General features: G+C 44.8%; 2 protein-coding genes across 4 annotated transcripts; one reads left to right on the top strand and one right to left on the bottom strand.

Annotated features, from left to right (window-relative positions):
• Window positions 1-33,505: 33,505 nt before the first annotated feature.
• On the top strand, window positions 33,506-72,370 carry LOC125391239 (gamma-aminobutyric acid receptor subunit rho-1). 3 transcript variants are annotated; one of them, XM_085677265.2, is made up of 10 exons: window positions 33,506-33,747; window positions 49,496-49,549; window positions 51,484-51,590; window positions 54,011-54,078; window positions 55,129-55,352; window positions 62,548-62,630; window positions 63,530-63,670; window positions 65,753-65,905; window positions 67,093-67,289; window positions 68,759-72,370. In XM_085677265.2, exons 1-10 carry the CDS (start codon window positions 33,626-33,628, stop codon window positions 69,050-69,052), a joined length of 1,443 nt encoding a protein of 480 aa, XP_085533391.1. In that variant the 5' UTR covers window positions 33,506-33,625; the 3' UTR covers window positions 69,053-72,370. The 3 variants fall into 3 exon arrangements, with proteins under 3 accessions (XP_085533391.1, XP_048276531.2, XP_085533390.1); XM_048420574.3 differs by lacking the exon at window positions 33,506-33,747 and having other exon boundaries at window positions 49,517-49,549; XM_085677264.2 differs by lacking the exons at window positions 33,506-33,747; window positions 49,496-49,549; window positions 51,484-51,590; window positions 54,011-54,078 and adding an exon at window positions 54,841-54,970.
• Window positions 72,371-78,252: 5,882 nt separating this feature from the next.
• On the bottom strand, window positions 78,253-90,519 carry Pm20d2 (peptidase M20 domain containing 2). Its single transcript, XM_085677263.2, has 7 exons — window positions 89,969-90,519; window positions 88,020-88,168; window positions 86,265-86,407; window positions 84,139-84,293; window positions 81,620-81,755; window positions 79,993-80,100; window positions 78,253-79,829 (listed from the first exon to the last, which is right to left on the bottom strand). Exons 1-7 carry the CDS (start codon window positions 90,416-90,418, stop codon window positions 79,675-79,677), a joined length of 1,296 nt encoding a protein of 431 aa, XP_085533389.1. The 5' UTR covers window positions 90,419-90,519; the 3' UTR covers window positions 78,253-79,674.
• Window positions 90,520-108,684: the final 18,165 nt, after the last annotated feature.

Genomic DNA, 108,684 nt, shown 5'->3' with positions numbered 1-108,684 from the left:
GGCTGTACAAGAACACACAGCCAATAGCAAACCTTTAGAGGTACCAACAGCCCTACCTTTAAAATGGCTAACTGAGAAGCCAATATGGATCAAGCAGTGGCCTCTAGCTGAAGATAAGTTACAGGCTTTGGAACAGCTGGTACAAGAGCAACTAGATGCTAACCATATTGAAGAATCAACCAGCCCTTGGAATTCTCCTGTGTTTGTTGTAAAAAAGAAATCTGGTAAATGGAGAATGGTGACAGATCTAAGAGCTGTCAACAAGGTAATTCAGCCTATGGGTCCGCTACAATCTGGAATTCCTTTGCCTTCTCTATTACCGAGAGGATGGCCTCTTATAGTTATTGATTTGAAAGATTGTTTTTTCACTATACCTTTGCAAAAAATGGATAGAGAAAAATTTGCCTTCACAGTGCCTACTTATAATAATTCTCAGCCTACTAGGAGATATCAATGGACTGTCCTCCCACAGGGGATGCTCAATAGTCCCACATTGTGTCAATATTTTGTTAATAAGCCACTGGAAATAATTCGTAAGCAATTTCCCAAGTCCATAATTTATCATTACATGGATGACATTTTATTATCTGATTCAAATAAAGATATTTTGGAAAGTATGTTTGAAGAAGTAAAGAAAGTCTTGCCTAGGTGGGGATTACAAATTGCCCCTGAAAAGATTCAAAGAGGAGATTCTATTAATTACCTAGGCTACAGAATAGGGTTAGAAAAAATTCGAACACAAAAGGCACAAATTAGGAGAGACCGGTTACGGACTCTTAATGACTTCCAAAGATTGTTAGGAGATATTTCCAGTCTACGACCAGCTGTTGGGATAACACCTGATCTAATAGTTCATTTAAACAAAACCTTAGATGGTGATAAGGATTTGAATAGTCCCAGAAAATTGACAGTTGAAGCAGAAAAGGAACTGACAATGATTGAGGAAAAATTACAGGAGGCACATGTGGATAGGGTCAACCCGAATCTTAGTTCCATCCTAGTCATACTGCCTTCCAGAATTTCTCCTACAGGGATTTTAATGCAGAGGGAAGATATTATTTTAGAGTGGATATTTATACCTCATAAACCAAGTAAAAAATTAAAAACTTATGTAGAAAAGGTTTCAGAATTAATTATAAAAGGTAAACTGAGACTTCGTCAACTAGCAGGTATAGACCCAGCAGAAATTATAGTGCCTTTTACTACTGAGGAAATAAGAAAGTTATGGGAAGATAATGAACCATGGCAAAGAGCTTGTGCTAATTTTTTGGGAGAAATTAGCAGCAACTATCCCAAAAGTGATAGACTTAACCTCATAAAGAGAACTTCTTGGATTCTTCCTAGAATTGTACGTGATGCTCCAATAACTGGAGCTCGGACATTTTATACCGATGCAAATAAATCAGGGAAAGCAGGTTATAAATCGGAAGAATTGAGTAAGGTGGAACAAAGCCCTTATAATTCTGTCCAGAAGGCAGAATTATATGCCATTCTTATGGTGCTAAGGGATTTTAAAGAACCTCTTAATATAGTTACAGATTCACAATATGCAGAAAGAGTTATCTTGCATATTGAAACCGCTGAATTCATACCAGATGACACAGAGTTGACTTCATTGTTTATCGAGGTACAGGACATAATTAGGAATAGGCTTTGTCCAATGTACATAACACACATCCGGTCCCATACCGGTCTGCCTGGGCCTCTAGCACAAGGTAACGCTGAAATTGACCAATTATTGATTGGAAGCGTTCTGCAGGCCTCAGAATTTCATAAAAAACATTATGTCAATAGTAAAGGCTTAAAGAAAGAGTTTTCCATTACATGGCAACAAGCTAAGGACATTATAAAGAGATGTCCTACTTGTTCTTTCTATAATCAAACACCGTTGCCTGCAGGGAGTAACCCAAAGGGTACTCAAAGGAATGAAATCTGGCAGATGGATGTGTTCCACTTTATGGAATTTGGTAAATTAAAATATGTACACCACACCATAGACACGTATTCAGGTTTTCAATGGGCAACTGCCCTGAGCTCAGAAAAGGCTGATTCGGTAATCACACATTTATTGGAAGTTATGGCCATCATGGGTATACCTGCACAAATAAAGACAGACAATGGTCCAGCATATGTATCTAAGAAAATGAAACGCTTCTTTGCTTATTATAATATAAAACACGTTACAGGTATACCAAATAATCCTACAGGTCAGGCAGTTATAGAAAGATCAAATCGTACTATAAAGGATATGCTAAACAAACAGAAAGGGACGAAAGATACCCCCAGAAATAGATTGCATAATGCTTTATTAACCTTGAATTTTCTTAATGCTAATGAGAAAGGAACAACAGCAGCAGAGAAGCATTGGATAATGGAAAAAACTTCTGAACTAAACCAACCTGTTTATTTCAAAGACGTGCTGACCTCTCAATGGAAGCCAGGAGATGTGCTACGTTGGGGAAGGGGTTTTGCTCTTGTTTCCACAGGAGAAGAAAAATTGTGGATACCATCAAAATTAATAAAGGTTCGATTTGAAGAGGAGAAACCTCTTGGAAAGGAGAAATGACAGCATCTACAATGATGATAACCGTACAGGTGGTAAGAAAAGCATATAGAATGGGGGCAGGGTTCTGTTCTTATCTCCACAGGAAAACACTGATCTTTGAAAAGTTCAAGGGACCCTGGATATTTGAATACTGACAGATGGAAAATAACGGCCCAATAGGGACTGTCAAGAAAACTGAATAGGTTCTGTAAGTACCATATACTAAATCATATTTCTAAATTTATAGAGCTGGTTTTAGAGTTGGACTCTGGCTCAGTCCCTCTCTAATTCCAAGCCTGTTGTTTAAAGAAAAACCCAGAGTTTCTGGAGTTTCTGTCTCATGTCAAGAGCCATGATATGGGACAGAAAGAAATATGAGTTTAGAAAACATTTTTACTTTTCTTCATATCTATCATACCTTCATTAAATGTATCTATCATGTCTCTCATTGAATATAGGTATTCATGTATATGTCTATATAATTAATGTTTAAGTTTTCCACAATGAACAATGAGTTTTTCCTACAGTGACACTTGAAGTTTCCAGGAAGAAGATGGGGCCCCATAACAACAACTCCACCCAGTTGATATGACGTCATGATACTGATAGCACTACTACAAGACCTGTTTTGGGTACCAGCTGCACAAGACGGTTCCAACGTGCTGAAATGGTGCACATCTTGTACAACATTCTGGCCAGACCTCCACAAAATACTCAGAGACTATTTGCAATTTTAAAAGACATTGATCTTGAAATTTAACCATCCTTTTATTTTCACAGGATCCCCCAGAAAGAACGTCGCCCCCATGACAGCTGGAAGTAATTCTAGAGAACGACGTCCCCTCTCCCAATAAAGTTTGTCCTTGGGTTTAGGGACATCATTTAGGGGTTGGTTATAATTAGTATACGGTTGAGGGTTGGGGGAGGAATTTTATAAGCACAGGAATCTTAAAAAAAAAAAAAGAGGGATAATTGGATTATGGGATAAATAGATTTGTACTTGTGAGTTATTGCTTTTAGACAAACATATTGGTATCGATTCTTATATATTGATACAAAGTTCAATTATGTTGACTATTTTATGCATGCATGCTTCATGCTTCTACCTCTGTTTAAAACATTTTTATGTATTTGTATATATATATTGTATTGATATATGTATATTTACCATATTGCATTGTACACTTCTACCTCTGATTAAGATACTTATATATTGTTTATGTATTGATATATATATTTACCATATTGTAATGTATACTTGCACATTGTTTATATTTGGAGGTCACATTGTCCTCATTTATTGCACAGTTGTTTATTATCTCAGTCTTTAAGTTAGACAGATATTGAGAATTATATAGATCAACAGTCATCTAAGTTTGTCATTTATAATTAGACTAATCAGGTTCTTTAGATATATAGAGATTATATTCAGTATAGATAGCTAATCTTCAACCTCTTCAAAGAGCTGTAGAAAATGGCCTTTAATCTAATTCAGAGTTCTATGGTAGGGAGACACAATCACTCCTGGCAACACTGATCTATGCCCGAGAGAATGTTGAGCACCAAAGACACTCCACCTGGAGCCTTTCTTCTTGGCAGAACTGGCCTTTGGGTAAAGAAATGCTCATACCTCAACTACTGACAGAGTTACAGAATATCCGTAAATGGATAAAACAAGACTGTCATATCCTGCCAAGACAGGGTAAGATAGTTTTGAAGTTTCTTGCCTTTGAAAATGGTATGTCAGTTACATCAGGCCTTAGCCAAAGTTGGTTGCTTCAACGCTGCAAATGTGACTTTGGGTGTTTGTCCAGGTAGCCAGTTGTCTCTGCGATTTGTTATATGTTCTGGAAGTTGTTTGATTGCACTTCCTAATTACTCAGATAACATTATTTCCCTTCTCAGATCTTCGATGGGATTGAAGATTATATAAATGTAGTTACTTTCCTTTCATGACTTGGCCAAGTTATTTGTTATACAAGACTTAAGCTAGTTAGAATAGGATATTTGTATTTATTGTATATAATTTCGTAGGTTTGTACTTATTGTATATAATTGCGTAGTAGGCTTAGAACTCTCTTACTTAAACAAAAGGGGGAGATGCTGTGGGAGTTCCTTCAGCTCCTTCAGCCAATCGCTGCTGAGTTACCAGCCCACTGGGGCATGGTCTCTCTCCCTTTAAAAAAAGCAGCGGCTGTCCTCCACTCTGTCTTTGTCTTCCGGCTCCGTTTCCGGCCCCTGGACTCCTTTCCTGTTCGCGCGGAGGGGCTGTTGTCTGGGACGGTAATCTGTAACTTTTTTCCCCTTTGAATAAATAACCATTCTATTAATCATAATTCCAAACTGGTGTGGGATTGTCTGTGACTTACGCCTTCAGTTGGGTACATTCCAACCATCAGGTACCAGAGAGTCCTGCACCATCTTTAAGAGTTCATGTTGGAAATGGGGTGGGTGGAGGGTAAGCCAGTCAGAAACACCACAGTCACTGAGGAGTGTGAGCTACAGAGAGTGGGCTGAGAGGAGAGAACAGTCACAGGACTGGGGAAGTACTACTTTCAGGTTTGGGGGGGGTTGGGCAGTGCTGGAACCTCAGCAATGGATAGGCATGCTCTTATGGCAGGGCAGAGGGGAAGGGCAGGAGTGTTCAGGGGACAATAAGTACATGTCTATATAATATGCAAAAGAGATTGGATCCGAAAGGCAAGTTTGGACCAAGAAGGATTTTGAGTAGGGAAAAAATATTGTGGGTAATTTATTTGCCAATAGAATATAACCTTGTATTTTAACCCTGGTTAGGTGCCGGTGGCATAAATGGTGCAAATAAACCACCAAAGGGCTCATAGAGTGAAAGCTGGCAAGTCTGGGGACTCCCAGGGTTGAGGTGGGACACACTATATCCCCTCTCCCCCGGATCACCTCAGTACCTGACTCTATTCTTGCCCTCCTCAAATGGGCTTTCTTTTCCTGCAGGTGTGGGCAGGAGAGAGGGAGGTGGTCATGTGGTCTGTAACCACAGCCTTCCAGTTCCTCGGTGCAGGGGGAAGGGGCCCTCTACTTAGACTAAACCCAGGGAAAGAATTCTACATGTCTGACCTGGGCCATGTCTGTGGAAGAATGCTCATAGCTCATGTTAGTTTATGTGTGTGGGTTAGCACACTTCAAAACTACTTTTATTTGACTCACCCTTTCCATAAACATCTGTAGAAGGAAGAGCATGAATTTTAAAAGTGAAGGAACCGTTGAAGGAAAGGATTATAACAACAGAAAGTTCATGCCGAGTTCAGCTGTGTGTGAACTGTTCTCACGGAGAATGGGGGTGTGTGACAAGAAAACGGGGGTGTCAAATACAAAGTTTAGTGCTGGTCTGTGATTGGGAGGCAGATAAAGGGTTAGGACTACGGACTACCAGGTAGTGGTGGTGCACCCCTTTAATTCCAGCACTTGAGAGAAAGAGGCAGGGGGATCTCTGTGAGTTCATAGACCAGCTTGGTCTACAAAGTAAGTTTGGGGACAGCGAGAGAGAAACCCTGTCTTGAAAGAACAAAAACAAAACAAAACAAAACAAAAAACCCAAACCCAAACTCAGCAACAACAAAAAGACTGTGTGAGGGCTGTGAAGAGGGAAGCAAAGAGTTCGTGTGAGAAGGAGCAGGACCCAGTACAGGAGCAGCAGCCACCAGAAGAACAATATGAATCAATCAATCAATCAATCAATCAATAAATGTAATACTGGGATGTATTGGGGGCCTTGAGTACCAGCCTCAATACCCTCTCAGGGCTCAGAATTGAATGTTTATGGCAGGTGAAGATCTGAGGGTAAAAATGTTAACTCAAGCACATTACCTCTGCGTTTTCTTTATTTCTCATGCTAGGGGAAAAAAATGAAAAGAAAGGGCACTGAGAAAAAAAAGGAAAGAAAAAGGAGAAGGAAAAAAGGAGAATAAGGGGAAGAAGAAGAAGTAGCAAGGAGAAGAAGAGTAAGGGGTGATCTCCACGAGATTTCTAGTTTTTACAGACATAGTTGGAAAATTCCATAGGCAAGGACAATGATAATATGTATATCAAAATCACAAAGAGGGCAGGTAGAACCTGGCAAAGCAGTATTCTGGAACATGTGACCCAACCCATGAAAGAGCCAGCATTCAAGGGGAAGTACCTGACATTCCAAACCATTAGACAAAGTTACTAAACTTCCCTGAATCCTGGATTCACCCATTTTTCTCAACCAATCTTCCTTGTCATAACCAACTTTGAGGACATCCAGATTTGTTTGTTACAAAGATGGGGCATACTGCCTTCCTGCCTGGTGCCTGTTTTCTGTAGAAATTTCTATGTATCCAGTTAGCAGGTCGTTTTGTGGAATTGATTCTATGTAAATTTGAACAAAGAGTGAATATCATTGCTACGAGGCCTCCTGGTATGGGGGGGGGGGTGGAGCAAGGTCATTCTGTTGCCCTGCAGAAGTCACACTACTGAGGTATTCTGCGAATGAATCCCATTTCGAAGGGAAGAATCATGGCTTCACAAGGTTTTCACAGATATGACAGTGACTTTTCCAAAAGACAAGTGCTCCATAGTTGTACACTTATGGGTTTGCCTTTATGAATCTGTCAGCCGTACATTTACTGTATAGTCTTGTGGGCTCCAACAGGGATGGAGGGCAGTGGTATAGGAACAGTGCTGATGACTGGGTCATCAGGTCCCTGCCTCAGACCTTGGGTGGACTCGTGCTAGCCTCTGTCCCCCACACGTTGGGTGGACACCACCTCAGCTTTTGCCCCTTTAACCACGTAGTTTTCTAAAAGGCAAAAACAGTGGTGGGAGCTCCTATCACCCACCCTCTTGTGCCATTAAATCAAGTGCCGCACACCTTTACAGCAGGGAGGGGTGAGCCGGGAACAGCTGAGGACTTTCTGGAAGACAGTGCACAGCCTTAGCTGTCCACCCTTGAGTTTCTGTCTTGTTTAACCGCGTGGTGAGTGCGGGTGTGGTCTGCCGGAGATCCAACCCAGGACCTGATACACTGCAAACCTTCTTCCTGTTGACATTCTATAGGTCTCTGAAAGAAAATACGTGAATCTGGTGGAATTCAATGATATCACACAACATCTTTTTTAAGGTTTATTTATTTATTTACTTACTTTTTTTTTTCTTCCCCCCGCCCCCTCCCGAGACGAGGTTTCTCTGTAGCTTTGGTCCCTGTCCTGGAACTAGCTTTTGTAGACCAAGCTGGCCTCGAACTCACAGAGATCCACCTGCCTTTGCCTCCTGAGTGCTGGGATTAAAGGTGTGAAACACCACCGCCCAGCTAAGGTTTATCTATTTTTATCTTATGTGCTTGTAAGTCTGTGTGACGGTGCCAGGTCCCCTGAGACGGGAGCAACAGACAGTGGTGAGCTTCATGTGGTTGCTGGGAGTAGAACCCAGGTCCTCTGGAAGAACAGTCAGTGCTCTTAGCCACTAAGCCACCTCTCTCTCCAACCCCAATCCCATAAGTTTATACTGGAGTTTGCACAAGCAGGCAGTTTAACAGAAGCCAGGATAAGTTAGCAGGGGCATCTTGGCCTCGGATTTTAGGGTGGAGGTAAGTAGCTTTTCATAGGGTTCTCCATCAAGGAGCGCAAATTCTAGTTAAACCCAGAATGGCCTCAACAGCAATACAAGATGGAGGACCTTCTGTTGAGTGAGGAGGTGGCTGTCTTATTCTAACTTCAGAGAGTTCTCGCAGACATCCCAAAGGGCCAGAGGGCAGAGGGATGAAATCTATGTCCAGACTGTGAAGTCCTCTACTGTCACCAACATCAAGTGATTTGCCAACTGTGAAATAGCCTGAGCTCCATAGCTAAGAAAGAGGAAGTGAGGAAGCCCCTTTCTGTAAACACTAGCCAGCAGTAAGCAAGCTGTGGAGTCTCTCTGCATCAATTTTCTCATCTGCAAAATGGGATCAACTTCCAAAAGTACCATGTGTCTGTCCTTTTGCTGAAAATGGCATGGATACAGTGCTCACTGAGGCTGGGGTTATAGTGGGCTCACTAATGTTTTCTAAGAAGTTCCCTCTGTTGATTCATCCATGTTCCTCCAGAGCTGAGCACAGCTCAAGGGACACAAGGGAAGAGCACCTTGCTGAGGACAGGGAATGTGTCCAATACTTGGCCCTTTATACAAGGTTACTTGAATGTCTGCCTTTGTATCTTCTATGATAGCTGAGGCAGGAGGTATAGGTGGGACTTCCAGGCAGAGAGAGGAAGTAGGAAGAGATACTCAAGATGCAGAGGAGACTCTATGGAGACTCTGGAAAGAGTTGGGCACACAGAACGGGAGAGAGGTAAAAGCCAAGTGGTAGAATGTACATTAATAAAAATATGGGTTAATCTAAGTTGTAAGAGCTGGTGGGATAAGCCTACACTAAGGCTGAGCTTTCATAATTAATAAGTCTCCGTATAACTAATTGGAAGCTGACCGACAAGACAGAGAAAGTCTGATCTTGAAATGTGTGAAATTCTTCCTAAAAAACCCCAGGGAAAGGAAAGTTTCCAGAAGGCGGCCACCTACTGCTGTGGAATATTCATTTAAGATGGGTTACATTCATTTATGCTGTGGAACATTTGTTTAAAGATGCAGAGGTGTGTTGCATTCTTTTATGGTGAATTTGTTAACTCTGTGAAGCTGTGTTACTGTGCCTGCCTAAAACACCTGATGGTCTAATAAAGAGCTGTATAGCCAACAGCTTGGCAGGAAAGGATAGGCGGGGCTGGCAGGCAGAGAGAATAAATGGGAGGAGAAACCTGGGAGGAGCAAGAACAAGGAGAGGAGGGAGCTAGAGGCCAGCGGCACAGCCCAAGAGTGAAAGTCAGATTACAGAAGTAAGAGAAAGGTAAAGCTCAGAGGCAAAGGTAGATGGGATAATTTAAGAAAAGCTGACGAGAAATAAATCAAGGCAAGGCCAGGCATTTATAAGTAAGAAAAAAGAAATCTCCTGTGTGATTTATTTGGGAGCTTGGTGGTGGGCCCCCAAAAGAGCAGAGAGTAAAAACAACCAACAGCAACCCACTTCCTATTCATAACATCCAGATGAAAAACAAGTTATGGGAAGTTTTTACTCTTGGTATGCGTGTATTTAGATGAAAACAGGGAATTCCAGAAGAGAGAGGAAGCAGGAGGGAGGAAAGTGCCGATCATCCAGATGCCCCAAACATAACCAGATGTTTCCATGGTATCTGCTGAGAAGTTCAGGCCTGAGGGACAGGCCGCTAGCTACCCACTCTCCCTCACTCCGTTCTGCCTCTCAGACACCTTCTTATGAACACAGACCACTAAAGGCTTGGAGTGCCCAACCATGTCTTCTCCCGGGAAGGCTACCTTTAATGATCTACTTTTAAATATCTACACTGAGGTATGCTTAACATGCAGTGACATTGAAAGACCCCCATGTGGGGAGACTCTCACTCAAGTCTCGGGGTAACATGGATAACATGACCCCCCTCTCCCCCTGTAACTCATGAGAGACCATCCTTGCTGCAATCACAAGCAAGGTTTATTTGACAGGACAGGAACCAGTTCACTGGGGCCAAGACTCATAACCCATGCAGGGGAGGAGTTCAACCTCGAGTAACTGGGAGAAGGGGTATTTAAGGGAAGAAACCACAATCCAGCAATCCAAAGTGGGTAGGGAGGGCGTCATTGAAAATTCCGAAAATACCAGTGATAATCACAAGGGGGTAACTCCCTGCTTCTAAAGATTATTCTCAAGATTATAATCTAACTTTATCTTCAGCTAGTTCCTGAAACAGAGTCACTAAACTGGCTAATCCTAGATTTTTGGCTCTTCTCTTCCTGCTAGAGAGGTCTGGATTTATCCTGGTCTTTCAACATGAACAGCCAACATGTGTGTTGGCGGCACACACATCTGCTTCTTTGTGAACATCTCCCGTGTCTCAGTCTGTCCTCATTGCCTCCTTCCCTCAATATTGTCCTCACTGTTCAGTTCATTTTCCCATTTCTAAACTCACGCACAAAATCACGAGGCATGCGTTTGTTCATGCCTGGTTTTGTCCTCTCAGTATGACAGCCCTGAAGCTAATTCCCGTTCCTGCATGTAAACACTGCAGCGGTATCCCACTGTGTGAATCACTGTGGTTTCTCCTGTTGATGGCAAACCTAGTTGCTTCTACTAAACTGCACCATGACAAGCATCTGTAAGTGTATATAGAAACATTTGCTCACAAGACCGTGTGAATGTGTTATTATGTCTCCTGTGTTTACAGGGTGGGGGGAGTGATTACTGGGTGCTAGGTCAGAGTGCAGTTTTGAGATGATTGTATTGACATGTGATCCGCTAACACATCATCTGTCTGCTGAAAAGTGAGAGTCATTGACTTTTAAACTCTGATTTATGTGTTGTAAGGAGGAGCTGCATCCCGCCACCCGGCTAGCTTAACCCCCGAAATAATTACACAGAAACTGTATTCATTTAAACACTACCTGGCCCATTATATCTAGCCTCTTCTTGGCTAACTCTCACATCTTGCTTTAACCCATATCTAGTAATCTGTGTATCACCACAGGGTCGTGGCTTACCGGGAAGATTCTAACCTACGTCCATCTCAGGCTGGAGAATCATGGCATCTGCCTGTCTCTGCTTTCTTCCTCCCAGAATTCTGTTCTGTCTTCCCCGCCTCCTGAGTTCTGCCCTATCAACTAGGCCAAGGCAGTTTTCTTTAATAATCAATGAAAGCAAAACAAATACAGAAGGGCCTCCTACACCAGTCATGCAACCAACACAACAACCAGGTGTTGATTTCCTTTCCCTCAAAGGAAGCTTCTTGTTCTTCCATCTGTGACTTTTCCCATTCCTGCCGTGCAAAGCTGACTTCCTGCTGCCCTGTAATGAACTCGTTATACACATGAAGCTTGGCAATGGGTGGCCCTGAGGGACTGATTTCTTCCATTTCGTGTAGTCTTTCTCCCCCTTCACCATCCTTCCCTCTGTCCCTGCCTTTCTTCCAGTCCTGGGGACTGAACCCAGGGCCGTGCGCAGGTCGAGCACTTTATGACTAAGTTATAACCCATTCTATCTCCAGCCTCGCTTTAGCTAATGTTTTCAACACTAACCCACGTTTCAGCACGCATCTGTGCTTTGTTCCGTTTTAACTGCTGGATAATAGTCATTACATGGATATGTTCTCTTCTGCTTATTCATCCACCATTGATAGGCATTTGGTTTCTTTCAACTTTAGGCTAGTATTAATCATGTTGCTATGAACATCCACACAGAGGTTTTTATATAGACATTTTTTAAAAAATTTGTCCTGGGTATAAGATCTTAAGAATAGAATTGCTGTCATGGGATGGCCCTGTACTTAACTCTTTGAGGAACTATTAAGTTGTTTTCCAAAGTGCAGGCATTGTTTTATATTCCTAGCAGCAATACATGAAGCTTTTTTTAAAAAAAATATTTCCAATACTTTTTATTGTCTCCTTTTCCAGGGCGGCCTCCATAGTAGTTATGAAATAGCCTCTTTGTGGCCTGGTTTGGCATTTCCTTGTTGACAGTGGCACTGAGTTTTTGCATATTTTATTGGTTCCTCATGTATTTATTTTTTTGGCAAATGTTTATTCATATTGCTTGCCCACTGTAAAGTTTGGTTGCCTCTTTGCCTCTGAGTTTCACAGGTTGTTTATATATTACACATACAGATTCTATATCAGGTGTATGCTTTGCAAACACTTTCTCCAGACAACTTATTCTCCAATTTTTTTTTATGTTGGTTGCTGAAACACAAAAATTTTCATTTTGTTGAAGCCCATTTTGTCTGTTTTTTTCTTTTTTTTTCAGTTTATTGTGCTTATGAGGTCATATTTGAGTCAGGCATGCATTTAACTTTCTAAGAAAGTGGCAGGTATGTGTGACTTGTCCATCCTGGCACAGAAACAGGGCCATAGAAGACAGATGCTCTTGGAGAAGACTTGGAGGTGACACTGTGTGTGTGTGTGTGTGTGTGTGTGTGTGTGTGTCGGGGGGCAGGGATTAGCACTGATACAATCCACAGAGAGACAAGAATGAAACTCAGGCCAGGCAGTGGTGGTGCACGCCTTTAATCCTAGCACTTGGGAGACAGAGGCAGGAGGATCTCTGTGAGTTCGAGGTTAGCCTGGTTTACAAAGTGAGTTCTAGGATAGTCAGGGCTACAGAGAAACCAGTCTCAAAAAGACAAAAGAATGAAACTCAGTTTAGCATGATTCAGTCAGTGCTGGTTCAGACTTCTAGATTCTGACCTCAGATAGTTTTTTTTGCTTGTCTGTTTGTCTCAAAACAGGGTTTCTCTGTGTAACAGTCCTGGCTGTCCTAGAACTTGCTCTGTAGACCAGGCTGTCCTTGAACTCACAGAGATCTGCCTGCCTCTGCCTCCCAAGTGCTATGATTAAAGGCATGAGCCTTGTCTCATATTTAAGCACAGCAAAATTTTGGAAAAAAAGTTTCGGATAACAATTACCTCAGTCCTGTGTGTACAACAAAGCTTCAGACATGTTTACATTGAAACACTTTACAAAGCACATGTGACTTCTTTCATAAAGACAGGTCTTCTGACTTAGAAACAGTGCTCAAGATGAAGGTATAGGGGGAATGACTGAGGGAAGCGTAGTGCCTGTGGGAGCCAGGATTGGCCTGGCCCTGAGATAGTGCAGAAGTTATTTAGGCTTTTGTAAAATACACATGACATCTCTCATAAGGATGGGCTTTATGGACTGAGAAGAACACTCGAGATCAGGTGAGGGAAAGTCTGGTATGAACAACATAATATTCTGAAGGATTCGGGGGAAGCCTGGCCCTACAGGTCATACATCACATTCTTTCCCAGCATTCCAGGTGGAAGGCAGGTAAACATCTCCTTCCTTTGAGGAGATAAATCTGCATGTTTAACTTCCCTACTTTCCCCAGTGCTTATCCCTCTACAACGCAAGCACAACTTGAACCTGCTTGGGGTAGATACAGAATTGAGCCAAAGATTGAAGAAGAATTGGTTAGCACAAAGCACAAAACAATACCTCCCCCAGCAATGTTTAACAGTAGATAAATATCAGCTGCCATCAAAGAAAGAAAACAGGCATGGTTTGAGGTGCAGTTCACAGCTGAGGAAGACACAGCTCCTCCTGGTGGGTTGTGACGCCTCCATTTTGTAACAGGAAACTGCTCACAGACCTTTCCCTTAGCCCCGAGCCCTGCCTCCCCAAAGGAAACGGTGTATAGAGAACACAGCAGCTTAAAAGCACCCAAGTGCTCGGTGGCATCGGATGAAATCACACATCGGTGGTTTCCCCTTGAGCAAGTGCAGTTGCTTAACAGTTGCAGCAAGTGTCTCAGGATTTCCAGTTGTGGTGACAAGATGCACAGGCTTGGTGTCTTCACCCACAAACACTGACACCTCTGGTCTGAAGGCTGGAAGTTCCACATCTGAGCTGATAGATCCTATGTGGCAAGGACAGCGACCACAGGGCGGCCTCACGTGCAGGAGGGCCAGCAGGCCGCTGGTTTCTCTTTAAAATGAGGAAAGAATAGCTTAAGTCAGGAAAGGACAGGAAAGCGGACGTATAATCCATCCCCTTTAGAAAATTTGGTTTATTGGAAGCGGCCTTAAGATCTCAAGGTGGAACAGAGAACATTAGACAGAAAAGTGAGCAGGTGTGGAGAAACAAACATGACAGCAGCTTTAATGGGTAGGAGGGCCTTTGTTAGAATAAGTCAGCATCCGCTTCCGGTCTCTGCGTTCACTGCACACGAGGAAGCAAACATATTTAGTGAAAATGACATAAATAGAGAGACAGGCACAGTGAGAAGGCTGGGGCAGAGGGCGGAGCGGCCAGGAGAGAACTCTTTTGGAGAAAGTCTCTCAAGCAATTGTAAGCTTTTAGGGGGCAGTGGCAACATGAGGATACCTTGTTACAGATCGCCGGTTCCTGTGGGGATGGAGCTGTGCGGTCTGGCCATACAGCTTTGCATGCTGAGGCCTTTGGCACCTGTTCTGAGGTCAGGAGGTGAAACTTGAGTAAACGCCAAGAACCACTCCGCTGCAAGCTTTCCTTGTTCAGATCCAGCCTGCTGACTGTTCCGGAATGCAAGGGAAGAAATCTCTCTGGTCCTCAGACCACTGGTCATGTAGGCCTTCATCACACACCTCTTCTGCACAATACTCCCTAGAGACTTCCCGTGGTCGCAGGCATTTGGAGTCCTGCGAAACACACCAGGTTCTGTCACCAAGAAGCTGGAGCCTTTGGATGAAGTTACGCTGGAACCCAGGGAGCCCGCGAGTGAACTTGAAAGGCAGGCTTGTGAGGGTCTGAGGGTGCTTGTGTGATTTTTACTGGGCTTCCAGCAGAGGGAGCCAAGGCTGAACTTTCCCACGGGAAGTCCCTTTAACTTAGCAGCCTGCTTCCCAAAGGGCCTGCTTGCCTTCTTTCCTTCTCTTAACTCTTCCCTCTTTATCATATGACGGCAGTCATCATTTTAGCCTTTTGTGGCGGAAAGAGCACTCGGCTTACAGCCACTACAAATTCAGCTTTCCTTCCAAAACCGGATTATGACTACGGGGTCCAGGAAGGATTCTGGGAGGAGCAGCCAGGGTACGTTACATATTCAGTTGCAGACAAGGTTTCGTGTCTGAAATGGGGCCGTTAGTGATGGTCTCTGTTTGACTCTGATTGCCTCCATCCTGATCAGAACTGGCTTAGTTTCACACATGTGCTACTCCAGGTCCAGGAGAGAGTCTGGTGAATCCAGGGCAATCCGAAAACATTTATCCCCTGGAAAAGCGAATTGGTTAGGACAAGGAAGGACTCATCTTCCATACACTGGAAAGAGTCTTTTCTACTAGATCTGAATGAAGAAATTTGTTGCTGTTGGCATTTTTATTGCAACCCTGAGTAAAATAACCAAAGGGAAAAGGAGACGTGAAGGATGGAAAGACGGAACCCAGATGTTTATTGCACCACTGGTCCCAAAATCAAACTTTCCCAAACCCTAGAATTCTTATTTTATGAGAAAACGTTTTTTTTCCTGCGTAAGCCCATTTTAAGTAAGTCTCTGTAAGTCTCTGGATACTGCAAATAAAATTATCTTCACAGACCCCGTAGCTCACGGGCAACGCTGTCCTTTCAGTTTCCTTAGAGTTGGCCAGGATCTTCAACCTCTGTTGGGTCTTCAGCCTATGTTGGAACCGTGGCCGCGTTTTATTTTAAGTTGTCTATTCTTCTCATGGGTCAGCTGTTGAAGATGCAGCTCAGTTCACATCACTCCTGTGACTTGTTCATATCGTTCTGTTTCATTGGCCAGCAGGTTTAGAATATTTACTGCTTAAGGGCTAGGTGATTCAATAGTCTGGAGAGTGTCTTGGTCACTGCTGTATTGCTGGGATGAGAAACCACGGCCAGGACAAAGATTATAAAAAGAAAGCATTTAATGTACAGTGTCAGAGGGTCAGTCTATGACCATCATGGCGAGGAGCCGACGGGCATATGGAGCAATAGCTGAGAACTATACATCCTGCCCACAGGCATGCAGTAAGAGAGAGGAAGAGGGTACAAATGGGAAATGGTGTGGGCTTTTGAATCCTCTAAGCCCACCTCCTCCAACAAGGCCACACCTTCTAATCCTTCCCAAACCGTTCCACTAACTGGAACCAAGAATCCAATGGCCTATAGAGGCCATTCTCCTTTAAACCACCACAGAGGGAGTTATCTCCAGGTGAGGAAATGACAGTACAGCACTTCAACACAGGTCGAACTCGAGAAGATTGTGGTAATGCTAGGAAGGCTCTGTAGCTTACAAACCAGAAATCAGGGGTGGGGAGGGTGAGGCAGGATTCAAGTCATTCAAAATAGAAAGCCATGGATGGTTTAACAAGCAGAACATTTTCATGTTATCTTTCTCCTCAATCCTTCTCAGGGCTGAGGTGAATATGTGGCTTCTCCTGCTGTCTCCTGAAGGAGAAGAGGACAGAGAGAGAGAAAGGGGAGCAGGAGCAGGAGAGGGAGAGCACACTCGGCCAAAGGGGAACAGAGAGAGGCTAAGATGGTAGTGGTGGGGGCACCGGGAGTGGGCGTGGCTTGTCTCTTAAAGTGATGACAGTCATAACAATTCTCACCAGAGATCACGTTTTACAAAGCCCTCTGGATCCTGATGGAAAAGACATAAGGCATGCCTCATGGGAAGGAAAGAGAAAGAGGACCAGTGTCTAACAGACTTCTCATCACTCAGGACACAAAACGTCTAGTATATGACCATAATAAGCAAGAAAAAAGAAAGGCAGAATTTCACCAGCAGTAAGTAACTTCTTTGCTGTCGAGGGGTATAGAAGATGAGTGAGCCACAGTGATGGCAGCTCTACAGTCCTGAGAGAAAAGGCCATGCAAGCAAAGCAAAGCAGTCATCTCAGGCTCCCCAAACCCAGACACCAGTGTGCCAAAGCTGGGCCTGGTGATGCAGACCCATAATCCTAGTCACACCAGAGGCCGGGTTGGAGCATTGCCAGTTCAAGGCTAGCCTGTGCTACAGAAGAATCTATCTCAAAAAAACAAAAACAGACAAACAAAAAGCCCCTCCAAAACCAAACCCATTAAACACAAGTCCCTCGTGATCCAAGATTCTGACCAGAATGAAGGCAGCAGACACAGAATGGTGGTCCCTTTGGGGACACACTGGAAATACCACAGCTGATCACATGTCCTGTGAGAACAGGCTGGACAACACCTGACTTCATCTCTGCTCAGCCTCACTAGGAAGTGGGGCTTCCAAGAGAAATGGCGCCCAATCAAACAGGTTCGTAGGTTGGATGGAAACTAAGCTGGAGAGTGAACAGGGTACCAGTTGCTGCCCCAGATTGTCCCCCATCTCCCACAGGCAGAAGCTGACCCACTCACACTGTTTCCTAGACTCCATATGATAAGCATAGCCCTGCCTTGCACTCAGTTATTGTCATGAAAATGGCCTGAAATTTATGTTCAGGCCTTTGTGGCCATCTACCAAGACACACCAGTTTACCAGGGAACCAGAAAATTCCCCAAAGAAGGGAACTCTAACCTGACCCTGATTTTATCTTTGTAGGTGATCCACTACTGAGGATCCACTACTGAGGACCCCCTTAGATACTGCTTCATCGACCTAAAAGCTGAGACTGTCGGCAGATGGCATCTGAGGCCCATGGCAAGCAAGGATACCTCTATTTTTCTGTCTTTTGTCTACTTGATGTTTCTACCAATGCATTTGTGTGTGTGCGTGTGTGTGCGTGTGTGTGTAAATGTGTGTGTGTATAAATGTGTATGTAAATGTGTGTGCACATGTGTGTAAATGTTTCGATGATGATATTTTACAGCTACTGATTCCTTTGAAAACAGTTTTTTTTTTCAGGGCCTTTATATTGATCATGTCTCTGTACAACTGCCAAGATCTGCAGTGAAGGGATAAAATAGCAATCTTAAAGCCTGTTTGAAGCGGGGCGATGGTGGCGCACGCCTTTAATCCCAGCACTCGGGAGGCAGAGGCGGGCGGATCTTTGTGAGTTCAAGGCCAGCCTGGTCTACAAGAGCTAGTTCCAGGACAGGCACCAACGCTACAGAGAAACCCTGTCTCGAAAAACCAAAAAAAAAAAAGGCCTGTTTGATTTACTTAAGGTACATAAAAGCATTATTAATTTATCTTTTGTAATGTATTTGGGGCAATATCTATCTCTGTGGGGTTTTTTGTTTGCTTGTTTAATCTCTGAGTTTTTAACTTAAAGAAGTCAGGCATGGAGCCAGGCACACAACTTAATTCAGCACTTGGGAGGCAGAAGCAGGGAGGTCTCTGTGAGTTTGAGGTCAGCCTAGTTGATCCTCAGGAACTGGAGTTATAGGCAGTTATGTGAGCCGCCATGTGAGTGCTGCAAACTGAACCCCAGCATCTGAGAGAGCAGTAGTAGTAATTGCTCTTAACTGGTGAGCCATTTCTCCGGTCCAGGCTGGTCTACATAGCCAGGCCCTGGCCAGCCAGTTTCATACAGTGAGACTCACCCCCCCCCCACCGCCCAACCAAAGAAAGAAACCATCAAGTTTAAAAAATACGCATTGATACATATAAAGGTTATAGAGTATGCATTTTTAAAAATAAAGTTAATAAAAGGGGAAATGAGAAAGAATTTTATATAGACTTTGCCCTAAGAGAAATGATTGTTAAAATAGGGTTGGTGAGGTACTCAGGTGCTTGCCATGTGTGGTGGTTTGAAAGGAAATGGTTCCCATAGATGTGGCACTCTTAGGAGGTGTGGTCTTTTTTTTAAAAAAATATTTATTTATTTATTATGCATACAATATTCTGTCTGCATGTATGCCTGAAGGCCAGAAGAGGGCACCAGACCTCATTACAGATGGTTGTGAGCCACCATGTGGTTGCTGGGAATTGAACTCAGGACCTTTGGAAGAGCAGGTAATGCTCTTAACCTCTGAGCCATCTCTCCAGCCCGTAGGAGGTGTGGTCTTATTAGAGGAAGTGTGTCACTGTGGAGTCAGGCTTTAGGTCTCATGTATGCCCAACGAGTCAGCTCATTTCCTGTTGCCTGCAAGGTGGAGGACTCTCAGCTCGCTCTCCAGCACCGGGTCTGCCCGCATGCCGCCGCGGTGCACGATGATGACAATGGACCAAACCTCTGAAACTGTAAGCCACCTATTAAATGCTTTCCTTTATAAGAGTTGCCATGGTCACGGTGTCTCCTCACAGCAGTAGGAATCCTCACTAAGACTCTGTGCAAGCTTGATAACCTGCGTTTAATACCCACAATCCACATGGCGGAAGGAGAAGGCCAACTCCCAGAAGCTGTTCTCTGAGTTCTGCTCCCATACCCGGATATGCGCACTTACACAACCACACACACCACACAATAATAAAAAATAAAAATAAATTGTAATTTAAAAAAGATTGTTAAATGAACAGATGAAGACAAAAGAAGGCTTAAAGAATGTTACAGAAAGGTTGTGAAAGTTGAAACTTAAATATGGCCATAATTAAAGTGTGTTAATTGGCCTGCTCTAAAATGTATAACTCTCATTTTTTAAATATTTCTTTTGTTTTGTTTTTTAGGTTTTTTTTAATTGTTCATTTTTTGAGATAGTGTCTCTTTATATAGTCCTGGTCCTTGAACTTGCTGTGTAGATTAGGCTGGACTCAAACTCACATAGGTCTCCCTGCCTTTGCCTCCTGGGTGCTGGGATCAAAGGTGGGCACCACCACATCCAGCTTCTTCTTCTCCTTTTTTTTTTAAACTTTCTTTAATCCTTTTGTCTTTAGATCATTTGAAAATTGTCCAAGATATTTGAAAAAAAATCGATATATTCCTAAGTAACAAAACAATGCTACTCTTGGTTTTTAATATAACTACACCCAAGAATTGTATTCCTTACATGAATCATGTTCTTGTTGTGACTGTTTGCCTGTCCCGACTCCAGTCTTACTTGAATCAAGACTTCACATCTAAAAAGACTCTGTAGATACAGGGGAAAATATGTAGCCAGTTTGGTTAAGATCGTAGAAATGAGCCCAAGCATCATGGAACATAAGACAATGTTTGGCCTCTGTGTGGAGAACGTGATACTTGCTTGGCTGAGGGGCAACTGGAAACTGAAGTTCCTAGCAGAGAAGTCTTGACTGGGTTTAGCAATCTGCACGACCAACCGATTAAAACTTCTGTGATTGTGGAGCCAATATGTTATAAGCTAGGAGCTGACTTTGTCTGGAACTGTCTTTGGCCTTCTATACTCTCCGTTCACTATTTATGCCTATGCATAATTGAGTGAGCATATAATTAAAACCATAGAAAGGTACACGGGCCGTGACCAAAGACCTTCAAAATTTAAGCCTGACAAACAAAACAGAACCACCCATGCTATGTCCCTTAGCAAGCGACTAACCTCCGCTTCCTCCTGAGCCCCACGAAAGGAAGCCTCAGCAGCAACCCAGTCCCTGAGCACTGTCTTCCGTGAGGCCTGCTCTCACACTTGAGAAAGCATTTCTTTCTGGTTTGCACTATCATTTTACTTCGGAATCAAGTTTCCTGGCTACTCTTTGGCTGTCTGTGTGTGCCTTTATTTCAACCCCTTGAGCAAGATGCCAAGAACCTGGACACGCTTGGTTCAGTTATCATTTTAACACAAGGGGACACTTGGAGGCCACATGAGAGTTAGCTGTCTTAAACTACTGCCTGGCTCTTCCCCCGAACAAGGAATTTTCTTTCTGAATTTTCTGTACTGATGTGGAGAGGTCATGATGGTTGCGGACTAAGAGACGAGGGAGAGAAGATTGGTGTCCTCAGGAAGGGAGTATTTGACTTGAAAGCAGTGACTTTAGGAATGGATCTGGAAGTGCCCTACTTCAGTAAGTCATGTGTTAAACTGACCCATGGTGGCCCTGTCTCTCCAGCCTGCACTTCCCACTTCTTTCTCAGAGCTCCCTCCTACGTTGGTGACTTTTTTTTTTTCTACAAAGAGGGCACAGGTAGTCTTTGTCATGTGGTATTAGTGAGAAAATAAGTTTATTAAAAGCTGACAAAGGCAGGGATATTTCTGTCCAAGGCTAGCCTGGTCTACATAGTAAGTTCCAGGACAGCCAGGGCTACACAGAGAGACTCTGACCACTGCACCCCGCTCCCCGATCCTAAAAACAATAAAAATCACAGGGACTGGGGAGGTTGTTCATTGTATGAGACACCTTCTGGACAAGCAAGAGGACTTGAGTTTGGGTCCCCAGGACTCACATAGAAAGTCAGGCAACAGCAGCAGCTGCCTGTAATCCCCTTGCTGCAAGCTCTGTTGCCTTGTTGGCTCTGGAGGAGAGACAGGTATCCTCAGGGGTGATTGGATAACTAGACTGGCCAAATTGGTGATCTCTGGGTTCACCTGTGGGACTCTACCTCAATAAAGGGGGGGAGTGGTCAAAGAAAAACAGGTATCAGCCTCTGACTTCCACATGCATACAGACACATACTTTCACCCGTATGCATACATATGCTACATTCACGGCTGTCTCGCCAGTGTAGCAGAAATGCTGACTGGTTGGGCAAATATTGCCGGCAGGATTGGGATTTGTGCTTCCAGGAGCTGTGTGTTCCAGGCGGGTCCCTGGCAACCAGTTGTGGTGTAAAGCTACCTGAGTTGCCATTAGTATTGACTCGATCTGGCTGTCCTTGGAGCCATATGTGTGTCTTTTCCCTTGTCTGTGTGTTCTTTGTGATTCTTGCATATTGCTAACAGATCAGACTATTCCAGGCAGTTGCGGATACAAACAAGACTGCTAAGGACATTTTTGAATTCTGCTCCGCTATTAATCAAAGCCTTTAAAAAGTAGCCAGTTCTGAAATTGCCAGAATCATCATTAGGACAATTCCTTGATGATATGGAACAAAAGGAGTTAATTTTACTAGGATACATCTTAGAAGCTTTAGGCATTTGCCTGAGAAATATGTGCAATTGTAAACAGGCCTATGAAACCTTTCTTATGGGAAGAAAAAGACCTAGCCTAAACTGACAATATCTGAGCCTGAGAATTGAGAAGGGAGGAAAGTTGAAGTTAGTGATATAAAGTAAACTTCAGAAAGACTCAAGACTATGTATTAGAATTTTCCTAGCAGAAAGCTTTCCCAGGGAGATAGTAGCCTTTTTTCTTTCTCACTCAGGCACACAAGGTCACTTAGCTCAAACCAACCAGCCACCTGCAAGCTGATAAAGATGGTCTAGCTCAAGGGCAGTGATCTCTTTGAAGGCAAGAGGAGAGAGTTTGTTTTGTATAGTGTGAGAAAGCAGAAGTCCTTGTGCCCAAGTCAAAGCATCTTCAAAGATTCTTTTTGTAAATTATTTTATGCTGTTCTTTTCTGTCTTATGATTTGATGATGTATGCCTTTGCCAAGTTCTTTGATTGTAAAAAATATATAATCCTGCACTGAAGTAAGTAAATCGCCACAGCATGCCTCAATATTGAGAGTGTCTGTGTGTCATTTTTCTTCGCCGTATCCTGATCTCTCCTGTGCCTTCGCCCTGATTCCCTACGGTCTGAGTGGCCCCCCTGAGCCGGTCCGTAGCATACATACATACGCACGTTTGCTCATACACATGGGCACTCATATGCACATGTGTGTGGCACATACACCAAAGCAAAACAAAAACACCAACAGGGAAGCAATCAAATGAGCATGTTTTTCTGTCTCTCTTTCTCTCCCTCTCTTCCTCTTTCTTTTTCTCTCTCCCTTCCCTCCCTCTCTTCCTCCCTATCTCCCCATTTCATAAATGCACACAAGAACATTTGTTTTATAAACAAAATAACTTACATAGTCATAATAAGAATAAAAATTGAAACTTAACATGTATCACTCTCAAGTATAGTTTGGTCTTCCACCCACATAATACGACATCCTCTGCATACAGCAGGGCCCTACAGGAAACAGTGACATGTAACATGTAGGATGCGACAGTCTTCTGCACAGCAGGCCACACAGGACGCAGTGACGTGTAACATGTAGGAAACAGATCGGGACTGTGGTAGAAAGACTAAGACTAGGCTTAGTTCCAGTATTTTAATCAGTACATATTAATTGTGTTCAATAATAGGTTTCATTGTGACATTTTCTACGTGAGCATAGCATACTTTATCATATTTTTGCTCCCCTACCCTTCCTGTGCCTCTTCCTTCATGCCCTGGCTCGCTTTCTCTTCCCAAACTGTAACATGAGGGTCAGCTTGTTGGGGTTTCTGTCCCTGCCCGTTACCCCACAGCCGGCAAGACCCAGAGAAAATCAATCACACAGAGATCTCTATAAGTTATAAAACTGATTGGCCTTCAGCTCTGGCTACTTATTAGTTCTTATGACTTATCTTAACCCATTATTCTGATCTATGTTAGCCATATGGCTTGGTACCTTTTTCAGCTGTCAACTCACATGTTGCTTCTTCAGTGATCTGGGCAGGAATGGAGAGGGAGCTTCCTGCTTCCCAGAATTCTCCTGTTCTCATTGCATCACCTCTACTTCCTGTCTGGTTTTCCCACCTATACTTCCTGCCTGGCCAATCAGCATTTATTTAAAATATGATTGACAGATTACAGACAATTCTCCCACACCATTTCCCCCTCTTTTTTTTTAACAAAGGAAAATATCCATAGTCCGTTTTTTGGGGAATGTGGGTGTAGTTTTTCAGGCTACTTCCTGCTGATTGGGGACGCTGATAATCTTATGGGGAACTAAAGAAAATTATTATCAAGTCCCACGTTGGGCACCATTTGTAACATGGAGGGCTGGCTTGTTGGGGTATCTGTCCCACCTGGCACCCCACAACCGGCAATTCCCAAGGAAAATCACACACAGGACTCCATAAGATTATAAACTGATTGGCCCATTAGGTCAGGCTTCTTATTAGTCCTTGTAACTTATATTAATCCATTATCATTATCTATGTTAGCCACATGGCTCAGTACCTTTCTCAGTGTGACAGCTCACATGTTGCCTCTTCAGTGGTCTGGGCAGGAATGGCAGAGGGAGCTTCCTCCTCCCTAGCCTTCTCCTATTCTCATTTCCCCGCCTCTACTTCCTGTCTGGTTGACCTGCCTCTACTTCCTGCCTGGCCAATCAGCGTTTTATTAAAATACATGATTGACAGAATACAGACAATTCTCCCACACCACTAAACAATCCCCTCACACTTTCATGTATTCTTTTAAAGTCTAGATTCTGTATCATGTGATGATTGTCTTTCTGAGTCTGTCTCATTTTCCTCCAATAATGATCTCCAGGGCTACTCTCCTTTCTGAAAAACAACACTGTTGTCTGAGTTTTCTGTCCTGCCTGGTTCCCACAGTCATTAAGTCCCAAAGAAATCACACAGAGGTCTACATTAACTATAAACTGATTGACCCATTAGCTCAGGCTTCTTATTAACGCTTATAACTTATATTAACCCATTATTCCTATCAAAGTTAGCCACATGGCTCAGTACCTTTTTCAGTGAGGCAGTCACATCTTCCTTCTTCTGCAGCAGGCTCACCACTCACGAGGAATGGGCTTTCCTCTTCTAAGAATTTTCCTGTTCTCATTGCCCCACCTCTGCTTCCTTCCTGGCTACTGGCTAGTCAGCATTTATTTAAAACATAATTGACAGAATACAGAATTGTTCCACAGCACAACATGGTTTCATTCTTCTTTATGGCTGAGTAGTGTGTTTGTGCACGCACACACACGTGTGCATACATGTGTACGTGTGTAGATGTGTGCCAGTTTAACCAGTCATCCATTGCTGGGAGTTTAGCTGATTCCATATGGAATTCCACATGGTTGATTTCATTTGAACCTTGGTGTCTTGTGGCTACTGTGACTAGTGTCACCATCCCCACAGGTGTGCAGGCATCTCTAGCATATGATGACTTTGATTCTTTCTGGTACATATCCAGTGATTTAGCAGACCATACAATTCAGTATGGAGATTACTCAAAACACCAAAAATAGGAATAGCTTTCGGAGCTCCTGTAATTGCAGAAATCAGTTGGGGCCCAAAGCAGAAAGGGCTCCAACAAGCCTCTTTCCTCACACTTCTGTGACAGGATCCTCCTATGAGGTGAGGCTGGGGTGTGGGAGAGGTCTTACTGCAAAGCCTCTGCAGTTGCTATCAGTCTGTCCTTCCTGTGGACTGACTCGGACCTTGGAGCCAATCCTGAGCTACTAAAAGGCAAAAAGACAGAGGAAATGTGTGTTGGGGCCATTTGTGTTTGCTGTCTATGGTTATGCCCAGTGTATGGATTAAGTTCCAGATCTTTAAAATACATTTTCTATTGATGAGTGACTGATTGTGGGGATATATATGTATGCACAGTGCATGCGTATTGCTAAAATTCCTTCCCTAAGGGAGAATGTCTGCCCCTCCTCCTGAGGTCCCAATGACAAACCAAGGCATGATTCCACCAAAATTTCCTCTGGGGAACTAATGAGTTTATTTAACTCCCTTTCAGAGCATATGTGAGGGGTTACCTTCAGGGGGTACACGCTCTTCTCAGTCCGGAAAGGAAGCACTGGAAAACCCTTACCCAGAGGGGATGATGGCTTTTCCACAGCTACCGTGATGGAGCATCCCATCTCATCATTCCCACCTATGCTCTCCAGCCCTCCCAAGACCCCAAGGCATGTACAGTTAAGGCAGAGTTGCATTCAGCTGACTGGGAGGGATAGCTGGATACTCAGGTGAGCGACCGATTACCCGCACAGCCCTCTTGCTATGAGGAAAGATAAGCACTCAACTGCCTAGCTTTGATGGTCTTTGCCAGCCAGCCCAGCAGAATTCCTGAAGATGGCATCAGTTTCACTTGGAGGAGGGTCTGAGTATGTGTGCAGGGTGTGCTCACGTGCCTGTGGAGGCCAGATAAGGTCCAGTGCTTTCCTTTGTCAATTTTCACCTTATTTTTTGGAATTGGGTCTCCCAGTTTCTAGAGCTCTGGAAATGCACTTTGTCTAAACCAACCCCCTATGCCAAGGTTATATACCCACTGTGGCATCTGGGCTCTCTGTGTATCCTGGGTACCAAACTCAGGGCCTCGTGTTTGTGCAGCAGGCACTGCAGCAACCGACTCATCTCCCATGTCCCGATCAGCATCCGACATCCCTTCATGCCCACACACCTCAGCCCATGCCTCATCGTCCTGGACATCTCGATGTGCTCAATCAGAACATCTCCCCCTTGTCCTTCATCCTTGAAATCAGCAAGACACTGCAGGTCCCTAACCACAGGACACTAACCACACTGAGCTCACATTGACGTCTGAAGGCGTCACCTCCTCTGCCTCTGTTTCTGTGTGTTGAATGGTTGTCCACAGTGGATAATGATTTAAAATGGCTATTTCTCTAAGTTCACCAAAGACTGTTATTTACCGTAGAAACCCCTTTCAGTTTGCTTTGCAAATTCAAGTCATATAATATTGAACAAATCCGAATTTGCCTCTGTTTAGATGTTATCAGAAGACATCCTAATGAGATGAGGAAGCCAAGCCCAAGAAATTCTGTCAGATTTTGCCTCTAACATGTAAACATTCAGGTAAATCCCTTTCTCTTGAGGTTTCAAAACAACTACCAAAAGACTATGTGTATGTGTATATGTGTATGTACTATGTATATGTATATATGTGTGTGCATATATATACATATATGTGACCAAGGAATTATATATAATACTATATAATTCTATATAAACTATAATATATTATATAAACTATATATATAATATTATATATATAATTCCTTGGCTGCCTGTCATTTTTGTACAAGGTTGAGGCCTCCTGGCTTTCCCCCATGCGCTATCATACAGAGAGCTCCCTGATCCTCTGGCGCTTACAAATGCTTTCTACCTCCTCTTCCAAAATGATCCCTGAGTCTTAGGTACAGGAGTGTTTCGTAGAAGTATGAGTTAGGACTGGGCCCCACAACTCTGTAATTTGATTGGTTGGGATTTTCTGTAGTGGTCTCTGTTTGTTGCAAAGAGAAGTTTCCTTAATGAAGGGTTAGGACTACACTTGCCTGTGGTTCGAAGAACAGATATTTAGACTAGAGTTTAGTAAGGTAGCAGAAATAGATTCTCCTGCAATATCCATGACTTCATTAGTCCTGGGTGGTTGGCTGGGTTTCCAGGGCGAGGCATGATTTTGAGTCCAGTAAGAGAGTTGTTGGTAACTGGCAACAGCGTGGCCCTGCCGCACCCTGGCCTGGCTGGTGCTGTGGTTCACAGGCGTCAGAGTTGGGTAGGACTGTCGGTTGCTACTCCCTTTGGAAACTTCATGGTGCCTCCTGGTCCTCAGGAAGGAGGTTTTAAAATCAGTTCCAGCTCAGGGGCTTCTGGTACATGGTGTCTTGAGCAACAGGGACCTCAGCCTACCACCTCTAGGGGGTAACCAAAGGCAGTAGCAATCACCTATGATGCTTTGGGAGTCTCTTAGACTACCCTGACAAACAGCTCAGGGGGTTTCATGCCTGGTGTTGGGGTTCTTGTTAGATCGTTGTCTTAGGGTTTCCGCTGCTGTGATGAAACACCATGACCAAAAAGCAAGTTGGGGAGGGAAGGGATTATTTGGCTTACACTTCCATATCATTAAAGGAAGTCAGGACAGGAACTCAAACAGGGCTGGATCCTGCAGGCAGAGGCTGATGCAGAGTCCTTGGAGGAGTGTTGTTTCCTGGCTTGCTCCCCATGACTTGCTCAGCCTTCTTTCTAAGAGAACCCAGGACCTCCAGCCCAGAGATAGCAGCACCCACTATGGGCTGGACCCTCCTCCATTGATCACTAAATGAGAAAATGCCTTACAGCTGGATCTCATGGTGGCATTTCCTCAGCTGAGGCTCCTTCCTCTGATGACTCTAGCTCGTGTCAAGTTGACACACGAAACCACCCAGTACGATGATCTCAGAGGGAGCATTGTTAGCCCAGCTGGGGAAATTTCACTTACACTATATACTTATGCATAGTGCTCTGTGTATAGTCGGTTTTTCTAGTAGCTAGTTAATAGTGTGATTTCTCCTGCCTTTTCCAAACGTCCTTACTGTTGTTCCACCCTCTCTCCTGTATTCATCTCCCTCCCCTCCCCAATTAGACACCCCCCATTTTTCCCATTTGCCCAATCAGATCACCTCTGCCCTGCTATCCCCCTCTTCATTGCCTGCTCCCCAACAATAGCCCTTGTTTGCTTGCTTATTTTTTGTTTTTATTATTTGTTTGCTTTTATTTTTCCGGGTTTCTGCAGTCACTACAGGATGCGTACTCACGTCTAAAGCTGTTGAGCCAGAAGCCTTTGATGGGCGAGAACATTTGATATTTCTCTTTCTGGGTTGGGGCTACCTCACTCAATTGGATCTTTTCTAGTTCCAGTCATTTAATTGCAAAGTTCATGATTTTATTTTTCTTTGCAGTGGAATAGTATTTTATACTGTATATATTTCACATGGTCATTATCAACTTATACTGAAGGGCGTTTAGGTTGTTTCCATTTCCTGGTTTTTATGAATAGAGCAGCAATGAGCATGGCTGGGTAAATATCTGTGGAGTAGGATACCAGGCACTTTGGGCATATGCCAAAGAGTGAGAAGCTAGACCATACAGTCGAATCATATTTAACTTTGTGAGGATTCTCCAAACTGATTTCCACAGTGGCTGCCCTAGTGTGGAATCCGAACAGTGAATGAGGGGTCCCCTTCCCCCAACCCCCTCCAGCATTTGCTGCCAGCTGTTTTGAAATATCAAAGTTGCTTTGATCTAAATTTCTCTAATGGCTACGGATAATGAATAATGCCGTAGACATTTCTTATCCATTTTATTATTCTTTTGAGAACTCGTTGTTCAGGGCCCAGACCCACTTTTGGAATGGGTCATTTGTTTGCTTGTTTTTGACTCTTTGCTTGTTGAGTTCTTCTTATTTTCTGGTGTTTTAATCCAGTGTTTAGCTGACAAAGATTCTCTCCCATCCTGTGGCCTCACTTTCCACCAGGTCGATTATTTCTTTAGCTGTGCAGAAGCTTTTTAGTTTCGTGACAAAACTGCTGTTCTTAATTCTTGGGCATATGGAGTCCTATTCAGTAAGTCCTTTCCAAGACAGGCAGTGGTGGCGCAGGCCTTTAATCCCAGCACTCGGGAGGCAGAGGCAAGTGGATCTCTGTGAGTTTGAGGCCAGCCTGGTCTACAGAGGGAGTTCCAGGATAGCCAAGGCTACAAAGAGAAATCCTGTCTCAAAACCAAAATAGACAGACAGACAAAAAGTCCTTTCCTACGCCTGTTAGCGAGTAAAGTGCTGTCTGTGTTTTCTTCTGGAAGTTGTGGTGTTTCAGGTTTCAGGTTTAGACTTCTGACCTATTTGGAGTCAGTTTTTGTGCAAGGTGATAGATAGAGGGCTAATTTCATTCTTCTGCATATGGACACCCAGTTTTCACAACAATATTTGTTGAAGATACTTTCTTTTCTTTGGTGTATTTTTGGCATCTTTGTCAAATATTAAAAGGCTGAATTCATGTGTGCTCACGTTCGGGTCTTCAGTTTTGTGTCATTGGCCTTCATGTTTGTTTTTGTGCCTACCATATTGTTTCTCTTACTATGAGTCTGTAATATATCTTAAGATCTAGAAAGGTAGGACTCGAGAGATGAGATGATTCAGTGGTTAAGAGCATTGACTGTCCTTCCAGAGGTCATGAGTTCAGTTTTCCGCAATTGTATGGTGGCTCACAACCCTCTGTAATGAGATCCCATGCTCTCTTCTGGCACACTAGCTGTATTTGCAGATAGAGTACTCATATACGTAAGATAAATCAATAAATCTTAAAAGGAAAAACGATGTGGAATGGTAATCCCCCCTCCACTTCCTTGGTTAAGTTATTCCTCTCTGTTTTATTTTCTTTGAGGATGATGTGAACAGGAGCATGTCCATGGTCTCTACTCTGTGTGTTTGTTGTTGGTGTATATACAAGCTATTGATTTGTGTCCTGCCACACTGCTGGGTTTATCATTTGTAGAAATTTTCAGGTAGAATTTTTAGGATCGCTAACGTAAAATATCATGTCATCTTTAAATATGAACAGTTGACTTCTCTCTCTATTTGCATTCCTTTAATTTCTTTCTCTTGACTTATTTTTCCAGCTAGTACTTCAAGCACAATATTGCAAAGAAGTGAGAATAGTGTATAGCCTCGACTCATTCCTGACTCAGCAGGATTGCTTCAAGCTTTTCTCCGTTTACCATGATGTTGACTGTGGGCTTTTCATATACAGCTTTTATTGTGTTGAGGTGGGTTCCCTCTAGTCTTACACTCTCTGGGACTTTTATTGTGTTGAGGTGGGTTCCCTCTAGTCTTCCACTCTCTGGGACTTTTATTGTGTTGAGGTGGGCTCCCTCTAGTCTTACACTCTCTGGGACTTTTATCATGAAGCCATGTTGGACTTTGTCAAACGATTTTTCTGCGTCTATTGAGATGACCACATTGAGATGATTTTTTGTTTTCAAGTCCATTTATGTGATTTATTGCATTTGTTGACACTTGTGTATGTTGAATCATTCCTACATTTCAGGGATAAAATCAACTTGGTCATGAAGGGTAATCTTTTTGGTGTGTATCTGTATTCAATTTGTAAGTATTTAATTGATCACTTTTGTGTCGGTGCGCACTGAGAATACTGGCCTGCAGTTTCTTTTCCTTGTTGTGTCTTTACCTGGATTGAATATTACAGTGATATTGACTTTTTAGTAGAAGTTTGGGAGTGTTCTCCTTTTTCTGTTTTTGAATCTTTAAGAAGGATAGGTTGTAGGTCTTTGAATGTCTTGTAGAATTCTGCTGTGAATCTGGCTCTGAACTTGTGTTTCTGATTGTTTGTTTTTGTTTTTTTTTTCTGGAAGGCTTTTTAATTACTATTTGAATCTCCTCATTTGTCATGTATCTGTGATTGAACAAGAATGTTCTCCATAGGCTTGTAAGTTTGATTTCATGGTCCCAAGATGGTGGAACACTGGGAAGTAGTAGGTGTGGCCTTGTTGGAGAGGGCATGCCAGTGGGGGTGGGCTTTGAGGTTTCAAAAGCCCACACCATTCCTAGCTAGTGTGCTTGTGCTTGCTTTTTCTCTCCCTCTCTTCCCCCCCCCCCCCCGTCTCTGCTTTAGCAGACACAAGCTCTCAGCTGTTGCTTCAGTGGCCGTGCCCACCTGCCTGTAGCCCTGCTCTCCACTATGATGGCCGTAGACTCTAACCCTCTGGAACTGTGAGCCCTAAATTAAAAGCTTCCTTTTAGAAGTTCCCTCCATAGTGGTGTTTTGCCATGGTACTAGAAAAGTATTTAAGAAAGGGTCTGTTTAAACTGTTGGCCTCTCTTGGTTTTAAGCGATTTGGCTAGATCTAAAAATTTATCCATTACTTTTAGGATTAATAAAATACAGGTTTTTAATTCATCCCTTTGTAATCTTTTTAATTTCATTGGTGTCTTCTGTATTCTGCCTGATCCATTCTACTTATAAGACTTTCCTTTGAGTTTTCCATTTGCGTTACTGTTTTTCAATTCCATCCTCATTTCAGCTTGGGTCCCTTCATCATTTCTCTCTCCTTACTGGATTCCGTCTTCATCATTTCTATCAGCCTTATGTTTGTGTGTTCTTGGGAATCACTCAGGCATTTGTCCTCAAGTTCTTTCTCCTTGATATCATTAAGCGCTTTCTAGTGCATTCTTTAAACTCTTTAATTATTTGATAAAGTTTATGATTTTTCTTTTAAATTCTGTGTCCTGGGGTTCATCTGGGTAACATTTCTATAGGCCAACATTTCTACAGGACTGATAGGTTTGGGAGAGAAAGTACTGGATTGATCATATTATTTGTATTTTTGCAATGTGATCTCGGTATGTAGATTTCTTTGGTTAGTTCTAAGTCTGATATGGAGAGAACAGGTTGGGGCAAAAGAGAAGATGTGTAGGTGGATTGGGCCTAAATGTTGGAAATGGCTTTGGTGGGGTAAAGTCAGGTGGACAGAAACTGGTGTGTGGGATGTGCGTCCTGGTCCATGGTCCAGGCCTGGAGTGTGGGAGTGGTTCTGACTGGTCAGAGAGGTTGGACTTGGTATGGGAGGGGCCTGTGCATTTGGGGACAGGCACTGTGGGTCCTGATGGAAAGGGTTGGTTGTGACTCCAGCAGAGTTGACCAGTCTGTGTCAGGGCACTGGATGTGGGACCCTGGCTAGACCTGGCAGACTGGGGAGGATGGTGGAGGGGAGGGGTAGGCAGACTCAGTGAGAGACCCTGGAGAAAGATGTGTAGGATCCAGCTGGTGGAGCAGTTGAACATGGCATCACCTTTGCTCTTTTAATAAGAATCTACAGTCTGAGAAATGAGCAAGGTCTTTTGAGAGCTACAGTAATCTCATCAAAATGGGACCTGCTCCTCATTAATTATCTTACAGTAGTTCCTACCTTTTTCTCCTTCTTCTCCTCCTCCTCCTCCTTTTCCTTCTCCTCCTCCTTCTCCTCGAGTTACTCCTCCTTTCATTTAGTGTCTTGGTTCTTCAATGTAGTCTTGCCATGTAACCTATGCTGGCCTCAAATGTATAATCTTCCTGACTCAGCCTCCCAGAATACTGAAATTGTAGCTATGCACCACAACACCTGGCCTAGGCCCTGTCTCTTAAAGATTCTACCCCTCTGGAGACAGGAAGATCAGGAGTTCAGAGACAACTTTGACTATACGGAAAGCACAGGCCAGACAGGTAGCCTGAGTTTCAGGATACCCTTTTCTGCTATGGAATTCTGGGAACCCTGGCTCAGTCTGTCAGCACAGTCTGAAAGTCCTCAACTGTGTGAGCTTAGCTTGACAGAGTCAGTAACTTGGAGTCTTGGATGTAGCCCTCTTCCATGGGACCCTGACTCTGTCTGTGATGGAGACAGAAGCCTGGACCTACAGATTATGTACCAAGGTCTCTGGGCAAGTGTTAAAGGTTAACACTTGATGGCAGTTCATTTATTTCCAGACGTTTCCAAATGTAAAAGCCCAGTGAGGCTGATGAGAGGAACATTGCACACCATGACTAAGCCTCTCCCCATTGCCCTCTTAACCCCAGTCATAACCGCCCACCAGGTATCAACCCCGAAGTTGCTGAAGCCATGAGTAAGCTAGAAACATCTAGAAGCTTCAGCTAGATCAGGGCAGGATCACGGCAAGTAGACAGACAGTGCCTCTGCCTTTCCACATTTACTTTCTTTTTTTCTCTGCCCAGCTGACTTGAAAATCCAGACCCTCACCACATTTGATGACGAACTAATTTAGACCAGCTCCAAGGACTGTCCCACAGGGCACAGGAATTCAACCTCAGTTCAGAAAATCCCTGACATCTGACGCAGGAGGATTTGTGGGGTTAGTGGAAATTGCTTTCTCCCGCTGGCCAGATTACAGACTGCGGCTTCATTTGTGCAGGAGTAAACATCCTAATAACAATACAGCAAGGATGCCGTAGAGGACCGGCCGCGGCTCCCCACCGGCTCCTTCTCCGCCTTCTCACGGCTGCTCGGGAGAGCTGTTTGACTGGGAAATCTATGTTGGCTGTCCAGAATATGAAATTTGGCATCTTCCTTTTGTGGTGGGGATGGATTCTGGCTGCTGACAGCACAGTGCACTGGCCGGGAAGAGAAGTTCATGAGGCGTCTAAGAAGGGCAGGTGAGTGAGTGACAGGGAGGCCAAGGCCTGGGGAAGAATGAAGAGCAGGCGCTGCGTGGTCCAGTCTCAGGCCACAGCATGGCCAGATCTGGACGGAAGCCTCTCCCCTCTTCCTTCTTCTCTTTCCCTTTCTAGAAACCGGAGTGGTGTTTCCCCTTGTAATGGTACTACACTTGACAGTATTAGCATATATTCTTAAATTTGTTATTATCTTGGATTAAAAAAAAAAGATTCTGAGAAAGAAAATATCGTACAGGTTTTGAAAACCAAGGATGACTGATATCTGCACAGATTCTCACAGGACTGATGGAAGTTTCGATCTAGGGGAATGATTTTGGTAACTATTTCTGTTGTGAATGTGGGACTCTTTCCAGTCTTGTTTGGAAAACTGTTTTCTTCAGGCTACACAGCTAGCAGCATTGGTGTATCACCCCTACCTGCAGCCTAGGAGAGGCCAGGATGGGACGTGCTGCCCTGGCCGTAGCCACCAAGCAGATGGAGTTTAGGTAGCCAGAGTCCAGGCCTTCGCCTCACCTGGCTCCAAGGTCACACTGGCTTCGTGTGCTGTCTATCACACTGACATACCTGCGTCGGTCAGTAAATCAGGCCCTGGAGACGACCAGGCCTAGCACTCCCTCTTTACCGATGAGGATATGGATGAAGAGAAGGTTGTCTTCTGGTCATCAGTGTTAATTTCCAGTCCAGCCTGAGTCTCCCTTCTATTCGGATACCAATCCCCAGAGTGAAAAAGACCAGATAATGTGAAGGGAGGCGTGTCTCTCTAAGGTCAGAACCCTGTCTTGTTCCTCTATGCTCCCTCCTGAGGTCTGAGTCCCCCCAACAGCAGTTCCACAGATCAGCTCACCGAGCTACTTTCTGTCCGCTTCTATGACATCACACAGCCAGGAGCTCAGATATCCAGCATGCACAGCGAGCCGGGGGTGGGGGGAGTGGAGCGGGGAGCGGAGGAGGGTGCAGCACATGGAGGAGGACCACTGTGCCTGGAGCGTCAGAAATTGCTTGGGAAAATGGAATTTGTGCAGTGACGTAACCCAAACCCACAGGGGTTGTTTGACCCAGATGTGCGCTTGGGAATTAAAACTAACTAACCCTGCTAATTGTCACCGAAAGCTGCACAGCCTTTTTTCTCAAGACACATTTAGAACGGCAACCTCTCTAGAGAAGCCACAGACTGAGAAAACTCTCCACAGACTGAGAAAACTCTTTTAGAAAATGAATTTTGACTGTTTTTAAATAAATTTATTATATATACAGTGTTCTGCCTGCATTTATGCCTACAGGCAAGAAGATGGTGCCAGATCTCATTATGGATGGTTGTGAGCCACCATGTGATTGCTGGGAATTGAACTCAGGACCTTGGGAAGAGTAGTCAGTGCTCTTAACCACTAGAGTCATCTCTCCAGCCCCTTGATTAATTTTTAAAAACTGAAGTATTATAAACTGATTGTTAGCAGGGTATAGGACATAATAGAGACATAAATGTGGATTGAGTCAGACTACTTAGCATATCTGTCACCTTGGATATTTAGGCTTTTTTGTAAATTTCATTTTTTTTTTTTAATTTTGTGTGTATGGGTGTTCTGTCTGCATATCTGCCTGTGTAACCTGTGTGTGTTTGGTGCCACAGAGATGAGAAGAAGGGCACTGGACCCCCTGGTACTAGAGTTACAGTTGTGAGCTGCCATGTGGGTGCTGGGAATTGAACCTGGGTCCTCTGGAAGAGCAGCCGCACTCTTCACCGCTGAGCCAACTCTCCAGGTCCCTTAGGATTTTATTTTGGTGAGAACACCCAGAATGAACGCTGACAGCTCCAAATTCTACAGCATAGCTTCATCATAACTACAGTCACTTAGCTGAGCCGTATTTCAACAGGCTTGAATAACTGTCCTTCTGTTTGGCTTCTGTGACTTCAGTTGTTTTAGGCTCTGCCTGTAAGTGAGATGTACAGTATTTAAGATGCACAGTCAATTTAAGAAGTTGTACCTAAGTGCGCAGTGTTGCTCAGCCCTTGAGAGGACGAGGCAGGTCATCCTCAAATACATAAGTCTGAGGCCGGGCTGGGCTACACAAAACCCTCTCTCAAAGCAAAACAAGAGGAGGGGGCTAGAGGGGGAGAAAAGAGCCGGAAGAGAAAGAGAGGGAGGGGGAGGGGGGGAGGGGTGGGGTGGAGCGAGGGAGAGAGAGAGAGAGAGAGAGAGAGAGAGAGAGAGAGAGAGAGAGAGAGAGAAGACGTGAATTGGTTTTAAACTCCGTAAAGATCTCTTTCCGGCATTTAAAAATAGGGAATTAGATTTGGGTCAAAATTTGGGCTTATGAGAGAGATTGAGAATCATTAGCATTAGGTATCTGTTCTGTGTTTAGCTTCTTAGACTTTGAATAACATCCTGCGGGTTCATCCAGGTCGCCACCAACGGCCGCCATCCCTTTAGTAAAGGGCTGCTTACTGTACTACTGAGAAGGCACCACGCCCTCTTTGTGCTTTAACTTAGCTGTTGGGAACAGTGCCGTGGAGACTGTGGAAATGCAGACATCTGTTCAAAACACCGAATTGCAAACCTCTAAGTATAAGCCCTGAGATACGATGGCATGCTAATTCCGTTTGTTGTCTGGAGAGCCCCGTGATTTCTGGAACAGCTGTATGACTCTGTGCCAACCGCGCAGGGGACTCAACCCCACTTCACACCTCACTGATACCAGCTTTTCCAGATTTCACTGGCCACCTGCACGGCTCTTCTTGAAAGAGAAAAATGGCAGGCAGGGGTGTGTCTTCATTCTGCTTTAAATCTGGTTGTGCACTTTCTTACTGAGTTGAATTCCCTGTGAATTTTTGTTGGCACCCTTCTCTTAGATGTAGGCCATGCCAATATTTTCTCCCGGTCCGTAGGTCTGTCGCCCAGACTGGCCTCGTCATTCAGCTGATTGCTGCCTTCTCCGTGCAGAAGCTGTGAGCTTGAGATAATCGCCCGGTCTTGCTTCTGTGGAATGAGCATTTAAGGCATATCTGAAATACCATCATTGAGCTCAAGGCACAGAGTTCTCCTTGTGTCCACCAGCACTTTCATAGTTTCAGGGCTCACACTTAAGTCTTTAGACCATTTGGAGTTCATTCTTGTGTTGTATGTGAGGTAAGAGTCCCGTTCATCCTTCTGCGCGTGCTGCCCAGTCTCCCCAGCACTCTTAAAGGAGCAGACTGTCATTTTCCTAGCGTGTGTCCTCGGTGCCTTTGCTGCTCCGTGGCCTTGTTCGTAAGAATTTTATTTTCTGTAGCGATTATAAAGGGACTGTTTTACTGACTTTTCTTTGGGACGACTCATTACTAGTATATAGAAATGTGCTTTTTTGTGTGTCCTCTACCTTTACTGTATTGATCAATTTGTTTATTTATTATTTCTAGTGGTTTTGAGTAGACTTGGGGCCCTAAGAGCATATTATCATCAAGCACCAGATAGTTGCTCTAGCAAGAACGAGTAGTATGATAGCTGAACAGAGATCACAAGTGTCCATATTTGCCTAGAGAGTGAAATAGACTTTCTTTTTTAAAGCTACTTTTTGAACTTATTCATTTTTTTATTATGGAAGACACGCATTGTAATTTTTAAGTCTGTGAATGTATTTTTGTAACCTTAGTATATTTAATATGATTTTACCTACATATTTACTTATTTTTAGTATATAGAAAGGTCATTTGATTAGCTGCATAATAATGTATAATATACATAATACACCACCATATAAGTATTTTTCCTTTATTTATTAACATTTAGTTTCTTCTTCTTTATTATTACAAATATACTTTAAAAGATGTATTGATTCTTATTTTGTGTGTATGAGTGTTTTATCTGTATGTATGTATGCATACCACATGCATACACTGTCTGGAGAGGTCAGAGGATGTATTGGGAGTCATGAGTTACCATATGAATGCTGGGACCCACTGGGAACTGAATCTGGATTCCCTGTAAGAGCAGCAAATGTTCTTAACCACTGAGCCATTTTTCTAGCCCCTATTATTACAAATATTATAATGATTACTTAGTTATGATAGACACTTGAAAGTTTCCTGGATCAGCCAGGTGGTGGTGCACATCTTTAATTCCAGCACTTAGAAGGCAGAGGCAGGCAGAAATCTGTGAGTTTGAGGCCGGCCTGGTTTACATAGGGAGTTCCAGACAGCCAGTACAAATAGTGAAGCCCTGTCTCAAAATAAGAACAAGAACAACAACAATAAAATAAAATAGAAAGTGTCCTGGATCAGCTAGCATGCAGACACTTAGAACTCTGGGTATGGGCCTGGAAATATTTGTGTGAGTAAAGTCTCTAGCTGCTGACCCTGAAGAGCTGACTTCCATGCCTGGATCCTGCAAAGTAAACGGAGAGAAACAACTCCCGCCAACCGTCCTGTGACCTGCACAGAGACACCGTTGTGTGGGCAGGTATGTGCACATACACAGACACACACACACACACACACACAGGTGCACATACACAGACACACACAACACACACACAGGTGCACACACACAGACATACACACACACACACACACAGGTGCACACACACACACACACACAGACACCGTTGTGTGGGCAGGTATGTGCACATACACAGACATACACACACACACACATACAGGTGCACACACACAGACATACACACACACACATACAGGTGCACACACAAATACTAAAACTCTAGGTAGTTTTGACTATATTTCTTTAAAAGTAGAAAGTGGATCCAATTTCTCTTGCATCATTCGAGTGAAGTTTTGTTTTCATGTAGCCTAAACTTTCACCCAGATTCCCAAAATCTCTCTGAAGGCGTATCCAAATGTGACTTACCTTCATGTATCGTGTAGGGCACTGGGCAGAGTTTCCAGAACGGACTGATGCATAACATCCTTCCCCTCTTCACTGGAAGCTGGGAACGTGTGGACTACGGGTCGGGGCTGCCAGCCCAGGCTCTGTAGCCTAAGCCAGAGCCTACTACTTCCATAAGATCTTCCCATCCTAAAACTCACACTCCCCCCAAAGGCTGAGAAACCCAGCTAGCTCCAGTACACCTCCATCCCAGAGAGACCAGACTTGCTTGCACACCAGGCAATACGGCAGATGGGCAGGAAGGGAAGCAGAGAAAATACCAGAGGCCACCCCTGGAACAGGTGAGAGACAGTGAGTGGTTGATAGTGGAATGAGCGGAGCTGGGGAGATGGAGCCCAGATCATCTTAGAACTCCCAGGATTTGCTTGGTACTAGGGTAAGAAAGCAGCTTCAGGTGAATGCACAGCAGGAATTTGGGTTTCTCATCTGGGGGAGTGGCCATGTCAGGGGCAGGAGGGCAGGCAGAGGAGCCATATGAAGAAGAGCACATGGTCCTGGATCCCTTAAAGGCTATGGAGAAACACCTGCACATCTTCAGGAAGGGATGGGCGGCTCGGGGAGAACTGAGCCTGGAGATGCAGATTCAAGGGTCCGCTCTTGGGCAGTGGTGATCGAGGGCCAGAGAAAACGGCATGAAGGGAAAAGCAAGGACAAAAGATGGAAGAAGAACACTGAAGAAGTTAGAGGAAGTGGGTACAGCATGCAGACCTGCAATCCCAGTTACTTGGGAGGCTGAAGCAGGAGAATCACAAGGAGAAAGGTGGGCTACACAGCAAATTCAAAGTCAGTGTAGACAACTTAGTGAAAGAGGGGATTGGGACCATGCATGGTAGCACACGCCTGTAACCTCGGCACTTGGGAGGTGGATCATCTTCAGCTACATAATGAATTTGCGGTCAGCCTGGGCTTCTTGAGGCCTTGCCTAATGGGGAGAAGATCTGGGGCTATCGTTTATTGATAAAATGCTTTTCTAATATATGTAAGGCTTGGGTTAAATGCTCAGTACCAGGCCCAGCTATACACTTACACAGAAGAAAGGCTTTTGAGGAGTCGTCTCTGGGAAGAAAGTTGAACTAAAGACCAGAGCTAAGTGAGTGTAGAGAGAGAGGAGAGAGGCGTCAAGGACACTAAAAACCATTGATGACTTTCACGTTTGTTAGAGAGTTACCAAGTGACCGTTCACCAGCTTCTGCATTATCATTAAAGAGTCTGAGTCCTCCAGGGGCCTCAGACTAAGGAAGCATCCTAGAGAGGCGTCAATGGTTTCCTAAGAACGGAACGGTCAATGGGGTCAGTCGACACCAAGATCAAAATCAGTCAGATAGAAGACTGAGCAGTGGTACAGGATGTAGGAGCCTTCTCAAGAGCAGATAGATGTCAGTGGGCAGGGAGAGAAGGAATCTATGCTGGGTCAGGGGGTGGGACTGGAACCAGGTGGAGAACTCAGCAAGTTCACCTCCAACAGCTCTGTGCCACAGGCTCTGTCCATGACAAACATGCTATGCTTTCTTTCTAATGCCTAATATATTTAGTCAGCAGTGGGAGCTTCACTCGTGTAGCAAGGATGCCACCTATCCAAAGCCACAGGAGCACACAGTGAAAAAGATGAACCTGCCGGGCCCGGAGGGATGGTTCAGTGGCTAAGAGCTTGCTGCATTTGTAGAGGACCCAGGTTTGGTTCCTAGCACCTACATGGTAGCTCACAGTCAGCTGTCACTTCAGATCCAGGTCTGGTGTCCTCTTCTGACCTCTGTGGGCACCAGGCACACACGTGGTGCACAAACATACACACAGACATCCATCCATATAAGGTATTTTTTAAAGATGAAAATGATAAACAAAAGTTGCTATGTAGGTATTGGAGATACAGCTGCACAGAACAAAGGCTTTTCAGGGAGTTGGGAGAAATACAATCTGAACTTCTGTCAAACAGCTGCTGAGGGGAGGGGAAGCTCTAAAACTTTAAATGTGAAAGTAGTGTCTCCCAGAAGGAAGGCGCAGGGAACTTCTATTCAGACATGCACCAGCAAAACAGGAACAGGCTAGGTAGACTCTTCCCGAGACACAGACAGACAAGCGCATTCTTAATGTGTGCTTCCTATGGAAGGTCAATGAATAGTTGCCCAGGTCTTTGTGTTAGGGCCCCATCAGATTCTTGGGAACAGTTATCAGTGATACTGGCAGATGGATGGCTTGATCCAATGACTCCAAGACAAGACAGAGCAAGAGGCAAGTGCAGCCAAAACCAGGCTGCTCTTTAGTCTAGCCTCAGTGTAAACCTCCCGCCCATGTGCAGGGTTCAGTGCCAGAGTGGTCACATGTAAAACCAGCTGTGCACCTCCATGGGAACAGTTGTATAGCTATGGATCTATCCCTGTCTCTCTCTCTACTCATTCAGCCATTCACGGGAAAGGGAGACATTTATTTGTAAATAATTTTTACAAATAAGTTCAGAGACAGGGGGCTGGAGAGATGGCTCAGTGGATAAGAACACTTGTTGCTCTTCCAGAGGACCCAGGTTCAATTCCCAGTACCCACATGGTGGCTCACAACTGTCTGTAAACTCCAGTTCCAGGGGATCTGATACCCTCACATGATAATACACCGATGTACATAAAATAAAAATGAGTTATTAAAAAGTTCAGGGACTAGCACTTACTGTCTAGTTTCAGTTCCAAGCACCCACATGGTGGCTCACAACCATCCATAACTTCTGTTTACAGGGATTTGACTCTCCTAAACTCTACAGGCACCAGGCATAAGCTTCACAAACATGCATACAGACAGGCAAAATCTTCATGCATATAAAATGGGATAGATGTAAATTATCTGAAAAAAACTTGACTTTCAGAGATTGGTGGTGGATAGGTATGGAAGCACACACCTGTAATTCCAGCAATAGGGAAGCCGAGGTAGGAAGACTGTCATGGGTTCTAGGCCACCCTGGGCTACTAGGAAAATCAGAGGCTAGTCTGGGCTAGAAAATAAAGACAACCTAGTGTTACATAGCAGAGAGAGGAAAGAAGGAAAGAAGAAATGAATGAGTAAATAAGCGAAAGAATGAACCAACTTATGAGGCTGTCAAACCTAACTGCAGTTGCTGATGTTACAGTCTTGAGTTACAAAAGCAGCCTGAGAGCAGAATTCCTCCTGGTTGGAAGACTTTAGTCCTAAATACCTTCCACTGATCGCATGAGATCCACCTACCTGATGTCTACTATCTAGAGGTTAATCATATCTTAAATACCTTCACATGAACATTAAGACTATGTACCTAGCTTAGAAAGTTTACGGAAAACTTTGTCATTGACCATCCTAGAACATGTGTGGTGGTTTGAACAAGAATGGCCCCCATTGGCTCATATATTATATTTGAATGCTTAGTCAAGGAATGGCAGGCACTATTTGAAAGAATTAGAAGAATCAGGAAGTGTGGCCTTGTTGGAGGAAGTACGTCTGAGGGTGGGCTTGGGGTTCAAAAGTCCACGACAGCCCCAGTCTCTCTCAGCTAGTGGATCAGGATGTAGCTCTCAGTTACTTCTCCAGCACCACACCTGCCTGCCACCATGTTCTTGCCATGCTGATAAACCCCTGAAAGTGTAAGCCAGCCCCCAGTTAAATGCTGCCTTTTATAAGAGTTGTCTTGGTCATAGTGTCTCTTCCAGGCAATAGAACACTGACTAAGACAGAGTTGTTATCAGGGAGAGGGCGATTACTGTAACAGGCCTGACCATATTGCTTATTGGTGGAATGTAGAATTTGGGATTTGGGATTAGGAAAGCAGTTAAATGCTTTCAGCAGGGCTTAACGAGCCATATTAGTAAGAGCAGAGAAGACAGTGGTGCTGAGAGCAGCGGAGATTCCAATGACTTGGTTCAAGAAGTTTCAGAGGCAAAGAATATTAGTAAATGGCCTAGACATCATTCTTGAGATATGTTGGTGAAAACTGGAGCTACTTTCTGTTCTTGTCCAAGAAAATTTGCCCGAGGCTAAATTGAAGCGTTTTGGATTAATAGTGTTGGCAGAGGAAATTTTAAGATAAGCTAGTATTGACTCTGTCATGGCGTTACTAGTGGTAACTCTTATGTAGATCTATAATGAAAAAGACACACTGAGCAAAGAAAAACACAAAATGTACAGTTCCTGGAGGAAAGGGGCACCAGGAAGTGTAATGGCGCTAAGCCCAGAACTCAAGGAGATGAAAGTCTAAAGAAAAGCTAAGTGGAATAAAGGGGGTGGTGGCCTCAGAGCAAGACCCCACCTAGCCAAACTCCCAACTTAAGAAAAGAAAGAAAACCTTGAGCAGTGAGGGGAAACATCAACATCGGAGAGCTGAAGCAAATTTAATTAAGAGGGCGTGTTATGCTGCAGCCCTGGCACGCAGCATAGCTCTGCAGCTTCAGCCGCACGGTTCTGACTTTAGAGTCAAGAATACAAGAATGATGTCATGGACTTACGCCCTGGCTAAGAAAAGCTGCTAAGGCCAGGCATATGTCAGGGTGTCCCCACATGGAGGCCCAGAGAGGCCAGTGCATGAAGCTGTGAAAGAGAAGCATGAGTTGTCTTGGGGTCCCCAAGGTGCTGGAGATGCCAGACTTGTAGGATACCTACCAGGAAAGCTGTGGACTGGGTGTGGAACCAGCTCCAAGAAGAGAAGTGTGCTGCGGTCAGCAAAACTGAAAGATGCTGGAGATCTGAAGAGTGCTTTGATATCAGACATGGAGATACAGGGGATGGAGTTTGCCCCACTGGTTTTAGGCCTTGCTTTGGGCCAGTATCTCCTCACTATGCTCCCTTTCTTCCCTGTTGGACTGGTAATGTATGTTATGTGCCATTGTATGATAGAGGTATGTGATCTGCTTTTTGATGTTGGTTATACCAGGGGTTACACAGAGACTGCCTTGAATCTTAGCGCTTAGACCTTGGACTTCTAGAGTTGTGAGACTGTGGTAGACTATGAAGACTTTTGAAACTGGCTGCATTTTGCATTATGATATGACTGCAGGCCATGGGGAGGGGCAGGGATTGGAATGTGATGGTTGAAATAAGAATGGACCCATGAACTCATGTATTTGAATGCTTATTCCTCAGGGAATGACACTATTTGAAAGGATTAGAAGGATTACAAGTGTGGCCTTGTTAGAGGAAGTCCACTGGTGCGGGACTTTGAGGTGTCAAAAGCCTATGCCAGACCCACCTTCCTCTCTCTGCTTATGGGTCAGGATGCAGCTCTCCGCCACTTCTACCCCACATCTACCTGCCACCATGCTCTGTGCCATGGTGATAACAGATTGAGCCTCTGAGGCTATAAGCAAGCCCCCATTCAAATGCTTTCCTCTATAAGAGTTGCCTTGGTCATCATGTCTCTCCAGCAATAGAACAGTGACTAAGGCAATACGTAACTCAAGAAGCAGATTGCTAGTTACCAAAGTCACTTATTAGGGAATCAAAGAAGATGAACTATTTAGATCTGAATGGAAAAGACAGAGTACTCACCATGGGGACCATGTAAAAATTCCAGGACACTCCAGGATATGCCACATCCCACGAACATCCTCACAGTGTAAGGACGGAGTATACAGGGCAGCCGGCAGGTTCTGGTGGGCTCACCAGGTGACTGACCCTTCCAACATGGCCTCAGGCAGTAGACAGAGACCTTAAAAGGTCTTCCACCTTCCAGTGTTGCTCCTATGACAGACGCCAACACCCTCAGTGACACTTCGAATCCCAATTCATTCCTTCTTTTATTTGTGTGGGGGGCAGGGAGCTGATACAAGATCTTGCTATGCAACTCAGGCTGAGCTCAAATTTGTGCCAATCCCCCTGCCTTAACCTCCTGAGTGTTGGGATACTCCATATTCATGCAGGTCTCCAATTCCTTCATAGTGAAGGAGACACTTGTCAGGTCAGAAAAACTGGGGTTCACGGTCTAGTTCCTGCTGCCCCAGATCACTCCTTCCGGGAACTACACCCAAGACCAATGCTCAATAACTACCCTGGTAGACAGACACGCCAAACTAAGGGCCAGGACAGGGCTTGGTTAACCTGAGCGACCCACAGAGTACACCCAGATGTTTGGCCCCTGCTCTGTATTCTGCCTCAGGATGATCCTGGCCCACCAGCTGTTCCTTGAGAACATTGAGTCCTACCCCCTCATGGCCTTTGTCCACTCTGTGCCTCCGCCTGAGCACCACCATGTCCTCTCATCCACGTTGTGCCTCTGTCACTGTCACCTCCTTGCAGCAGTTTCTCTATCCACATGCATAAAACAACCATCTCAGCGCCCTCTCCCTCCTCCAGAACACGTTTATTAACTTAGTCAGAGTTCACATGCCGCAAGGCATGACAGACCCTTGACTGTGTCCCTGACAAGTTCCCGTGTAATGTGACGTAGGTGTAACAGTTCTAGGCAATAGGAATCACTCTTGATCTCCAAAGTGGATGGCGCAGTGGTAGGAAGAGAGTCTCCGAACAATAAGAAGGGCTTGGTTTGAAACTTGACACAGCTACGAACTTACCAAAGACCTTGGATGAGTCATTTGGCAGCTTCCAGTCTGTTTCTTCTGTGCACAGCCTGGGTCATATTTCAGTGTCTTTCTTTGCTTTCTATTGCTATGATAAAGACCATGACCAAAAGAAACTTGGGGAAATGTTCCTTTCATCTCATAGTCAATGAAGGGAAATCCTGGCAGGAGCTCAAGGCAGGAACTGAAGCAGAGACCATGGAGGACCCTGCTTGCTGGCTTGTTCCTCACAACTTGCTCAGATTTTATTTGAAAAAATGTAAAGGTTGTTTTATTATTTCATGTGTATGAGTGTTTTTCCTACATGCAGGTATGAGTACCACATACGTGCCTGGGGTTTGCTGAGGTCAGAGGATACAGAGGCTTGTGGGCTACCATGTAGGTTCTGGGAATTGAGCCGGAGTCTCTAGAAAAGCAGCAAGCACCCTTAACTGCGGAGCCAACCCTCCAATCCCTAAACCTGCTCCCTTATACAACCAGTCCAGGGGCAACATCACCCACGTTGAGCTGAGCCCTCCCATATCAATCCTTAACCAAGAAGATGCCCTACAGACTTCCTTCAGGCAGTCCGATGGATTCATTTGCTCAGTTGAAGTTCCTCTTCCCAGATGGCTCTAGGTTTGGGTCAAGTTGACAAAACCCCAGTCAACACAGTCACTTCCTGGTGGTTGGCAGGATTGTGTGGGTCGTTGCATATGTACTTCAACTGTTATGAAATGCAGCGAGCTGGCAATGCGCAGTAGATTATGAGCCTTGTCTCCCAACTTCTATGCATTTGATGTTGAAGGCGAAGGTTTTCAGGGGGAGGGTGCGTGTCTGTTTTTCACTCCACAGTGTTGGTGCAATGTCTAGACCAGAGAGGCAAGGCACAGAGAGGGCAGTGTGCTGCCCCTTGTCAAGAACCACGTGATTCCACTTGTAAGGTGGTGGGGACAGAGAGTGCGGAAGAGGGGACAGGAAGAGGAGGCTCAGCCGGGACTAGCTGGGTGTTGTGACTCTGGTTGTCCCACTCTGAGCCTTAAGCACACGAGAAAAGGGCTCCCTTTTGAGTAACTACACCTCTAAATCATAAAAGATTTCTTTCCTTAGCTGTTAGAATGCCAAGAAAGCAAGATTGCTTTCTTCAACCAGTCCTTGTCTCCCTGTCAAAATGAAGCTCTCTCTCCTCTCAGAGGCAACGTGGTCAGCAAAGTGAACGGAATTATACAGGAGCTCCGCCATTGGCAGCATTCTGTCCTCACAGGCCCACTGTAGAACTGTTGAAGGGAAACACCCTACACACACACACACACACACACACACACCCCGCTAAAGAAGAGCAACGAGCAGACTCAGACATCCCAGTGGCTGGAAGTTTTCACGCCATCCAAATGGAGAGAAGTCTTCAAAAAGTGCCACGCTCTGCTCAATCCAAACCACCTCGGTTGTCCACCCTGCATCATTCTGGGGGATGCCTAGTCTTTCTTCATGTCCTCCTGGGGGTTCATTCAGTCAGCACTTGCTGAGCTCCAGTTTCTCACAAGGCCCCTGCTAACTTCCTCATCAGGAAAGCGGACACAGATCTTCAGCCCTAATTCCTGAGCCTAGGAGATGGCTCAGTTAGAGAGTTTCAGACCTCACATAAAAGACTGGACATGGCAGCCAAAGCCGTGAGGTTCAGCGAGAGACCCTGGCTCAAACCATAAATAAATAAGGGTGGAGACCAAACCAAATTCTAATGGGGAGAGGGAGGAAGATCATCAAGAAAGACAATGTGGCCAACATTTCTTCCAAACCCTGGATCCAGACCACCAATTCAGTGCCTAGCTCTGCCACTGCTTCTTGAGCTCCGGGTATTTTGCCTGGGCTTACTCACACGTGAAACGGGGCTAATGGGGAGGTCTGCCAGGTAAAGCACTGTGAGGAGTGACGAGTTATTCACATAATGAGTAGGAGCAGTGCCCCGGCAACGGGGATGACTCGGGCTGGGCCAGTTGTTCATATTACTGTTTTGTGTTATGCTTAACTTCAACAACCTTCTTATCTGTAACTTGTAAAATGGCACTGAAAGCATTTCATGCTAGCTATACTGTCACCTAAGCAGGTGGTCGTCTACCCGCCTTCCCTGGGCTCTGGTAGGGATGCACATAGAAGCGCCAGAGTCGTTTTCTGAGCTGCTTCCACCCGCTTTATGCTTACTCTGCTTTCTAGCTTGTGTCTGGCATAGAACAAGAAATTCTGCTTTAACGTATTAAGGACAATGGGAAAGACTTCGGGGGTCCTTCTCTGTGTCTTCTGATGGGGGGTCCTTCTCTGTGTCTTCTCATGGGGGGTCCTTCTCTGGGTCTTCTGATGGGGGTCCTCTGTGTCTTCTCATGGGGGGTCCTTCTCTGTGTCTTCTCATGGGGGGTCCTTCTCTGTGTCTTCTCATGGGGGGGTCCTTCTCTGTGTCTTCTCATGGGGGGTCCTTCTCTGGGTCTTCTCATGGGGGGTCCTTCTCTGTGTCTTCTCATGGGGGGTCCTTCTCTGAATCTTCTCATGGGGGGTCCTTCTCTGTGTCTTTTCATGGGGGGTCCTTCTCTGTGTCTTCTCATGGGGGGTCCTTCTCTGTGTCTCCTCATGGGGGGTCCTTCTCTGTGTCTCCTCATGGGGGGTCCTTCTCTGTGTCTCCTCATGGGGGGTCCTTCTCTGGGTCTTCTCATGGGGGGTCCTTCTCTGTGTCTTCTGATGGGGGGTCCTTCTCTGGGTCTTCTCATGGGGGGTCCTTCTCTGTGTCTTCTGATGGGGGGTCCTTCTCTGGGTCTTCTGATGGGGGGTCCTTCTCTGTGTCTCCTCATGGGGGGTCCTTCTCTGTGTCTCCTCATGGGGGGTCCTTCTCTGTGTCTCCTCATGGGGGGTCCTTCTCTGGGTCTTCTCATGGGGGGGTCCTTCTCTGTGTTTTCTAGGCTAGAGTCTAAGCTTTGCAGCCGCAGCTGCAGGGTCTCACGGCTTGACAGTCCTTTCAGGCGGTGAGCGCTTGTCCTACAGGCTGGTCCAAGGGTAAAGTCAGGAGAGGATGATTCATTTTCTATCCCAACCTCTTTGCCCAGGATCTTTTGTCTTTCTTCATATTCTCATTTTCACGTCCATGGCAGTTAGTACTTTCTCATTCCGCTACGCTATGCTGAGAGTCCACCGCAGCCAGCCCTGCCCACGCCGGATGGGCCTGGGACTCTATCCTTGGGGATCCCTTCTCCCACCGGTTTTTCCCATTCCCACCCTCTCCTGCCAAGCTCATGCCTGCCCTGCTTCACTGTGCTACGGATGACATAATCCCTGATCTGTCACCAGCGGAGTCCTCTCAGGAAATAGCATTCCACGCAGAGGGCCTAACCAATCAAAAACAAGCACATCCTCACAGAGATGTGGGCAGGTTTCGGGGCACCAAAGCGGGCACGCTGATGTCCCCTCGAATGAGAACAGAATGCCTTGTCTGCCCTAGGCAGAGACGCAGGGCATAGCTGGTCACCAGCTCCGAAGAAGGAGCAAATGAGCAATAGCTGCTCCAGCTTCTCTCCCCCTGCTGTGCCCGCTTGCCCAAATCCCTGGTCAGAGACAAGTACAACCAGGAGGGCACGCTTAACTGGCAGCATTGTGTGCCACAGTTTCATAGTGGTGCCAAGGCAGAATGTGCAACCCTTCAGGCTCAATGTTAAGCCTGGGTGGATATGAGTGCATGTATGAGTGTGTGTGTGTGTGTGCATGCATGCACATATGTGTATGTCTGTGTGAGTGCATGTGTGTACATGCATGAGGGTGTGCATGAATGTGCGTGAGCATGTTTAAGTGTGTGAGTGTGCAAGAGAGTGTTTGTATGTGTGTGTGTATAAGTGTGTGAGTGCATGGACGTGCGTGAGTGTGCTTGTATGTGGATGTGAATGTGCGTGTGTGTACATTACCATGTGAGTGTGCATGAGTGTGTTTGTATGAGTGTGTGTGTATATGAGTGTGAGTGTATAAGTGTGTGAGTTCATGGACTGTGTGAGTGTGCATGTGTGTATGAGTGTGTACATTACTGTGTGGGTCTGCATGAGTGTGTATGTAAGTATGTGTGTGCACATGCGTGCGGTGGGGGTGTGGTTAAGTCAGATCTCTGGAAATCAGGCCTTCTAAATAATTAATCCTCATTCCCTGCTCCTGTGAGTAGTTGGGAAATGCTCATCAGACCAGATTAATGCGTTGAGCCTCCTTCCCTCTCCACCCCCATTCTATTCTGACTAGATTTGAAGTGTGCAGAGAGGCCAGGGTGTTCTGTTGATCTGAGTCACTGGACAGTCTCTGGAACATCTTTCTGTTTTGTTTCCGCAGCAGACCTCAGAGACAGAGAAGAGGAGCACTCGATGATGCCCCCAAGCAAGGCAGGTATGGCCCATGGTAACAGCGAGCCCCACAACTACCGTGATTTTCAGCCCTACCCCACGAGGACCAGGAAGAAGCTGGTTTTTCTGGTCCAGGTCCCAGCTCCTTCCTCTGCTCGGCGAGTGCACTAGTTTCCCACGTATCTGGTTCTACCTGCACACCCCACGGTCTGCTCAAAGCCTTCCTTCCGTCAGGAAAACAGCTTTCAGGGAATAAACTGGTCGCCCAATGGTCTAAAGGTTCCGAAGGGAGGAAAGAGCCCTGTTTCCTGACCTTGGCTTCGTGTTTTCTCCTGAACCCCAGAGGGTCCTTTCAGGGAAGAAGATAGTTAGGGTCGAGAATTGCATGTGCGCAGAGCAAGCCCCTGGAAGGCGGGAGACAAGCGGTGCTAACACACCTGAGCCAGCCACGGGGAGGGTAATGCACCTGAGCAGGACCTCAGGTGTCCCCTCCTGTCTTCCAGCAGCCTCTGTCCAGAGCCCTGCATCAGACACACGAGGGCCCGTGAGGTTCGGGGAATCTAGGTTCCAGTGAGACTCCTATCGAGCATGGGAACATCTGGACTAGGGGAAGGACATATGGGGAGGTCTCCCGGAGAGGACAGGGCCTGGCATCAGCATTTGGAGCTGGAAAGGGGGTCAATTATTTATGAGGATTATGCTGGTGGGTAATGAAGAATTCCAAGTATCCCTTACTGTAGGGACAGAGGACCCGGACCAGCTCATGTGTTTGCTGTGGGAGGACAGGTCACATGAGCACTATGCAGTGGAATGAGGAACAAGGGGGGCACCCATGTGGGAAAATCCAAGGCATGTTATTAAACGAGGGAGAAGCAAGATAAATAAGCATTAATGTAACATTAACTACACAAGGAGAGAAAGTAATACTATATATTAGTACTTCCATAGTTCTGTAGCAAACTCTGCCTAGACAAGGAAGCAAATAAGACAAGTATCTGTGGGTGAGGTCAGTAGAATTAACTGCACATTTAATTTTTAAAAAATATTTTATGTGTATGGGTGTTTTGCCTGAATTTATGTCTGTGCACCATGTGTGCATAGTTCCTGTGGAGGCCAGAAGAGGGTGTCAGATCTCCAGCACTGGAGTTTTATGAGCTGTCATGTGGGTGCTGGGAATAGAACCTGGGTCCTTTGGAAGAGCAGCCAGTGCTCTTTACTGCTGAGTCATCTCGTCATCTCTTCAGAGAGAGAGAGAGAGAGGCACTGAAAACACATCATTCACACATTTAGGAACAAACAGATAACAAGACAAGAATAGGTAAAAGTGTCCCTACAAGCAATTCAGAAGCGCTTTTCCTAGAAACACGATGGCAGGGTGTTCACCCTCCACGGAAGGCCCACAGACGTCCAGGATGTGAGGCTCAGCCGCACACATTTGCTTCTCCTGCAGTCAGAGTTCTCTCAATGTCTCAGGCAGTCTGAAGGGGTCTGGTTTACCATTCAGATTGGTTCTGGCAGGTGTCAGCTTTGGTGATGGGTTAAAGTGCTGAGTTCTTGTCCCTGTCAGTTCCAGCAAGAGAACCCAAGGCTGTTACTCTGCAGGCAAGCATTCCACCACTGAGCTTCGCCCCAACCTTGGAAATTTTTTTTTAAAAAAATACCAGTTTCCAGTCCCTTAAATTAAAAAAAAAAAACAACAAAAAACACCAATTCCCAGATTATAATCAGGATGTCAGAGGCAGGGTCTGGCATTGCTATTCGAGAAGCCCCTCCATGTGACCGGGGGCGGGGGTCATAATCTTGGAACTTCCAGGGCAGTTTTTTTTTTATCCAGAAAGTTGGAAGAAGGGAGGGGGGAGGCTTAGAAGAAAAAGCACACCCTATGAGACCTGCCAAGAACAGGAAGACACAGATGGCTATGACTCTGACCAGCCTTGGTTAGGACATTTGATCAGTCTGCTTTTCCTTCTGTGGCAGCCCAATTCTGAAACGAAGCTCCGACATAACCAAGTCACCTCTCACCAAGTCAGAGCAGCTGCTGAGGATAGATGACCATGACTTCAGTATGAGGCCTGGCTTCGGAGGTACGGGGTGTACTCTCGAGGGTGGGGCTTCCCTTGTTTTCCGGGGCTCTTGTCTGCACCCAGATCTGTTTATCATGTCTGCCTGGGCTGAACTTGGCGGGCTGCACCTTCTGAGCATCTGTCCTTCGTATCCCTGGCTCTGTCGGGCATTGCCAAAGTACCAGCTGCTAGCTGTCCCAGGGCTACGCTGTGAGAAGGCTCACTGAGGTCAGTGAGACAGAGGCTGCCGCCAGAAGGCAGGGCACACGCAGCTGGGGCTGCCTCCTGAGGATGCTCTGAAATTCCATGCAGCAACCTTGTGCTGGATTGGTTTTCCCTGGGTGCTGGCAGATGAGTTTCACTGACATATCAGGGTCCTGACGGCTGGGCTTAATGAAATGAAAACAGCTTGAGAAAGTAAGGATTCCCTGCAGAACCGGAATCTGGGGCTCAATAGCTGCCAGGTTTCAGCCCTCTGTCCAAAGAGTCAGAGTCAGTCTCTCTCTCTCTCTCCCCCTCCTCCTCCCTCTCTCTCTCCCTCCCTCCCTCTCTTTTTTTCTCTCTCTCTCTCTTTCCCCCTCTCTCTCCCCCTCCCTGTCCCCTCCTCCTCTCTATACCTCTGTGTGTGTGTGTGTGTGTGTGTGTGTGTGTGTATGTATGTGTGTGTGTTTAACATTTATTTATTTGTTTATTGGATGGTGTGGTGTGCACATCACAAAATGTATGGCTATCAGGGGCCAACTTATGGAAGTTGGTTCTTTCTGCCATGTGGGTTCTGAGAACCCAGCTTAGGGGCTGCAGGTTTGGCAGTGAGCAGCCCCACCTGCTGAACCATCTCACTGACCTAGGTTTAGTTTCTTTCTGGAGAAAAATATACTCTATGCCTGTGGGTATGTGTTCACGTGTATGCAGATACATGTATGTAGGCATGGGTGTGGATGTCTGCAGAGACCAGAGCACAGCCCTCTGTGCTTGCCATCCTCAGGAACGCTGTCTACCTCCTTTGAGACACATTCTCACTGTCCCGGAGCTCACAAATTAGGCTAGACTGGCTGACCTGTAGCCCCAGGAATCCTCCTGCCTCTGCCTCCCCAGCACTGGAGTACATAACACCTCATCTAGTATTTCTACATGGGTTCCGGGGGGTCAAACTTAGGTCCTCATGCTGACCAGGCCAGAAGTGTTTGCTAACTGAGCCATCCCTCCAGCCCCTAGAAATCATTTTCATGCCTTTTGTTTTTTTCCAGTCATGTTTGCTCCACCCCAATCCCCACTTTCCCCCCCGCAAACCAATCCCCCAAGTTCTAGAAAGGTCTTTATTCTTTGCCATAGGTAAGCTATTGGATCCAACGCCAACTCTTTGTGTCATGGTTAACTGAAACAAAACATGCCCTGTACCTAGCCCAGATAAGAGCAAGCGAGCTCTTATTCTCTGTCAAGACTAAGTTTTAATGGCCTGGAAATAACCACTAAACATGTAATGTTCTGATTTAAAACATGACATATCTTTCCTGGAAGTTTCTTCAACATGTAACAAAGATATAGATCTATGGCCAGAACACATGATCTGAATATGAGCAATTCTGGTGCCAGCACCAAGAAATGGGGTTCTCATGGCTAAGTGGGAGCCAAAGGCTCACGAGAGGGAAGTGAGAAAGGAAAGGAAAATCTCAAGAGGTACTTTCATGCTAGGGAGCATGCTGGCTGTTCCTTAGATGGGACCCTGACTCAACCCAGGTCTTTAGCACAGCTTCAGATGAACATGTGGAACCAGAGAGGGATAGTCTGTACTGATTGCGTCATTCTGCGGCTGGAGAGATGGCTCAGTAGTTAAGAACACTGGCTGCTCTTCCAGGGGACCTGGGTTCGATTCCTAGAGCCACAGGGACGATTATTATGGTGTGTACATTTGCTTCTAGGGGATCCAATGCTTTCTCTGACTTCCATGGGCACTAGGCATGCCTGCAGGCAAAACACTGTACACCTAAAATAAAAATCATCTAACCTCATCATTCCACAGAGGGCAAACACTTTATTACTTTTTGGGGTGTGTGTGTGTGTGTGTGGAGGGATAATCCAAGAAGCCAAGCCATGAACCTGCACTCTTACTTGTTATTTGACTGCAGGTGGGTATGAGCAAACCTTCAAGCGTTTGTCTCTGACATGATTGACACATCATTGCGGGCCTCTTCTGTGGTAGAAGTTCAAGCAAAAAGAGAATGGTCAGCTGGATGTGTTGGCGTATTCCTATAATCCTAGCACTTTGGAAACTGAGGCAGGAGGATTGAGAGCCTGAGATTAGCCTGGGCTACATAGCAAGGCTTTGTCAGGAAACAAAAAAAAGAAGAGGAAAAAGACAAAAAAGGAAGGAGGGAAGGAGGGAGGGGGAAAAGAAAGAACAGAGAGAATAAAAGAGAGTGGCCCTGTCTTGCCCTCCCCAGGCCCGGCCATCCCCGTGGGTGTGGATGTGCAGGTGGAGAGCCTGGACAGCATCTCGGAGGTGGACATGGTGAGTACTTCTCTGATCGGGGCTGGGGCAGTGGGAGCCCATGTGGATCTGTCTGGACAGAAGCGCTACACCACTGAACTCCCTCATCACTCATAACTCCTTAGCAGATGGAAGCTGTCACACGCACTTAGCAGATGACTCACAGACATCATGTCATGTCAGAGTTCCCGGTTGGTCTGAGATAGAGTCAGGTGACAAATTTGGTCTTTATCCTCCAGCACAGATGCCTTCTGAGATGCAGGCCCCCTGTATTTCTGCAGAGTCTGTATCTTGCTCTAGAAGCCTGGAACCGTGGGATTATTCCTTTTTGCTTATCAGTGGGTTCCAATTTAAAAAAAAAAAAATGTTGCCAGCGAGGCATGGTAGTGCAAATCTTCAACACCCAAGAGGTAGAGAAAGGCTTATCCTGGGTTTGAGACCAGCCTGGTCTTCTATATAGGAAGCTCCATACCAGCCTGGGATACACAGTAAAACCCCATCTTCAAAATTTTAAAGGTGACACCGGCTGGGGTCGGGAAGCATTCTACAAGTTAGAGGACTTTTTACAAGTCTACCTTGGTTTGGAGCCTCCACGAAGCAGGCCAGAAAGAAGTATCCTAACCCAGTGTGTACTTGGGGACTCCTCCCAGAAAAAAAACGCCAAACAGAATGAGAAAAGGAGACAGGGAAGTCAGGAAAGAGCAGGGTTTTCAGGCAAGCCACGCCTACAGCCCTCCTCCCATCCCGTTCTCCAGGAGGCAGTGAAGTGCACAGCTCAGATCAGCCCCGCCCAGGACCTGGGGGCAGGACTGGGCTCCTCCCGCTGAGGTGCCCACTGCTCTAACCCGGGCACTTTCAGCCTGAGTCGCTGGTGTCAGCAGGAGAGTTGTCATGAAGACCGTGTCTGTCCTGGGTGGGTGGAGCTCAGGGGCTGTCTGTTCTAGGCCTCTTCCTGGGTTCCCCTTTGCCTTCTCCAGGGGCAATGCTCAGCCCGCTGGCTTCAATGGCATTCCCCACTGCCGATGTTCCCACAGTGAGTGGGTGTGTTGCTGCTCTGCCTCCCACCCGCAGGACTTCACCATGACCCTCTATCTGAGGCACTACTGGAAGGACGAGAGGCTGTCTTTTCCAAGCACGAACAACCTGAGCATGACATTTGATGGCCGGCTCGTAAAGAAGATCTGGGTCCCTGACATGTTCTTCGTGCACTCCAAACGCTCCTTTATCCATGACACCACCACAGACAACGTCATGCTGCGGGTCCAGCCCGATGGGAAAGTGCTATACAGCCTCAGGTGGGAACAGAGGCAGGCTAGTGCTGAGAGCTTCGGCCTTAGCTGAATATTTTAACTTCTAAAAGTTTAATTAGTTAAATTTTGTATTATGCATATGGGTGTTTTTGGTTGCATGTGTGCCTGTACACCACGTGTGTGCCTGTGAAGGCCAGAAGAGGATGCCAGATCCCCTAGGCCTGGAGTTACAGACCGTTGTGAGTCATCATGTGGGTGCTGGGAATCAAATTCAGGTCCTCTGCAAGAGTAGCCAGTGTTTGTAACCACTGAGCCATCTTTATAGTCTGAAAGTTAACTATTTAAAAAAAAAGTTATTTTTCTAGTAAGAGTCAGGGAAATAAAATAAATAAATAGACGTGTTCTCTGACACACATCTTCCTCCGAGTCTGGAGTGTGTATAAATATCTGCCTCTCTCTTCCCCTTCAACCTTCCCATGGTCCCCATGCTCCCAATTTACTCAGGAGATCTTGTCTTTTTCTACTTCCTATGTAGATTAGATCCATGTATGTTTCTCTTAGGGTCCTCTTTGTTGTCTAGGTTCTCTGGAATTGTGATTTATAGGCTGGTTTTTCTTTGCTTTATGTCTAAAAACCACTTATGAGTGAGTACATATGATAATTGTCTTTCTGGGTCTGGGTTACCTAACTCAATATGATGTTTTCTAGATCCATCCATTTGCCTGCAAATTTCAAGATGTCATTATTTTTTTTTCTGCTGTGCAGTACTCCATTGTGTAAATGTATCACATTTTTCTTATCCATTCTTTGGTCAAGAGGCATTTAGGTTGTTTCCAGGTTCTGGCTATGACAAACAATGCTGCTATAAACATAGTTGAGCACATGTCCTTGTGGCATGGTTGAGTATCCTTTGGGTATATATCCAAAAGTGGTATTACTGGGTCTTGAGGAAGGTTATTTCCTAATTTTCTGAGAAATTGCCACACTGATATCAGTCCAAAGGGGCTGTACCAGCTTGCATTCTCATCAGCAATGCAGAAGTGTTCCCTTTTCCCCACAACCTCTCCAACATAAGTTGTCATCAGTGTTTTTGATCTTGGCCATTCTTTCAGGTGTAAGATGGAATCTCAGAGTTGTTTTGATTTGCATTTCTCTGATGACTAAGGATGTTGAACATTTCCTTAAGTGCCTTTCAGCCATTTTAGATTCCTCTGTTGAGAGGTCTCTGTTTAGGTCTGTACTCCATTTTTTTTTTATTGGATTATGTGATCTTTTGGTGTCCAATTTCTTGAGTTCTTTGTGTATTTTGGAGATCAGACCTCTGTCTGATGTGGGTTTGGTGAATATCTTTTTCCATTCTATAGGCTGTCATTTTGTCTTGTTGACCGTGTCCTTTGCTTTACAGAAGATTTTCAGATTAAGGCGGTCCCATTTACTAATTGTTTCTCTCAGTGTCTGTGCTGCTGGGGTCATATTTAGGAAGTGGTTCCCTGTGTCAATGCGTTCAAGTGTACTTCCCACTTTTTCTTCTATGAGGTTCAGTGTGGCTGGCTTTATGTTGAGGTCTTTGATCCATTTGGACTTGAGTTTTGTGCATGGTGATAGATATGGATCTATTTTCATTCTTCTACATGTTGATATCCAGTTATGTCAGCACCATTTGTTAAATATTCTTTCTTTTTTCCATTTGATATTTTTTGCTTCTTTGTCAAAAATTAGGTGTTCAAAGGTGTGTAGATTAATATCTGGATCTTTGATTTGGTTCCATTGGTCCTCTTTGTTTTTATGCCAATACCAGGATGTTTTCAGTATTGTAGCTCTGTAGTAGAGTTTGAAGTCAGGGATTGTGATGCCTCCGGAAGTTCTTTGATTGAACAGGATTTTTTTTTTTGTCTAAGTTGGGTTTTTTGCTTTTCCAAATGAAGTTGAGTACCATTCTTTCGAGGTCTGTGAAGAATTTTGTTGGGATTTTGATGGGCATTGCATTGAATCTGTAGATTGCTTTTGGTAAGATTGCCATTTTTACTATGTTAATTCTACCTACCCAAGAGCATGAGAGATCTTTCCACTTTCTGGTGTTTTCTTCAATTTCTCTCTTCAAAGATTTAAAGTCCTTGTCATACAAGTCTTCCACTTGTTTGGTTAGAGTTACTATGAGATATTTTATGCTATTTGAGACTATTGTTAAGGGTGATGTTTCTCTGATTTCTTTCTCAGCCCATTTATCATCTGTGTACAGGAGGGTTACTGTTTTTTTGTTTTGTTTTGTTTAGTAATCTTGTATCCTGCTACATTACTGAAAGTGTTTATGAATTGTAGATGTTCCTTGGTAGAATTTTTGGGGTTGCTTATGTAAACTATCATTAACAAACAGTGAGAGTTTGACTTCTTTTTAAATTTGTATCCCCTTGATCTCCTTTTGTTGCCTTATTGCTCTAGGTAGGACCTCAAGAACTATATTGAATGGATATGGAGAGAGTGGACAACCTTGTCTTGTTCCTGATTTCAGTGGGATCTCTGGGAGTTTCTCTTCATTTAGTTTGATGTTGGCTGTTGGCTTGCTGTATATTGCCTTTATTATGTTTAGGTATGTTCCTTGTATCCCTGCTCTTTCCAAGACCTTTATCATGAAGGGATGCTGTATTTTGTCGAAAGATTTTTCAGCATCTAGTGAGATGATCATGTGGTTTTTATTTTTCAGTTTGTTTATATGGTGGATTATGTTGACAGATGTTCGTATGTTGAACCATCCCTGAATCTTTGGAATGAAGCCTACTTGATCATTGTGGATGATGGTTCTGATGTGTTCTTGAATTTGATTTGCCAGTATTATATTTAGTATTTTTGCATCAATGTTCATGAGTGAGATTGGTCTGTAATTCTCTTTCTTAGTAATGTCTTTTTGTGGTTTGGGTATCAGGGTAATTGTTGCCTCATAAAAAGAGTTTGGCAATGTTCCTTCTGTTTCTATTGTGTGGAACAATTTGAGGAGTGCTGGTATTAGTTCTTCTTTGAAAATCTTGTAGAATTCTGAGCTGAAACCATCTGGTCTTGGGCTTTTTTTTTTTTTTTTTTTTTTTGGTTGGGAGACTTTTGATGACTCTGTTTCTTCAGCAGTTACAGGTCTGTTTAATTTGCTTATATGGTCTTGATTTATTTTGGTAAGTGATATTTATCCAGAAAGTTGTCCATTGCCTTTAAGTTTTCAAATTTTGTGGAGTACAGGTTTTTGAAATATGACCTGATGATTCTCTGCATTTTCTCCATGTCTGTTGCTATGTCCCACTTTTCATTTCTGATTTATTAATTTGGATATTCTCTCTCTGCCTTTTGGTTAGTTTTGATAAAGGTTTGTCTAATTTGTTGATTTTCTCAAAGAACCAACTCTTTGTCTCATTGATTCTTTGTATTGTTTTCTTTGTTTCTATTTTGTTGATTTCAGCTTACAATTTGATTATTTCCTGCCGTCTAATTCTCTTGGGTGAGTTTGCTTCTTTTTGTTCTAAAGTTTTCAAATGTTCTGTTAATTCCCTAGTGTGGGATTTTTCCAGCTTCTTTATATAGGCATTTAGTGCTATGAACTTTCCTCTTAACACTGCTTTCATTGTGTCCCATAAATTTGAGTATATTATGTGGTCATTTTCATTGAGTTTTAGGAAGTTTTTAATTTCTCCCTCCCTTTATTTCTTCCTTGACCCATTGATGATTCAGGTGAGCATTGTTTAATTTCAATGTGTTTGTAGGCTTTCTGGAATTAGTGTTGCTGTTGACTTCTAGTTTTAAGTCATGGTGATCTGATAATACATCGGATTATTCCAATTTTTTTTGTATCTGTTGAGGTTTGTTTTGTTGCCAAGTATGTGATCAATTTTTGAGAAGGTTCCAGGAGGTGCTGAGAAGAAGGTATATTCTTTTGTGTCTGGATGGAATATTCTATAGATGTCTGTTAAGTCCGTTTGAGTTATAACATTTGTTAGTTCCCTTATTTCTCTGTTAATTTTTTGTCTGACTGACCTGTCCAGTGTTGAGAGTGAAGTGTTGAAGTCTCCCTCTATTAGTGTGTGGAGTTTAATGTATGATTTAAACTTTAGAAGTGTTTCTTTTACATATAAGGGTGTCCTTGTATTTGGAGCATAGATGTTCAGTATTGAATTTTCCTCTTGATGGATTTTTTTCTGTGACTAATATGAAATGTCCTTCTTTGTCTCTTTTGATTAATTTTAGTTTAAAGTCTATTTTGTTAGATATTAGGATAGCTACAATAGCTTTTTCTTAGGTCTGTTTGATTGGAAATTTTTTCCCAACCCTTTTCTCTGAGGCAATGTCTGCCTATGAGGTTGAGGTGTGTGTTTCTTGTATGCAGCAGAAGGATGGAAACTGTTTTTGTATCTAATCTGCTAGCCTGTGTCTTTTTACAAGTGAATTGAGTCTATGTATATTAGGGGATATTAATGACTAGTGATTGCTATCTCCTGTTAATTTAGTTTTCATTGTTGATGTTAGTTTATGGGTTTTCCCCTTCTTTGGGATTTGTTGTTGTGAGATCATCAATTGTTTGTGTTTTTGTTGATGCACCAACTCCCTTGGGTTGGAGTTTTCCTTCTTTGTGTAGGGCTGGGTTTCTGGCTAGGTATTGGTTACATCTGGCTTTCTCATGGAATATCTTGTTTTGTCCTTCTGTTGAAAGTTTTGCTGGGTATAGCAGTCTGGACTGGCATCTGTGGTCTCTTAACATCTGCATATTGCTTGACCATGACCTTCTGACTTTCATTGTCTCCAATGAGAAATCAGGTGTAATTCTGATAGGTCTGCCTTTATATGTTACTTGGCCTTTTTCCTTTGCAGCCCTTAATATTCTTTCTTTATTCCATATGTTTAGTGTTTTGATTATTATTTGACGAGGGCACTTTTTTTTTGATCCAGTTTATTTGGTGTTCTGTAAGCTTCTTGTATCTTCATAGGCATGTCTTTCTTTAGGTTGGGAACGTTTTCTTCTATGATTTTGTTAAATATATTTTCTGTGCTTTTAAGTTGAACTTCCTTTTCTTCTATATCTATTATTGTTAGGTTTGATCTTTTCATGGTGTCCCATATTTATTGGATATTTTGTGTTAAGTTTTTGTTAAATTTAATGTTTTCTTTTACTGATGAGTCTATTTCCTCTATTGTATCTTCAATGCTAGAGAATCTCTCTTCCAAAATCTCTTGTATTCTGCTGTTTGTGTTTGCATTTGTGGTTCCTGCTCATTTTCTCATGATTTCTGTTTCTATAATTCCCTCAGCTTGTGTTTTCTTTATTGTCTCTATTTCAGTTTTCAAGTCTTGAATAGTATTTTTCATATGTTTGATTGCTTTTTCTTGGTTTTCTTTAAGAAATTTGCGGATGTCTTCCAATTTTTTGTTTTTCTTTTTCTCCATTTCTTTGAAGGAATTTCTCATTTCCTCTTTAAGAGTCTCAAACATTCTCCTGAAGTTATTTTTTAGGTCATCTTCTTCTGCTTCATCTATATTTGGTTGTTCAAGTCTTGCTATTGTAAGGTCTTTAATTTTACTGGTGCCATGTTGCTCTTTGTGGTGTTGCATGTGTTCTTACCTTGTCTACTCATCTTTTCCTCTAATTGGTATGGTTGGAGCTGTCTGTGACTCTGATGATTAATCTTCTAGGTGCCAGTGGATCCAAGGCTTAGATGGTTGCTCCTCGTGGTACAGTCAGTGCCACAGTTCTAGTTACCCTGTTGGTTGCTCCGTGTTCCTGGAGGTCGCTCAGTGCTCCCAGGATTTGCTCTGCTCCCTTGGAGTTTGCTGTCTCAGGCCTGCTCTGGTCTAGGTTGCTGGCTCAGACCTGTTTCTGTAAATGTCCCTGGACTGGATCTGCTCCTGTGGGAGTCCCTGGCTAGGGGTTGGTCCTGCAAAGGTCTCTGGCTCTGATCTTCTCCCTAGGAGATCCCAGACTCAGGTGCACTGGAACCTACAGAGGACCTGGCTTAGGCCTACTCCCTCAGAGGTCACAGACTCACGCTGGGAAAGAAGTCAGAGAAACAACACCCTTCACAATAGCCACTTTGTCTCTTATAATTGCTTCTGCAGAACTACCTGAGCCTCAGTGTGTGTGTAAGGGTGAGGTGATAAAGACATTCCCTTTAGGGATAAGTGCTTGTCAGGGTCCAAACCCTAACAGGAACTATCTCTCTGGACCAGTGTGGAAGCACGGGAATAATTGAGACACAGTTCACATAGCAATATCGGAAGGGAATCTCAGGGTTCACTCAAATCCTGAAGATTACCAGCGTTTATTCTCCAAACATCTTTTATTACCCAAGGTAAAGTGAGGGGAAGGTCATTAGCATTCTGTTTTCGAGGTAGGAGCACTAAAGTCATATCAGCAGCTCTGTCACTAGTTTGGAATTAGCACTTCTTCCCAAGTGGTCCTCATGATTACAAAGGAGCAACACAACATTAGCACATCCTGAGCTCAGGAGACAGTCTGAAGATGCTTTGGGCACCTCAGTTGCTATTGTGGCTTGAGAGGCTGACTGCTGATACAATGCAGGTATATGTGGGCTGTATAATATTGTCCCACAAGTGCTCCGAAGTCTCTCACTCTCTGTATGTTGTCTGTGGGACACTGGTAATTCCTATCTACTGCAACTTTCTCTGGTGAGGAATGAGGGAGGTACCGATCTATGGGTGCAACAGAATGTCATCAGGAGTCATTTTATTGCTATGTCCCTTTAGCATAATAATAGTTACATTTCCCCATATGCCTATGGCCTTTCTAGTCTCAGGTCATCACTTACCAGTGTCAGGTATGGGTTCCCCTGCCCCACAACCTTCTACTGCAAATAAGTAGATGCCATCAGCAGTGGGAACACAGCAAACAGGAAAGTGTATTAATATCTCGAGAGGCAGCGAGTTTTGAGTAGTTAGTGGTGAAGCAAATATTTGGAATTTGGGGAACCCTCGTTTCTTTCAGCAATCATTTAAATGAAAAGTGTGTATGTGTGTCTTTTATACTGCTATACTGACTGACCACACAGGAATGTGCTGGTGTTAGCAGAGATACACACTCGCTTGTACAGATCCTAATGTTGAACATAAAGAACAGGTAATGCTTAAGGGGCTTCCCTGACGCCAACACACCGCTTAGGAACTGGAGGCAGGAAGCAGCCTTTTCTACCTGTTTCATCACTTTGCAGCTGTCTCCAGCAGGTGCTGAAGCCCTGCGTCCTTTTGTTTCTAGAGTTACCGTGACGGCGATGTGCAACATGGACTTCAGCAGGTTTCCGCTGGACACGCAGACCTGCTCCCTGGAAATCGAGAGCTGTGAGTCCAACACCAGCACGCCTAAACCCCTCTCTGTGTCAGGGGACACTTCTTCCAGGAACTCCGCTCTTCCTGCCTTTCCCCTCCTAGGATCAGGCTCTCCCGGATGAGCTGAGATAATCTCCTTCACCTAAAGCCTGGTTGAAATGCTAGTCACCTCTAGAAAACACCTTCGCGGGTTAGCGTCTGGTTTGACACCTGTGTACCAGAGCCAAACCGGTTGACATGTGAGGGCTCCTATCACGCAGTCAAGGCTTAGCGAGCCCGTAGAAGAACAGATTACACGGAGGCAAACGCTATCTCAGCTCCAAGATATTCCCCGTTATGACCAGGATGCAACCCAGTGCTTCACCTGAAGGGGGCGTGCTGGGCACATGGCAGCCCCTGGGAGGATGCTGACCACAGTCATCTCCTCCTTCTTTTGGGGAAATGGGCACAACGGGCCCAAGAAGAGGCCCCTTCTTGACTCATGCTGCCTGAGAGTGAGTTATGATCTGGCCCCCAGGTGATGAATCATACCTGTGCAAGAGAAAAAAGAGCTGTTGAGTCCTAGTCTACAAAGCTGAACCCTAGGAAATCTTGCTAGTGTTGAACTATCTCTGCCATACAAGCAGCACTAACATTTGGTTTAACCTATCGCAGCTGGATTGTGGGGCAAGGTTTTTTTTTTTTTTTTTTTGTAGGAATTGTGAGCCCTTGAGCTTAGAAGCCTTGCTCTGATAACTTTTGAGAAACTGGGATGAACTAGAGTTGTCTGTCTGTATTGTCTAGTTTGCAGTTTGCTATCTTACCCCAAGCCAAGCAGTCTGTGTGGTTTAGGACACCTAGTGTCACACAGCCCCACAGGCGGGCCTGGCTTGCCTGTCGCCCCGTTCCTGACACTGGCTCTCATCCCCCAGACGCCTACACAGAAGATGACCTCATGCTATACTGGAAAAAGGGCAACGACTCCCTAAAGACAGATGAGAGGATCTCCCTCTCCCAGTTCCTCATTCAAGAGTTCCACACCACCACAAAGCTGGCCTTCTACAGCAGTACAGGTGAGCTGGGAGCATGCGCGGAGTGCCAGGGAGGCCCCATGGTGGCCAGGTGCTTCAGGCTCTGTTTAGGAAGTGTGTGATTTGGTTGTCCCATCAAGTGAGCAGAATTTTGAAACAGAAGACTAGAGTCCTAAATAAAAATCTAGTGGGTGGAATGCGTCAAGGAGGGGTGACTTATTTTGCTTTGAGACAGGAACTCACTCCCTTGTCCATGCTACTCTAAACTCATTATACACTATGTAGCCAGGCTGGTGAAACTCACTATACACTATGTATCCAGGCTGGTGAGCTCACTATACACTATGTATCCAGGCTGGTGAACTCATTATACACTATGTATCTAGGCTGGGCCTCTGGCTCAGTATTACCAGGGCTGGGCTAAAGGTATACTCTAAGGAAACTCGCTTTGCAGGTTATCTATCTATCTATCTATCTATCTATCTATCTATCTATCTATCTATCTATCTATCTATTTGGTTTTTCAAGGCAGGGTTTCTCTATAGCTTTGGAGCCTGTCCTGGAACTCACTCTGTAGACCAGACTGGTCTCGAACTCACAAAGATCTGCCTGTCTCTGCCTCCTGAGTGCAGGGATTAAAGGTGTGTGCCACCACCACCCAGTTTATAGGTAATTTTTGACCCACCAATGTATCAGAGATAACTACCTAGGAAATACGAGCTAAGGCTCCAAGGGAAGCCATGTGTGTGGGTTTATTTGAGATGATGCCATCTCACGTTGGCACTGCATCCATGATGTGCTCAGGAGATCCTCTCTCTCTAGCCACAAACAAGTATCAGTTCAGACTGCCATTCTCCATCTCCCTGGTTGTACCACTACTACCGTTTCTCAGAATGACCCCTGGTCATCGTGTGGACCTGGCTGTGGTCTATACAGGCCTCGTCCCCGCCCATTGCCTGAGGCTGTGCTCCATGGCCTTCCCCAGCAGCTGGCCTGCACTGGCAGACAGCTGACATTCTCCATCCCTTGCTTCTGTGTCGGAAGATTCTGTAGTTCTTCTTGCGGGATCTCCCCCTTGTAAGCACATCCTAATCCATTACAGAGCACTGACAGTCCAGTTAAGTGTGCCAATCCAACTCCCACACTGCACGCTCACCCTGGATGCTCAATGGTTTGGGTCTGTCTTCTGAAAGTCCTCTACACTTGCTGGTACCAAGAGAACAGTTCTAATATACTCACTGAGGACACCAAATCCTCAGCTATTGCTGCCAAGACCCCACTTATTCTCAGCCCTGGGCACCCTCCTCCCACATCCTCACATATGTTCCTTTCCCTGGAAATCACAAAGGCAGAACAAAGCCCAATAAACCAGAGATTGTTACTCTATGTCCAGATCAAAGACTATGTTTCTACCTCAAAACACTTTTCTTCCCATAAAGAAATCCAGGCCTGGGGATAGTCACCAACATCCCAGCACTTACCAAGGTGGAAACAGGGGGATCAGGAATTCAAGGTCATTCTCAGGTACATTGTGAGTCTGAGGCCAGTCTGGGCTATGTAAAACCCTGCCTCAAAGAATACAATTAAAAAAGAAAAAAGGAAAGAAAAAAGGGGGCTGTTTAAGGACCGCCTCGAGCTTTGCTCTGCACACAAACCCCATGAGGCTGCTGTTCAAGAAAGGTTCCACTCCAGTGGTCTGGGCTACAGTGTAGGAGTCTGGTGGGAGAGGGGGAGGGAAGGAGGGAGAGAAGGGGGAGAGAGAGAACTGGGGAGGGGACTGAGTGTAGGGCCTTGTGTATACTGGTCAAGGACTCTATCCATGAGCTACATCTGAACTTCTAAGAATCTCCCATGCAATTGTGAGGCAGACAGGCCCAAGGCCATATTTTGAGGAACAAAACTTTAAGTGATTTTCTCAAGGGTTTCCTTCATTTTACGAAGGGGACAAAGATTCCTCACAGTGGCTTCACATGAGTGGTGAGGGCTGCCACATGGCACAGTCGCTGTTTGAGGTAGGGGTCCAGTGCGAGCTCTAAGACATTTAAGATTCTATAAATAAGCCTTGTCTGTTGAAGGAGCCAAGCAGCTACACTGCGTTCTCTCTCTTCTTCCTGTGTCCCCCAGGCTGGTATAACCGACTCTATATCAACTTCACTTTACGCCGCCACATCTTCTTCTTCCTGCTCCAAACCTATTTCCCCGCCACCCTCATGGTCATGCTGTCCTGGGTGTCCTTCTGGATCGACCGCAGAGCTGTGCCTGCCAGAGTTCCCTTAGGTAAGGACTATCTCAAGTGTACACTACACATGTCTGGAAATCCAAGGCATTCTTTCCATCCTTCTCAAGAGGGCCCTGTACTCCTCTTTACAGAATAACTTGGAAATGTTTAAATAGCACCACACAATCTAAGCATCACGTGGAAATCTATCCAGGCCCCAGGGGCTGTCCATCCACACAGCTCACTGTGGTCCTGGGCAGGGGGCTCCCAGTCTTGGTGTGCTTTTCCTGTTGGTCTGTATAATGTATTCTGCAACAAGGTTTCTCAAAGGGTGGCCCAAGGGATCTTTACAGCAGAATCCTTGAGGGAATTATTAAAAATGAGAAGTCTTGGGTTTCACCATATCTTCAGGCAGAATTCCCGAGTTTTTATACACTCCCTCCATTCCTTTCTCAGCACCCCATCAAATGCCCTCATCTTAAACCCCGAGCCCGTTCAGTCACAGCCACCGCCACAGCTCGGACGGCTCCGGTTTGCAAGCGACAGGGTGTCCCACCAGGCTTCGGTAAAATGATTTGGAGCTCGCCCTTAGGGTGACCCCAATCCTCTGTGATTTAATGTTTTCCAAGCAAATGTTCTGAGCTTAATTTGCAATCCTGGGCAAATTTCCATCAATGATGCCCTGTTCTCCAGCAGTTAGCTGGCACTCCAACAGCTACTGTGCAGAGCGCAGGTGCACGCTCATTAAAATCTCTCTCCTATAAATAAAGCGACCCTGGTAAACCTGAAGTCAAGGTGCTTGAGGTAGTCCTGCTGGATAGGCACACAGGCCCAGCATGGGGTGGCTGTCCACTGAAGAGACGGGCCCAGGATTATAGAACTTTTATGGCACCAAGGACACAGTGTTGAAATGACTTCCTTCACCACATGGTTGCTTAAATCTGCATCTCCTTTCTTGGGACAACGGAAAGCAACACCTTCATGTTGAAGTGTCCGGGGCTTTGTGCAGAAAGGATGTGCGTCGAGGCTGTAATGGAGGTGCCAGGTGTGCAGAGGAGAAAGTGGAAATGAGGAGCAGGGAGAGATCTGTGACAGCTAGCACGCAAAGACAGGCGGAAGTTCACCAGAAGGGAGCAGGTGCCGGCCATCTAAGCCAAGGCAGAACAAAAGGCGGAGTCACAGAGGGACAAGGCACACAGTATTTGGCAAATGCAAGCGCGTGCTTATTTCTCACCATCTATGGCAGGCATCACCACGGTGCTGACCATGTCCACCATCATCACGGGCGTGAATGCCTCCATGCCCCGAGTGTCCTACATCAAAGCCGTGGACATCTACCTCTGGGTCAGCTTCGTGTTCGTGTTCCTCTCAGTGCTGGAGTACGCGGCTGTCAACTACCTGACCACAGTGCAGGAGCGGAAGGAACGGAAGCTACGGGAGAAGGTGACTTTGCCATGACATAGACTGGGCTAGCCTTGGCATGGTGGGCAGGTCCTACCCTCCCTGTAAAATGAGGCTGTGATGCTGTCTCCTTGGCCTACTTCCAGCCACGGTCATTGTAACATGAGGGCCGGCTTGTTGGGGTTTCTGTCCCTCCTGGTACCCCAACAGCCGGCAAGCAACAAAGAAAATCACACACAGGACTCCATAAGGTTATAAACTGATTGGCCCATTGGGTCAGGCTACTTATTAGCTCTTATGACACATATTACCCCATTATCCTTATCTACGTTATCACATGGCTTGGTACCTTTTTCAGCTGGGCAGCTTACATGTTGCCTCTTTGGTGGTCTGCGCAGGAGTGGCAGAGGAACCTCCTTGCTTCCCAGAATTCTCCTGTTCTCATTGCATCACCTCTACTTCCTGTCTGGTTTTCCCACCTATACTGTCTGCCTGGCCAATCAGCGTTTTATTAAAATATGATTGACAGAATACAGACAATTCTCCCGCATCAGGTCATGAATATTTGACGTTTACATCTTTCGTTCAATGAAAGCATTTACTCAGCATCTACATCCCAGTGCCACTAAATTAAGGCATGGCCCATTCAATTGTGGTTGTGTTCAGAGTTTAGTGAGGGAAATAAATGATAGTTTAACACTGTGGAACAAATATGGAGGTGATTTAAAAGACCCCTCCAGGGGCACTATATTCTAGCCTAAGAAACTTCCCTTCATATTACACCTCATATCTCTCACCATTTCTTAAGTTATTTTTGCTCCCGCCCTTCCTTTCCCTTCCCAGCCTACAACGTAGAGCCTCTCTCCTTCAGCAATGCCTTTCCATAACACTATCCCCAAACTGCTGTCTTTCAGTCCCAACCCTTGTGGCAAACACCAAATAGCGTCATCTGTAAACATTTTTATGAAGGGTTTGTTTGGTGCCAGGCGTAGTGTCAACAGCCTGGAATCCAGTTTCTCAGGAGAAGAGCTACAAGCTGGAGGCCAGACTGGGTGATTTACCAAGGCTGTTTCAAAATGAAAAATGAAAGAAAGATGTAGCTCAGGATTATCACTCTTGTCTAACATATAGACTCTGGGTTTGCCGCCACTTTCCCCAAAGGGGACGTGGTATGAGCTCAGGGATTATGACTTCACGGAGGACAGGGCTACTCGGTGCTAGTCTTGTTGGTCTCTGGTACAGCAGTGTGCTCTTTCCTACAAGTTAACATGAAGTTCCCATCAGCACCAAGCTAGTGCTTGGACCTGATCTCGAGGCTGCTGGTAAGCTCTCGGACACAGGGCTGTGCTCACAGTTGTCTTAGGATGTCACAGTGACACCGTCATCGCTTTTCTTACCTTGTCCCTAAAGCTGAGAGTAAAAGAGGCTAGAAGGTCACACCCTTCACACACAGTGCTTTTGCAGGCACCCGAGGGACAGCGCTCAGCTCACGCGCCCCTGTGTGTTTGCAGGTCTCCTGCAGCTGCGGACTGGCCCAGCCCCGGGCAGTGATGCTGGATGGCAGCTACAGTGACGGGGAGGTGAATGACCTGAGCGGCTACGTGCCTGAGAATGGCGAGAAACCCGACAGGATGATGGTGCAGCTGACCCTGGCCTCTGAGAGGGGCTCTCCCCAGAGGAAAAGCCAGAGAGGCAGCTACGTGAGCATGAGGATTGACACCCATGCCATTGATAAATACTCCCGGATCATCTTCCCAGCCGCTTACATCTTATTCAATCTGATATACTGGTCGATTTTCTCTTAGGTGTCTGTAATTCTGTAAATCCCGCCTTCTCCGTGGTTTGTGTGCACTCCAGAAATTGCTGTGAATGACAAAGTATGAAAACCACCCCAGTGCCCACCTGGGCTTCCAGTGTCCCTTCTTCAGCTGTGCAAAGCTGCACTGACAAGACAGCCTGTTTGTGTGTATTAAGCATCAGTTGCACACACAGTATTATCTGAGGCGTTGCAGAAATTTGTCATGATAGCAACTGGTATTAGCTGTTCCCAGATCCCAGGAAGAGCACAGAGGACACATGGTCATGCTGCGTTTCAGTGCTGGGTCCTGGGTTCTCTCCTCATGGAGGCCTTCCTTCATGGGCGGCACTGTGTTCTTTAGACAATGTAGAACTGGAGAACACCTGAATAAAACTCATTTGCACGGAGCCCACATGCACATAAGCCCCTTCTGGTGACAGGCCGTGCTTCAGTCTGTCCCTGCACCTGTTCGGCATCCCCCACAGTTAATGTGTGGCAGTGATGCTCATGTATCAGTCTGTCCTTCCATCCACTCTACATCCCGCATAGTTAACCTACAGTAGTGATGCTCATGTATCAGTCTGTCCTTCCATCCACTCTACATCCCGCATAGTTAACCTACAGTAGTGATGTTCATGTTTCAGTCTGTCCCTCCGTCCACTCGGCCTCTCCCCATAGTTAACGAAAGGCAACGATGCTCACAGACTCTCTTTAACAACCTGTAGGTATATCCCCTTATAAGAAATGCTCTCTAGATGGCTGACTTTTCTCTGGCAGAGAAACTCTGAAGATGGAGATACGTGTTTGTGTTCTGTCTGTCTTGTGGAGCTGAGTGTGCTAGAGAACCGTGTTCCTCTCTCTGTTTTCTAGTCACTGTTTTGTGACTCTCTGCCACGGAGCATGTGCTCTTTTAAAGTGAACTGTTTTCTCAGTGGCATGATTTTACCACAGAGGAGCTCGAAGAGGTATTAATTTCTTCTAAATAATCAGTATTTCAAGGAAACTTGAGGGGTTCACAGCTCATGAGAATGAGAAGCACACAATTTCTTTTTTTTTAAGATTTATTTATTTATTGTATACACAGTATTCTGCCTCTATGTAAGCCTACAGGCCAGAAGAGGGCACCAGATCTCATTACAGATGGTTGTGAGCTACCATGTGGTTGCTGGGAATTGAACTCAGGACCTCTGAAAGATCAGCCAGTGTTCTTAACCTCTGAGCCATCTCTCCAGCCCAGCACACAATTTCTTAAGAGAAAATAACATCAAAAAGCAAAAGAGACAGACAGACGTCTGCATTTCCACTCTGAGAGCCAGCACTGCCTAGGAACTGGACAGCAGTTATCATCAAGATTGAGCGTTCAATAGACCAGATGAAGTAGCCCGGTGGCAAGTGATGTCAGTCATCACTTGTAATTTGCTGTGTTATTTTAAAATAATGTTTTAAAAAATTAAGCCTTCATGTTATCTATCTAGAAGATATAGAACAAGTCCAACCAAACTTGCCCAAAAGTCACTTCACAGTATGGCATTTTCTCTGGGCTCCATCTTTCTCTCAAAGAGACAGAGATGTCTATTTAACGTTTGTTCTCATCCCAGCAGTCAATGAAACAAGTTAAGATATTGCCCTTTAATTGTGATTGTGTTTGCCGAGCGGTGGTGGGGCACACCTTTAATCCCAGCACTCAGGAGGCAGAGGCAGGCCAATCTCTGTGAGTTCGAGGCCAGCTTGGTCTACAAGAACTAGTTTCAGGACAGGGCCCAAAAGCTACAGAGAAACCCTGTCTCGAAAACCAAAAAAAAAAAAAAAAAAAAAAAAATTGTGGTTGTGTTCAGAGTTTAGTGAGACATAAATGATAATTTAACATTGTGGAACATATTGATAAAAAGGAAGTGGTCTAAGAGACCCATCCAGGAGTGCTAGGAAATCACCCTTCATATACGTCCTTCTATCTCCCATCACTTCAAAGTTAACTTGATGGATCAATGCTAAATGATATATGCATGCCTATTCTTTATTCTGATTTTAAAAGAACTATTTGCAAAGTCCTACTTAGACGGTTTTTCATGTCCCCTAATGAAAGCCCTACTAGACAGTCTTTCGTTTCCCCAATTAAAGTCCTACTTAGTATTTCATTTCCCCAATGAGAGTCCTACTTAGACGGTCTTTCATTTCCCCCAGTGTAAGGCCACCAAAAGCTTTTTGCAAACACAAGTAGTAAACTTAGAAGGGCATAAATTAAACTATTAATTATCATTGATATACAAAATGACTGTTTGTTTTACCAAGCATAGTTTACACATGCCTGAAATCTCAACACTTGGGAAGTAGAAATGGGAGGACCTGGAGTTCAAAGCTAGTCTTAGCTTTATAGCACATTTGAAGGCAGCCTGGGTTATGTGAGGTTTAAAAAGATTAGTTTCCATTTTTATTTTATGAAACAATTACCATTGAAGTCCACATATTTGTCACTGTCTTCTCCCTCACCACTAGGGCCACTGAGTTGTCTAAACTAAACCTTACCTACTGTTTGGGATACTCTAGCATTTGAGGCAGTGTGTAGAATGTTCTACTAGTCTGCTAACCTGCTATATCAAAGACTGTAGGCCAAATGGCTTGGTCAACAGAGATTTCTTTTCTCACAGTTCTAGAGACTAATGTTCAAGGTCACGGTGCTGGCAGATGTGGTTTCCCCAGAGGCCTCTCTTCCTGACTTTCCAATGGCCACCATCTTGCTGTACCCTTGCCTTCTTTCCTTTGTTCCCACCGATGTCCAGATCCCTTTCTCCCCAGTTATGTTATGTCAGGACCCACATCCATGGCCTCATTTAACCTGAGGTACTTCTTTAGAAGCCTTGTCTATAGACCATTTTTTCTATAGCAATCTCCTCCAAGTTAGGATAGTTTATCTTGGAGGGAAGCTCCTTAGGTCTTGCTTAACAAAAGGTGATGCCCTCTATCCCACAGGAAAGAAGCCCATTCAAATTAAGCTCAGGAAGCAAACAACTACAACGCAAAAGTTTTAGGAAGTCCCTGAAACTAAATAGATAAACTATCTCCCTCCACCAAATAAAAATATGCAATAAGAGCCACTGAGAGTCACTTTCAGGTGATCCAAGCTGTCTGGAAGAGGCAAAGACCAGCTAAGCTATCTGGAGGGAACACATTCCAACACATCCAGCTGTCTGCAAGTCATGCAATGAGCTCTGGATTTCCAACTATTGTGGGTTTTCACCCATGATGGGGTGGGCTTTGGTGATGCAGCTGTCTTTTGAATAATTTCTGCACCTCTAAGTAACCCCAATAAAGCTCATTGGTTCACCAAGTTGGACTTTGGTAGTATCTTTAATTTGGTCTGTCATTGGTTTCCTATCAGGAGTGGTATATGTTTGCTCACATATACACAGAACAGTGTCATACAACAGCATCATGTACATTCGATAACATATGCCCATGGAAGTCTATTTGCACCACAGTACACCTAATATTTTATAAATAGTTACACTATAGCATTTAGGTAATGACAAGAAAAAATCTGGGGACTGGAGAGATGGTTCAATGGGTAAGAGCACTGCTACCAAATTTGAGGAACTGGGTTGAAATCACCAGCACCCACCTAGAAAACTGTGTGGCCATGTGTGAGCATGCCTGCAACCCTAGTGCTGTGGTGTGTGTGTGTATGTGTGTGTGTGTAGGGGGCGGAGTGGAGACAGGAGGACTTCTGGAGTTTGCTGACCACTAGCCTAGCTCTAGATTCAGGAAGAGACAGTGTCTCGAAGAAATAAGTGGATGGTAATGAAACAAGACACCTGATAGTCTTCTCTGGTCTTTTTGAGTGCACATTCAGCATGTGAAGTCACCAAACACATATGCATATGCCACACACACATACACACATGAAAATATGTCTGCATGTGTTCAATAATAATGTGTTATTACCAATAAGGTTTTATTCAAAGTTAGTTGACTAGGATGGATGCAGAACCTGTAGATAAGAAAACCCAACTACATTTGATAATTCTGTGTGTGTATGTGTGCATCTGTGTGTGCATATGTGCTTGTCTGTGTCCGTGTGTAGAGGCTAGAAGTTAACACCGGGATGTCTTTCCCAATCACTTCCCACCTTCCCACCTTTTAGAGACAGAGTCTCTCACTGATCTTCAAGCTTGCTTTTTGGCTACCCTGGCTGCATAGTGAGGTCCTAGATCTTCCTGTCTCTGGGCGTAGCATTGGGTTCCATGCAGCCAGCACTGCCACACTCAGCTTTGCTATGGGTTCTGGGAATCTGAACCAGGACCTTATGTTTGCAGCAATCAGTTACCTACTGACTTATCTCTCCAACCCTCCAAACTCTTTTTTCTTATTTTGAAAATAGGTTCTTTCTGTGAGTTTGAGGTCAGTCTGGTCTACAAAGTGAGTTCCAGGACAGCTAGGGCTGTTACACAGAGAAACCCTGTCTTGAAAAAGATCAAAGCAAGCAAGCGAACGAAAACAGATTTTCTTACATAATATAGCCTGATTGTGGTTTCCCTCCCTCTACTCTTCCCCATCTTCCTCAATCAAATCCACTCCCTTTATCTCTCATTAGAAAAGAACAAGCTTCTAAGAGATAACAACCAAACATGACAAAATAAAATATAAAACGAAAACCATCACACTGAGGCTGGAAAAGGAATCTCAACAGAAGGAAAAGAGCCCCAAGAGCAGACACAAGAATCAGAGACCCACTTGGTTCACACACTCAGGAGTCCTGTAAAAATACTAAGCTGGAAGTTATAATATATACTCAGAAGACCTGGTACAGACCTGGGTTAGCCTTGTGCTTGCTGCTTCAGGCTCTGTAGGTTCATAGGAACCCTGTTTAGTTGATTTAGACAGCCTTGTTCTCCTGGTGTGCCCCATCCCCTCGACTCTTAAATCTTTCTGTCACCTCTTCCACGGGATCCCGAGCTTTGAGGGGAGAGAGTTGATGGAAACATGCCATTTAGCTGTGTGCTCCAAGGTCTCTTTCTCTCTGCTAGGTGTCCGGCTGTGGGTCTCTGTGTTTGTTTATCATGGGATGTCTTATTTTCCCCACCTAGTGACTGAAAGTGTTTCTGGGTATAGTAGTCTGATATGGAATCTGTGGTCTCTCAGAGCCTGCAGCATGTCTGTCCAGACCTGTCCGGCTTTTAGTGTCTCCACTGAGAGGTCAGATGTAATTCTAATAGGTCTGCCTTTATATGTTACTTGACCTTTTTCTTTGCAGCTTTTAATATTCTCTTTGTTCTGTACATTTGGTGTTTTGATAATTATGTGCCAAGGGAACTTTCCTTTCTGGTCCAATCTATTTGGAGTTCTGTATGCTTCTTACACCTTTATAGGAATCTCCGTCTTAGGTTAGGAAAGCTTTTTTCTCTGATTTTGCTGAAAATATATATTTTTTTTTGTCTTTGAGCTGAGATTCTTCTTTCTCTATTCCTATTACTTTTAGATTTGGTCTTTTCATAGTGTTCCAGATTTCCTGGATGTTTTGTGTCAGTTTTTTTAGATTTAACATTTTCTTTGACCAATATATCCATCTCTTCTATCATATCTTCAATGCCTGAGATTCTCTGTTCCATCTCTTGAATTTTGTTGCTGAAGCTTGCCTCTGTAGTTCCTGTCTGAATTCCTAAATTTTTCATTTTTAGAATTGTAGATGGAGGCTGCCCAGACCCGAAACTATCACACAGAAACTGTATTAATTATAACTGGTTGACCTATTAGTTTAGGCTTCTTATTAACTCATATCTTACATTAAGCCATAATTCTGTATTAGCCTTGTGGCTTGGTATCAGTGAGGTATTCTCATCTTGTGTCCTCTATGTCTGAGTAATGACTGCAGACTGAGCCTTTCCTCTTCCCAGAATTCTCCTGTTCTGGTTGTTCTGCCTATACTTTCTGCCTGGCTACTGGCCAATCAGCATTTTATTAAACCAGTACAAGTGACAAATCTTTACAGTGTACAAGACCATTGTCCCACAGCACAGAATTGCTTCATTTTGGGTTTTCTTTACTGATTCGATTTTCACTTTCAGGTTTTAAATAGTTATATTCATTTTCTTCCACTGTTTGCTTGTGTTTTACTGGACTTAAGGGATTTATTTATATCCTCTTTAAGGACCTCTATCATCCATCTTCATACAGACAATTTTAAGGATTTTTTTCCTGTTCTTCAGCTATATTGAAGTTGGAGTATTCAGGGCCTGCTGTGGTAGGATAGCTGGGCTCTATGGGGATATATTGCCTGGCTAATATTATTGTTTTAACACTGGCCTCTAGGTATCTCGCCTTGGCATGGTTATAGGTCTAGGTGCTGGTTTCTGGATTTGTCTCTGTTGGGTGGGTACTTTGTCCCTTGGTTTCTATTTTCTCTCTAGATTTTTGGGCAGTATGATGGCTGTGTGTTGCCTGGTGGGAAATTTTCTTTGGACCCCATAGCTGTGGTCACTGGGGGTTATGGCTACTGGGAGCTGACACTTAAGACTGGGGACAGGCTAGGGGTCTGAAGGGGTATGCCCTCAGGCCCTGAGGTTCAGAGAATGCCTGCTGGTGTTGGAAGCTGGGATACTAGGATGAGTTGGGGAAAGAAGGTTGGAGAAAGTCTTTGAGGCCCTTGGAGATGGAGTCACAGAGGAAAGGGAGACGGCAGCAGATGTTCTGTTACAGAGTTGGGGATGAGACTGAGGGGGCAAGGTATGGAGGGGCAGAAGGAGAGAAGATCTGAAGATCTGAAGTCAGCCCGCTTCCCTGAAAGGAGTGGCCTTTGAGTTAGCAGGGAATGTAAGTCGGCTGGAGTTAGGTTAGGGTGAAAGGGCAGGGGGCAGGGAAGGTTGTAGAAGGATTTCTGCGGCAGAGCTTGGGATCAGACTGAGGAGCTGGGTCTCGAGAAACAGAGGGAGATGAGATCTGCAGCCTGCCTACCTGCTTCCCTGGTAGGAGCCCCTCCAAACACTTAAGAAAGGAATAGGACGCAGAGGGCTCTTTGGTGCTGAGGATTTGAACTCAGATCCATACACTTACATAGCCAGTTCTCTGCTCTAGGCTTCACAGTGCCTGCATAGGCAGCATTCTCTAGAGTCACGAATAGAATGTGCAAAATAAAATGGCATCTCTGGGGTGGCTCATTATACAACAGGGGCTGAGCAAGCCAGCAGTGGTCGTCTATAAGCTGGAGAGGCTAGAAACCTGATTGCTGCTTAGTCCATAAACCAGATGTCTCTGTAGTCCCAACCTGGCACTGACGGCCTGGGAGACTCCGGCGGCCCCTAATGCAGCGGGAGAGGGCAGCAGCAGCAACAGCGACGGTGAATGCAATACGCTCACCAGCAAGAACCTAGACAGGCAGGCAAGATGGACTTTTGCTTGAATCTTTTTACATCTAGGCTGCAGCTAGAAGGTTCTACCCACTCTGGGGTAAGAGTCTAATCTACTCTGGAAATGCTCTCATAGACCAACCAAAGACATGTCTTTAGGTAGATTCCAGATCCTGTCAAGGTGATAAGACTCACCATCACAGTATCTTGGTACGTGACTGTGTTATCAAGATGATTCTTCTCTATTCATGTGACACTAAACTCCAGACTTAACACACCTCAAAATTCCAAAGCTGGGGCTGATGGGCTGCACCAGGAGGCAGGGAGTCACCAGGAAGCCTGTGGGCCAGCTGGGCTGGAGTACACAGTGGCAGAAACAATGAAAGGCCTTGCCTCAACGAGGTAGCAGAGAAGCAACACCTGGAAAGTTGTCCTCTGACCTCCATGTGTTGTGTAGCATCTTCCTGTCCATCTTAGAGGAAACCCACTGTTAAGACATAGGGTGCTCTACAGAGAGGTAAACCTGCAAAGATACTAGTTCAGTTCACAAAGTAAACAACTCAACTTTTATACAGGAAGTCACTGAAACTGACAAGATACACAAGGTCCCTTCTTCCCCAAGCGCACATAAACACTACGGAGTGCCACCTGAAGAGATGGACCACCTGCTTACAAGACTCTTAAGCTGAGATGCCTCAATTCTCAGACAAGCTGCTTAGGAGAGGCTCAAGTCAGCCTAGCTGCCTCAAAGAAGCAGAGACCAGACCAGCTACCTGAAGACACACTCCAGGCTGTGCAGTGGACTCCAGGTTCCCAGCTTTGGGAGCTGAGTTGTCACCCATACTGGTACCAGCTTTGGTGATGCAGCTGTCTCTGACTCATTTCTGCTCAAAAGTGACTGCGGTAAAATTCACCAGTACACTCGCTGGACTTTGCTGGTGTCCTTTCGGTCTGTCACGGCTTCCCTGACTTTGCTGGTGTCCTTTCGGTCTGTCACGGGTTCTCTGACTTTGATGGTGGCCTGTGGTCTGTCACTGGTTCCCTATCAGAGGTGAGCATATGTCTGTTTGCATCTCCCCAGGAGAAGCCTGTCACACAATGTGCCATGAAATGTGTCATATAACATGCAGTCACAAATATATGTGTATTTGTGTGTGAATCTGAGTTCAAATCCCTGGCACCCACAGGAAAGGCCAGGCATGGCCACAAGCCTGCCCCTATAACTCCAGCACTGCGGGGGGAGGAACAGGTCACTGGTGCTTGTTGGCCACCAACCTTGCTTTGGGTTCAGTGAAAGACCCTGTCTCAAAGGGATGGAACTGATAAAATGGGCTGCCTGACATCCTCCGCTGGCCCCCACAGATGTGCATGGGAGCCCAGACCTAGACACACACACACACACACACACACACACACACACACACACGCATAGCCTAAGCTGTGTCATTAGGTCGCAGAGTCTGAAGTGGTGAGTTTATTCTATCTCACAAATGACGAAAGTTGCTAACTGGCACAAGGATTACAATTCTCATCAAAACTTACTCTGATGATTTGGGACGTGTTTCAGAAGATTGCTTCAGGTAAAAAGTCAGAAATCACAAAACATAAAAACCATTAGAAATTTTTTTTTCTTTTAAAAAATGTTACAAAGTGTGACAACTGTTCTTTTTAAAGGATACTGTAACAGTTTTGTTTGTTTGTTTCTTTGTTTTTAATAAATCAATGGAACTATACCACTGACCACCCTGGGAGAGTGTGGGGACCTCTTCATGTTTACACATCCTCTTAAAAACATGCAATGTCTACCTTAAACACTCTTAGCATTTATGCTACAGACAGACAAAGTTAAAAAAAATTCCTGTGTACCTCATTCAATAAAGAGAATTTATTAAGACTAAAAATCAGTTTAAAAAATTTGAGGCAAGCTAAATATTAGCTACAGTCATAGAATACATAGCAACTTACTAGTAATAATACAAGTTGAACACACCTAACCTCAAATCCAGAATGCTTCAAAATCCAAACGTTTTTAGTGGTATGACCCAGGCAGATAACTACACAACTGGCCTGGACAAACAGGTCTGTTAAATCTCAGGCACACTAAAAGCACTGGACAGAACTTCCTTCAAGCTATGTGTATGTGGCAGTGCACGTGATACATAAAGGGATTCTATAGCTCTATTTGGGTCCCACACCCAAGCTCTCTCTCTTGTGCCTAAGAGTTTGTCTCACCAGCGGTTTACATCTGTAATCATGTGCAGAAGCTCACTCTAAACGGCAGGAGTGCACGCTCATGCCTACGGCTCCAGTACCTGACGGGCAACAGGACTGCAGCTAGAAAGGGAGGAGGGCGAAACAGAAGGAAACACTTGTCTGAAACAGAGCAATTTATGCCCAAGTAAGAATCATGAGATACTAGTGATTTTACGTGACTTTTTCCCGCTTTTCCAGGATTATTATTGCCAGTGATTTTACTGACAATCAATGAAATGTCTCAAATTTCTAGGTAAAATCCTCACTTTCTCAGAATGCTCTAGTGACACAAAGGTAGAAAGCAAGCTGAGACAGCAAAGAGAAAGTCCTGAGAGAAGGCCAGAAACTTAGTTAAGGCACAGCATGGGGACAAAGAAGCTGTCTTTCCACGGTTACTACCTCTGGGCCAGCAGGGGCTTAGGGGGCTTCTGTGGGGCGGGTGGCTGCTGGGTGGTGAGCAGAGTGCAGGACACTGGAGAGCAGAACACACCCAGTCTGACCTCCTCTCCCACATGGCAGCCTAACCCTAGAAGGGCCCACCTTGCTTTTCTGTCACTTCTCCTGTTGCTGTTACACTGCTCCTATGCCACTTCTTGGAGTAATTACATGCAAATAAAGAACATTTTCTTTTTTAAAACAAAGTTAAAAGTAAAGATAATTCTTCATGTGTCTTACAGGCACATGTTTTTCTCTAGATCAAACCAGATACAGTTAGACTTAAACTCCCCCAACTTTGAACTGCTGAGGAGATATTCACTTCTCTGAACACAGTTCACCAAGTATTAAGTGTTGAAACCTGTGGGATTTGTAAAACTATACAAAAGACACTACCACATTATAGAATCACGTGCCATCTAGTTTAAGAAATGGCATCACAGACCAATGTCTGAAGGATCACAAACTCCATTAGGGCCTTCACTATGTTGTCCTTGCCACAACTGAGAAACAAGTATGCTCTCTTGCACTGAAAAAGTATTAGAGGTAAAACAACCAAACAAACAAAACTTAATGCTTCCTGAGCAGTCCCTAAGCACGCCTTCTATGCTGCTGTATTTAAAATCTGTTCTTCTTGAAGCTTCAATTTAAATTCCTCTCTGATTCCCTCCAGCAACTCAGGCTTAAAGATGACGTCCAGCGCAGTCATGGCCAGGGCTTTGGCTGTACGCAGTGTGTACAACTGAGCTTCTTGTGATCCTAGAAGATAAAGGAAACAAATTAAAATATCTTTCTATATACTAAAATGCATTTATTAATTCCCTGTATTACCTCTTTAAATTGCCTCTCCTACTTCTGAGTGATGTTAGAGAGAACACTTGGTAGGAAGAGGGAGAACCCTGTGTTCATGCCTCATGCTCACCGGCAGCTTCCGTGTACTGTTCCGTATGGTTCAAAGCATCGGTCCCAATGTAAAAATATGGGTGAATCCCAGGAACCACAAAACTGACATTTCCAAAATCAGTAGAGCCTTGGAATAAAACAAGGAAGAAAAAGATGAATGAATGAGCAGCCTCCTCCAACAAGGAGTTTTAGTGGGACCACCTTAAGCTAAGGCCAAGAATTTGTAATTAATAAGTCTCCATATCTTTACTTGGGAGTTGGCTGGCATTCCAAAAGTAAATGCCAACTACAAGAATATGCCTAGCAGACTGAACATTTTTTTTTAAAAACAATGTTGCTATTTTGACACTCTACACTCACTGAACCATTTATTAGTTTCTTTTCAACCAAAGGTGAAGGAATATCATTAAAAATATCATCAGGAAATGGCTAAGATCAAAATCACTTCTGTCAACTTAATGCTGGAGAGGATGTGGGGTAAAGGGAACACACCTTCATAGCTGGTGGGAGTGCACACTGGTACAGCCCCTTTGGATATCAGTATGGAAATTTCTCAGAAAATTAGGAAACAACCTTCCTCAAGACCTAGCAATATCACTTTTGGGTATATACCCAAAGGATGCTCAATTGTACCACAAGGAAATATGCTCAACTATGTTCATAGCAGTATTATTTGTCATAGCCAGAACCTGGAAACAATCTAAATGTCCCTTGACCAAAGAATGCATAAGAAAAATGTGGTACATTTACACAATGGAGTATTACACAGCAGAAAAAAATAATGACATCTTGAAATCTGCAGGCAAATGGATGGATGGATCTAGAAAACGTCATATTGAGTGAGGTAACTCAGGCCTAGAAAGACAAATATCATGTGTACTCGCTCATAAGTGGTCTTTTAGACATAAAGCAAAGAAAAACCAGCCTACAAATCACAATCCCAGAGAACCTAGACAACAATGAGGACCCTAAAAGAGACATACACAAATCTAATCTACATGGGAAATAGAGAAAGACAAGATCTGAGTAAATTAGGAGCGTGTGGATTATGGAAAAGGGTATGAAAAAGGGTATGGAGGGGGTTGTGGGGAGGGGAGTGGAGAAAAATAAATCACTCAATCAAAACAATTAAAAAAATATCATCATGGAGATGGAAAGATGGCCCAGCAGTTAAAAGCATTTGCTGCTTTTGCAGAATACCCAGGTTTGGGTTTCAACACCCACATGGTAGTTCCTAATTGCCTGTAACTCCAGTTCCAGAGAATACAATGCCTTCTGCTGGCCTTCAAGGGCACCAGGTAAGCTGATACTATACATATACCTATGCAGGCAAAATATTCATACACATTAAAAAAATTATCATAGTTGGGAGTGTGCCTGCTTAACATGCACAAAGCCTGGTTCAATCCCCAGCATCCAATAAACCCAGGTGTGGTAGCATGGATTATAATCCCTGAATTTGGGGAGTAGGGGCAGGAGGGTCAAGGTCAGCATCAGTTACAGACGGAGTTTGAGGCCAGCCTGAGCTACATCAAGACCTTGCCTGAAGCAGACACACCAGCCGCTCTTCCTTACCCCTGAAGACTGTCCAACCTAAGTTGGCACTTCTCCTATTCAAACAGCTCACTCTACAGCAGCTTAGTTACCTGAAGGGACATTCAATATTGCATCTTCTGAGATGAAGTCTATTCCCAGTTTCTTCCCATTCTCCACATATGCGCTGCACAGTGTCTTATTGGGAAGAACATTGTAATAATCGTGTGCTTCACTTTTAATTTCCACCTAATAAAAAATGACAAAACAAAGCTTGAGATTAAAAACTCAAATTCATGAAGTCCAAAACAGTGACAGTTTCTAACAGGAAAAGTTTCAGGATGGGCACTTTTCATCCCAGTTATAAAACCCTCATAAATTTCTTACCTTAAAAAACAAACAGTGCGTTATAAAGTTAGAGCTCCTAATGCCCCATTTGCTCTGTTACACAAGCACCACACCACAGAGTATCACTAAACTCCATCCTGGCCAGCAAGAATCAACTTCAGTCACCTAAAAAGGGCATCGCGAGTACCCAGAAACTTCCATTTTAAAACCCGAACCTCCAGGCAATTCTGATGCAGGTAATCCAAAGCACTCTGATGGACACTGCTTATACTTCAGTCTCCAAAAGGAAAAGGCAGGGCATTTAAACAACTCAACACACTTAACATGGAACTGTCCCTGATGTCACAGCCTTGTTCCAAAGGCATCCTCAGGGACTACAGACACTTAGGGAGGCAGGCTCACAATGGGCCTTGCTTATAGATCGAGTACATGAAGACACAGAAGCAGGTTTAGGCAAGTGCATAAGCGCACTTAACAGTTTGTTTTCAGTAAGCAAAAACTAATTATCAAACATTAGAGATCAAATTTCTTCTATTCTTGGCAACATCTAAGATAGGAATAAATAATGGCAACCCAATTAAATCTTATACATCAGCCAAAATATAAGCCAGTAAAAGGCTACTTAAATATAGATTGAAATCCACCCATAAACCCTATTAATTTTTGTGTGCACGTGAAAGAGAAAAGGACAAGCTCAGGTGACATTCATCAGGAGCCCATCATCTTTGGGTTTTGAGACAGGGTCTCTCTCTCCTTTTGCCTGGAGCTCACCACGCAAGGTAGGCTGGCTGGCTAGTGAGCACAGAAATCTGCCTATCTCTGTCTCTCAGAGCTGGGATTACAAGTGCACTACACCACACCTGCCGCTGGCTCTGGAAAACCCCTGCCAGTGGGTTCTGGAGATCAAACCAGGTTCTCAGCTTGCAAAGTAAGTACTTTGAGTCATCTCTCCAGTCCCTAACTCTTAGCTTAGGAAATACCCAGAGATATTAACTAATGTTAGTTCATATATCTAACTTTTAAAATATTTAAATTATTTATAGTTATAAGGGAATAAGTATTTAGTTTTCCTGGGTTGTGGAAGCTTTGCAGTTGCACACTAAATCTCTTTGCCAATAGCCTAAGAGGATATGTCCTTACTCCTACACTTATCCATGTATTTATCTAGTCACACACACACACACACACACGAGTGTTTATACATTCTTACCTTTCCAACCAACCACACTCCCTGCCTGAGATCTCTCTGTGTTCATATGTCTGGAAGTATGACTATCCTTCAAAGCTCAATTTGGTCTGCAGTCTTCCAGGAAACCTTCTCCTCCCATCCCACCAACTGGGAGCTGAACCCAGGGGCTTGTGCTTGTCAGGTTAAGCTATAGCTCCACCCTGAAACTTTACCTGCTCTGTTCCTCCTGAGACAGGAAGTACAGACCACGACGATAACCGCAGACACTACTACCATGCCAACAAACCATGCACTGCCAGGCCAAGCACGGAACAAAAGGAAGGCTGGGCTGGGCCCTCTTCACAGACGCTACTTAATTTGTCTCCCGCCAGAAACTCGGAGAGATTTCAATATTACCCCTATTTTTGAGAGAGAGAAGCAGCCCCAGAGATACTGTTCCTCATGGCCGAGACATAGGATCTTGTTTCTCTCTAAGAACAAACCTAAGATCTTGTGTCTCCAACCTGACTGCAATATCTGAACTTTATGTACCTGTGAACTTCATCCCATGCTGCAGCACACAGCTGATACCGAAATGTTTCTGACTTACGGTTCTAATCAACAAAATCTCCTTTGCTCTGAGTCTGTCTTAACTCCATTCCAGCAAGCCAAACACACACTTATACCACATCTTTGCCAAAGACACACAGATACTGTCATAAAGTGCCCTTTGTGGAAACTACACAGAGTGATATAAAAAGGAAGGGATCCTAGCACAGTGATTGCTAAGCCCTCTAGCTACTGCCTAAGTAAGATGAGCTGTATAGTATTTTCTATTGCAGACACTGAAGAAAATGTACAAGAATTAAATATTAATTTAAAAAATTAATTAAATATTAAATGCTCATTAAAAGATTTCACATTAAAACTCTAGCCAACTCATTTTACAGGTTGAAGACATCACCAGTGAGGGCAAGGCCCTGAGAGATTCCCAGCACCACCTCCAGCACAAACAAAAGCCACTGTATGGAATAGAAGCAAAGCAGGCTTTAATGCAGCCGCGCCAACAGCGCAGGCCACTGGAGCCGACCATAATGAACTCTGGGAAGCTCTTACTGTGCAGCCTGTAGCCAAAGCAGCAGCTCGGAAGGAATCTTCGGCCCTTTTGGTCAGAACCTGAAGCTCTTTCATTGAGGGTGCACGGAAGTAATAGACTAATTCAGAGTAAGAGGGGATGATATTGGGCTTTACGCCACCATTTTTTATTATACCTATAAAAGAACCAAATCACTGAGGTTAAATTGGATGATTTGTTTAAAGAAAGTTTTGTAGCCCTTACAAAAAGGAAAATAATTTATACTTACTAGCTTCACTGATAAACCAAAGATTTTGATACACTGTACAACACTTCCACAGAGAGGAGTTATTTCCAGATAATAAGGGAAAACTGTCTGAATGTACTTTATTCTAAGGAATCCATTTAATACTAAGGAATCACAATTTGGGTTGAGGGTAAAGTTCAATGACAGAGCATTTTCCTATCATGTGTGAGAGTCTGGGTTTAATTCCCAGAGCTCGAAAGAAAGAAAGAAAAAAAAAAGAGGTGAAGAGGGAAAGATGATAATCTAAATTATAAAGAAATACAGACTTTTTTAGCCACAAAACAGACAGTAGTATCTTTGTTGTTGTTGTTTGAGACAGGGTTTCTCTATATATCTCCAGCTGTCCTAGAATTCACTCTGTAGAGCAGGCTAACTTCAAACTCACAGAGCTCCACCTGCCTCTGCCTCCCTGAGTGCTGGGATTAAAGGCGTGCGTCACCACCGCCTAGCCTGACAGTGGTATCTTAAACTTTCTGAAGGAAATTTATCTCAGTAGGCTTTATTATAGTTGTGATTTGATAAACTTTTGACATAATCTTTTATAATGATATGTGGCTCTGTAACCACCATCCTATTTGAAAAAATCCTACCAACATTTTAAATGACACTTAGCAGTGGAGAAATCGTTTTCATACCAATCTACTACACTTCTACAATCACTTCTCAGCCTTTGGCTGTAATCATGTATAAAAACAAAAACTGAACAAAGACCCTTAAATACTACAAACTATCAAAACACACATTTGGGACCACACAAAATCAAGATTTATTTGTTTCTACCTGTAACTAAAACAGATATATACAAACTAATTCCAGATAATTGTGTAACTCTATAATCCTAGCACTTGAAGAGGCAAGAATATCATGAGTTCAAGGTAATCCTTGGTTATAGCCTGGGCTACAGGAGACGACCTCTTCTTAAACGTGTGTGTGTGTGTATAGAGAGAGAGAGAGAGAGAAACTGAATCCTCCATTAGCTAATTCAAAATTTTCCACTCTAATCCCTTTCGAGGGAATGAAGGTAAGGCCAGGATGCCGTATGTGCACAGGCTGCTAACACAGGACTGCTTGAATATAAGGGCGCCCGAGACTACACAGTGAGAGCCTATCTCAAATCAACTGCTACCCACACCAGGAAAGAATTAAGACAAGAAACTAGCAAAAGCACAATTACAAAATGATTTTACATATAGCAAAAATGGGTAAAGAATAGAGATTTACTATATTATAAAGAAATAAACTGAGAAGGGAAAGGAGGGAGGGCAGGAAAGAAAGAAAATTATAAATCAGTGTGGTAGCTCACACCTGTATCCCTAAGAGAAGACCATGCTACTATATTTATACACATAGAATTTGAAGAGTGTACTATACCAGTCCCTGAGTAAATACAACTAGTAACTGCTATTTTTTTTCTCTTTTGAGAAAGGATCTCAGTTACCCTAAGATGCCCTCGTATCTGCCTGTGGCTGAGGATGTGATGAGCCTGTGATTCTAAGTACTGGTATTACAGGTATGACACATGACAGGTTTTACGTAGTGCTGGGAGTCATACCCAATGCACCCTGCATCCTAGGCGAGCATTCTAATAACTGAACTACATCACCAGCTCCCAATTTTTGTTGTTGCTGTTTTTCAAGAAAGGGTTTCTCTGTGTAGCCCTGGCTGTCCTGGAACTCACTCTGTAGACCAGGTTGACTTTGTACTCAGAGATCCACCTGCCTCGGCCTGCTGATTAAAGGTTTTCACCACCACTGCCCGGCTTCCAACCCCTGATTTTTTTTTTTTAAAAAAAAAAATTAGTATTAGATAATTTTACTGCACTGAAATATAATTTACTATACAAATATTTGGCATGTATACCATGAAGTCTCCAGGTCGGTTTCATCTGTTGTCTTAATGCAGAGAGATTGTTATAGGCAAGGACTGCAGCATCTAAGGCATTCACTCCCTCCCAAGGGTAAGCAGCAGCGTGAGACGCCTTCCCGTAGTATTTCACAGTAACGCTAGGAAACAGAAGAAGAAATCACAGGAAATTACTTCCCCCATCGTCATTAACATAAGAAAATCCAGTTGGGTGCGTGTGTAGAGTAGTGTAGTGTAGTGTAGTGTAGTGTAGTGTAGTGTGGGTATTAACAAAGATGTAGCTCAGCTGGTAGAACGCTTGCCTATCATTTATGCAGCCCAGGTCTCAATCTCTGGCACAGGGGTGTAAATCTGTAATCCCAGCACTGGGAGGCAAGAGGATCAGAAGTTCAAGGTCATCCTCGGCTATACAGCAAATGTGAGGTTAGCCTAGGCTACATGAGACTGCAAAGCTGGTCTGGGAGCATAGCTCCAATGACAGTGCTATTCTAGCATATACAATGTCTGAGGCTCCTTCATTCCCCAGCGCCACACAAACAGGACATGGGGGTTCGCTCTGCAGTACCAGCACGGGGTAACAGAGGCAGAAGAATCGGAAACTCAAGGAAAACCTCAGTTAGACAGCGAGCTCCAGGCAAGCCTGGGCTATACATCAGACCATAACTGAGGGGGTGGGGTATGTGGAGCCAAGTGAATGGACTTTAATATCAAGACAATGAGGCCTATATCTACTACTAATAGTCTGGAAAACCTGCTGACAGCTTGCAGGCCCCCTCCAGCCAGAAGTGCTGGCAAAGATTTGTAATCTCTAATATCTTCTGGAAATACACAGATAAATCCATCTCCATCCCCCAGGCAAAGTGAATTGTTTCTACTCTCGCAGTACCAATTCCACAATGGTAATGAAGAAAGGTAGCACAACCATTAAGCTACCACCCTCTGGGAACAAGGTCTTGTGGGCTCAACCACACTGCAGGGAGGGTTCTACTACCACTCCCCAGAGTCTCCGCCACACAGAAAACAGCTCACACAGTCTAGCAGGGGCTCCTAGGGCCTGGACCACTGACCACACCACAACTACTCTCACCGTCATTTGTGGTTCAATGACACGTCCTTCTAGCTACAAAAGACTAAACCCCTCCAGTTCCATACCGCCAAGTTAGAAACAGTATGGAGAAGGGCTTTCTTCCCAGGTCCAGTAAACCATCCCTTGTACAGACAACTCCTTATAAAGGGACAACTGCATTCCAGAAACCAGACTGAACTTAAAAGAGAACACTGTGTTTGGTACCCCTGCTTAATACCCCTATAATAGTTCAATTATGACCGCGATAACACCTCATGATTGCCAGTTTAGGACAAAGGTCACATCATTATCGCTGAGTCCACAGGGTCCTCCTGTGCCGTCCACACTGGCCTCCTGAGCAGCGAGGTCACAGGTGAGTCGCACCACGCTCAGGCCATTTCACCTTTTAAATGTATAAACGCAGAGTGTGAGAGTCTGGCTCAGTTTCCTTTTCTTTTTTAAATTCTGTCTGTGTTGATGGGGGAGTGCAGTAAGCATGCAATGGGGTGCCCGCGGAGACCAAAGCAGAGCTCGGTTTGCACCCCTTCGACGTGGGCTCTGGCGATAGAACTTGGGTCGCCATGCTTGCACGAGTGCTTTCACCCACTAAACATCTCCCTGACCTAGTTTCGAGTACGCTTCAGTCTGCTGTCCACCAAGGATTTATCTTCAATGTGACTACTCACTCATGCTCGGCCACATCCAGTAGATAGGCGGCATCCTCTTGAGATGGGTGAGCCATAAAAACCACATCGAGATCTTTAAAGGCACCTGCTTCAATTAAATCAATTTTGCCACCACCTTCTTCTTCTGCAGGGGTTCCCAGGACAATGACCTACGAGGAAATAGATGTACGTTAGCACAAAGAGACTCGTAACAGAAAAACATTAAATAGGTTTTAGTGCATACTCATTCAGAATATATACTTAAGTCCTTAAACCCTAAAGAGAAGTTATTTTCTGACATACAGTGAATAAAAATATATGGTGCAGAGTCACAAGATTTAATTTGTAACATTATAGTAATCTGGTATAAATGCATGCTAGAAATGCTACAGGAAAATTTCCCCAATCTGATAACTCAATTTTAACTAAGTTATAACAAAGACAAAAAAAAAGTAGAATTCTATGTGTGTAGGTTCTTCAACATTAGCTAGGACTCATCTGTTAAAGTCTCTTCAAGCTAAGCCCGTTAGCATACTATGTGATAGGTACATAGTTAGTCATAGCTTGACTGGTAAGGAGCTTGCATGTGACCTGTGACCCTCACAACATCCCTGTGAGGTAGGTGAGTGGTCTGTACCAGTTCAGGGAGGTTTAGGCTTCCAAGGTTACGGAGCAAGTCTTCCGAGACAGCTGCCCTGGCCTTCAGCTAGCTCTCATTCCTTACTGGGAAAACACTTAGACAGGCCTAGCTCATTAACCCTTCATTGTCGAGCGTTAAACAAGCTCAGTACCATGGTTAGAAACCGCCAACTATTATACAAACTTACTAATTCGATTCCACCAGTTCAACCAGGAAGATTTAATGGTCACCAAACACCTAATCAAACAAAAGAGAACTTTACAGAATAAACATTTTACTTTGATATGTAAGCTTAACTTCTTCAAGCATTTTTTTAAGCAAAGGCAAATTATCTTCATAAAATGAATGTATTCTCAAGACCATGTATAAAAATACAATGAAACAAGTTGGGGTTTAAAAAAAAAAAAGGCTTTACGAGCAAAAGGAATCCACTTACAATTTTCTGATAGGAGAGGAGCCTTGCTGAGAACAACCATTTGCTGAGAACAACCATTTGAAGTTGGCATATTTCTCAAGTCTGGTTGTATTTATTTTTAAATTTATAAAGTATCAAAATTCTTAAATTGAGCTGCTTTGGGGCGGGAGGAGAGGGGGGGAGGTTGAGACAGTCTCTCCCGATGCCCTGGAGTCATCTGTAGACCAGGCTGATCTCTGGAACTCTGAGGTCCGCCTAGCATGCACCACCACGCCTGGCCAGAGCTGCTCCTATTCCGAACCTAACGGGCTCTTACTGACTGCTGGGAACTTTTTTTCTAAAAAAAGTTCCCAGGGTCTCACACCCTCCCCAATACGACAAAAACCCAGAGGCATAAAAGAGAAGGGAGGTAAAGAAAAAGAACCACAAGAGATTAATCCAGTAGAGGATTACTGGCCATGGAGGTGGTGTGGGGGACCCGGCTGAGTGACAGCCGGTTCTTGGCTCACAGAATGTAGAACTAACTACACCTTCTGAGGAGTAAGATGACAGACCAGCACGACATTCTGCTTCAAGAACCGAGACGCCTCTTGTAATTGTGAGATAAAGATTAACCCTTAAATATGACCCCATCTATGTAATAAATATTTATTCGCTTCTCCGTTATTTCCACTCTTGCAGAGGTTTGGTAGTCTGGTAGTTCTAAAGACTAAAATTTACTATATATGCAAATACCAATTACTCAAATCAAAATCTTTTTCTTTTTTCTTTTCTTTCTTGAGTCTACAAAATTTTATTTTGTCCTGAGCTCGCACAGCCTAGTCAGCAAACTGCAGCTGTCTGTCACCAAAAACAACTGGCACGGTGCTCCGGGCGGGGTCCGCACAGACACCGCCTCGGCCTCGCGTGGCTCACCTTGACGGGCGGTGGCGCGGCGACGCCCTCCAGGGCAGCCCGCAGGCCCAGAGCAGCAGCCACCCCGACCTCGGCTATGAGGTTGTGACCGCAGGCGTGGCCCAGGGCGGGCAGCGCGTCGTACTCGCACAGGAAGGCCAGCTGCAGCGCGCCGGGCCCCGTGGCGGCCTCCGGCGGCGCCCACTCGGCACGGAAGGCGGTGGGGAGCCGAAAGTGCGGCTGCACAGCCCACGACCCCGCTGGAGACTCGCGTTCGAAGAAGTGCGTAAGCTCGCCGTGTGCGCGCTGCTCCTCGTAGGCCAGCTCGGGCGCGCTCCAGATGGCGCGGCTCAGCGCGCCCAGGCGCTCGGCCGCCTCGTCGATGCGCTCCGCCGCGCGCTGCTTCAACCGCTCCAGCTCGGCGACGCCGCTCGTGCCCGCCGCGGCCGGCCGCTCAACCACCGGACCCATAGCGCTCTACCCAGGTCAGCTCTCAGCCAGGTTCGTCAGCGCTCGGAGGCCCTCGGAAATACTCGGCTGTCCTCGTCAGTCCTCGGCTACGCTCGGCGCCTCGGCAGAACTTGGTGGCCCTTAGCGGCACGCAGTGACTTCTGCACAACCTGAGTCTGACTAACTCTAACTGGAACCTTCCAGGCTAGGAGTTGCCATGCAGCTCCACCTCCAGGCTGGGCGTGGAGCTGGGGTTTAAGCTCCTCCTAAGAAAAGGAATTGTATCTGACAAGTTTTTAATCTAAAAATTTGATTGACAATAACAGCTCGTGTTCATATCATAGCGGGTCTAAGTTACCTGATGAAGAAATTCAAGAAGTCATGCACTCGTTTTCTTCGAGTGATACAAATTTCAAAAAATTGTTATTGATGATATGCCCAACTGGTGAGCTGAGGTTTTCTAGTATTAAAAGCTTCAGCCTGTCCTTCCCATTCTACCAACTCTTAATTTGCCAAAACTAGATTAAATAAGATACAATATATAATGTAAAAAAAAACCCGATAACATAAAAATACGACTGTACCTTTGAAAATGAGTCTGAAGGAGTGCGTTGAGGTAGTCCATGTCTTTAATTCTAGCATTAGGAAGGCAAAAGCAGACAGATAGATTTCTGAGTGTGAGATCAGCTTGGTCTACAGAGTAAATTCCAGGACAGCTGAGGCTTCATAGAGTAAACTCTGTCTCCGGAAGAAAGTGATGAGGATTTACTAGTTTACACTCTAACATGTAAACACTGTCTTCAATTAACACCCTAACATATACTCAGCCCTAAACATAATAAAAGTGATGTTAAATCCCTGGACGTACCTCACTTTTCTCTTTTTAAAAACTACATTTTTAATTTTATTTCATGTGTATGACAGTTTTGCTGAATGTATGCATGTGCGCCCTGTGTGTCTGGTGCCTGAGGAGGTTAGAAGACAGCATCCGATCTCCCGGAACTGTAGATATGAAGAGTCCAGGCATAAGAAAATAAAAATGTAGAAATAAAGAAATATAAAGTTATAAGTCTAGGAGAATGAGAACAGACTATCAGCAGCTTTCTCAGCAGATCAAGGATCATTCATTCACAGTGAGTTATTTTCTCAGATGCTTGGGAAGCATAGGTCATTTTACAATTGGCACCACCAGAGGAGAGGCTAGTGTTTTGACTATCCTTAATAAACAGTAGATGTGAACTGAGTTTAACCTTTAGGAGACAGAGATATGTGACCTCTGGGTCAGACACTGTCTCTGTTATGGGAAACTGGCACCACCAGAGGAGAGGCATGACCTCAGTTTGCACCCGGAGGCACCAGGAAACAGTGGATAAATAAAAAGGTTTAATTAATGAGCTCTGATAATGGAGGTTATAAAGTATGGCAGTCAGTATCTGAAGATTTACCTGGAAACAGTGTGAAAAGTTTTTCCTTCTAAATTCTCAGCCCAGGAACCAGTTAATTCCAAATTCCTCCTTGACATTAGCACTCACTCCCCTCCCTAGGGTCTCCGCTGATCAGCCCAAGGGTCAGGACAAGGTTGTAAAAATTCCTTTACCCAGACCTAGTGCCTGGTGTCCTAACTATAAAAGGTGGGGTCAGAAACTAGTCGATGCCACAGCCTAACAAACACCATCTCTGGCTGTGGTCTCAGCTAGCTGATAAGCTTCTGTGCCCCGCGGTGTTTTATTTTATTTTTTTATTTTTAAGTTTGCTTCTGGTTTTCCTAGGATCTGGTTTCTGGAATAAAGTTTGCTTCTGGTTTATTAGACTTGGTGGTGTTCTCATCTTTGCACGACCCCCCTGGACCCAACAGATATACATGGTTGTGAGCCACTTTGTGGGCTCTGGGAACTGAACCCTGGTCCTCTGGCATGAACAACATACACTTTAATTGACTGGACCCTCTGTCCATCCCACCCTCATTTTTCTTAATAAACTTTACTCTGATACACATCTTGTAGAAATCCTCCAGCATCTCTAAGACTCGAGATTAATTTGCTCAGTGACCTGGCTAAAAGTCAGAATAATGTTAAGAGCACTTACTCTGGGCTGGAGAGATGGCTCAGGGATTAAGGACACTGATTGCTCTTCCTAGAGGCTCTGAGTTCAATTCCCAGCAGCCACATGACAGCTAAAACTGTAACTCTAAGATCTGACACTCTCACACAAACATATGTTCCGGCAAAATACCAATACACATAAAAACAAATAAATTTTAATTAAAAAGGCACTTACTCTGTACCAAATGCTCTCCCAGGTGTTTTAGACATTATTACTTAGTCCTTATGCCAAAACGTGACCATTTGATTACACAGCCTACTAAATACTGGGCCCAATATTATACAGCGGACAATGTTTAGTCACTGCACTTGATCGCTTGTGTAAACAGACATCTGAATTCATAAATGCGTCTATTCACATCATAATTGACAGAATTATCATGAATAACTTTTATGGCAGCAACTCTGCCAAGAGCAGTGGAAATCCCTTTTGTTCTCTTTGGGCAACACTAAGTAGCTGGTGACAGATTTGTATACACACTCTAAATACAAGCTGCTAGTTAGGTCGCCTGCTACACATTAATAGTGCTGTCATCTGAGGTGGTGGAAGGACAGCTAATTCTGGGCTCTGTTCCTCCTGAGTATGTATGTGCACACACATGCATGCATTCAGTTTCTACTTTGGGCAGCATGGATTTCTTGTTCGTGGTAATTTGCATTCTCGAATCTCTTTAATAAATTATGATGCTTTGTTGAATGCACACCCTCTCTCCAATCTTCGTACTCTATTTTCTTTCATTTTCTAGCTCCTAATGGCATCGATCATACATCCCTTGTCGTGGTTAGAATAAAAATGGTTCCCAGAGGCTTCTCTATTTGAATGCTTGGTCATCAGGGAGTGGCACTACCTGAGAGAGATTAGTCTTTGCCTTGTTGTGTGTCACTGGAGGTGACTTTAGGTGTTCAAAAGCCCAAGCCAGGCCCAGTGTCTTTCTATTCTTGTTGTCTGTGGATTTGGAAGTAGAACTCTTAGCTTCTTCTCTAGCACCATAGCTGCCTGTATGCCAACATGCTCACTGCAATGATGAGAATGGACTAAATTTATGTAAGCTGTCAGTCAGCCCCAATAAATGCTTTCTTTTATAAGAGTTGCCATAGTCATGGTATCTGCTTGTGGCAATAGAACACTGACTAATACGTCCTTCCTCTGTGACATTTCTTGGGTGCTTATTCTTCTTGACTCTATTGGTTGTATTGCCCATTACACTACACCAGTCTACCAACAGAGACCTTGACTCCATGCGACTTTACAGATTCTCAGACCTTTACTTGAGCTTAGAGTTGGGTGTGAAGAAAGAATGTCATGTATTTGTTGTTATTGTGTGTGTGTATGTGAGTGGGCGGGTGGGTGTGAGCACCTGTGTGTGTGCATCTATGTGTCTGCACCTGTGTGTGTGCATGTAGCACCCAGAGCAGGACTCCAGGTGTCCTCTTCATCTTATTGCCTTGAGAGGGGATCTCTCACTAAATCAATCGAAGCCCCCTCTATAACATGACGGCCGGCTTGTTGGGGTATCTGTCCCACTTGGTATCCCACAACCGTCAAGTCCCAAAGAAAATCACTCACAAGACTCCATAAGATTATAAACTGATTGGCCCATTAGCTCAGTCTTCTTATTAACTAATTTTTACATCTTACGGTAACCCATAATTCTACTCTGTGTTAGCCATATGGCTTGGTACCTTTTTCAGCTGTCAGCTCACATGTTGCTTCTTTGGTGGTCTGGGCAGGAATGGAGGAATGCGCTTCCTCCTTCCTAGCTTTCTCCTTCCTAGCTTTCTCCTGTTCTCATCGCCCCATCTCTACTTCCTGTCTGGTTGACCCGCCTATACTTCCTGCCTGGCCAATCAGCATTTTATTAAAATACATGATTGACAGAATACAGACAATTCTCCGCACCACCCCTCTTTTGGCTAAGCTGGCTGGCCAATCTCTCAGGATCCACCTGTCCCCTGCCCAGAGCTAGAACTGACACACACAACCATACTCAGCTTTTTACACGGTCATTGGGGATTTGAACTTATGCCTTCAGAGCAAGAGATTTTACCTTTAGAGCCATCTTCCCAGATCAAGAGCATCTTCCCACAGCTGGGCTTGAACATGTGGCATTCTTGAATCCGGCCAGCTCAGCTCAGTATCTTTGCACTGTTATTTTCATTTCTACATCTGCTATCGAAACAACTGTCTGCCCTACCTATGATGCCACGAAGGACACTGAATTGTTGTTGTTGTTGCTAGGAACGAAAGCATCTAGAAAAACTCCCATCTTTACCTGGGGCTGGAGTCAAAGAAATAACACAAAATTTACTACTAAGTTTTTTTTTGTTTGTTTGTTTGTTTCCTTTTTGGAGGGAAGGAGCTACGGCAAACAGAAATAGTTCAATAGTCCTTATGGGTTGTCTAGTGTTAAAGTATGAAGATGTGTCTTTTCTCCCAGGCTACTCACAAAACAAGCCCCCATCATAGGAAATGAAAACTTTGAAATAGAAAATTCCTGACAAATAGATGTTTTATGAGAAAAAATTGAGGGGGAGAAAGTTCAGTTACTGTGAGAAACAGAACTGAAATACCACTCAAATTACACATCATTGTATTACATGTTATTTTAGCTTCAGATTCAGACCTTTTGACAAATGACAGGCTTCAGTATGGTTTATATGCTTTGGGTAGGATAAAAATAATCCCTAAATAAAATCCCCATCAGATTGACAAAACGTGACCTAAAAGAGATCACAGAAAGTGGAACGGAATAGGGAGGGGGCGGGGGGGGGGGGGATGAGGAAAATTAAGGTGAAAGCAAAGTCAGCTAGAAATGCTGGTGGGTGGAGCATATGGAAAGAGAGAAAAAGATCTGATTCGTAGATAAAATGTAGTTGTGTCCTCTCCTGTTTTGATCCTGAACAATTTTGTTGAGAATGAAGCAGAACCATGGCATGATTTGGGGACTGCTGCTACCTGAATGCAGAGAAAGACTGCATGACTACAGAATCTTGTTGACAAAATCCTCCTAACCAGTCCCCAGTGCACATCACCGTCTCTAGAACAGCTAGCGGAAATAAACACGTCCCGCACAATTTAAAAACCCGTATGGGCTGAGGTGTCGGAAGAACTAGCTGCCACAAAGCAGAAAGCAGAGAACCAGGAGAGTTGGTCACCAGAAAGGTGGATTTTGATTGGGGGTGGAGGAATGTCTTAGTCATTATTCTGTAGCTGTGAAGAGACACCGTGACCAAGGCAATTCTTAGAAAGTATTTCACCGGGGGCTTTCTTACAGTTTTGGAGGTTTAGTCCATCATCACCACTATGGAAAGCACAGAGGAATGTGTGATTCTGGAGCAGTAGCTGCAAGCTACATCCTGGATCCACAGGGAGAGAGAAAGAGAGAGAGAGAGAGAGAGAGAGAGAGAGAGAGAGAGAGAGAGAGAGAGACAAGAGACTGGGCCTGGCATGGGTTTTTGAAACTGCAAAGCCCCCTATGGCTTTCTTCCTCCAACAAGACCACACCTCCTAATTCTTCTAATCCTATCAAACAGTTCTACTCCCCAGCGGACCAAACATTCAAATATGTGAGCCCAGGAGGGCCATCCATATTCAAACTACCATATTCCACTCCAAGGTCCCCATAGGCTTGTTCTATATTATAACACAAAAATGCATCCAGTCCAACTTCAGAAGTCCCCCATAGTCTACCACAGTATCAACACTGTTTAAAAGTCCAAAGTTCAAGGTCTCTTCTGAAACTCTTGACAATCTCTTAATTGCAACCCATGTAAGACAAAAATCAAAAAGCAGAGCATATACTTCCAACATACATTGGCACAGAATACACATTACCATTCTAAAAGGAGGAATAGGAGCATAGTACTGGACCAAAGCAAGAATGAAAACCACCTGGGAAAACTCCAAATTCTGCTTCTTTATGTCTGAGTGTTAATGGACACCAGAGATGACTACCCATACACGGCTTAACCACTTGAAAGTCTTTATTCCAACTGGGTGGGAGCACATCCAAGTATTCAGGGACCTAGATATGGTTCTGAGTGTCCAGAACACGAGCTTTTAAAGGCAGAAAACACAATCAGGCATCTCATTTGACTGCTTGGGGGAGTGAGGACAAACAGTTTAACAGAATCTAAGTTAGCTAGGACACCCTGACCTTGGGCTCCTGAAACAGAGTTGGATAATTTCCCATGGGATGCTCCATCAAGGAGATCAAATTTTAGTAAAACATGAAATGGCCTCAGCAAGAATCCAAGATGGAGGAAACCTTGCCCTGTCTTGTTCTGTCTTCTTATCTCCAATTCCTTTCAGCTTTGTAGACTGCAATACACTTCTTTTGGGCTGGTTCTATCCCCGGGCCTCTAGCTGTCCTGGACAGGTTTCCTGTGACTGTCCTCTCCAACATTTTGGGGTCTCCAGTGCAACCCAGGCTTCACCTTCACAGCTTCACACAACGGCCTCTTTGGGCCTTCATTCAGGGACCCCCGTGAAGCACACCTGGCCTCAGTGGGCTTTCCTTAGGTGCAGAGAGGTATTCCACAACCTCTTGTATCCTTCGTTCAAAATCCAGAACCTCCCGGCAGGAGCGCCCAAGTGCCATTGCTTGACGGGGCTGAACTTGGCCCCTCTTTCAGCAACATTTGTATCAACTGTCAGAGTTCCTTCTCTGCTAGAGCTTTGCTTTAATTCCTTTTCCCAAGTTAGAAGCTTAGCTGCGTGAGGTCTTGCCTTGAGGTCACCACTCCCCTTGAGGAATTTAGCAGCAGCCTTTTCTTTAAACTTTTTTATCTCTCTAAAATCCACGGGACAAAGTTAATACAAGGTTGTCTTGAAATTCCCTCTGCCAATGTCATTAATCCGAAACTGGAACAAGTCTTCCTCTGTCCCAACAGCCAGCTCCCAGAGACTTATTATTAATTATGAAAGCTCAGCCTCGGCTTGGGCTTGTCCCACTAGCTCTTTTTTTTTTTTTTTTAACACAAATTAACTCACTTATAATCTATGTTCGGTCGTGTGGCTCGTTACCTCATCCCTCTGTGCTGCTCTTGCTGCTTCCTCCAAGTCTGGCTGGTGACTCCACCTTCTTCTTTCTAGAATTCTCTCTCTGCCCTCGAGACTAGCCTGTACCTCCTGACTAGTGGTCATTCAGCTTTTTATTACACCCATCACAGCAATACATTTTCACAGTGTACAAATAGCCTATCACACGAAACTCAAATTAGCCTCGGGCAGATTTTTAAGAGAAGGGCAAAATGCAGTCACATTCTTTGCCAACATATCAGAAGAATGGTCTCTAGCCACCTACTAATATTCTCCCATCTTGAAACTTCTTGAACTGGGCCTCCACAGTTCAAGTCATCCTTAGTACTATCTTTATGCTCCTACTGGAATGGTCCATTAAGCCTCACTTAAAGTGCCCAACAGCTTTTCTATTCCAAAGTCCCAAAGTCTCCCATATTCCTACAAGAAACAGCGTGGTCAGGCCTCTCACAGCAATACCTCAGTCCTTGGAACCAACTTCTGTCTTAGTCACTGTTCTATTAATAAGCCCCAACAGGCTTGAACAGCTTAGCCCCTGCAGGAGTCAGCCATGATAAACTAAATATGAACAGATCACTCAAAGGAAGTTCTTTACTTCCAACCACTATCACCTACCAGAGTAGAACTCAGCCTTAGATAAGTTTAATAGAGGCCTGAGTCTCAGTAGCTTACCCTGAAGCAATACCTGGTTGTGGGAAGGACCATAAACTAAGATTACCTGAGCACCACCCAAGAACAGACCGTACAAATGAAATACCTAGCGTTCTAACCACTGTAGATAGGATCACCTGCCAGCACAAACTCACCAGGACACCCCTAGACAAATGTCAGCCAATCAGGGGTCCTGAACCTCAGAAACCCCTCACCCCCTCCTTTACTACTATAAAAACCCAACCCTAACTGATCTCGGGATTCTCCGTTTATTCCAATATGTTGGACATGCGGAGAGATCGAGTTTGCAAACTTGCATAAAATAAAGGCTCTTTGCTTTTACATATGGGACTCGGTCTCCTTGTTGGCTTTTGGGGGACTTCACGGATTTGGGCATAACACCCCCGCCCCACCCTGACTTCTCTAACGGCCATTCCCAGTCTCTTGAGGCATACAAGTGGCTAGGCCCTACCCAGTCCCCCCAGACTACTCTAAGGGCCTTCACAGTCATTTCCAGTCCCTTGAGGCAAGAGAGTGGTTCAGGCCCACCCTACAGAAACAAAACAAAACAAAAAAACAACCCCCCCAAAAAAACAAAAACCAAAAAACCAGCTCAATATCAGGCTAAGAAATCCCACCAATCCCTGAGCTTGCCCCAACATCGGGCCACAAAATCCTTTCTTAGCTATAATACTTACACTGTTGCTGTAAAGAGACACCATGACCAAGGCAAACCATGTAAAAGAAAGTATTTAATTGGGAGCTTGCTTACAGTTTTAAAAGTTTAGTACGTTATTATCATGGTGGAGAACATGGCGTCAATTCTCTCTATGGCTGGAGCAATAGCTGAGAGCTAAATCCAGATCTGCAGGCTGAGAGAGAAGTGGGGGGAGGGGAGAACGAGAAGTGGAGAGAGGAGGCTGGCATTGGCATAGACTTTGGAAACCCCTGTGACATACTTCCTCCAACAAAACCTCACCCCCTAATTTCTAGTTCTATCACACTGATCTATTCTCTGGTGCCCAAGCACTCACATATATGAGTCTATGGAGGACATTGTCTTTCAAACCACAAGGGACAGAGAGGAATTATACATGCTATTTAGGATTACGAACCTAACCCCACAATCCAACCACTGGGTGTGTTAAATTTTATCAGAATTTTGTTTACAGGACTAATTGGACACTAAATGGAGGAAGAATTAGAAACAGGAAACATTTCAAACTTAATGTTTGAGCTAAACTAACAGGCTCCTGCTAACCCAACAATTCCAGGAACATTCCACAGCTCAGCGGATGCCTGGTTGAATATCTGATTCTTGGAAGGGGGCACAGCAGAGACATGGCACCGGGTTTCTGGTGTTAACAGCTGGATATGTGGTAGAGTTACTAAGTAAACAAGGGGAATCCTTCTTTGGGATGCAGTCTGGGAAGTGTAGCCATCACCCCTCATCAAGGGAGCTTCTCTTTGCAACAGATGGAGACCATTACAGAAAACTAAAACCAATGAAAACGCGGAGCTGTGGAGCCCAGTCCACATCCACAACACAGTTCCAGCGTCCAGGGTCCAGGCATCACCACAGAAGAGCAGGCAGAAAGATTTGAAGAGCCAGAGGATCAGGGAGCTTGCTGTGAGGTTGCGTCTCCTAGTAATATCAGAAGCTACACACATAAAGTCTCAGCAGCATGACGGCCCAAACATGAGCTGAAAGGGGTAACAACAGACATGGTAAAGTGGACAGGGAGAGCCTGGGAGGCCTCAACCCTACAAAGAACCTCAGCATCTAAGGAATGCCGAGAGTGGGAGAAACAGTCTTCCCTAGGGAAGGGTAGAAGCCCAGCAGTGGTGGTGCACACCTTTAATCCCAGCACTCAGGAGGCAGAGGCAGGCAGATCTCTGAGAGTTCGAGGCCAGCCTGGTTTACAAGAGCTAGTTCCAGGACAGGCTCCAAAGCTACAGAGAATGGTCAGTCCTGAAAACATATAAAACATATATGTACATGTATGTAATGCCATACAGATTGAGCAGGTTGTCCTTATGTATTTAGGAATACATAGAAATATATAGAAATATACATATATGTATGTAACAACAATTAATGAAAAAAACAGGTCATGAATTTGAAGGAGAACAAGGAGAGGTATATGAGAGGGTTTGGAGGAAGGAAAGGAAACAGGGACATGATATAATTACACCATAATTTCAAAAACTATAAGAAATAATTACAAATAATATAAAACTTAAAAAGAAAACTAGAGCAATAGGAGGGCAAAGGACAAGCTGGTGTGTGTGTTGTGTATGTTGCGTGTATTGTGTGTGGTGCGTGTGGTGTGTGTGTTGTGTATGTTGCGTGTGTTGTGCGTGTTGTGTGTATTGCGTGTGGTGCGTGTGGTGGATATCTGGGGAAGTCGTGGACACAGGCATCCAAGAGGAAATAAGCAAGCACTTTAGATAGTGCAACGTTCCATATTGACTGTGCAGAATGGGTGTACACAGAGGATAAGCAGGAAGTGAAGAAGCCAAGAAGGAAGAACTAGGGATGAGAAAGTAACCCTGGAAAACATAAAAAGCCTCACAGATCCATGTTCGTATTGGAAGGGGTCAGCGTGCTGGCTAGGGTTACTGTTGCTCTGACAAAACACCATGACCAGAAGCAAGCTGGGAAAGAGTTTATTCGACTTACCTTTCCACAGCCTAGTTCATCACTGAAGGAAGTCAGGACAGAAATCCAAACAGGGCAGGAACCTGAATACAGCAGAGGCCATGGAGGGCTGTTGCTTACTGGCTTGCTCACCATGACTTGTTCAGCCTGCTTTCTTATAGAACCCAGGACCTCCAGCCCAAGGATGACATCACACACAATGGCCTGAGCCCTCACCCATCAATCTCTAATTATGAAAACGTGTTATAACTGGATCTTATGTAGGCATTTTCTCACCTGAGGTTCCCTCCTTTCAGATAACTCTAGTGTGCGGCAGGTTTTCAGTTCTGTCCAGGTTTTCTCAAATGACCCACAAAAGGAAAGCAGCTATTTCAAAAGTCCTGGCTGTCCCAGGGCTCAGTGACCTCAAGCTCCCATGGGCTTCCTTCTCTCCTGCCAAGTGAGATTAGCTGCTCTGCTTGCCACAGCCATTCTTGGAAGCGAGGACAGTAAAGGGCCGTCCGGAGACAGGCCTCTCTTTTGTGCTGATCCCCCATGACCAACACACAAAGCACTTAGGATATTTCTATCCTAAGGGTCATGGGTGGAAAATGCCAACTGCTTTGTAGCACAATTAATAAAAACCCAGAGACAGATCTTGGAGTTCAACCTGAAGGTCAGAAAAGCAAAACAACCAGTCACTGGCTCTTACCTCTACCTCAGTATGAAATGGTGATCCTGCCTCCAGGAATCTCAGAACGAGACTGTGTGTGAGAGCTGTCTCCTCCCATCTTATATTCCTCTCTTTAGGCATGTACCACTACCACACGGTTTCTATTGCAAAAGTAGTGTGACTACTGGGATTGAAGGTGTGTGCCACCATTGCCTGGTTTGTAAAGGTCTGTTTTACTCTCTGATCTTCAGACAAGCTTTATTTATTAAAATAGAAATGAAATATCACTACACTGCTCCTCATTCCATTGACACAATATAAAACCCAGCTGGGAGCAGCCCCTGAAAGACCTGTGACAGCTCTCTGCTTTGATCTCTCAAGCAACATGGAGGGCTTAAAAAAATTCTTACAATGGTTTACTGTGTGTGTGTATATATACGTGTGTGTGTTCATGTATGTACGTGCAGGCATGCACATGTTACAGTACATAAGTGCAAAGTAGAAGAAAACCTCCGGCGACTGACTGTCCTTGCTTTCCACTTTACGTAAGACGGGATCACTCACTGTTCATTGAAGCATCTGCCAGGCTAGCTGGCCCATGAACTACCGAGGACAGTCCTGCCTCGACTACCATCTTGTGGTAGCAGGCCTGGGACACAGACACATGCTACCATGTATGTCTTCATATAGTTTCTAGGGATTCGAACACAGGTGTTTGTGGAGGGCCGGACCACATTCTCCATTGCTTCTAGGAACAAAGGTAGAGATTGACCTCTGTGACCCCAAGGTGTGGAGGCACATGCCTTTAGCCCTGATGCCTGGGAGGCAGAGACAAGCAGATCTCTGTGAGTTCAAGGTGATGTAGCACACGCCTTTAATCCCAGCGCATGTGCTTTGTAACTCTCTACCGCTGCGTCCCTGCCTACTCCCGAGGCATCATCTGGGATAATGGGCAGTGGACCGATTCAAGAGTGACACGTCAGAAGCGAGGACTGTTTCCTTTATAAGGGCTGGGTTCCCCTCATTCTGGGTCTCCGCTTTGGAAGCTGATGCTCTCCCTCTCAAGAGGCATTAAAGCTTTACTGCAGAAGTATCCTAAGTGCCCCGCGTCGTTCTTGCTGGCGAGACCGTAGCGCGGGACATCTGGTGCCGAATCCCTCGGGACGCTGGGGGACCCTGACAACTGCTCGCACCGCCGGAGACCCCTTGGACACAAGGAGGATTCAAAACTGCAGGGTGTTTACTCAGAGAGGTATGACTATTCTTGGACTTTTCGGTTTTGGGCTTGACTTGTTTCCGCATTGGGAAGGTGTCGTAGGGGCCTTGCTACCTCTTTTAGCAGTCCTCTTATATTTTGCCAAAAATTGCTTAGAAGATAAATCCTGCCAGGCTGTTGTTGCGGACGGACAAAATGTATTGGAGGAAGTCCAGGATAGCATATCAGAAACTGAGTGCAATGAGAGGTTAGGCGCGCCTACAAGAAAAAGAAATAAGGAAATTGGATCCCCCGGTGGTTCTGAGAAAATTAGAATGGGGGAGAAGATTGACCTACAAGGTCAAAAGCTTTCTGATATCAATAATAAGAAAAAAGAAAAAACCAGTAGTTTATATCCTCTGCAGGGGCTTGAAGCTCTGCAAATTGAAAGTGACCATAAAAATGAGCACGAAAGTTCTGGCTCAGGAGAAGAGGAAGGAGAACTGGATACAGAGGAGGAAGTAGAATTAGCCAGCGGCAGGGCCATGAGGTCATCCCAAACGGCCCACCCGCCTCCTTACGAGCCGCGCCCTCCCCCAACTTCCCCTTCGGCGCCTCCTTATGAGGAACGCCTTGGGCCAAAGACCTTTTCATTTATGCCTGACAAGGTCAAAAGAAAGTTACACCTGGCCTTCCCTGTTTATGAAGGGGAAAATGGGCGAATACATGCGCCTATGGAGTACAACCAAATCAAGGAGTTAGCAGAGTCAGTCAGAAAGTATGGAGTAACGGCTAATTTTACCTTAGCCCAGTTGGACAGATTGGCCTCGTCTGCCATGACTCCAGTAGATTGGGAAGCAATCGCAAAAGCGTCGCTCATCAGCATGGGTCAATATTTAGAATGGAAAGCGCTATGGCACGAGGCAGCCCAGGAACAGGCCAGAGCTAACGCTCAGGCCTTAACTCCAGAACAACAGCAATGGACATTTGACCTCCTGACTGGGCAAGGGCACTACGCCATGGCCCAGACAAACTACCCTTACGGCGCCTACCGCCAGATAGCCGATACAGCTGTAAGAGCATGGAAAGCCTTGACAAAAAAGGGAGAAGGGAGCACTCCGCTCACCAAGATTATACAAGGGACGCAGGAGCCTTTTTCAGATTTCGTGGCAAGAATGACTGAGGCAGCAGGACGCATTTTTGGCGATACTGATATGGCCACGCCCCTAATTGAGCAGCTTGTCTTTGAGCAAGCCACGCAGGAATGCCGTGCCGCCATAGCCCCTAGGAAAAATAAAGGGCTACAGGACTGGCTCAGGGTCTGTAGAGAACTAGGAGGACCCCTAACGAATGCAGGTTTGGCTGCAGCCATCTTGCGGTCACAACAACGCCCTTTTAAAGGACCAGACGCAAGAGTTTGCTTTAAATGCGGGAAGCCAGGACACTTAAAAAGGGACTGTAGGTCATCAGAAAAGGAGAGAGCGCCCCCTATGCTTTGCTCACGCTATGGTAAAGGTTATCATAGGGCAGAGCTCTGCCGCTCCGTTAGGGACGCCCATGGTAAGATCCTCCCACCATTAGGAAACCCACAGATTGATGATCCAAAAAACGGGATGGCGGGCCCTCGGTCCCAGGGCCCCCAAAAATATGGGAACAAGTTCGTCAGGGCAACGACCGAGGGACCCTCGGAGGCAGAACAAGGGTGGACTTGTGTGCCTCCACCGACTTCTTATTGATGCCTCAAATGGGGGTACAGCCCGTCCCTGTGCAGCTGCCTGAGCCCCTACCCCCTGAAAGCGTGGGCCTGCTTTTAGGACGTGGCTCGCTTACCCTACAGGGATTAATCGTCCACCCAGGTCTCGTTGATAGTCAGCACACTGCTGAGATACAAGCCCTATGCTCTTGCCCTAGTGGAGTTTTTTCCATCAGTAAAGGAGACAGGATAGCTCAACTACTGCTTCTTCCGGCAGACATCCGCCAGAGGCCGGAGAATAAATTAATGGGGTCAACAGGACAGGATTCAGCCTACTTGGTTGTTAGCCTTCACGATCGACCCAAACTGCCCCTTTGGGTCAATGGTAAATGCTTCGAAGGCATTTTGGACACCGGTGCGGACAAAAGTATTATCTCATCGCGCTGGTGGCCGCGGTCCTGGCCCATTACCGAGTCGTCTCATGCCCTACAGGGCTTGGGCTACAGTGCAAACCCCACCATTAGCTCCGCCAGATTAACCTGGAAAACAGACGAAGGGCAATCGGGATATTTTACACCATATGTCCTCCCCCTGCCGGTCAACTTATGGGGAAGAGACGTGATGCAGGGCATGGGATTGACCTTATCTAATACATACTCATCTCAGGCCCAAGATGTTATGATCAGAATGGGTCATAGGCCAGGAAGGGGCTTGGGTCGCTCCCAGCAGGGAATACGGGAGCCAATAAATCCTAAACCTAATGTCGATAAACAGGGCCTGGGTTTTTCCTAGGCGCCACTGGGGCAGCACGGCCCATACCGTGAAAAACAGAGACCCCCGTATGGGTTCCCCAGTGGCCACTTACTTCTGAAAAGCTGGAAACAGTGAATCAGCTAATTAAGGAGCAGTTGGCTCTGGGACACATAGAACCATCCACCTCTCCATGGAATACACCCATTTTTGTCATTAGAAAGAAATCCGGAAGGTGGCGCTTGCTGCATGATTTGAGAGCCGTTAATGAACAAATGCACCTCTTTGGGCCTGTGCAGCGAGGACTCCCGGTGCTTTCAGCTTTGCCCAAAAATTGGAGTTTGGTAATAATAGATATTAAGGATTGTTTCTTTTCTATTCCCTTGCATCCTGCTGATAGGCCTCGCTTTGCTTTCACGGTTCCTTCAGTTAATCATATAGAGCCTGATAAGCGTTTTCAATGAAAAAACCTCCCTCAGGGTATGTGTCTCAGTCCGACCATTTGTCAGATGTTTGTGCAGGAGGCTCTTAAACCGTTTCGTGAACGGTTTCCATGTTTGCTCATGGTTCATTATATGGATGATGTCCTTATATGTCATGAGGACTTACAGGTCCTAAAGGAAGCCTACCCACTACTCGTTAAAAGTTTACAGCTATGGGGTCTTCAAATAGCCGCTGAGAAGGTCCAGATTGCAGATACTGGCCAATTTTTAGGTTCTGTTATTCTTCCTGAAAAGATTTTGCCTCAAAAAATAAAAATTTATAGAGATGATTTACAAACATTAAATGATTTCCAAAAGTTGTTAGGAGATATTAATTGGCTGCGACCATTTTTAAAAATCCCCTCTGCTGATTTGAAGCCATTGTTTGATATCTTGGAAGGGGATACTCATATTACTTCCCCTCGGGCCTTGACGCCGGCAGCAGAGGCAGCCTTGTTGCTAATGGAGGAATCCATTAAGGAGGCACAGCTGCGCCATATTGATGAGACTCAACCATTTGCTTTATGCATGTTTAAAACAAGAAAGTTACCCACCGCTGTGCTATGGCAGGACGGACCGTTACTGTGGATCCATCCGCATGCTTCTCCTAACAAAAGTATTGAATGGTATCCCGCCGCTATAGCTCAAATTGCCCTTAAAGGCCTTAAAATGTCTATTAGTCATTTTGGCAAGCACCCAGAGGTTATGATAATTCCTTATACCTCCTCTCAGGTACAAACTTTGGCCGCTGCCTCTGACGATTGGGCCATTTTGGTTACCATCTTTTCAGGGAAAATTGATAATCATTATCCTAGACATCCTCTATTGCAGTTTGCTGCATGTCATCCCATTATGTTTCCCCGAGCTACATCTTTTGCTCCGTTAAAAGACGGGATAACGGTTTATACAGATGGCTCCAAGAATGGTGTGGGAGCCTATGTTGTCGGTTCTAAAACATATATAAAAAACTTTTCTGCCGCCTCGCCCCAGATGGTGGAATGTATGATGGTTTTAAAGGTTCTTCAAAGATTTCCTTGTCCCCTTAATATTGTTTCTGATTCTGCCTATATGGTTAACGCTGTTAAATTATTAGAGGCCGCTAAAATTATAAAACCTACTAGTACAGTGGCAGCTCTTTTCCAGAGGATACAGGATTGCTTATTAAGTAGGAGAGCTCCATTTTTTATCACACACATAAGAGCACATTCGGGGCTTCCAGGCCCAATGAGTTTGGGCAATGACCTGGCTGATCGTGCTACGCGGCTTGCTGCAGTAGCTCTTGCCTCCCCGTTGCAGACCGCTAAAACCTTTCATAATAAGTTTCATGTTACAGCTGAAACCCTGCGCAAACGTTTTTCTCTTACCAGAAAAGAGGCTCGTGATATTGTAACTCAATGTCATAGCTGTTGCCAGTTTCTTCCTATCAGACACACTGGCATGAACCCTAGAGGGATTACGCCTTTACAAATATGGCAAATGGACGTAACTCATATCACTGCCTTTGGAAAACTTCAATATGTGCATGTGTCAATTGACACATGCTCTGGCATTATTCATGCCACACCGCTTACAGGAGAAAAAACCTCTTATGTCATTCAACATTGCCTTGAGGCATGGAATGCTTGGGGCAAGCCCACATTTTTAAAAACGGATAATGGGCCTGCCTATACTTCTCAAAAGTTTAAGCAACTCTGTGCACAGATACAGGTCACCCACATTACAGGCCTGCCTTATAACCCCCAGGGACAAGGTATCATAGAACAAACGCATCGCACCCTCAAATCTTATCTACTTAAACAGAAAGGGGGAATATTGACAGAGCTGCCCACGACACCAAGGGTGGCCATTGCCATGGCTCTGTTCACCATAAATTTTTTAAATCTGGATGATAATGGCCAAAATGCTACAACACGACATTGTTCGGATCCGCAGCGGCCCAAAGATTTGGTTAAGTGGAAAGATGTGCTTTCTAATGAATGGAAAGGCCCGGATCCCATTTTATTGAGATCCAGGGGAGCTGTTTGTGTCTTCCCACAGGATCAAGAAAGCCCATTCTGGCTGCCAGAGCGATTGACCCGAACAGTGAAGAGTGATCCACAACACACGGATTCGCCTGAGGACCTGGCTGCTGTTCCTCCTGCCATTTTGCGGATGGATGACAGAGCACCGATGGAGGACACTCTCAGCCTTCCTGAAGCTGTTACCAGTCAACCATAGGATGGCGGTGTCTCCCCGATTTTTTACAACCAATAAGACTCTGGGCCCCCTCCCTACCGTCCTAGAGATGATTTATAAGCTTGGCCATAGGACTCCAGTCCTGGGCCATGTCTCTCATTCCCCTACTTCAAAGAATGGGTGGGGGTGGAAATGTTTTGGAACAGTCCTATGCTATGGATTAGTGTTTCTCCTCTGGATGGTCTGCTGACTCAAATCCCAAAATCGTAGGGACAAAATGGTTATTACACAAGCGCTGGCTGCCCTGGAACAGGGGGCCTCTACTGATGTGTGGTTATTTATGTTAAAGCAGTAAGGTTTAAGCCAACCAGCTCCTGCACCCCTAGGACTGTGGTCCATTGCACAGGGTGGAGTGCTTGGCTTAGCTAGCCCTGAAGGTTGTCGAGCTGAAGAGCATCGCACAGAGAATGGCCCTCTCTGAGAGATAAGTCGCTTTGCTTAAGGGTTTCCTGCCGTATATTCCCTTTCCCAGAAAATTGGCAGAGGGCAGGCCGGATAGGTTCCAGGTGTCATGAGCCTAGGGACAGATTCCGTACAAGCCCATCGTAATGTTTTCATTTTGGGAAGTGCGACCTCTATCTTTACCTTCCTAGGGAGTTGCCTTTCTGCAAAGAAGTAAAAAAAGGGGGATATGTGGAGGGCCGGACCACATTCTCCATTGCTTCTAGGAACAAAGGTAGAGATTGACCTCTGTGACCCCAAGGTGTGGAGGCACACGCCTTTAGCCCTGATGCCTGGGAGGCAGAGACAAGCAGATCTCTGTGAGTTCAAGGTGATGTAGCACACGCCTTTAATCCCAGCGCACGTGCTTTGTAACTCTCTAC

Source organism: Myodes glareolus, chromosome 16 (genome assembly GCF_982192425.1).
Source record: "Myodes glareolus chromosome 16, mMyoGla1.1, whole genome shotgun sequence".
Taxonomy (NCBI): domain Eukaryota; kingdom Metazoa; phylum Chordata; class Mammalia; order Rodentia; family Cricetidae; genus Myodes; species Myodes glareolus.
This window is presented reverse-complemented; position numbering and strand designations above follow the sequence as displayed.

Bases quoted from the DNA above. Each gene is read 5' to 3' on its own strand.
- LOC125391239 (XM_085677265.2), top strand. From the start codon at position 33,626: ATGTTGGCTGTCCAGAATATGAAATTTGGCATCTTCCTTTTGTGGTGG. The intron at 49,550-51,483 runs GTATGGCCCATG...CTTCTGTGGCAG, and splicing joins GATGCCCCCAAGCAAGGCAG to CCCAATTCTGAAACGAAGCT. The intron at 51,591-54,010 runs GTACGGGGTGTA...TGCCCTCCCCAG, and splicing joins TATGAGGCCTGGCTTCGGAG to GCCCGGCCATCCCCGTGGGT.
- Pm20d2 (XM_085677263.2), bottom strand. From the start codon at position 90,418: ATGGGTCCGGTGGTTGAGCGGCCGGCCGCGGCGGGCACGAGCGGCGTC. The intron at 88,169-89,968 runs GTGAGCCACGCG...ATTTCCTCGTAG, and splicing joins CCGCGCCACCGCCCGTCAAG to GTCATTGTCCTGGGAACCCC. The intron at 84,294-86,264 runs GTATACATGCCA...GTTCTTTTATAG, and splicing joins ACCGACCTGGAGACTTCATG to GTATAATAAAAAATGGTGGC.